This window comes from Talpa occidentalis, unplaced genomic scaffold (assembly GCF_014898055.3).
Source record: "Talpa occidentalis isolate TD23 unplaced genomic scaffold, MPIMG_talOcc4v2.1 talOcc4.16, whole genome shotgun sequence".
Lineage (NCBI taxonomy): Eukaryota > Metazoa > Chordata > Mammalia > Eulipotyphla > Talpidae > Talpa > Talpa occidentalis.
Genome location: NW_023601653.1, coordinates 10,125,536 through 10,268,831, shown reverse-complemented (window position 1 = coordinate 10,268,831; position 143,296 = coordinate 10,125,536). Strand labels below are relative to the sequence as shown.

The 143,296-nt window shown below is 44.1% G+C and overlaps 3 protein-coding genes and 3 long non-coding RNA genes across 10 annotated transcripts; 4 read left to right on the top strand and 2 right to left on the bottom strand.

The window, feature by feature from the left end:
• The first annotated feature begins 16,241 nt into the window (after positions 1-16,241).
• On the top strand, positions 16,242-19,940 carry LOC119248252 (uncharacterized). Its single transcript, XR_005125880.2, has 3 exons — positions 16,242-16,442; positions 18,287-18,404; positions 19,813-19,940. It is a non-coding gene; the product is annotated as an uncharacterized LOC119248252 (long non-coding RNA).
• Positions 19,941-45,174: 25,234 nt separating this feature from the next.
• On the bottom strand, positions 45,175-53,109 carry CKAP4 (cytoskeleton associated protein 4). Its single transcript, XM_037513713.2, has 2 exons — positions 52,690-53,109; positions 45,175-47,633 (listed from the first exon to the last, which is right to left on the bottom strand). Exons 1-2 carry the CDS (start codon positions 53,107-53,109, stop codon positions 46,305-46,307), a joined length of 1,749 nt encoding a protein of 582 aa, XP_037369610.1. The 3' UTR covers positions 45,175-46,304.
• Positions 53,110-53,560: 451 nt separating this feature from the next.
• LOC119247342 (uncharacterized) lies at positions 53,561-62,096 on the top strand. Its single transcript, XR_005125722.2, has 3 exons — positions 53,561-53,629; positions 60,511-60,627; positions 61,915-62,096. It is a non-coding gene; the product is annotated as an uncharacterized LOC119247342 (long non-coding RNA).
• A 9,485-nt stretch (positions 62,097-71,581) lies between these two features.
• On the bottom strand, positions 71,582-78,602 carry LOC119247341 (uncharacterized). Its single transcript, XR_005125721.2, has 3 exons — positions 78,343-78,602; positions 74,502-74,605; positions 71,582-73,861 (listed from the first exon to the last, which is right to left on the bottom strand). It is a non-coding gene; the product is annotated as an uncharacterized LOC119247341 (long non-coding RNA).
• A 216-nt stretch (positions 78,603-78,818) lies between these two features.
• On the top strand, positions 78,819-116,413 carry TCP11L2 (t-complex 11 like 2). 5 transcript variants are annotated; one of them, XM_037513717.2, is made up of 10 exons: positions 78,819-78,938; positions 88,883-89,074; positions 91,508-91,643; positions 94,744-94,864; positions 96,158-96,378; positions 98,006-98,142; positions 105,432-105,619; positions 105,830-106,011; positions 109,391-109,563; positions 113,770-116,413. In XM_037513717.2, exons 2-10 carry the CDS (start codon positions 88,918-88,920, stop codon positions 114,012-114,014), a joined length of 1,560 nt encoding a protein of 519 aa, XP_037369614.1. In that variant the 5' UTR covers positions 78,819-78,938; positions 88,883-88,917; the 3' UTR covers positions 114,015-116,413. The 5 variants fall into 5 exon arrangements, with proteins under 5 accessions (XP_037369614.1, XP_037369611.1, XP_037369615.1 ...); XM_037513714.2 differs by lacking the exon at positions 78,819-78,938 and adding an exon at positions 79,168-79,220; XM_037513718.2 differs by lacking the exon at positions 78,819-78,938 and adding an exon at positions 79,240-79,258.
• Positions 116,414-119,895: 3,482 nt separating this feature from the next.
• Positions 119,896-142,588, top strand: LOC119247337 (DNA-directed RNA polymerase III subunit RPC2-like). The gene is made up of 11 exons (XM_037513710.2): positions 119,896-120,127; positions 122,629-122,661; positions 124,549-124,605; positions 124,692-124,756; positions 126,062-126,137; positions 127,119-127,219; positions 128,987-129,078; positions 130,265-130,382; positions 132,402-132,510; positions 139,092-139,214; positions 142,375-142,588. The coding sequence occupies exons 1-11, from the start codon at positions 120,056-120,058 to the stop codon at positions 142,444-142,446; spliced, it is 918 nt and encodes a 305-aa protein (XP_037369607.1). The 5' UTR covers positions 119,896-120,055; the 3' UTR covers positions 142,447-142,588.
• The last annotated feature ends 708 nt before the right edge of the window (positions 142,589-143,296 follow it).

The following is a 143,296-nucleotide window of genomic DNA, read 5'->3' as shown; positions in this document are numbered from 1 at the left end:
ACCCCACCTTCCAAGGGTGCTTCTCACTGTTTCACACCATACCGCCTTTGCACGTGCTGTGCCAATGCCTGGGATGCCCCTTTGCTGTCCTTCACATGACAAATTCCTACTCATCTTGGAGATCTATCTTAAGACGTCATCTCTCCTCTGATCCTGCATTTGGCAGAACTGAAGGTTCAGTTCTCTGTCCCCAGTTCTGGGTCTGTGACAGCACATGCCTCGTGGTAATGCAGCCACTTTGTGGCCAGCCCCACCCACTCGCCTAGGAGCTCCAGGATGGAGAGGGCTAGAACAATGCTGCCCAATCAAAACATAATGTGGGAGGTGTATTAATTTTAACTTTTCTAGCAGCCATGTCATAAACAAGGTTTGAAAAGACGGAACTTAATTTCAATTATGTGTTTTATTTAACCTAATATGTGCAAAGCATTATCATTTCAAGAAGCAATCAATATGGGGCCTCCCTGGTGGCGCAGCGGGTTGAGCGCAGTGCTGTGGAGCTGTCCACAGCCTCCGCAGCGCCGGTTCGATTCCTGAGCGACAGACCTCTCCTGCCTCGTCTGCTGCTCCCCTCAGCAGTGTATTTCGGTCAGTCCTCCTGTTCTGCTCCCTGCTCTGTCTCTGGTGAATCCTCTCGCCCTCCCACACCTCTGGCCTGTACCCCAGTGCTTGTATAAATAAATAAATCTTTAAAAAATAGCAATAATAATAAGAAGGAGTAATCAATATAAAAATCCATTGATAAGATCATTAACATCCTTTTTGTACTCAGGTCAAATCTGTTGTGTATTTTCCACTTACAGCAGCAAAGCTCAATGCAAAGCTAAATTTTCATTGGTTAAATTGAAATGTAATCCTGGCAAAACAACTAAGTTGTTTTTAACAGAAAAAATATTGTTCTCTGCACCAGGGTTTTTTCATTTAAATTTTAATTTTCATTACATTAATATTTTATTCCCCAGTCACATAGCCACATGACATTAGTACCTCCTGTATCTATTAGTATAGACCTAGATTTTATTCTTCTTTCATAAGAAGCATAGACCTGGTTTGTATGGGTGGTTTATAAATGATGGTGGATGGATTGGTGGATGGGTGGGTGGTGGATGGATGAATTTTCTACCTTGACTCCCTCCCTTTTGCCTACTCTGGAAATGCATAGCCCAGGAAAGAGAGTGAGAATGAAGGTAAGGTCAAGGTGAATCCATAGAAATCTTCCTTGGATTCCAATTTGCTAGTGTGCACCACTGAGCAAAGTTGGAAGGCAGCAAAATTTTGCTCTTTGCTCCACAGAGCAAAGCTCAGCAATAATGTCACCTTGTCACGGGTCTTTCTTGACTATCCCATCAAAAACTGCAACCCACCCTCTCCTCCCCACCCCACTACTGTGCTCCTTACTCCCTTTGCCTGCCTCATTTTTCACCATTGCATTTACCACCACAAAACACATAATGTACTTATTTGTGGCACTTGTCTGAACAAAGCAGGATTTTTATTGGTATTACCCCAATACTTGGTATATAACAAGTGCCCAGTCATTATTTGTCACGTGGATAAATGGAATGAATGGCTTGAGTTTCAGTTAGCCCAGTAAATGATTAAATCTCAATTTCCTCATCTGTAAAATGGGTACATAGTATTATGACCTGACAGATTTGTGTGATATGATCCTACAGGGTCAATCCCTACCTTATAGAACTAAATAAGATAATGTCCATTAAATGTACATTAGTGCCTATAAAGACATGTGTTAACTATGACAAAATGGTAACTATCATTATTACTGTTTAAATAATATTATTATTAAATTTATTCTATCAAATCTATAGCGATTGTATGAAGTAATTACAATTTCCCAAGTAATCCTGTTCCAAACCAAAAAAAAAAATGTAGGTCAGGGAAAAATAGTCTTGGGACCTAGATTTCCCACGATTGTTTGTATTTACCTGTGCTGTTTTATTTGTATTCTTAACCATGGGTTACGGGGGCCTCAGCCTCGTTCAGCCAAGAGCCAGGCAGCTCAGTGGTGTCAGGCCCTGCGTGTGTAATGTTTACTGTCATCAGGGAGGAAGGCTCCAAAGAAGGCACAAGACAGAAGGCATTCAAGTCTCCTCACCAGCCTGTCTGTGATGGAGGCAGCCTCCCAGGCCTTGCAGGGGCCGCCGCCTGGCAGCTGGGCCTGCATGGAGCCAGGCTGCCCAGGCAGCCAGCTGGAAAGGCATGCATTAGTCCTGGCTGCCAAGGTGCCCCAGATTCCTCACTAGGTCTTGCTTCTCCTGCTCCCTTGCCAGACTCACCCTTTGAAAGCCTTTATTTCACAGGCACATTTCCAATCTGCCCTTCCCTTCGCGATGTGCTGAAGCCACCTGTTCATGCTCTCATCCAGCAAATGTCACTTGAGTATCTATGATGAAGCAGTCATTGTGCCAGGGCTGGGGAGACAGTGGCACAGGACAGCACGTGCGTCAGTGTCCTGCATTGCAGCTGACCAAACCCATATGCGCCAGCGGTCTCCTTTAATCCTCCTGATGATATTTAATTTGGGATTAGATATTTGTATTCCCCTCACCCTTCACACGATGTGCTGAGAGATTGAGTGCCTTTGCGAGGTCTCATAGCTCACAAGTGGGGTGCCAGACTTAAACTCAGATAATGGCCCCACCACAGCTAGTAACCAAGCAACATCACACCTCAGGAACAGCAGTGCCACAGAAGTCACCAGAGGTCAGTGCACTGAAAAATGAAGACCTTTTGATTGCACATCTCATGTCTCCAAAGAGAAATTGCATGTAATAGACAGGGAGGAGAGTCTGATCTCCATCCCCACCCCTGAACCACCCGACCATCAGATGATAGAAGAGGCATCTGCGAAATTTCCAGAAATTCTGGATGCATTGGGAGCCTCCCCAGGCTCGGCTTGCCTGGCCTCTCCCACACAAACACTCACTAGAATTCCTGAAACCTCTGTACGGGGAGCCCCCACCACCCAAATTAACAGGATGTGCACAAATGCTAGAAATACATACACGGTTGGAGCACACCTCTTATCCTTTGAGTGCCATCTCGGGCGTCATTACCTTTAATCCTGAAAATCGCCCTGAGATCTTCAGGTGACTTTTGAGAAAAACAGAAAGATCTTCCCACAGCACCACCTAGTGGCTAAGTCGCTGCGCACCAGTGTGAGCCAAAGCCAAAATATCTAAAGATTTGGACCTAGAAAAAAGAACTTGGAAAAATAGAGGGTAGGGGAATGGAGAAATTCTGGGGAGATCCAGGAGTTTTGACTGTCCCCAAGACAGGACAGGACAGGAAAGAGGAATTGGGCAGAAAGGCAAACCTTAAATCTACAAGTGACCCTCCCCTTTTTGTAGAGGGGATACTGAGACCCAGTGCATGCTCTAGGGGTGAAACAGGGCCATGCATGCTGTGCTCTGTGCGAAGCATGTTGCCTGGACAACCTCACTTCACCCACCCACGTCTGAGAAAGAAGGACCGCTGAGCCCCGTTTTACTGAGAAAGAGCAGGGACAGCCGAGGATGGCCCTTTGCCTGTCTTAATGTCTTACACAAGATAAGACCAGTTTTTCTATTTTCAGCTAGTTGGAAAATCAAATAAGAATAATGCTTTATGATATTCAAAATTCAGATTTTGATCCTATATGCAAAGATTTATTGGAATACAGACATGCTTTTTTATTCATTAATTTATCTGGCAGCTTTCAAACTTTAAAAGCAGAAATGAGTAGTTTCAATTCAGACTATTTACCATCAGCACCTACAATATTTACTATCTGACATCTACAGAAAAACAACCATCTCCAGGGAGCGAGGACCATAGAATGTGAGAAAGACAATGAGAAGCGAGAGGAAGGAACTAGAACATAATAAGGAGTTAGAGGACCTGGTCTATCATGAATTGTGTGAGCTTTAAGATGGGGGTAATGATTTAAAAAATGGAGAGACTGACAAGTCAAAGGTAAAACCTTTTTGTACACTGTAAAGTGCTCTGCATTTGTGTCCACTGTTATTAAGTTGATGACACACAGGCTAGGGCTCCAGCCTCCCAACTCCGCATCCCGCATACTCTCCACCCCAGGACACCGCTCTCTCAGTCAATAAAGGGTATTATTTTTATGGATGGGGAAACCCAGATTGAAAATCACAGTGAAAGAAACTAACATCAAAATGGAGGCATCCTATTGAATGGAAGAAGATAATTGCAAATCATGTTTCCGTAGGGACTAATATCCAAAATATATATATTTTTAAAAGCTCGTGAAACTCAACAACAAAACAACCTGATAAAAAGAATCTGGAAAAAGGGCAGGGAATCTGAATAGACACTTCTCCGAAGAAGGTTAGCAGAAGACCAACAGGCACACGAAACAATATTTACCATCTCTGTTATTAGGAAAATGCAAATCAAAACGAGACATTCTCACACTTGTGAGAATGGTTATGATCCAAAAGACAGGAACAGAAAGTGTTGGAGAAGATGTGGAGAAATGGAAATCTGGATACTATTGGTGGAAATGTGAATTTGGGCAGCCATTATGAAAAAACAGTTTGAAGATTCCTAAAAGAATTAAAGTGGAAATTGTCTACTCTCCAGTTATCCCACTTTCAGGTACCTAGCAAAGAATATGAGAACACTAACTTAAAGAAATCTGTGCACCCCAGTGTTCATCACAGCATTATTCGCAATAGTGAGGTGTTGGGAATCATCTAAGTGCCCACTGACAGATGACTGGATGCAGAGATGTTCTGTGTACACAGGCTGGAGGAGTACACAATTGTCTTCCTGGTGTCTACACTGCCCCATCAAACTGCTATCGCTCCACTGACCACTGACCACACTGTTAGAAGAATCAGCTTATGATTCTGTCTTCTCCCTGGACTCTGAGACTCTTCTCCACCTAATCACATCTTTTCCTTGTTGTTATTTCTGAGCATGACTAATGGCAAGCACAGCACAAAGTGCTATTTCATTATTTCTTCCATTCACATGATGTTCCAAATGACAGCAAACTTGCAAAGTTAGAATGGTAGACTATTTGCAAAAAAAATGAGCTGCGTTCTTTCCTCTTCTTGAATAGGTTTCCACACTCCTCAAATCTGGGCTGAATCTAACTTGCTTTGGCCAATAAATTGCAGTGTGGAGGTAATGCCTGGTCAGTTCCAAGCCTGGAAGGGGCCTTGTCCACTTCCACGCTCTCTCTCTTGAGGCCTTGGGCCATTGCCACAGAGCAAGCCTGTTGTAAGACAGAATGTTGAAGCTGGGAGGCCACATAGAGCATACATGAGCCAACCGACCTCAAGCCATCCTGGGCCTGCCAGTTCTCAGGTTATCTTGCATCTTACCACAGATGCCCAAGGCTGAAGGACAGGCTCCAAATGCCCAGAACAGGCCTTCCCAAAATGGATCACTTTGGTATGTAGATTATGTTGAGTTAAGGTCAATCAAGTCATTGCAGCCTCAAGGGAAACTTTTTACCACCCCTTAACTAGCTAGAAGAATGGAAATTTGGGGTATTAACTTTATTTAAGGTTTTCTCGAGAAATAATCTGTCTATCAGAGAAACCTGTCTATAGGGCAGGGCAGGTGAGCCACTACAGAGTTTCTAGTCTTTTCTTCTGAAGTTCTGGGCCCTCTTCCATACCTTAGCTCAATATCAAAGCCCTCATTGTGACCCCATATACTTTAGAATCTACAGTGACATAGTCTCTCCATACTTACACAATTAAATGTGTTCTTTTCTCCTTCTAATCTGTCTGATGTTAATTTGATTGCTCGACCAGCCTGAGAAGAACCCAGAGGGGTAAGAGGAAGTTTTCTCTCTGCTCCCACAAGCCCAACGGTCTTAATCCCACCAGGTAAGAGAATCAACCAGTCACACATGGTATCTTGAGCCAAATAAATGGCTGTTTGAAGCCCCTAAGCTTTGGGGTCATTTGCTACGCAGCAGAAACTATTACAACTGGTAGTCCAGTTGGTTTCCAGTGGAAATTGCAGTGACCACATGCAGGCCATCTTAAGGAGAGAGTGAGACCATCACCAGCCCACCTGCTATCCTTGACAATGAGACCCCAAGACCTTATTTCTGCTCTTCCTTTTTGCTCTCACACCAAAGACTAGTGACATGGTTACGAGATGAGAGGGGACCATGGTGTTTCCAGATATTCTGAAAATAAACCAAACAGGAAAACAGGACTTTGGTTCCAGTCTCCAAGAGCTCTCACTGGCTACCAAGCCCTGAGATCAATCTTGCTCTACCAAGAAATGACTATTGTGTATCCCAGAATTAGAAAATTTCAAAGGAATGTTTAATGAATAAAACAAAGTGCCAAGAAAGCCGCTGAAATAGTTCAAAGGGAATGAAGCCAGTCCCATTGGAAGTGACTTGATCTTGGAGAGGACACTTGTCTGCTTTTCTGGTTAGTGATTAAGGACTCAGCATTTCTATGAAGACATAGGAAGCTTACTTTCTTCCCCAGTCCCAACCTCTTTGCCCAAAGCTTTCCATGTACCCAGTTGAGCTCTCAAAGAACTGAAGTAGTTCTCATCTCACAAGGAAAGGGGACTTATGATTTTCATTAGCTTCTTAATTGCTCTCCTGCATTGATATATCCTAGGTCAATAGTCTCAAGATGCATTTTTAGGGGTGGAAGCAGAATCAGAAACAAATCTTTTCCTAGGACTAGGTTTCATCATTTGTTCATTGAAAATATTTCATTAAGCTGGCTCTGTGCAGGACCCTAGGAATAAAATGGTGAAAGACAGAGGATCTGCTCTCTAGAATGAAGAAGAGAAGAAAGACCAAGAGGAGGGACAGGAGATCCTATAGCTGCATTAGTTTTTATTTCTTCAGATAATGTTTTTGGTTTGTTCTGTTTCAAGCTTTCATGTATGGAGAGCCTGATACAGGTTGTGTTGGAGAAGAAATGTGTTAAGAAAATAAGTAGGATCCATTTTCAGAAAGATAAACATCATGTGGTTAATAATAACATTGTTTTCTTTTGTTTAGGATTTATTTATTTATTTATACAAGCACTGGGTACAGTCAGAAGTGGGGAAGGGTGAGAAAATTCACCAGAGCAGAACAGGCAGACTGAGGAAATACACTGCTGAGGGGAGCAGCGGGCGTGGCAGAAGAGGTCTGTGCACCATGTGGGACCTTTGCCAGCGGCTGGGGATCGAACCAGCGCTGCAGAGACTGCGGGCAACCGCTTCTCCCCCAGGGAGGCCCAATAATAATGTTGTTATTACAGCTTCCTTGATTTTTTTTTTTATTTCTTGTGTTAAAATATACATTACACAATATCTACCAATTTAACTATTTTTCTCACCATCTCTTAAATCCTTTTGATCCTTTCTCCTGACCTCCCATTTTAACCTGTGAAAGCTCACTTATTTACAAGTCCAGTCATTTTCATAAGTATTTTTGCTTTGTCCAGTTGTCCACTATGAAGGTGTTTAAAATTGGTTTTACTGGTTTTACTGGTTTCACTGGTTTCACTGGTTTTACTACACATAACTCCCTCAAGCTCCTTCCGAATTGGTAACTTTCATCATGGCTGAATCATATTCCATCGCGTGGATTTACCACATCTTCTCGGTCTAATCCTCTACCAGAGGGCACTTAGGTTGTTTCCATGTCTTGGCTATAATAAATGGTGCTGTAATAAACATTGTAAAGTATACACTTTTTTGAATTGATAATTTCACATTCTTTGGACAGATGCCCAGGAATGGGATCACAGGGTCATTTGGTATTTCCATTTTAAATTTTTTAAGGTAAATCCAGATCACTTTTCAAGATGGTTTCACCACTTTATTTTCCCACCAATCACAGCACAGGGTTCCTCTTTCAACAACACTTACTGCTGTGGGCCCTTTTGATGTGTGCCATTTTCATGAGTATTAGACGATAACTCATTGTGGGTTTAGCTGGCATCTCCTACACTAAAAACAACATTGAACATTTTTCCAAGTATCTGTTGGCCTCTGGTTATCCTCTTTGGTGAATTTTCTGTCCAGATCTGCTGCTCACTTGTTAATTGGGTTGGGCCTTTTTATTGTTAAAGTATATAAGTTTTTATATGTTCTTTTCAGTTGTATAATGTGTAAATATTTTTCCCACTCAGTACAATGGCTTTTTAATCTACTTATATTTTCTTTCAATGTGTAAAACTTCTTAATTTGAAGAACTGTGGTTGTTTTTGCTTTTGTTTCCCTTGCTGCAGCAGTCAAGTCTCCAAAAACACCTTTATCACTGACATCGTGAAACATATCTAAGCATTTTAAAGTGTATAGCTCAGTGGCATAAAGTACATTCACATTGTTCTACAACCAACGCCCAGACCTTTTTCATCTTCCCCAGAGCCCCAGTGAGGCTCTGAACCCAATAAACACTAAGCCCAAGCCTCCTCCACAGTCCCTGATGACCACCATTCTGCTTTCTCCATGAATTTGGACCCACTAGGTGCCTTCCATTAGCAGACTCAAGCAATAGCCACCCTTTTATTTCCAGATCATTTCACTTACAATCATGTCTTCAAAGTTCATGTGAGTTACAACGTGTATCAGAATTTAATCCATTTTAAATAGGACCCACTTTCTAAAAGTCAAAAGTAAAATGTTTTCAAAAATTCCATTGTATGTATATACAGTTTGCTTTTGTTTTTGTTTTTGTTTTGCTGTGTGTGTGTGTGTGTTGATTGTAATAACCCTGGTTTACAACACTGTACGTGATTGAGAGGTGTACCTTCACACCTTGTTCTTCCTTCTTTCTCCCTCCTTCCCTCCTTTCCATGTGTGAGCTGCTAACTGTCTCCTCCCTTCTGGTCAAGATCTGATACACTCTTAGCACCTCAGGGAAAATAAGTCTCTACCCAGGAGGATTTGCACTTCAAAGGCATGAGCTAGAAAAGAAGTGCCCAGACAGCTCCTCTGGAGTGGCAGCCCCTGGACCCCAACAGAGAGCAGGAAACTACCCTGGGGTGCGCCCACCACAGAAGATGGCAGCTAGCCAGCTCCAGTCCCACCCCATGAGCTGGCAACTGGCTCTTTTTCTCCCCAACATGGATGAGTTACTCACTACTCGCTGGATTTGTTTTTTTGTTTTAGTTCCCATCCCTGCATTTCTTGTTGCTTTTGCTAGTTTTTTAAATGCCTATAAGTAATATGAATTTCTTCTATTTCCACCTGTTTTGCTCAAATGGTAAACAATCCCAGAACATAGAAGTTAAAAAATTGTGTTCTGCACGTAGCTGTTTCTTAATTTGCTGTGCAGTGTTAGGCAAGATACTAAACCTCCCTGAGCCTTGTGTCATGACTGGCAATATGAAGAGGTTGGAGTAGATGATTCTAAGGTCCCTTCCAGCTCCAGCATGCCATGTCACCCTCTCCCTCCCCTTTCCATCCTCCCACCACCCCCCTTCTTAGACATACACATCTGCCCAAAGAATGCATATCAAGACAAAGGCAGAGAGTTTGGCTCAACTCAGTCTAGAGATTTCTGGGAACTGCTCACATTTGGTCAACCATGGCCAGCTGTTCAGGGACTGAATGAGTTTCTCTGCCCAGGTCAACTAAAGGTCCAGGCCTAGATAAAAGGCCTGCTCCATGCACAGCTTGCTGAATTGCTCGGTCTGCATCTAGGATTAACCAAGGTTTTTCGCTGGCTATCTGGTTTCAAAACAAAACTTTGAAAGAAGACTGCATTCAGTGGAAAATCCCCCCAGTAACAAGGCCCCTGGGAGCATTATGAGAACACCATCTGTCAAGCATCAGTAGTGCAACCTGTGACCAAAACAGCCTTTTAATGTCAATACCAATCATGATAATCACACCTTGTGTATTTAGACAGCACTCCTGACCTTTCAAAGCCCTTCATCTGGGCTCAATTTGGCCTTGTGCAACTTTCTGCAGTAGGCAGAGCAAGGGACTTCCAAATAGCTTAGTTCTGGGTAAGAGATGAAAAAATTCAAGCCCAGAAAAATAACAGAGGTGGGAGGAGGAGACTTTCAGACCTGGGACTAAGTCCCCTAAGCAAATTTCCCTTAGTTCCCCCTACACCAGAGCACCCCAGTGCCACCCACAGATGGCTGCCTGGCTGGCAGCATCGAAACTATCTGAGCCCCACCACAAACACGTCATAGCTGTTGGATATAACCCTAAAATGACTACTTGTTTAGTTTCTCTTGTGGTACACAAACAGATTTGGGGAGCATTATCTACAATGCTGTGTTCACAGAATCTGAAAATTCTGGGCAGATCACCTCCTGTAGCCTCAGCCAGCACTTAGGCTACAGGTCCTGCTGCAGCGACCAAGACCCCAAATAGCAAGGGCCCAAATGAAAGAGAAGTTTCTTTGTTACTTGTGTCCCAAGGCTGATGAGGCAGATCCCTGGGATCCTTTTCTCACAGTCCTGTCCTCTGCTTTGGAGAAATTACCATTCAGTAAAACAGGAATACCAATGTCATCTCTTCTATCCTCCAGGGTTATGGAGGAAATGCTCTAAATGATCGCCCTTTTTATTTGTTTTTGTTTTTTTTTTTTTGTAAATTTGTATTAAAGCAACATTGCACTATAACAGCATATCAGTTTCAGGTGTGCATCATTATGAATAAAGATCTGTATAGATTACAGTAAGCGAGGGGTCACCCTACAATTGACCCCTTTTATCTGATTCACCCTCCTTCCTCTGGTCGCCACTACTTTGGTCTTACAGTCTAAAAGTTTATTTTTGTTTTATTTAGTTCATTCGTTTGATTTCTCTCTATGCCACATATGAGTGAAATCATATGGTATTTGTCTTTCTCCACCTATTTCATTAAGCCTAATAGCCCCAGGTCCATCCATGTTACCACAAATGGCAGAGTTTCATCTTATTTATAGTTGAGTTTTATTGCAGGAGTTTATATAACACACCTTTTTATCCATCCGTGAGTGTCTCTCAGGCAGTTGTAAATAATGCTGCCACCAACCTACAGGTGTGTGTATCTCTCCAAATGAGTGTCTTCATATGCGTTGGATAAGTATCTGGGTATGGCCTAAGTGGATAGTATGGAATTTCTATTTTTAACTTTTTAATCTCCATTGCTTTCTGCAATGGCTATGCCAATTTACAGCTCCCCCAACAGCATACAAGGTGAATGTGTTTCTGAAGGTTCCAAGCACTTTACAATTACTCTCATTATTCCTTCGCTTATATTTGTAGCTTTGCCCATTTTATTAGTTATTTAAGTTGAAACCCCCATAGGTAGAGTCTATGTCTACTAGACTGCTCCCTCAAAGCACCTGGAAGTCTGCTGGTCCTTGGAAAATGTTAAATAACTCAAAGTTGAGAAATTGCAAACACATGTAATTTTTCTAAAGCAGAGGATACTGATTTCAGAAGGAAAATAAATATGTTAAAAAATTACTCATTTCTTAACTAATGTTCCCAGTCATTCTTTGGAAATGCTGGATGGCATTTGGGGTGATTAAGAAAGGAGAAATAATTTATGTGAGTGTCTGTGTGCTGTTTCTTAAAGTAGCTATTAAAAACCCAACTGAATAGCGTGCATTTTTCCATTCTCTGGAAAGCAAGAAATATAGAACTGTTTTTACTCAAACTTTTCCAAAACAAATCACCTTTTGTGATGGAAAATGTTACCCTAAGGAGAGAAATTTTCAGAAAAATGATGAGTGAGTGAAAGACAATAAAGCACCAAATAGAAACCCTATTGAAAAAGAAGCGAGAACTTAGGCCACAGGCGTGAGTTGAACTGCAGCCTGTGTGCTGGAGCTGTGTCTCATCGGTGAGCTCTGAAGTAGGACAGACCTGGGCTCAAAGGCATCTGTGCCTGTTACCTGAGTATCCTGCAGTGCCTTGTCACCTCTAAGCCTCACCTTCCTAATCTGTAAAATGGGAGTGAAATACTTTCCACACAGGCTGCTGGAAAGACTAAATGAGATTATGTATTTAAAGTCCTAACCATGTTGTCAACTACTGTTGGGAAGGAATCTAATCTCCCTCTATCCTTCTGGGTCCATACAGCTGGAAAATAATTACATTGACACAAGGGAGACTAACAAAAGACAAATTTTCAGTGCACATGGAGATCCAAACACCAAACAGAGGAACAAAGGATCTAGTGATCCCAATGAGGTTCTAGGGGCAATAAATCTAGGAGGGAAAAATAGAACAATGAACTTTGCAACTTAAGGAAAAAGAGATCTTGCGGGATTTACCTACAGGTGCACGGAAAACAGAACTTGCAAACCCTAATCCAGGGTGCCAGGCCAAAAGGGTGTCTCACCTCCTGGACCATCACAGAAATTTATTTCCCTTGTTTTTAGGGCCTTCCTTGAGTTTGCATGAGGGACTTCAAGTGGCAAGGAGACACTTGAAACAGAAGTGGGGGAGAGACCCATGAGGAGGCTGACAATAGCAGCCTTTATCTTGATTTTGATTTTGCTCTTTTCCTTCCAGACTTGCCTGGCCCTTCTGGTCCTTTTCTGTGGGTCCCCACCAGAAGGTGCCTTAGTCTTGTGGCAGGATTTTGGGCCTCAGCTGCTTTGCTTTGGGCCAACTCAATATGGCTGGGCATTTGCCCATGAGGGGATGGGTAGCTTTGGGTGCTTGATTTGGAAACTATATTCTTTCTCTTTCTCTTATCTCTGTTGCACACTGATCATATCACAGTTCTTTTTCTATTAAAGGTCTTACACATTAGAGTATGCTTTGTCTTGATGAAGTGGATGGCAGAACCCATTTAGAGAAGGTAGGTTTGGAGATCCAGAGGTGCCCCTTATTCTGCCCTATTAAAATATGGTAGCTGCTACTGATCTCGATACAGCATCTCCAGAAGCCCCATCTCATGTGGGATTCCTTATAGACCCAGTGTCTGCTCTTGGAATTATCCCTTATTTTATCACCAGGTTTCATGTGTATCCGCTGGGGATTGGGACAGTTTGTTTTTGTTTCTTGGCTAGGAGTTGCTTGATCCTGAAAGTCTTGTGAGAAAATATAACAAGGAAGAGGTACTGGCACCAAGCCTAAGGGTGGAGGAAATAAGTGAGGGAGGACTGAGCTACTTAAAGTATGGTGATATCATCTGGCCAGGTCCCAAAGTGACCAGGCTGAAACTCGAATCTTGTAAACACTGTGCCACAAGGAATTTGCAAGGTAGAGCATAAGACCGAGAGTTTGGGAAACACGGCTGATCCTCTGTGTGATGTTGGACAACTCCTTTGGGATATTGCTTCATATGGACAGCAATGGCCATCACATCTGGTGGGCAATGATGAAGTCTTTGAAACACCTAACACACAGGCTTCAATCTAACCTGTGATAGCTGTTCATACTCTTAAAATAATTAACAACAGTTCCAAAAGTCTATGAAGAGGATATGAATTCTTTGGGGATGAATAGGTATTTCTTGACGTAAGTTTCTGACTAAAAAAGTGTAAGAAAGGGACCTCACCTTTCCACATCCTGCACTCTTGATCTCCTCCCAGACCAGCACCCCAAGTTTGATCATACCAGTCCTATGCAGTCCTAAGTTTTGGGGGGTGTTTTTATTGAACCTGTGAACACACAATAGACTCCTACCTTTGTAGTATTAGAAAGAACACACCTTGGAGACAACCTGGTCAGTCCTCAACATGACACAGTAACACCCAGAGTAGTAAAGGGTCTTTCCCAAGGTCACACAGCAAATGGTACCTCCAGCCCTCACTCTGCTCAGACTAGACCCACATGCTTCAACTTCAAGTCCACTTTGCATGCTTCCCACTCCATGTTTAATACTCCCAAATTCCATTTTCCTTTTCATGCATTCCAATTGCCTCTAAGAATTGTTGGTCCCAAAAGCAAGAAAATCACTCTTTCTTTGTCCCCTAAAGATTTTATTCCCAATACTCAAGCAAGCATGGCAAAAGTCAGTAAGTAATATCAGGTTATTGAAGAAGAAACCCTGCTTAAAATAAAAAAGTCATTTTTCAGAAACTGGCTCCAAAGTCATTTTTCAGAAATTGGAAAAAAATAAAACAGAGACTAGAAACAGGGCAGGAAAGTCATAATTGATCCAAACTGAACACATGTAAGGTCCAGGGCTCAGCCAAAGGAGGCAAAAATAGCCAATTTCTTTCAATTACCCCCATTTTCCATCCCCTAATCTAGATGAAGACTGTCATTTTATTGGCTTGTCAACCTTTAGGAAACTTGACCCTGTTTTTCATTTATTCGATTATTCCCCAGTCCCAGGCCTCCAGCCAGAGAAAAGCATGGGCCCTGGCTAACTCCTTGCTTCCCAGAGTGGCCTCTGCTTACATACCTCTGTCCAAGGAGCTGGTCAATTCTCTATTTGGTTACCTCTCATTTCCAGCTTCCCTAAAGTCCACGTCTCCCCGGGGCTCCAAGAACATGAACTTTGAAGTTAGCCTGAAATGGTGTTTTAAGCCCAGCAGGGCCATCATCTACCTGGGGAACCTTGAATATTTGCTCTCTCTGAGCCTCAGTTTCCCAGTCGCCAGATGCACACATCAACCATGACTTTCACTCAAGATGCCTCATAGTGGACAGCCAAAGTACCCCAAGAGGTTCCAGGGGCTTTAAGACTAGTGATCCTCAGGTGGTTTAGTGGAACACGTGCATATATGGTGAAAACGGTTAAAAAATAAATGTCAAAAATATAAATAAATAAAAATAAATTATTTTTAAAAAAGAATTAGTGATCCTAAGAAATGGGACTGGAGGTAGGGTTGGAGAGCTTGACTAAAGACACTGAGAAGTGCTGCAGAAAGAAATCTGTGGCCCTTATTTAAGAATTTTCTACACTTTTTTAGTCAGAAACTTATGTCAAGAAATAACTGTCCATCCCCAAAGAATTCATATCTTCTTCATAGTCTTTTGGAACTGTTGTTAATTATTTTAAGAGTATGAACAGCTATCACGGGTTAGGTTGAAGCCTGTGTGTTAGGTGTTATAAAGCTTCATCTTTGCCCACCAGACATGATGGCCATTGCTGTCCATATGAAGCAATATCCCAAAGGAGTTGTCCAGCATCACACAGGCAGCCCAGGCAGAATCCATACCCAAGTCTGCCCATCTCTGAGGTCCACAGCCTTTTCCCCATACCATATGCCCCCTTTCCTCTGCCTTCTTCCCAACCTGAGCTGCAGCTAGTCATTTTAAATTCTACCGAATCAAGCATTCAACCAAAACCCCAAGACCAAGCTGATTGCCTTTAGAGAGAAAATATACATCCGAGTCTCTAGAAGATACTGCCCACAATTCACCTACCTCTGGAGCCTGCTTTCATAGAGCAGCTCATGCTACATGCTTCCAGAAATATTTCACTGGAAGACACAGAAGTGGAATTCTAGTAGTTTTTGTACAGTTGAGTCCTAGCTTTTCTCTAATATGTGACTGAAGTAGAAGTCAAGGACCATGTTCTCATCTCAATTTCATCTCCGGTTATGGGTATGTCCTTGAGTAAACCTTTTCCTCTTCTTCCTCTCTAGATTTCTGATGTGCCAACTATGAGGTGAACTGGGTATACTAGATAGCCAACCTAGATAACTGGGTATACTACATAGCTAACAATCCTTTACATGATGAAATATTGCTGGGTTTACTAGGTTTGGCTCCCTGGCTCTGTCACTGACTGTGTAACCTCGGGCAAGTTACTAGATCTCTATGTTCCTCAGTTCTCTCATCAGTCCACTGGCATTAAATCATAAATCTACTTGAAGGGTAAAGTGACATAACAGTGGCCAGTGCTTCCAAATGTTTGATAAACATTAGTTATCATTATTATTAATATTAGTTGTGTTGTGAAGTGCTACTCAAGAGGTTACAAATCCCCAAATGCCCTGGTTCCTAGACAGAGCTCATTTCTTGCCCACAAAGGTTATCCCCTCCCTTTCTCTGTCCCCTTCTCCTCTTCACTCACTCCATTCCCACCACTACCACCTCAGCCTCAGGGTCTGAATTCCTCAAAGGGGAGTCTCCAAGGAGCCTCAATAGAAGCCCCCACCTACCCCGGCCATGCCTGAGCCTAGAAAAGCTGACCGCTCACAGCTGGGCCAGGCTTGAAGTGACCACTTGAGTCACACAAAGTTGAGGGCAGCAGCAAGGTCGCCAGAGAGACTGAATGGGTCACCAGCCCATTCACTGACACCTGGTGCTCTGCCCATCCCCAACCCTCAGGACCTCCAGGTCTATTGTGAGGAAGGAGGCCTCCTTCTCCACTGGGCTCAGCCACCTGGACATCACAAAGGCCCTGGCTGCCCAGGGCTGCCCCCAGAAGGGGCTCACACCAACAGAGGGTTTCATTGCGGCAGCTGGACCAGCAGGACGTGCTGAGTAACAGTCAAACACGCCAGGATTTCTGCCACGAGTCACGTTTTTTACTTGACGATTAAGAGCAAGTGCTGGAGAGGGAAACAGGTGAGCTCAAACACAGCTGTGCCACTGGGCATCCTACCTGTCCCCATGTCACCTAGCCCCAGCAAACCTCAGCTCAGTGAGAGAAGTGAAGAAATGAGATGTGGGAAACTCGCACACAATAAATCTTAACTACTAGTATAACTTTTACTTTGCCCCCACAACAACCCTCAGATAGAAATTATTACCATTTCCATTTTCCTGATGAGGAAGTGAAAGCTCACACTGCTGAAAGGTTTTGGAGCCTGGGTTCAAATGCAGCTCTCCCCAAAATGTCCATGCTGTTGCAATGTTACTCCTGCCCTGGAATGTTGGACTGCCTGTCTAGCACATTCTTTTGTGGTGGAGACAAAAGTTTGTCTATCCTCCAGTGACTGAGATGAGCCAGGCACTGACTACAGGGTCACGGATACAGAGAGAAGCAAAAGATGCCCAGTCTGCCCCCACAGAATTTATGGGGTCAGCAGGGCCCCAGTGACTGAGACACAGAGACCAAATCAATAGGGGCAAAGGAGTGTAATTCCCACATGAGACCAATGTTCTCAAGTTGTGCCATCCAATATGGCAGCAACATGCCAGGCATCTATTCAAATTCAATGTTGAATTAATTACAATTAAGCAAGAGGAATAATTCCTTTCTTCAGTCACACGAGCCCAACCACCAAGGTGTCTAGAGGAGACCATACCGGGTAACGCAAATATAGAGCATTTCCTTCATCACAGCTTCTATTGGGAAGTGTTGCTGGAGAGGAAAGAAACCAAAACTACAAGCTCTGGGGTTCAGACATTCAGAGGCTTCCCCTGAGGCATCTGAGCTAGAACTGGAGGATGAGGGGAAATCCAGTGGTTAAGGTCAGGGAAAGGGCAGAAAAGCACAGCAGGGAGGAGAGAAACACCACTAAGGCTGTAATGGGAGGAAACCATGTACCTGGAAAGTGAAGAGGGCCTGGAATGGTTAAGAGCCAAGTCTCCAAGGGGCTGGCTGCCTGGGTTTGAAACCCAGTGCCAGCACTTCTTAGCTGTGTCCTAATTAGATGAGAGTTACTTGACTTCTCTGTGCCCTGCTCTTCCTGCCAATAAAATGAGGACACTAATAATAATAATACCTCCCTCCTAGAGTTGTCCTGAGGGTTGAAAGTGCCTGGCACATGTTTAGCACTATCTCTGTGTTTGCTGTTATTATTCCCAGAGGTAGACTGGAGTTGAGCTGTGCGGGCCTTATGGGCCACGGAAAGAATGTTGGTCTGTATCCTAAAAGCATTGGGAAGCCTGGAAGCCTGAAGTGGGGAAGGGTGACCTGGCAATGGAAGGTGACAGCAAACATCACTCAGTCCCAGGCAGACATTGGAATGTGGGACAATGACCTAGTACTGCCAGGCCTTCCAATGTTCCACAAGAGACTGAAAGTCCAGATTTTTAATATGAAGTCTCCCCTCTGTTGAAAGAAGATTTCTTATTCTGCAAATTTTAAATATCTCAAGGGACAAACTAACCACCTGGTAGACTTCTGGTCTACACCACCCTCCACGAATCCCCAAATCTCAATAAACCAAAGTCTGTAACCAAAGCTGCATCACCTGGTGATCCAGTTGGCACCAGGAAGAAACCAGTGGGTTGCCCAGAACGAAAGTGACCCAGCAAATGAATGACCAAATTAAATCTGAACCACATTGCTGTCCCTTGGGTCTGGAGGCTCTCTGCACTCAAGTCCAAGGGTCCTGAGACAAAGGTGCAGACAAGCTGCACAGTCTCCTTGTTATTTTTTTTTAACCTTTGGTGGTAAAAAGGAAATAGATGAAAACCATGATTGTCTTTTTTCAGAAGTTGTTAAATTAATGTATTTTCAGCCCTCCATCAAGTCCATCCAGAGAATGGAGTCTTCTAACTCTCCCTCCTCCTCCTGGACCTCCAGGGGCCAAGCTCAGGAGACAGCAATTTAGAAACAGGAGGTTGCTCTCTAGCAAGGTGGGAATCTTATTGGGTAAAGCACCCCAGTTTGGGTCTCCACTGAATGCTGGAGATTGGGGCTGAGGCTGAGAGCTGCTAGCAGGGGTCCAAGCTCCTCTCCATCTGTCCCATCACCCTGTGCCCCTCCTGTACGTAGATGGTGGAGGGGAGGTTATGGTTATGGGTTACCCATATGTTTCAGTCCCCTTTGAGAGCAGAAGAGGTGAAACCTCATAATACAGACAGACACAAAATGCTTCCAGATCTTAATCAAAACCATCAAAATCAGACTAGGGTAGTGTTGTTCATTTGCAGTCTGTAGCTTGAATTTAGGGGCTCCTTAAACATGGACAAGAAAAATTTGTATCTTAATTCTTACTAACCTTAGCTGAAATGAAGTAAGTCTAGCTAAGATGACTGTAGCTAACAAAGCACAGTGGGATTAGCAGAGCCTGGGACTTTGCCACACACTGTAATCCCAGATATTCCCATATCACATTTCATTTGTGACAGCAACTTTGGAAGAACATTTATGTGCATCCTGATATGAAAACAGAGGCAGTTATTAGATTTGCTGCTGGATATTATTATTCACACCTATCTTAGAAGCACCTATATTACCATATCACCAATTCATTTTTTTGATTGGATTCAAAGCATAAAAAGATTAATTATCCCTGGTGTAGGGAAGGCAGGTGAGGCCTTTTGAAGGATGGGTTGCTTGAATTTCAGGGTATGTATTCAGACAGACAAAGGAAAGGGTCAGGGAAAGGCATTTCCAAGTAAGGAACAGCTTTTGGAAAAAGGTTCAGATGCTGTGAGGCTGCCGACGGCCTCTTAAGCTAGGGAGCATTGAGTGTGTCTGGAAGCCCATTCAGCTTGGACCTCACCATGATGGAGAGCCTCAGCTTTAGGATTTAGGGCCTAATCATCAAATGAAGTTGTGTGGCCATGAAAGTTTTCCTGCATGTGTTGAAAGTATTACTTAACCAAAACATTTAAAATATATTAGAATTTTCCTAACTCTATTTTGGCATTCCTTTACTTTTCTTCAAGGAAACTCTTTTGACCTTGGAGGGAGTAAAGTTGGCCAAGAGGGAAGCACTTACTGGAGATGGGAAAGAAGATGAGTTTAATAAAATGAACAAAGGTCATATCAAAGGGCTGGGATTTGATCCTGAAAATCATGGGGTTTTGTTGCTGTTTTATGTCATGCAGTGACACAATCAGTGTAATGTTCATTTGCTGATTTCCCTGCCAACACCCGTTCCAGATTTCTTTTAAAGGATTACCTCTCTTCAGTAACTCAGAGTAGGGGAGGGGCATGTCACCCAGAACTGGCCAATCAAAGCACAAAATTCTCCAAGCCCCAGTGGGTGACTGAGAGGGGAGCCTATCAGAATAATTCCATCCTTCTGATTTACAGGAATTGTCTCAAGGAAGGATACGTACCCAAGCGGATCTAGTCATAGAGAATCTGGGAATCTGTGTAAGCACTATTAATAAATGAGTGTCCCTCATATGCTGGCTCGAGCATATACTTATATAGAAGGACTTGAGCCTAAAGAAAGTGGCTAAAGTAGCTACCTTGCTTTTTTACAAAAACTGAAGTTGAAGCTAAATATAGGAAAGCAGAGTCAAGAGGTGAAAAAAGGTGGGGTCCTGATAATATTGCACCTCTATGTGAAGCTGGACCAAATCTACACTGGATTTTACAGTCCAATAAGCTGATAGATTCTTTCTTTTTTTTTTAATTGAATATTGCATTATAACATTGTGTAAGTTTCAGGCATACATCCATCAAGTTCATCACTGACAGTCCAATTCTCTCCTTCCCCATATCACTTACCCCATTTTAAGCTATTTCAGTTTTGTGTCTATTGGGTTGAGTTTTCTGAAACTTGCAACCTACAGAACCTTAATGGGTATGACCATATCTGGGTTTATAATCTGCTGACAGAGGAATGATCAAGGGGTTCCTGCAATGGATGCAAGAAGACCCAGAACTTCAGGGTTGGAGATTGTTCTAGTCACTTTCCCTAAGGAAGGCTGCAATAATACCAGGCAGCCCCATGCTTCCAGTGGCCTACAACAGCAAGGCTTATTTTGCACTCATATTACTGACTCTGACTCTGTGTCTTCACTCCAAATGTCTTCCCCATTCCAGACTGGGGAGCAACTCCTATCTTAGTCTCAATGCAGAAAATAACAGAAGTTGAACTATGCAGTGGCCCTTGAAGCTTCTGCTCAGTGCTGAGTCTGTCACGCCTGCCCACATTTCATGGACCAAAGCAAGTTGGAGGAGAAGTAAACATCAGTGGAAGCACTGGATGCTGTGTGTCCATGGGCAGGGTGTATAATCCCTTAGGAGAAAGGCAGTGACTAATTGGAAACAATAATAGTATCCACTACCAAGGCTTGTTAAGTGACTAGGTTCAAGCACCTCATTTGACAGGAGGGGAAACTGAGACCCAGATTAGTTAAGTAACTGGGTTATAGTCACACTGGCTGCCAGTGGCAGAGCAAGGGTGAAGACCCAGGTCTTCTGGTCCCCGGTCCAGTGCTGTTCCCTGCTCCCAGAGTGCTCCCCTCCTGGTCCTGTTTGGCCAATGAGGAGCACCTGTTTGAGGTTGTCCTGTCTGTGACCTTCCATTCACTTGTACATCATGTCTCCCACGACAGAAACCTGGATGATACTCGGTGCAGAAAAGAAAAATCCAGATTCATTATTTGTTTGTCCCAGGTGTCTAGTAAGAAGAGAAAATCATTTTGAGGTATCAAATTGAGTCTTGGAAACAAGTGTAAAAAACTGTGGTTATGCATCACCTTTGGACTTACAGATATGGATTGGAATTGGGGCTTTGGAGCTCCTTTCTTATGTTCTGATTGTTTCTTACCAGCTTTTTATTCTGCAGAGAAAAAAAATAAGTCGTTATTGAATACCTAAAAGGTGCTAGATACTAGATTCAATATGTGTGTCAGTAACATTTATTATGTGAATTTTCCCAGATAATTAGGACTTTTTTTTTTTTTTAAAGATTTATTTATTTATTTATACAAGCACTGGGTACAGTCAGAAGCGCGGGAGGGTGAGAGAATTCACCAGAGCCAGAGCCGGGAGCAGAGCAGGCAGAAGGACCGAAGTACACTGCTGAGGGGAGTAGCGGGCGGCAGGAGAGGTGTGCGCGCCAATTAGGACTTTTTTAAACATTTCTCGAGTGACATGTTTCTCTCCACTCTCGACCTCCCTTAGCGATCCTGAGAACAAAAGAGAAGCCTTGTTATCACATGGTGCTCCCATCTAAACAGTTCAGCAATCAAATATTCTATGCCACTTATTTCAATTTTTAAGTATGTAAATTCATTATAGACACTGACCTTGGAAGAAGTCACTGTCTACTGTTTCTCCAAACACCTATTCATCTGAGTGCAACTGAACTGACCTTCTAGATCTGAGCAGGACATGTGGGATTGTCCCAGCACCACTTCCAACAGAGTCCCTCAATGATGTTGGGGGTGCCCTGTGTACCCCAAGATAAGCGTTAAAGCCTGTCAGGAAGCTTCTCCAGTCTCCCAAGTTGAGCCACTATGTCTTTGATGCAAAGAGTGTAGGTTAGGCATCCAGTAATAGCTACTAGTTGAGGGAAATGGGTGAGGTCTGTGCCCTTAGCTGGCCCTCACCTCATCTCTGCATCCTTTCCCCTTCTACTGTGTTTTCCTTTCCCCTGGAGTCAGCAACAATCGTCTGAGAGTCTCTCTTTACCAAGTTTCTTCATTAACTAGTACTCATCCATCAGCTCACCCAACCCTCAATAAAAGCTCTGTGTGACAGAGACTATTGTCTCCATGTACAAAAGATGTGAAAGTGAGACATAAGAAAAGGAAACTGATCACTTGGGGCCAGACGATTGTGGAAGCAGCATTTGAAACCACATTTGCCAGCCTCCAAAGCCATGCGTGGTAGAATCATTCATTAACAAATGTTATAGAGCACCTGCCATCTCCAAGTCCTGTGTGAAACTGGAAATAGATGGCAAACAAGACCCAATCCTCATGTAGCTGATTCAAAAGTCATTCAATAAATGTGGGAGCTCCCAGCGTGTGCCTGGGTGACAGTCGCTCATCATCTGCTGGCAAATGCAAACATATTCACGTGCAACTCACCAAGCAACCTGCTAAGTGTCCCCTTGGTGGTATGTAAAAGGGTAGATGAGACCAGAGAGTGGGAGCTGCATGTTATACCACCTGCCTTGGCCTGGGCTTGACAAACCTTTGAATAAGTCGACCCAACTCTATTCTCCCCCATTCTAGTCATCCCCTTATTTAACAATTTGCCAAAACCCAGGACCTGAAGGGATATAAAATGCACTGGCCTCTGGCCTATTCTTTGCAGTAAGACAAATATATTGAAGCGGTGCCTTCAGTCGAAATCTACTACCACTCTGTCCAAAAAGTCAAGCAGTGTATTCACAGCTCAGGAAGAAAGCCTGAGATGGTTCTGGAGAAGTCCAGGGATAACTGCAGTCAATTACAGACGGTGAGTGAAAAGTGAGGTCAACTCCCTGACAGCAGGGCCTGAGAGAAGCAGCGAAATACCACAGAACCCCCATTCTCTGTAGCCCCAAGGACACAGCCTCTAAAAATAGATATACAATACCACCAGATAGGCTGTGGATTTCACAACTGCTGGCCCAGCACAAAATGTTTGGCTTTGGCCAAGTCAGGATGCAATGAAAACCAGTCGGGAAGCTGAGCATGACCAAGATCAACATTCCCCAGAACAACAGCAGCCCCTCTGTCCATTAGGCCTTGACCGTGACGCTAAATCAACCACTGCCCTTAGTCCTTGTCCAACTTGCTCTGCAGCTTACAGAAAGCTTGCCTAGGATGCCAGGGACTTTCTAAGATGTTTCATATCAGGGACACTGGGGTGGAGGCACTTGTGGACATTTGCCCTGAGAAGTAAAAAATGAGTGAGAAATGCCCATGATTTCAGTATAAGGGGAAACATAACTGCAACTGTGGGGTGTGGGTGGGATGGGATAAGAAAATATTTTAAAGAGGAAGTAATTACAAGCACATGAGAGGGAGAAAGGACATGGGCAGGCTAGAAATGTGTAAGAAACTGAAATGAAAACAAACAAGCAAGAAAGGATTTGGCATTAGACTTGTGGGTTTAAAACCAATTTTAAAGTTAATAATTCTACTCTACTGACGTATATCTGTTTTTATAATTTATGAGAAACTAATGAGTAGGTAGCAGATGCCAGAAACTGCTGTCAACCCTTCCATGTACTATTTCACCTAATTTTCACATCAACCTTGCAAAACCGATACTAAAATTATTCCCATTTTTCAGATAAAGAATGCAACTTGGGCCCTTTAAAGCTTGAGCAGACCTTAACAATTACCTTAACCAGTGGCTCCTAAACTGATTTGTACATCAGAATCCTAAACTGACTTGTACACCAACAGATTCTGGGATCTTGTTGTAGACACCACCACATCCCATCAGAATGGGGGACAGGAAAGGGCCCAGGAATCTGTGTTTACAGAACACCTGAGGTGATTCTCATTAGACTGCCTTGCTTGGAATCCACTTACCAACCCAACAGGCCTCTTCATGTACCAGAATGGAAAATGGAAGCCCAGAATGTTCTAGAAACCTGCCCATGGGGACCAAGCTGCTGGTAGAGGTAGGACTAGAATCCAGGGCTTGCGAGATGGCGCTCTTATTATCACATCAGACATTCCTCACTGGATTCCTAAGAGGGAAAAAAAATGGTCTCTTTCTCCTCTACTAAATCACTAGATTTGACATCATGTCCCCCAACTCTTACCCAAATCCTTCAACTCAATTAAATTAGGGTTCACTGAGCACCTACTAAAGCTATGCCCTGTACTTGTGCTAGGAACCCCACAGTGAGTAAGATTAATATGAATCTTGCCCTCATAAAGCTTACAGTCCAACTGAAAAGAACACCTTTAAAAATATAACCAACTCACTGAATAGACTGGAATCAGCCAAGGGCAATTTTATTTTCTCATCATTGCCCCTTCAAACTTATTTTATCTTCCTATTCTCTAGAAATCGTAGATATGGAAACTAGATCCTATATTTATTCCAGCCACTCGTAGATACTAGAGACTAGCCTCATACTTCAGGTAATTTGTAAAATCCCATTTGGCCAAATGGCACAGCACCAATTTTTCACCCAGTTTAAAAGTCCTCCCCTCCTTGGCCTGGGTCTGGCTCAGGCTTGGAAGCTACAGTGGAGAAGGGGATGATGTGGGCTCTTCTGCTGATCCTTGTCCTTCTCCCTCACTCACCACTTCTTTGGGGCCAGAGGGAGGTCCCCAGGGAGCAGGAAGGACAGATGGGAGAGGTAAAGAAAGTAAGAAGGCCCATTGGAGCCAGGGTCGTCTATGAATGGGATTAATGACTTAGTGATTGATGAACGGCACTATTAATGCAGGTGTACGAAACACTTGGCAGCCTCCTTGTGATGAGGGCTGGACCTCCCCCGTCTGACTTCTCAGCTCAGTCCTTCCAGCTGTCTAGCCTATCCAGACCCAATCTGTTGGGGTTCCCTTGGACCTTGGACCTCAAGGAACTCTTGGATGGGGGCCCCTCTCAAAATGACTCCAAGGAGGCACCACCTTCTTGGGACCATACCCAGACCCTTGATGGCCACTGGGAGGCCTGGGCCTGCCAGCATAGTTCTTCCCTTCCCATCAAGGCCGCTCCAGTTGGCCTCTCCGACTAGTCCCTCCAGGCAAGAGTCATGCACGGTCACTAAGTTCCTTCAATGCCAGGGATTTTTCCAAATGATTCTCAGAATCATCCTCATCTGACTTGGAGGAAGGGGAAAGAACCACACCCCTCCTCTCCCCTATTCCTCCTACTCTCTCTCTCTCTCTCTATTGATCCTCCCCTCTTCCCACTGTGTGTCCTTCATGTGGGTGTAGAGCTAAGAAATTTTTTAATAAAAGCTGATTTCACAATCTCTTAGCATGTACTGCACAGATGGTCTCAACCCTTGAGTATTTTGCCAAAGCACCAAATGTCAAATTTAACATAATGTTAAACAAAATATTATAGATTCAGAGTGCCAAGAGACCATACAGCAAGGGCATATGGGGCCAGTCCACTCTGGTTGACTAAGATGTTTCCCTCATCACCCTCCAGTAAGGCACCAAGTCATTCCTTTTCTAGACATCAACAGAGACTGACTTTCCAGATGACAAATGATAGTTCTTTGCTCTAAGTCATGATTCATCCATCTTACTCCATTAAACAGCTGCTACTTTGCATTGTACAGAGTATATTTAACTTTAGACATGCATGGACTATATCCACTCTGTCCCTGTCTTTACAAATCATAGATTATAAATGCCTACAAAGGTCCTCTAGGACATCACCAGGATGGCAACGATGATGATGGTGGCTAATAATGATGTCATTTAACAATGATGACGATGGTTAGGGACAAAAGAGCAGAGAGAAATGATTGACTCATACTTCCAATCTTTTCTCACTATTTTCCAACAATCACTATACCTTCCAGTCTCCTAGTTCCAACTTAAAAATCTATCACCTCCATCAATGTCATTCCAAAGATATGAAATATTCTATTGAGTGCCTTCTGTGTGCTAGCAGGGATGTTGGAGTAACCAGCCTCCAATGTCCCTCAGTGATCTTGCCCTTTGAGAAGTCCGCTCCCATACTGATAGGGCTGACCCGTGCTATCAAAAGAATAGTGTGGAAATGGTGGTGTGTGACTTCTGAGAAGAGGGTTTTAAGAAAACAAAAACTGCAGTTTCTACATTGCTATCTCTTTAATCGGCCGCCATGTTGTAAGAGCACTTAAGGGTGAGGGGTGAGGGGTAAGAGCACTCAAGGGTGAGGGGTGAGGGGTGTAAGAGCACTCAAGGGTGACCCAGGGGTGAGGAATGGAAGCCTCCTGCCAACAGCCACAGTGACATGTCAGTCATGTCACCATATGAACTGGATCCTTGGGTACAATGAAGTCTTCAGATGACTGCAGTTCCAGCTGACACTTCCACTTCATGAAAGAGCTTAGCACCCCGGGTGAACAGCTCCTGAATTCCTTACTTATAGAAACTCTGTGGGATAGTAAAGGCTCATTGTTTTAAACCAAGTTTGGGGATAGTTTGTGACATAGCAATCGTTGAATATGATGGTTAAAAACATGAGCCAATAACTACAGTGCTCTGGAAACACATCAAAACTCACTTGTCCCACTCTCTACTGTGTGATATGGGACAAATAGTTGCATATCTCTGAACCTTGGTTTCCTCAGTTGAAAAACGAGGACGCATCAGTGTTTTCTTCATACATGTGTGAGGAGGATTAAATTAAGTGAGCTGTGCCCACAGGGCACTCAGCACAGAGTCTGGCATGAAGAAGGCACCAAATAAATATTAATTATTGTCATTAAGTCCCTGGAAGTTTTCCTGAGGCCTCACATAAAATGAGTCCTTCCGTCTCTGAATTAATAGCATGCATCTAGGTGGTAAGTTGCAAAATCAGAATTCAAAACAATCACATCTGCCTGCCTCCAGAGTCCAGGTTTTTTCACCAAGTCGGTCTAGTCTCACCTCCTGTCTCTCCTCATGGTATCACTTTGTCTTAAGCCTGCTTGGTCTTCTTAATCCCACCTTGAGTCCCCAAACCTTTATGTCTGTGCTCTTGTCATTCTCTTTTGCTCTTTTCTATTTCCAGTTCCTCTCATCCCTCTCTAACTCCAGAAAATTCCTTTCTTAAGCAGTTCTTTCTGCTTCTTCCATCAGAAGAATTTATTGTTCTGTATGTTTCCAAAACCTTAATTCATTATAAATTTTATCACATTATGAGATTTGGCATATTTATGTCCTTGAATAGATTAGTAATAGAATTATTAATATAATAATAGCTGCTAGTAATAATAGTTATAATTATTATAAAGTTAAATAATACATCGTATATGGTTATATTATGTAGCTATAGATAGTTCTAATTATACAATTATGTTATAATTGGCATATAATAGTATAGTACGTAGTTATGTCATTACTATATAATTATATATTATATAATTGGGTAATTAATGAGAATGATCATTAGTTATATATAATTACTTATTAGTTGTGATAGTCAACAATAATAATAATAATAATAAAAACACTTACTAGATATTATTCCAAAGACCTAACATTTAAAGCATTTAATGCCAACAGCCTTGTAAGATAGGCACTATTACTAGTCATATCTTACAGCCATAGAAACTAAAACTCGAAGCGTCGGATCAACTTGCCCAAGGTTTCCCAACTACTGGAGAGCAGATGTGGGATTTGAGCCCACATCAGACTCCCCAGCTATGTTCTGAACCACTAAGTTATAAGGCTGAAGTCACACCTCACATTCTCCGCTTCCTCTACACCCAACCCAGCGTCTGGTCCTCAATGTGTACTCAAAAAATAACCACTGAATGAATGATGGAATAAGCACGTCTCTGTCTTTGCATTGCTGCCCCCAGCTGTGGGTCTAGTGTCTGGATGTGGGAAGATGTCCATTGATATTTGTTGTTTGATTGACTGATAACAAGTCATTTCCACTCTTATGCCACGTGATTGGTGGGGCAGGAAGACAGAATGAAATGAAATCATTCTTCCCAGGCAAGACTTGTTCCAACCCTGGATTCTGAAGTCTTATTCTTTTCTGGGGCCATCACCACCAACAATCATTAAAAGAGAACTTAACAGAAACCAAACCTGGCCAAGTTCTTAGACTGACTCCCCAATGTGCTTGGGAGTCCAGTGGGGGAATCAAAGAGGAACTGAGAGTGTGGTGTATGAAGTTCACATTACAGTTATTTTCCAAGTCAGACCCAGAGGCCTGGTCTTGAAGCAAGCCAACATTCATAACAAGCAGACCTGCCCACTACTTCGACTCAGAATAACAACCTGTAGAAAGAATAACTGCTTCTTGGCCATTATTTATGAATCTGTGGGCCAGCCAGGCAGGTTTAGTGTCGAGCCTTCTAGATGTCACGTGTGTCAGAGCATGATGAAGTATGGCTACAGAGCAAAAAGGATCTCTTTGGGTTCTCTTAGTTGGCCCTTCCTAGCTTGGTGGAGGTGCTGCTCCCAGCAGACCCACAGGACAGCCCACATTTCCTAAGCCTCTTTCAATGCACCATGAGGTCTCAAGAGCACCTCTTTTTACCAGCCAGGTGTACAGCTCAAGAGGGCACTGCAAGAGGAAAGGAGAGGCTCAGAGGGAAAAGAATGCTGGGCTAAGCCATTTGGGTTTATTTTGAAATGAAACAGAGTAGACCACGAAGTCAAATTAAATAATAATTCTAGAAGGCCCAGCCTGGGACCTGGCAAGAGATGAATTGCTCAGTAGGTGTGAGTTCCCCTTCCTCCTGCTAATTCCAGAGACATTCACCCCGAGCCATGCCTGTTTCCAGACGTGCCTAATACGCTGCTTGAGGGAGAGGATAAGACTTTCACATGCTGTGATTAGGAACCCAACCAAGGCTAATACACAGCTGGGGTGCCCTGTAAGACTCCACTGGTCGTTTACAGTAAAGTGTCCATCCTAACTAGATCGTGCCTCTGCCTTTGAGTTGTGAGATACTTTGAATATTACACCAGCTTCCAAATACTTACTTTAATATATGTGTATATATATATATGTATATATACACACATATATATATGTGTGTATATATATATATACACATATATTAATTATATTAATATATGTGTATATATATAATTATATATATTATATATATATAATATATATATATTATATATATATGTGTATATATATATATAAAATTATATATATACACATATATTAAAGTATATGCCAGAACCTGGTCACACAGCAGTGGCAGACTGGCCAAAAAATGGCTCTTTATGGAGCTTACATTCCAAAGGGAAAGACAAAAATAAGTGCAATATGTACTCGCTGAGATGGTGATAAATGTGATGGAGAAAAGGGAGGGAAGGTTAGAGCAAGAACAGGAATGCAATATTTGAACTTTTTTAAAAATCTCTAATTTTATTCATCTATTTTCTCACATCATTGTTCGTTATTGGACAGTACTTGATTTCTCCCCTCAGGTGTAGCCCCCATAGTTCTCCCATCATCATAGCACCCATGACCCATTGCCAAAGTCCTTTGTGGTCATGCCCCCTCCCCTGCTGTATGCCTGCACTCCTGTGTTTTTTGCAGCACTATTTACAAAAGCTAAGATATGGAAACAATCCAAATGTCTCAAAACAGATGACTAAATCAAGAAGATGTAGTGTATATACACGCTGGAATACTACTCAGCCATCAAAAATATTTGACCTTTTTCTGGATCACCCACATGGGGAAAAGTGAACAAATCCTAAGCATTCAGCTGAACACACCCATGTCACCAGACCAAGGCACAGAACATGACCAGCAGCACTGGGGTCCAGTTATCAGAGCAAGCCACCCCGAGATGTGGGAGTTGCTGTAGATGTTGAGCAGATATTTCCAGGTCTCTGCCTCCTGGACAAAAGGCAAGATGGCACTTCTCCACTCCCTGTTTGGTACACCATTCATTTGCTCTGCCCTGTGACATGTAACAAGTCTCGCTCCTCCACAGCCCCCAGCTTGCTGTGGTGATCGAGAAACTCATGTTGTCACTGAACCTCCATTGACCTGGCTCCCCAAAGACTAAGATAAACCCATCTGCCTATCACTAGGGGTCACAGGGCTTGAAGGCAAACCTCTGTAGGGGTAGCCACTGAGATGAGGGGCTAATATGTTGCCTCAGCATAATGAACCTCTCTTGACTGATAATAAAGGTGACAGTTCAGGGAAGAGCTGAGGAAATAAAGGTGTAAACCCACAGGAAATCCAGGGAAAGAACAGCAGAGGACCAGAAAATTCAGAGGCCCTAGAGTAGGAGTATGAGTGGTATATTTGAGAAACAATGTCTTAGAATGGAATCACAGAAGCAGACCCTGAGACAAGGATTTGAATGTCAGTGAATTATTTGGTAGTTGATCTCAGAAACACTGAGATGGATAAGGAGAAGTCATTGTAGGGAGGGGGCTTCCTTGACTGGTGACCTCAGGCTCCGTCCCCTGGAGACACAAGAGAGATGGCACAGACTATGCCTCAGGGCTGCTCCCCTGGGGTGTGAGGAGACAGGATTTTATCACCAGCATTGGCTATTGGCCCCCCAGGGGTCAACTCCCAGCAGCAGGGACCTGTCCCTACCAGGGTGCCTCAGGCATGACATGGGATGAAGAGTGACAGAGACTATGGGCAGAGCTCCATCAACATGGTGACAAACAGAACCCAAACCCAGCCAAGTTCTTGGACTGACTCCCCAATGTGCTGGGGAGTCCAGTGGGGGGAATCAAAGACGATTCCACTCTCCAGCGTGGCTAGAGAGCCAATACCCATGGTCATGCATTATTCAAGGTCGTTTCCATCAAGGACAAACAATAAATTCAATGGCAGACCCAGCAGGGAATGACCCTCCAGCCTAGGTGTGTGGTGGGCTAGCCTGTCCATCAGGTGTGTGTGAGCATACCCTACGACACTCACACAATGGCAAAATGTCCTAGGGACGCTTTCTCAGAAGATGCCCTCACCAAGAAAGAACACAAGACTGTGTGAGGTATAAGTTACAGGAACCACCCAAAAACCATTACCAACATCCACAGACTAAACAAATAATTCAAGCTCTTGCCATGCATCTGGACTACACGCCTCCATCCTACCTGTTTTCCCTGCCTCCACCCTTCCCCTTTGGTTGAGCTTCATACTCAACCAAAGTGGTCTAAGAAACATGAGACTCTGAAAATGACACAGCCCTGCTAGAAATCCTTCTGTGGTTTTCCATCTCTATCAGCATAAACTCCCAGCTCTTTGGTTTGGCAGATGAGACCTTGCATGAGCCGAGTCTACCCATGTCAACAACTGATAGCCTCCATTCTCCATCTCAACGTTTACATTCCAGTCACACCGTAGGGCTGACTATTCCCACTGTCCCTTTTTCTCTCAAAGCCCTAGGGTTCTGGATGGCTGTTTCTTCCACTGAGGGTCCTAGTGTATCTCCCCTCCATCTTTGTTCACTAGCCAACTCTTATTCATTCATTCATTCATTAACTCATTCAAAAAATATTTATCACATGCCAGGCACAGGGGGAGACAGTTGTAAATAATCAAACTGACCCTCCTTCAATCAAATATTAGTAGATGCAGTAAAGCAAAAAATAGCTGTATTGAGTGATAATTGCAGGTAGGAAACATTATGACAATTTTGATTGCATGGTAAGGTGGGCCACTGAAAAGAGTTCATATCTGAGGTGACCGGTTTGAATGAAAAGTGGCTGTCAACCAAGCAAGAAGCAGTATGTGGGCCTCCCTGGTGGCACAAGGGGTTAAGTCGCAGCACTCTGAAGCTACCAGCAGCCACTGTAGCATGAGTTCAATCCCCAGCCATGGTGCGATCCCACATAACACAGCAGACTTCTCCTGTCCCGCCCGCTGCTCCCCATAGCAGTGTATTTCAGTAGACCTGCCTGTTCTGTTCCCCACTCAGTCTCTCACCCCTCATACCTCTCACCTACACCCTGGCTTTTGTATGCATAAATAAATAAATTCTTAAAGAAAAAAAGAAAAAGAAAACTAAGCTTTGCATTGCAAGACTGCCCTCAGAAGTTCACCCTCAGTTCCCAGTGCAGTGAAAAGTCCAGGACTCCCACACTAGGCTTGAGTCCCACTTCAGTGACTGACGTCCCAACATGGAGCGAGGCTGTGCTGGCTTCCAGTCTCAGCACATGGTTTCAGGCAACTGCCATTCAAAGAGGCCTGTGGTAGGCAGAATATTGGTCTCCAAAGATGCCCACAACCTGATTCCTGCAGCCTGGGAATACGTTACCTTACATGACAAAAAAGACTGTCCATGTGATTAGTTAAAGACCTGGAGCTGGGGAAACGATTCTGGATTATCTAGGTGAGTTCAATGTAAGCATAGGATCCTTAAAGAGCTGGAGAAGGAGATGCAATGATGAAAGCAGAGTGTCAGAGGACCGCTATGTAAATCTGAAAATGCAACTTTGCTGACTTGGAAGATGGAGGAAGGGGGCTATGAGCCAAGGAATGTGGGCAGCCTCTAGCAGCTGGAAAAGGCGAGGAGCAGATTCTCCCACAGAGCCTCCAGAAGGAACACGGCTCTGCCAACACCTTGATTTTAGCCCAGTGAAACCAGTTTCGGATTCCAACATTTAGAACCGTAAGAGAATAAATCTGCATTGTCTTAAGGCACTAAGTTTGTGGAAATTTGGTAGAGCACAATAGGAACCCCATACAAGGGTCCAGGGTGTGAGTTCTGTAAAAGCCACTCTCTAGGCAGACACAGGTGACGTGTCAGGTCAACAGGTAGTTCAAGCTCTGCAGAGAAGTATAAACCCAGGGCTTGATGGCCCAGGGGCCAAGGGCCACTTGATCCTTCGTTAGATCAGAGCCAGATGTCACAGAAACTGAACTGGGAGCCTCAGAACTGTGGCTCCTGGGGCGCCCTGGGAAGGTCAAGGAATTTATGATCTTTCCAACAAATGCTTATTATGCTTTCCACCCTTACTCAGAACCAAAAGATTTTGTCCCAACCAGATTCAGCCTGGCAAGAAATGGGACCATCCACAGGAATTTAGCTGGGCCCTGGCTGGTCTGCCTCCGACATGAAAAGTGCAAAGGGAAAAAAAAACAACAGCCTCCTTTCAGTCAAGGCCAAAGCATCTCCCTGCATCCTCTGTAATTACCCTGTGTTATTACTGGTTTCATGTGTTTTTCTTTCTTTTTTCTCCATAAACAATGTAATTTGCCTTTGCTTTTGAAAAAGTTCCTTGGAAAAAATGCACCCAAAAAAGCTGTCTTGGGGGTCTCTCCCTAGGGTTTAAAATGGCAAGGCTCCAGATTCTTCTGAAGAAAAGTTTCGGGAATGTTCTGCACACAGAGAACTTGGTACCAGGAGCGTTGTTTTTGGCAGCCAGCCGGGGGGCCGGGGGCGCACCTGTGGAAGGCGGCCCTCTCTCTGCTCAGCAAAAGCTGAAGCTGTTTAGAGAGAGAACAGGAGTGTGCCAGGCAGATGACAGGGTGGAAATGAGAGTTGGGGGCTGCGTTGGGGGAGCCCAAGACTTAATGGGACACACCTGTTGGGAACAGTCTCCCAAGGGAGCCCTGGAGGCAGCCACTTTTAAGACCACATGCCTTGAAAACACAGCCCAACAAATAAGGATAATGAAGAAGAGTCTTGTGTTCGGAGAAGGGAGGGTGAGTTGGTGGAAGGAGATGGGCAAAGAGGACTGAGAGAGAACATGACGGGAGGGAGAGAGGCAGGAAAGGGAAACTGTTCATGATGGATTATACATATTATTTCTCAGAACTGATGACTAGGGTAAAGTTTCACCCCCAGACTCTGCCATTCTGAGAGATTCTGTGTAGCTCACTTCAGATGAGGGGCTGGAAGCGGGTGCTGAGGACAGTCTCCCACTTCCTAGCTCCCCCTCCATGGTGCAGGTTCAGGTTCAGATGGGAGACTGCTCTGTTGGGGATGGGGGAGCTGCTCCCCAGCATCCCACCTTTTCTTTCCCCTGCAGGGCTTGAAGAGGGGTGACAGGTCACTCAGGGGACATGCTGCCCCAGAGGACTGAATTTCAAGTCCCAGGAGACCCTGCAACTACCAGAATGCACCACTGGAGTAGGTTAACCAGTCCCCTCCCGGGAAGCTGCTAGGTTAACCAGAGGCGTTAAATGCCCAGCAGAGGATCCAGGACTTCAGCTAAGTTGTGGGTGGTGGATCGCCCAGGAGAGATACATGACGGGAACATTTTAAGGTAATGAAGCTGGTGACCCTTGGCTGCATGGATTAAAGAGAAAGAGGAGGAGAAAGAATAGAAAACAGGAGACTTTCATGATTCTCCATAAGGAGAAGAAAAGAGGGACAAAAGGTGGGGCTAGATATTCATCCTTTCCAAGAACATTTATCAGCTTTATCTTTCCTGTTTTCTTTCTGGAAGACACAGAAAAGGATAAAGAAGAAAATAAAAGTGGTTCCTAATCCTACTAGCCTAGTGTGAGTTTAGGGACTGCGGTGTGCACTCTTCAGGGCAACACAAGACACTAGTTTTCAAGCAAAGGAACATGTAATTACATTTTTCCCTATTGAAACTCTGGCTTCCCCATGACGGGCAGAGTGGCAGAAGCAAGGACCCCCGTCAGGAGGTAATCACAAGTGTCTGAACAAGGAGGATCACAGTTTGGATGAGCCGTGGTGGTGGAGAGCAGGAAAACTTCCTGACAAGTATTTAGAAAGGTGTCTCGGTAGGATTTGGTGACTGGATGCAGACAGAGAGGGAGCCGCGAGGAGTCCTATTTATGATGAGAAACTGGCCATATGGAGAAGCCACTAACTCAGCTACAGTTCATTGGAGGAGAAGGTTTCAGACAATAAGTTCATCTGAGGTGGGATAAATTTAATAAGCTTGTACTTTTCGTGGGTCTCGGCCGCAGTCAACACAACAGCCCTGGGTTGGAGGGATAGCCATTGGTTCATTGGCTTATCAGAAGGCCAGAGACGCAGCTGCTGATAATACTCCGACAAAAGGGAGGCAAAGTTCAGGTGAGAACAGTCAGCCCGGGACACCCCACCTCTTCAGTGTCACCGTGACAACCTCTGACTATCTCTGCACTTCAAAGATTCAAAGCCCAATGCTGAGAGTCTGTGAGTAGTTGAAAATTAGACTCTCCATGCATCTCCCTACACACGAGGTGTTCAGTGACAGAGTCCACTGTGGGGTTTAGATGCCCAGGTAGAAAGCCAGGTCTCCATTTAAGCAGAGCTGGTCCTGCACTGGACATAAAGCACAGGTGTCCTCAACCCATGTAAGGGGCAAGCTGAGCTGGAACAGAGGGCGACCCCCAGGAAGAGAAGAGGAGGCGGAGGGAGCACAGTCCGTGATCAAGGCCCTACATCTGGTGGAGGAGCCTGCACGGGTGCCCCCGAGGGGTGGTCACAGAAGAAGAAACCCAGAAGCTGCGGTAACCAAGGCAGGCAGGACCCTGCAGGGCAAGAGGTCGAGGGAAGTGAGGGCTGGGAGATCTCAGCTCTTGGGAAGCCGCTGGTGACCTCAGCAGGAATGGAGCAAGGATTCAAACAGAGGGGGTTGAAGAGGGAAGAAAAAGAGACAAACAGAGGTGACTCCTTCGAGAAGTTAGATTTGGGAAGAGGCGGGTGAGCCTGGAGGTGTTCTTTGTTTTTTCCTGAAGAGGAGGGAGGTGCCTGTTGAAGACTTGACTGGATAAAGTCAGGAGAGGAGGGAGGTGGATGTCTCCTTCTGGGAGTTTGAGGTCATTCAACAAATATGGCTGAATCCCCTGCAGGGTAGCTCAGAGCTGCAGGCTCTGGAAGATTCACTCTTGGTCCTCCTGACGGTTTCCAGGGTCTTGGTCAAGTCGTGTAACCTTCTGAGCCTCAATTTCCTCGACTATACAATGAGACTAATAATAAATCCTACTTCACACAGGTGGTGAGAAATCAGATGCCAGCAGTTAATAAGCACCTTTCCTGTGCTCACTATGGAGTCCCCTTGGACAGGTAAGTAAATCTAGTCCCTGTACTCCACCTTGGCCAGACAAAGAAGTAAAGATAATGATGTTTTTGGGCCTCCCCGGTGGCGCAGCGGTTGAGCGCTGGGTTGCGAAGCTGCCCGCAGCCTCTGCAGCACTGGTTCAATCCCCGGCTGCTCCCCAGCCACCAGAGGAGGGTCCCACATGGCGCGCAGACCCCTCTTGCCGCCCGCTGCTCCCCTCAGCAGTGTACTTCGGTCCTTCTGCCTGTCTGCTCCCCGCTCTGGCGCTGGTGAATTCTCTCACCCTCCCGCGCTTCTGACTGTACCCAGTGCTTGTATAAATAAATAAATAAATCTTTAAAAAAAAAAAAAGATAATGACTTTTAATGGACTTTCTTCTGGGAATTTTTCTCCCTGCAAATATTAATCTCTGTAATAAACATCTATGTGTGTTCTCAACAAGTCTTTATCAGGTGCTGCTAATAATGTGCTAATCCTCATAACTAGGTTATAGGTTTAATCCTCATAACTACTCTGTGAGGTAGGTACATTCTGAGCACTGCCATTTGATTTTCTTTGTAAAAAAAAAAATGTTGTTGTGCAAGATAGAATGAATATACATGCATGTGATCACTCCTGGAATGAAAGGTAGCATCTCACATATACTATTGTTTTGGGCGGGGGTTTCCTGCTTCATAAACCTCAATCCCTGTTGATACACTGAGAAGTTGCCCATTTTTTGTGCATATGCCTTTCTTCTTTTTTTAATCTTTTACCCACTACCATCCCTCATATGCCCTTGACTCTTTCTCTCGAGTCCCTCCCTCTTGACCTTGGAAACCTTACTTTGGTTATCAATGTCCATTCATTTATAATTCTGTTGCTTTGTCAGTCTGTCCACTTTGTTTCTTTATATTCCCCATTTATGTGAATTAGTCCAGCATCATTCTTCACCTTCCTGGCTAACTTCACGTGATTCCCCCTAGTTCCCTCCATCTTGCTGTAAACAGTGGCATTTCATCCTTCAGCAGGTTGTGTAGATAAACCACATCTTCTTACCAACCCTCTATCAGTGGGCCCTTGGGTTGCTTCCATATCTGAGCAATTTTAAATAACGCTTCACTAAACATCTTGGGGTGTGTAATTTATTCAGTTGATGATTTCATGTTCTTTGGATAGAGAACCAGAAGCATCGCCCCCCATTTTATAGGAGAGGAAATGAGGCCATAGGAAATTAAGTAACTGGCCCCAGGTCACAAGCATTCAGCTGAGCTCCAGAGCCTCCTAGTCACCCTGCCCCCAACCTGCCTCCAAGTTCAAGGGTGCTAACAGGACCTGCCGTAAGAGGTCAACAGCCATCAGATGCAAGAACAGGCTGGGAAATGGAAGCATGATCTGGAGTTCCTGAACAAGGCACACCTGCCCAGCTTTGATACTTTTGCTGCTGGCTTTTGCCTGAGTCTGGCAGAATTAATCCTACCCAGCTGCCTTTGTCCAGAACCACCAAAAACAGCCATTTATCTCTTAATGAAATGACAAGCGAAACCCTTAGGGCTCTCTTAAGACACCATCTCACTGTCCCTGACTTCCAGGGTCCCCACTTAAATGACTCCAATGGGAAAGACCCTGCCCAAAGTCAGGGGGAACCCCAGTATAAAAGGGGGCTTCTGAAGCATCAGGAGACATGTCCAGGGGAGCTGAGCTCAGTCAAAAAGCGTTCTGCTGGGACTCGCTGGTGGCACAGGTGGTTGAGCGCAGTGCTGTGAAGCTGTCCGCAGCCTCTGCAGCGCAGGTTCGATCCCGGCCAGCCGGCGAGGGTCCCACATGGCGTGGCAGGCCTCTCCTGTCGCACCTGCTGCTCCCCTCAGCAGTGTATTTCGTCAGTCTGCCTGTTCTGTTCCCCGCTCTGTCTCTGGTGAATCCTCTCACCCTCCCAGGCATCTGGCCTGTACCACAGTTCTTGTATAAAAATAAATAAATCTTTAAAAAAAAAAAAAAAGGGTTTTGCCTACTGACCTCACCTTTTATCTCTGCCAAGGCGCGGCCCCAGGCCACCACCGGCTCTGAGTCAGGCCATTGCTGAATTTCCATCAGGAAAGAAAATGGGCTCTGCAGCGGTGGACAAACCACCAGAGTGTGGTGTTTGTAACTTTAATCGTTTCTTTGGGATTAAGGGTCCGCCCCAACAAGGGCAGGAGCAGATTATAAAACTGCATTCCAAACTACTTGGCGCGGTTTGACAGGCAGCCCAAGCCGAGCACATGACCTTGGAGAGGCGTTTTATTCCCCATGCTGGATTCACTTAGAGAGATTTGAGAGCCCATGGAGGAAACTGCCCAGCTGCGCCACCACCGCCAGTCCCTCCAGCACCCCCACTCGCCTCCCCTGCTGCGGGTTTTTTCTCACAGAACCTTAGAGCCAGATGGGCCATGAGGAAAAACTGGGCCAGGTTTATTTTGCAGTCCAGAACTACGTGCAAGCAGCATCTGGACCAGAACCTGCAGCCGTGGACATCTCCCACTCTGTCCTCTGCACCACACTGCCCTCTCCTGGCGGCTGCAGGAAATTGCCCCCACGGGCTGGGTCTGGCTCCAGGTGGGTGGCTGTAGTGGGGTCTCTCTCCAGATTTCACTGGCTCTCCCTTGCTCTCCTCCTTACCTCGCAGAGCCTGGTTCCTCCCTGTGAAGAAAGGGAGGAATAGATGCCTATGGAAATGGGTGAGGCAGAACGCAGACCGTGGTCTGAGCTGAGGAGATGGGCAGCCCTGGGCCTCGGTGCTGATTGAAAGAGCCCCTGTTGCTGGCAGGAAAAACTGCAGGAGGAGAGAACCAGAGGATCTTCTCTGGCCTTCAAAAAGATTCACAAAGAGCCCAAAGATTCCATTTCTGAGAGCAAATTTCTATTTACTAATCTCATCCGCTGCAAGGATCAAACCCCCAGGGCCTTCGGGAACCAGACGAGAGGCCTAAATGTCTACAGATTAGCAGAGGTGCAGCGGGTGAATCATGCAAACCGTGAGGGCCCCCAGGGAACACAGGCTCTCCCGAAGGTGCTTAGATGCAAAATTCTAGAGATGCGTTTTGCTGGTCAACCATCCATGGTTAGCTCATTTCAGGAGCCTCATATTTGTGACGTCCCCCCTTGCAGTTAAGTCCTGTTTGCTGAGCCCCTTACTGTGTGGTGAGCACTGTTCGAAGCATCTGAGATGCAATCATTATTTTAAGCCTCACACACACCTGGGATGTAGGTGTTATCCTTAGCAAGGTCCCTGTTTATAACGGAGAAACTGAGGCACAGAGCATCTCAGTAGGGTGGCCTGGCTGGGATTTGAATCAGATCACTCCACCACTCTTCCTTTCTGGTTTCCTCAGTTTTGCACTCAGATGTCAAGGATTTGTTATTGGTTTGGTTTGTCTGAGTCTTTGTTTTGTTTCTCTATATTCCACATGTAAGTGACACCATCTGGCATTTGTCTTTCTCCTTCTGACTAATTTCACGTAGCGTAATACCCTCGAGCTCCAATCATATTGTCACAAATCACAAGAGTTTGTCTTTTTTTATAGCTGAGTAGTTGTCCATTGTGTGTGTGTTCAGCATTTTTCTCGTCTATCCCTCTATCCTTGAGCGCTGAGACTGCTTCCATAACTTGGCTGTTGTAAGTACTGCTGCAATGAACAGCACTGAACATAGGCATGCATATGTAGGGTAAATGAAGATGGTCAGGCTTTTACGCCGCTGGCCTCTGTGGCTATCTCCTGCAGCTAGAATGCAGGAGGCACATGAGAGTATGGGCTCAGGGCACACATGCCTGATGGCAGGCACCTGGCCATGGTGTGGGCATGCATAAGTGGGCACACCTGAGCCTAGAGGCTGAGGCTATAAGGGCAGTGTCACTCAGAGACAAGAACGGCTAAGAGGTGCGCTGACTGCGAGAGGAAGCCCAAAGGAAAAAGCGTATAGGAGGCTCAAGCTGCTGTTTCCCTACTGGCTTGTTTCCCCTGCACACTATTCAAATACCTGTGGGGATGATGCCAAGGGCCCCAAGGTTATTTTAAGCTGTGAACTGACAGTGACCCTACTTGGCCTAGGATGGTTGCAAAATGGCACAGATCCGTTTGAATTAGTGTTTTTGCAAACTTCAGATACTTAGGAGTGGGATTGTAGAACCCAGTTTCTAAACCATCAGTACTGCATACACAGTACAAGTATATAGAGTTCTATCCTCAAACATGTGATGGGATGCTGAGTTTAATGGAAAAGGGAGTGTGATCTTTAGTGGACAGAGAACAATCATAGATAGAAATCTGATCCTTAGTTCTACTGCTTTCCGTGGGATCCCAGGGAAAATTAATGAAGCTTTCTTAGATGTATTAATAGTAATGCATCAGCAAATCAGAGACAGCCACTCTTACTCCCTAAGATAATCACCAGACTTCAGAGAGATAATAAATCTCTTGGTCCATCACATGATGTCAAGCACAAAGACACGATTACAGGTGGCTACTTAAAGACCAAGAATGTAGCTGTGGACTGAACTGCTCTAAAGCTCAGTGCTGGCCCCTCTGAATGAGTTGATAGTGTAAGGCCCTTCGGACTCTCTAAGCACTAACTAACCCAAGATCCCTATTAACAAAAACCCTTTGTCATTAAGTTTTCCAAGACAGAAAATTTGGGGAGAGTATACATATTACAACAGGGTTAATATCACATAAAATATACTTTTAGGTCTTTTAAGTAGTGGGTTTTCTTGTTGGAGTTTCATGGTGCAGCTGGATTTATTCCTCCTCTGAAACAGACATTAAAATAGATTATTCCTGGGATCCTCAACTCAAACACTAGAGGGCACCAAATTCTCACTTTAATTGGCTTCTCTGGGTTCCTAGAGCCGCAGGTCCACTGGTGTGGGGCTACTCCCCAGGTGAAAGTTCAAGGGCTTGAGCTGCTTTAGGTGTGTTACCTGTGCATCCAGACATCTTCTAAAAAGTAAATTTCAGGTGAGATTATACAAGAGGTCAGCACCCCTGGCAGTTATTTCTGCCTGGTACCAGTAAGTGAGGAAACATGTATCTGGTACCCAGGGTGTTGTGAACACACCTGTGGGAGCTAGAAATGCAGCAAGTCATCTCCCTGCCTCCCCAGGGATTTGCCCACCCTCTACTCCTTTTTGTCTCTGGTCTCCCGCTGCCTACAGAAAACTGCCCTAAAAATCCTATATAACAAAGTCAAGGAAATTTGGAGCTGGAAGATAATTGGGAGGTTATTTTATATCACCACCCCCCACTTTATAGAAGGATAGTTGAAAGCCCAGAGAGAAAGACAGTGACTTATCATGCAGGTGGACAGACCAGAACTGAGACCAGCTTCCTGATCTGAGGTCCTTTTCCATCTGCCTGCGGCTGTCCTTACCATTCCGCTTGCACTCCCACCTCAGCCTCCCACCCCAAGCAAAGCAAACCAGGACCTTATAAGCACACAAAAAAAGAAAGTCTACAGAACTGGGTTTCTAAGAGTGACTGTGGGGCACTAAGCACCCCAACAGGGGACAGTTACACCCCATTGGTAACATGCATTTCAACAGAACATTACCAGTTCTTTAAACACGAAGCTGTGCTTTCCCCATAGTCCATTGCCCAACAGATATTGCTGCCAGGGCTCCTGACCAGCACGTGGGGTGCCACTCCCTTCCTCTGGGCGCCCCACACCCCCTGCAGGAATGCCTGCCCTCATCCTTTGCTTGCTTCTGGACGTTTTGGATCTTTGCTGAGGTCTGGTGTACAGCCAAAATATTGGGAGAAGGGAAGGAAATAGGCCTAAAAGTCTTCTAAATTGTGAACTTTGGAGAACAATTTCCTCTCTACGAGACCCCGTTTCTCCATCTGTAAAATAAGGGAGTAGATTGGAACCCCTTTTCACCCTTAGTTTTCTAAGGCCTGTCACGTGGCCATTAGCTCTCACTATGAAAACTGACTAAATGTAGCACTTCCTAAAGTGCATGAAAGCCATTCATTTTCTGATCTGTACTATTTTAAACAGTGGGTTTTTCCCTGTTTCATTACCCTTTTAAAAATAATTTTATACACTTCTGACATTCAAGAAGTTGGTAAGTTCCATATATATATATGTGTGTGTGTGTGACAATCAAAGAGAGCAGTGTTTATTGTAGTAGCAAAGCAATCGATGAGAATTCACTGGATAAATCAACTTTTCTATTTGAATTTTTTAAATAAAACTTTGAGAACAAAGTATTAATAGGGAAAAAATACCCAGTTAGCCCTCACTCAAAGAAATCAAAACACCTGAACTTGGTATTTAGTCTCCTAGTCGTTCTTGCTACCTTTTCTATACAACATATTTTCCATAGTTTAATTTACATGCAAGTTTGCATACTATTTTTTTCTGCAAATTTTTTTCCACTCAGCATTTTAGTTGAGAAGATTCATCTACAATGATACATAGGATTCTGCTTTTATTCATTTTTGTTACTGAGGCCCATTGTATGAATAACTTTTTAGCTGTTTCCAATTGTTTTAGTCAGCCGTGTGGCTATGCCCATTCTTTACATGGTTTCACCTCACTTTATGGGTATATGAAAGCTGGTGCAGTGACTTCAGATTGCGTGTGACCATCATGGCCTGGAAGCTTCAGGCACAGCTGGATCCAGGTGCTCGAACTATGTCGTGCTTTCTGCTTTCTTCTTCATTCTCATTGGACTCCCACGTGGTGGCCCATGGCAGCTCTTAGCAGCAGCCTCAGTGAACAGCAAACACCCATTTCTGGAATACTCTATCAACAGTGAATGAATCTGATGGCAACATGTGTTTGAGAAATGGGAAATTGGATATGTCATTGACCCAACCTGAGTCATGTGTTCATCCCTGTTAGACTCACCAAAGTCGAATGGACAGAGAGTGGGGAAGGGGTGGTGATCTAAAGAAAATTAGGAGACTTGTTGCCAAAGACTTCATTTGAGGCAGGCCACAAGAAGTTCAGGGCCTCGTCAGTCCCTGCTATCTACCTGCATCCCTTTGCACTTGCCACTCTGCACGGGACTCCAGCACCATGCACATAACCGTGTCTGCAGAGCTCTCGCAAGGAAAGCAGACCTCATCTTGCATGTCGTCTCCCAGAGTGAATGCAGCTCCATGCCCGGTTCTGAATAAATAGCTACTGTGGATGCCATCCCGACCACATCCAGGCTGAGGGGGCAGGGCCACGGAACCCTCTGCCCCTGTGGTTTTCCCTCCTCCCCCTGTGCACCCAGCCAGCCACAGAAGCAAGGGAAAGAACACCGCCACCACACCGCACCTTCCTTTTTCTTTCTGAGTCATTGACTAATAAAATGGAGACTAATAAAATGCATTGCCCTGTTCAGAAGCACACCCAAGCAGCTGCTGCTTATTGAACACCTACTGTGTGCCATGTTTTTTTATGCCAACAGCGGCAAGATTGGCCAAGATAGGTATGTGTCCAACCTCCTGAGTGTATTAAGGATAACTGTATTTCAACAGGGTAATTACATGGCATGTGAATTATACTCTTTGAAGTTTTTTGTTGTTGTTCTAAGAATGAAAGGTCTCACATGGCTTGATTGCCTCTATATGAAATTCAAAAATTTCCTCCAGACTTCCTACAGGCCTTTGCAAACCTGTTCTAACCATCCCTGGCCAACCCTGGCAGAACTGACCATCCCTGTTCTGTGCCCCATTGCACCTGACATTCCTCATGCCAACTACCAGCTCCCGAGCCTGTCAACCTCCCTGGGATACAGGCCCTTTGGAGATAAAGATCCCGTTTTGTGCATCTTGCATCCTTTGATGCTTAGCAAAACGTATGGCTACAGGTTCCCCTGCTGTTCATGGAGTGAATAAGCAGACACATGAACAAAACTGAATTGCTATTTCGGATAAGCATTCCCTCTCCTGGTCCTACCCACGGTGCTTTACTTTTCCATTTGAATTTACATTTGAGTCTTTCTCTGACCCTTGCAGGTATTTTCTACCATATTAAATGAGAATCTATTAAGCCACACCATAACCTGAGATTAAAAACTGCAGAAATCATTCCAAGAGGAAGAGCAAAAGATGCCCCACACAGCTAACCAGAGAAAGAACATTTCATTTTCCCCAAACATGGGAGTTTATGCTGCTCAGCACCCTCCCCCAGAGGGTAAAACTAGTCAAAAGCACACATCTTCAGCTTTAAAATAAAAATGCAAATGATTTTCCAGCACCTAAAAGGCCCAGTTCTGATGTGCAAACTGCTTTGGGAAAAACATCCTGTTCAGAACTACATATTCTTGGGAATGCTGCCTCGGGGACCTGGATTGACTGGGTGGGTAGTTCAGAGATGAGGGGTCCTCCAGCCAGAAAGAAGGGCAGGAAGCTACATATGCAGCCACGCGTGGCTTCCCTTTACTCCCCGGCAGGACTGGGCAGGACTGGGAAGTGCAACTGCTGCCTCGGGCTGGGCAACAGGGGACAGATCAGCAGCCTGCATCTCACTGGCAGCAGGTGGATGGTGTGTCATGGTTAAGAGTGGGGTTAAGACTCTCAGCCCCGCCACTTCCTAACTAATGTACTTGCCAGATGCTTCTCAGCCTGCAACCCCTGCTAACCGGGGAACAATACTGCCTAACTCAGGGAATATTAGGAGAAATATAGGGGTCTAGGAAATGCTTAGCACAAAGGCTGGCACACTGGTGCTCAATAAACAGAGGTTGTTAACATCAAGTGGGAGGTGAAGGGCACCCCAGGGAGTAAAGGAATCACGCCCAGGTTTGCACTGGGGCAAAAGGTGGCTAAGATGGTCTAAGATTATGGTGTGCAAAGCAGGATGCATGTTAGAGTCTGCAGAGTCTCTAAATGCGCGTGCCAGCCCTCCTCATACCCACGTAATTTGAATCCATGGGGCTGGCCAGGCATTTTTAAAGCTCCCAGGAGCTTTAAGGAGTCAGGGTTGCGACCCTCTGCTGTGCTAAGAGCTGAAGTCAAACAACCAACAGACAAACCTGTTCACCGTCAAGAGTGTTTCTAGACCCGAGAGTGAGGCCATCCTGGTTTCAGAATGGAAGAAAAATTAGCCTTAAAAGTGGAAAACTTACCTTTCCTAATCTGAAAACTGCACATTAATAAAACACATCGTGATCACCAAGTTCTCAGAAAGCAACCACTCTGGGAAAAGCCGTAACAAAGCTCAAGTGTTTATTAAGAATTAAAAATACTGTAAATAAGCCATACAGTTCATTTCACAGTAAACTAAAATTTTTTTTCCCTTTTCTTTTTTTTTTTTTCTTTTTTTCCTTTTGCTTTTTTGAAGGGCAAGACAGCCATTAAAGAACAGTACAGCTCAAAGGGGAAGACAGAGGAACAAGGACAGAAAACGCACACGTTCCTCCCGGATGGGGGGGGGGCTGCTCGCACAGCAAACCCCTTCATGGACATCACGGTGACAGACTGGCCTCCACTCCCTGGGGAGACGCCCGTGCCCTAATGGACAGCGCCCAGAACATACCTCCTGGGAGAATCCGAGGACTCCCCCTGTAGGAGTCTAAACCCAGGCATTACTTGGGGACACTGTCAGAGATGACACAGGTCAGCTGAGGGGCTCTGTGGGGTGTCGCGCCTGCATATTCAGGATCTCTGGATTCTTTGCATAGTCACGTTTGCGGTCAGATGATTCAGGAATGGGAAAGACACCCACGCCAGGGCGGCGACAGTCAAGCAGCTGATTCTTAAACCCGAGGGGTGCATCTCTCCCCCGACTCAGAGCTCACACCTATGAGTTTCGACCAGTTAAAAGTGGAAGACAAGGAGCGAGTGACATCTCACGGAAACTCGGCCCGAAGTATTAAAAAAAAAAAAGGTAAAATTAATTTCCCTTAAAGACAATTAGAAAGCAAAGTGCCTCCTCCCCCACTTGTTTTACTTGATGTCTGCCGCCTGGAAGGGGTTTTGAGGTCAGTCTGCTTCTGTGAGTCCTTGGTGGAAGCCACTGTCACGCCTTCCTCACTGGTGCTGGAGCCGTCCCTTCTGAAAAGCACCTCTGAGCCACGGGGGCTGGGACTTCAGGAAACTGACCGCAAGCAGAAGCAGAAAACGTGAGAAACCAATGTGTGTGGTAATCACCGTAAATAAATTAACTGGGCACAAAAATACAAAATGCCTTGATGTTTTTTGTTCCAAGACGTGGAAGGGGTGAGAACGTGGTGGGAGGGGAACATGGGAGAAAACAAACCTTTTTTTGGTCATGAGAAACTGGATTTAAAACCCATGCCCTAAAAGCCATTTAGACTTTTTCATGAATCTTTTCCACTTTCAAGAACAACCTATCCAGATCACTTCTCAGGTCATCTAGTAAACCCTTGGCCGATTCCAAGTTGTTCTCGTTGGTTTCTATTTTCACTGAGTACGCAACCAAACTGTCCACGGCAGTCCTGAGCATTTTCAAGTCCGATTCCACTTGGCTGACTGAGGATTTCAGGTTGTCCAGAGAAGAGAGTCTGTCCAGGAAGTCCTGGGGCGGCAAGTGGGCCGCGGGGGCCCGGTCCTGACCCAGCAGCGTGTGGACTTGCTCTTGCACCTTCTGGAGCGCGTCCACGGTGCTGGGGAGCTCACCCACGCTTCTCTTCAGCTCCTCCACGTCGCTGTACAGCGAGAGCTGGGCCTCGCCCAGGCTCCTCACCGTGCCGGCCAGGCCGCCCTTGTCGGCCTCCGAGGCGGCGCCCAGGCCTTCCAGGCGCTCCTGCAGGGCCGCCAGGCGCCGCTCCTGCTCCTCGCTCTTGGCCAGGAGGGACTCCAGGCTCTCGGTCTGCCGGGCAGCGGCCGACTCCACGGCCCGGACTCCACCCTCCACACGTTGAAGCCTGGAGTCCAACCCCTGGCTCTCTTTCTGGAGTGCTTCGAAGGCATCAGAGCTTTGGAAAACTCCGTCCTCTTCCGACCGCTGGGCCTGGGCTCTTAGCTGGTGCAGCTCCTCCTCCAGCCTCCGCACCTCTGCAGGCAGGCGGCCGCTGGACTCCTCACACTGCAGCACCTTCTCTGTGAGGGCCTGCAGGGTGAGATGCTCCGAATCGGCCGCCTCCTTGAACTTCTGCTGCTCCTGCTTCAGGCTCACCAGCTCCTTGACCTCGGTGTAGACGTCAGACTCCATGGAGCGGAGGGTGCTTCTCAGGGCCGCGATGTCCTCTTCCTTGGACTTCACAGAGGTCTCTATTTCCTTCACAACTTCCTTCAAGGCTTTCACATCCTGCTTGTATCCCTCGGATTCTTCCAGAGCGGCAACCTTCGCCTTCACCTCATTTATTTCCTTCTGGCTCCTCTTTTGGACCTCGGTGAAGATGGCGATGTTGTCGTTGATGGACTTGGTAAGCTCCGTCAGCCTCTCCTCCACCGTGTTCTCCAGGGACGTGAAGTCCCGCTCCCGGGCATCCTTCACCACATGGATCCCATCCGAGAGGTCTTTAAGGATCTCGTTTTGGAGTTTTTGCAGAACTTCACTGATCCGGTTAATCTCACTCTCCCCTTGCTTCACGGCTTTCTCTGTGAGATCTTGTTTGTGTTGGGAGCTCCTCAGGATGGACTCAAAGGCCCCAAAGGTGGCTTGCAGAGACTGCACCTGTAACCAAAGTCCAGATGTTAACGGCAGAGAAGAGCTGACGAGTTTCATGTCTATAGCTATCTTTCTTGTTGTCCGCCCGCCTTCCAGGCCCCTCCTCTTCTAGAGGCACCATGTTGCTGCAGAAACCATCCTTCCACACACAGTCTATGTGGTTGGGGGCCTAAGCTGGGCCCAGCACCAGTGCTCCAGGGATGGTTTGTAACCCAGGCGCAGCCAGTCAGCACTTGGCATCCACCCTACTCCCATCCCTGAGCCACGGTGACTGGCCCACAAATAGGCACATGGCCTACAGCAGGCCAACTCCTCAATCCCAGGACTTCTGTTAAAATGAGAAAAGGAAACCCTTGCAGCTGGGATTGCAAGCTCTGAGGTGGAGGGAAGCCTGGAAGAACCTCGGCCTGAGAAGCCAACGCAGCGGGAAGACCTGAGAGATGGCAAGGTCAAGTTCCAAAGACATAATTTGAATCCCTGGATATAGCCATATCTGAAGGACTCTTCTTCAACTTTTTTAGTTTAAGACAATAAATTCTCACCTTTCCTCCCCCTACCCCCTTCTAAGCCTGTCTAAACTGTGTTTCTAGCTCTTGAAACTGAAAGAGTTTCACAAGTTCTCACAGGAAAACAGCTGAGCAACATGAGAGACACGGGGCTGAGAGGCAAGAGACAAGGGCCCAGGTGTCTGCTTGACACTTCAAGCTGTGTGGCCCAAAACAGGTCACTGTCCTCACCTGGAGAATGTGCTCAGAGGGCCAGATGATCCTTAGTAGCCTCTGGCTGTGTGAACACATTAGGATTCTGATTGCCACTACACATTCATTCTTAATAAATTCTACCCTAAACAAGGTCTGACCTGGGAACTACCCCAGCGAGCTGGTTTAATGTATGTAGACACTGATGACAATATGAGTAATGTCCTGGGCTTTATCCTGCTTTCCTTAAAAAAAAAAAAAAAAAAAAGAAAGAAAAAAAACTAATTCTGTTGAGTCTCTAATCACTAACTCATAGAAAACAGGCAAAAGACAAACATGCCATAAGGATGCAATCAGCCACAATGTAGAAAATTCTGCAGGACTAAAAACTGAATCTTCAACAATTAAATGGCATTTTTTAAAGGGGAAAGACAGGAAGCTATTATAGATGAAAAGAAATTTAAGAGATTGATCCATCTAATGTAGCATATGGGTTTATAAGTATCCTGATTCAAACAATCCAAGTGTAAAAACACTTTTCAGATTCAGGAAATCCTGAATATGGACTGAGAACCAGAAGATAATCAAGAATTAATGTTATCACTGCTAGGTGTGCTCTACTACGTTTTAAAAGAAATGAGATGTGCGGGAAGGAAAGGGACTCTTAAACACACCCCCTTCTAAGCCTGGATGAACTTGCGAGTCAGTCAGGGAATAATTTTAAAACTAATTCCTAGTCCACTATCAACTGGATAGGCCAGGCCAGCAAGGGCCTGTCAGAGGGTCTAAAACTGAACAGCCCACATTTTCTGAAGCCCTGTGCCCACCTGTGTTCCCTGAATCTGAGGCCAGGCCAGGCTCTACCTGGGCCTTCAGAGGGCCTGGGCCAATTCCCAATGGCAAGAAAAGGAGAGGCCAGGGGCAGCAACAGGCAGTGGAGCAGAGTACTTCAGGTCAGACTGTCCAACTCCATTCAAAAAACCCAAGCAGAATGGGTAAGGAAGGGGGATGTGATGAGATGAAATAAAAATAGCAAAAAATGGAATTTACTGAAACCAAGGTTTATTTTGATCTCCTTTTGTTTCTGCTTCAACATTTCCATGATAAGAAGTTAAAAAATAAAATAGCATGAGCTCAGGAATTAGACTGCCTATGTTCAAATCTACTTGGACACTTCCCAGCAGTGACATGGGGCAGGTCCTCCAGCATAGCTGGGCCTTGACTTTCTCTGCTGCAGGATGGGGACAGTACCTGATAGGATCATACCTCTGAGGACAGAGTTAATATATATAAAGTGTGTGAACTGTGCCCTAGCCGATGGTGAGCACTTAGTAGACAGAACCGGCATCTTCATTACTGTTCACTCTTTCTTCTGAGGTAGCCAAGAATTCTGGGATACCCTGACCATTCTCACCCCAAGGCCAATCAGGATAGGATTGTCTGACAGGACGGCTACATTCCAGTTCCAATCCCACCTGTCACCAGTTCCTCTTCTATTAGCCAAAAGGTTTTTAAAGTCCCTTCTGACTTGCGCTAATCGACTTTAAGACAGATTAGGTAGGGTAAGAGCATCAGGGACTCCAGAATACCAGACAATACTAGGCAGTGTCCCTGCCCAACCAACTCTAGCCTGAGCCACAGAGAACACTGAGGAGGCCCTGGCAAGAGCTCACCTCGGAAAGCAAGTTACCCAATCCCAGCACCTGCCTGTTCGAAGCACCCAGAATGGAGGCGTGAGCAGGTGGGCACAGTACTTGCAACATGGCAGAAAGTCACCTGTATTTTCTGAATGAATCAAATAAATGAGTTAACAGCAATGCTGAAGAAGACAGAGCCAGTCCACTTCCCCTCTCATCTGTTACCCCTAACCTGGGGCGGTTCATTACAAGTGGGCCCTTATCTGTTAGAAATAAATCTAAAATACTTTGGAAGTAACTTTCAAATTACTTCCTAGTTCACTCCCCACTGGATCTGCCAGGGCAACAGGGGCCTCCTAGCCCATCAAAGGGCCACATGTGACCCTCGATGAGTAACTCCGAATTCTAGGCTCAGGTGGCCCACAAGTGAAATGGTGCTAAGAATGGCACCAGCCTCAGGTGGGTGACGGGGAAGTACTCGATAGACAGAGCCCTTCTTCCCACCCCCCCGAGCTCCACACAGGGTTCTAAGGGGCTTCAAACTTAAGATTGTCAGAGGACAAATCACTCCTCCAAGCAAAATAACTTAATGACCACACCAGAGGTGCACACAAGAAGCAGCCACACTGAGGGCAATACTGTTTTGGGCATATTGAGAGTTCCAAGTCAATGGAATAAGCATTACTTGGGCACCTATGACATACTCAGACCTGAGAAAGGTAACAAAAGAGAATTCTAGTTCACTAGGGTTTGCAGCCTAGCCCTGTGCTTACCAGCTTGCAAAATTACCTTTGCACACCTTTACAGCTCTCTTTCCTCAGCTGTGAGAAGGGACAGGACTTGCCTTTGAAGTGTAGTCAGAGTCAAGTGAAGACTGCATGATAAAGATGAGGCATTAAATAACAGCTTGAGTACATGCTCAATTAAAAGGTCGCTGTTTCAGTAGTTTATCAGGAGGACTCTTAAAACTGGAGGGAGCACCCCCTTCCCTGCCTAGGGAAAACTGAGCCCCAAAGAGGAAAGCAATCTGTACACACTGCTGATGGAGAAGGGGTGGGCAGAAGAAAGGAGGGAGGAGCCAGGGCAAGAAGCAGAGAGAATATAGCCCAATTTCTTCAGCCTCCAAGACCACCCCACGTGGGCCTCGACTTCTACCCCCACCCCCCACCTAAATCTTTCTCAATACCGGCAGGGTGGTCACCCACTGTCCTTCAAACATGTTCAAAATTCAGGAGTGTCCCCTTCCCTCAACAGCCACGCATCACCACCTCACTGGATCACCACGGCCGCGCCCTGGCCAGCAGCCCTGGGCCTAGCTAACTCCACACCCTGTCTTCTGACTGGCCACGGCAGCAACCCTCGACCACAAGCTACTCATCAGTTGCTTCATCAATGCGGTCCGAGTCTCCTTCTCCTCCACTCCCTCCACAAGGGTGGATGTGGAGACAATCAGACTCCCACAGATATTACGACTGATTGGTATGTGGGTGGATGAAAGAGAGGAAACCAGAGGCTAGTGATTACACTCCAGCAGCACGTCTATTTTCTCAGACTGATGTGACATTCAGGAGAGGCAAAGCAACACTGCCTACTTAGTTCTCTCAGAAAAGTCACCTCCCTTGGCCTGCAGCATGGAGGGGGCTGACTCATCCCAGTGGCTCTGCCAGTCTGAAGAGGAAATTCCTAGTCCTGCACACTCAACAAAAGTAGAAACTTGGCAGGCCAGGCAGCATGCTGGGAAAAGGAGGCAGCAGTTCCGGGCTCAGAACTGGTGGCGGGATTTTTTGTTTCAATCAGGCAACCAACTTTCATTGAGCAATGGCATCAGTGGAAGAGAGACCAGGAGCAATGAGGGAGGGAGCTGTGCTGCGTGTGCAGAAAGCCTTGACAGGTGTGGGTGGTTGTGCAAGTTAGGTCCATCCACGCCTGAAACCAGCCTTGGTGGCCTCAACTGCGCAGCGGCCCAGCCAGTGTCACGCAGCCTTTATCAATTCATTGCTGGGGCCTTTATCAATTCATCCCTCTCCCTCAACCTCAATTTTCTGGCTGAAAAATGGAGTCACGGCTGCCAGTGGGATGTCCTTCTCGGGGTTCCCATGGGGACTAGATAACGAGCAAGCCTCCACACCTGCAAATGTGCTCGTGGAGCTATTTACCGGCAGGAGCTCGCACTGGTATCCCGTCCTTCCCTCCAAAGCTGAAGGGAGCTGTTCCACAGCCCACATGGATGCGCCGGTCCAGTAAAGGGCCAGGGGCCCAGAGGTAGGTGCTGGTTCCGCTGAACTTCAGGGATGAATACGGGACTAGCTGTTCCTTCCCGGGCCCCGGGTCTGCTAAAAACCGGCTCAGAGGTCTCCCCCCCTGGGGGAGCTGAGGTGAGGCCCTGCAGAGGCTTCCAGGGATGCGCTGGCGGCCGGGCCAACCTCCTCTCCAGCCGCCCCTGCCCATTCAGCGCTCCCGAATCCAAACCCGCTTTCCCGGGGGGCCGCGGGCTGCCCCGCAGGTCCCCGCTGTCCGGGGGCAGCCCCGGGCCCTCCCGGCCGGCCTGTCCTCGCCGCGGTCCACCCCGTGCACCCCGGGCCGGCTCCTCCGCGGCCCCTAACAAAGGGCGCCTGGGCCGGCCTGGGCCGCGGGGGACACGGCGGGCGCGGGGCCAGCCGAGGAGGTCGGGCCGCCGCCGGGGCCTGAGGGGGGACACGACCGCGGGCGGGGGCGAGGGGGACCCACCTTCTGCTCGACGCCCTGCAAGCCCTGGCCCAGCTCGTCCCGCTGCCGGGAGAAGTCCAGGTGGCCGCGCCGGACCTGCCGCACCTCCTCCAGGACGTGGTGGGCGCCCCAGCCCGAGAAGGCGGCGGCCGCCACCAGGGCGAGGTAGAAGAGAAAGTTGAGCGCGCGGCCGAGGCGGCGCGGGCCGGGCCCCGAGGACGCGGCGGCGGCGGCCCGGGCGCCGCGGTGGCCGCCCCGGGCGTGCGGCGGGCCCGGCGGGTGCGGCGCGGGCGGCTGCGGCGGGTGCGGCGCGGGCGGCGGCTGCGGCGCGGGCGGCCTCCGGGCCACGTCATCCGCGCCGCCCGACGGGTGGGCGCCCTTGTCCGGGGCGCTCGCGGCGCCGTGGCCGCCCTTGGCGCCCCTTTGTTTGGCCGCGGGCATGGCGGGCGCGGGAGGCCGCGGCGGGCGGCGGGCGGCGGGCGGCGGGGCGCGCGGCCGGGAACTTCCTCAGGCTCCGAGGCCGGCGCGGCGCGCGGGGCTGCGGCGTCGGAGCGGCCGGGGCGGCGGGCGGGCGGCGGGCGGGCGCGCGGGCGGGCGGCCGGCAGGAAGGAGGAGGGGGCCTCGCCGCCGCGCCGACCCCGCCTCCCGGGAAGGGCGGCCGGGAGAGCCGGGCCGGGAGAGCCTGCCACGCACGCGGGGGCCGGCGGCGGCCCCTCCTCCCGCCGCCACGACCCCGGGGGGGGGGGCCGGGCGGGGCGGGGCGGGGCGGCCGGGGAGGGCCCGACGGGCCGAGGGCTGGCGGAGGGGCCCGGGGTGGGGGTGGGGCGGCTGTGGCCGAGCGGGGTCCGCGGAGCTGCGGGGGAGGGGCCCCCCGAGCGGGGTCCACGGAGCTGCCGGGGAGCCCCCCCACTCGCCCCAGCAGGGTCTACGGAGGCCGGGGCAGGCGGCTGAGGTGGCCGAGGTAGGGCAGCTTGACCCGGTCGAGAAGAGCGATCCTGCCGGGACCCCTGGACCCCGGGGATGGGGGCCGTGTTGGGGGGGGGCAGGCAGGACTGGAGGGGGGCGACGGGTGAATGACCCCCGATGCTGCGGGCCAAGTGCGAGTCCCCCCTCCCGTCTTGACCAGTGCGGAACCAGGAAATGGTGGGGGGCTCACGAGGAGCCCTGCCACGGGAACGGGATTGGGGAGTCCCCACCCCATCTCTCCTATGTTCGCCGCGGGCTTGGGTCTGTCTCTGCTGGGGTTTGATGGCAGTGACCTAAAGGGGCGGCTCCACGCAGCTGTAGGCTCCGGAGACATGTTCGGGAGGAGGCAGCGAAGATTCCTGGACTGTGTGAAGTCTTTTCAAGGGTTCATTGAGCGCCCCACTTAGCCCAGCCAGTCCACTGTGGATAGTTTTTCCGAAGCTTTTTCAACTTCTTTTCTCTTTAGGGGTCACATCATCTATTTGCAGGCCCTGCTAGGAAAGACTCCCTGCAGTGTGCTGGGAAAACAGGGAGGCCGAGCATGGCTGTCACCCCTCCTTTGGAGGAAGGAGATACCATAATGTCAGGCGCTGTGCTTAGCAACTTACCTATGTCCTTACAGCTGCACAGAAACCTTGCAAGGTAGGAATTATTTTACCCGAGTTATAGGAAGGAAACTGATGCTGAGCAGCTACCCCAGCTGACTGGCTCAAGGTCACAGGCAGCCAAGGTCTCAACCTGGATCTGTTCCTTCTAAGACCTGTGCCTGTTAATCACCAAATTAGGAAGGAAGCAGCCCCCAGGGGAATAAAGCAACTTGCCCACCCTTATGCAGGCTGAGGCAGAGAGGGAACTCCACGCTCCATCTTACCCCCTGAACTAGTGTCTGGCAGTGTACTCAAGGGATATTTTTTTCTTCTGCCTGGAACTCTCTCCCAATTCTGTTTTGATTTTTTTTTTTTTTTTGCCTTACCTTAAGGCCTTGTTGTAATGCCACCTCTTTCATGCTGTCTTCACTATAAAACCACCTGAAACGTCTCATGATACTTAGAGACAGCACACTTGCAAAGGGAGGCATTCTATATGTCAGTTCAATATAGCAAACCTTTGTTGAGGTCCCACTACTTGCCAGACAGGTGTCTTCAAACTACTAGAATCTCCCCCTTTAAAGCCAAACTTTGCTTATATTTCTTATTGTATCTCACCTTACAAGGTATTTTTAGAAATTTCTAATGAATGAATGAACACATGTGCCTGCTCTCAAGGAGCCTCATTACATTTGGAGAAATATCCAGAAACATTTTGAGAGCAAAATCATGTAGTTGAGACTATCAATGCAAAGGGAACTTGGAAAGCAAACCTGTGGGGCAGTATACGGGGAAGTTGGAAAGGTCTTGAGCAAAGTTTTGAAGAATGGATTTGCGTAACAGGCCAGCAAGGAGGATATTTGCATGGCGAAAATGGGGTGAGCCCACAACACCTGTCTGACATGAAGGGTGTGTGCTGCTCTACAGGGGAGAAAAAGATGAGCTGGGTGGAGTGGGTCCAGATTGCAGAGGTCGGCAGAAGCCAGGCAGGCAGGGAGAAGAGTCGCTGTTAGTGTGGGATGCCAGAGTAAATTATAGCAGGTTCTAAACTAGAAATACCTGCCTGAGGCAGAGAGATCATCTCCATTCCAGACAAATATCAGGAAATAGTAGGACTCCCCTAATTTAGCAGGGAACAGGACTCTGACCTAGTTGGGGGAAAAGGAAATAACAGAGGAAAGCAGTCGACTAACTCATCAGAAGGTGCTGGAAAAATCTTGTTTAAAAAATGTTCAGCTAAATTTACATTGCCTTTAAAATCTCTGCTGCACAAAATAGCAGTCGTCTCCCTTCAGGGAGTCATCCTGTTCAGGCAGCGACATCGTGCAAGGCAGCTTTGGGGGTCCAGGCAAACTCTGGCCTGGGAGGCAGAAGTTGCTTTTGAACCTTGGTTCTGCCACCAAACTACTGCTGTGGCTTTGAGAAGTGGACTTTAACCTTGTGTCTGGATTTCAAGATCATCTTTTCTGTCTCTCTAGTGACCGTATATTAAACCATTTCTTAGAGGAAATAGCCATCTGATGTTTATCAGAAATCATTAAATGATATTTACATTGTTTAGTCAACTTAGACCATACGTAGGCAACATAGAACAGGATTCTCAACTGTCTGCCTCTACTGAGCACTGGGAGATTAGAAGGCGGGGAGGGGGACTGATACTATTTTCAGTGTTTCCTTCTCCATGGTTTCCTGGCCAGAGTGGTATAGAAAATTTAAGACACAGGCTCTGGAATAGACCAACTAGGGTTCAAGTTCAGCTCCACCATTGGCTGGGGCATGTGACCTCTCTGAACCTCCTGGTGTCCATCGCTGATAAGAACCACTTCACTGGGTTGTTAGGAGGATTAAGAGAGATTCCAGATACCACTGGGGACCTGGCAGGGTGCAGTGGGGAAGGGTGGCCAGTGAGATGCACAGTTATTGAATGAAAAGGCTGGCTGCACAGGGCTGTGCCCACATTTCAGCCATTTTCCTTCATCGTTTCTTGGAGCTCCCACACTGCGTGTGGCTTAGAGACCACAAGTTCCAATGAAAAGGCGGCCAGTGTTTTCCTCTGCAGCCTGGCTCCACAGCAGTGTTTGGTTACACCCAAAGGAGGAGGTGGTGAGGAGTCAGCTCTGCATCTCTCCGGCAGGAGGTCCCCGTGCCTCTAGGAGATTTCCATTCCCCGACCACATGCACACAGGTTCTGAGTTGGCACAGATGCATGAAGAGGAAGCTTCTCTTCTTCCTGATTTGTTCCTCTCTATCCCTTTTCCTTTTTCCTCCCTGTAATACACTGGATGGTCAGGAATGTGGGTAGAGAAGCAGAGAAGCCAAAGACATCTCTTCCTTTCCCTCAGCTTGCACTGCCTAGACGGCGAGTTATAAGGTGGAGATTGTCCGGCTACAGCCCTAGTGGTTTTTCCACCTCTCAGTCAGACTGTCTAAACAGAAAGCCCTTATTAAAGTTGATTGCCTCGGGCCTCCCCGGTGGTGCAGCGGTAGAGCCCTGGGTTGCGAAGCTGCCCGCGGCCTCTGCGGCACTGGTTCAATCCCCGGCTGCTCCCCGACCACCGGAGGAGGGTCCCACATGGCGCGCAGACCTCTCCTGCCGCCCGCTGCTCCCCTCAGCAGTGTACTTCGGTCCTTCTGCCTGCTCTACTCCCTGCTCTGGCTCTGGTGAATTCTCTCACCCTCCTGCGCTTCTGACTGTACCCAGTGCATGTATAAACAAAACAAACAAATAAATAAATAAAACATGCCTCTATTTAAAAAAAATAAAATAAACAAGCCTCAAAAAAAAAAAAAAAGTTGATTGCCTCTTCTCTGTTGAACAGACCCACAAAAGCCAAGGCATGAGCCTAAATGTCCTGCAAACAGGGTGTGTTTTAGAGGTTGGACCTCATTTACAGTTTCACCCTAGAGAGAGCTAGGACCAGCCCTCCAAACCTCAACACTCCCAGGAACACGCCAGCTCCAAATGCCGGGGCTCCATGTGAGGGCTCTCAGCCCTGGGCGTGGCTTACGGAACACAGGCTTTGCTCCACAGAGTCCCTATAGAGGCAATATGGATATTAAAATGATTTTTTCCTCCATATCTGCTCTACTCTTAGTCTTCCTCCACCTAGTGCTTGCCAATAACATCAGTCAAGGTGTTAAGGGGGCCTCCCCTGGTGGTGCAGGGGCCCACTGGCTGGCGAGGGGCCCACATGGCGCAGCAGACCTCTCCTATCTCGCCTGCTGCTCCCCTCAGCAGTGTATTTCGCCAGTCTGCCTGTTCTGTTCCCCACTCTGTCTCTGGTAAATCCTCTCACCCTCCTGCGCATCTGGCCTGTACCCCGGTTCTTGTATGAATAAATAAATCTTAAAAAGTGCTAAGGAATCATCCCTGGCTCCCCTCTTTATCCTACCCATCCCCCTATACCCAATACAGTACATTAGCACTTCCATTGGCTTAATCTTCAAAGCAGATCCAGCATCTCCCACTTCTCGTGGTTTGCACTGTGAGCTCCTCGTAGCCACCCATCCACACTCGGTTGCTAACTTCATACTCACCTCCCCGCTTCCGCACTTGCTGCCCTGTGCTCTGTTTTCAACACAAAAGCCAGGATAGTCCCTGAAAACACCAGTGAGATCATGTAGCACCTCTTTCCAAAAGCCTCTGTAGACTTTCTAAGGCAGGCTGAGTAAAAGGCGGAGTTTCTATAGAGCCTCCCAGTCCCATCATTCTGCCCCCCCTTACCTCTGATCTCACCCCCTCTTTCCTCGCCCCCTTGATCACTGCCATCCAGTCTCAGGACCTCCTTCTTGCTGCTTTTTGGCTTGTATGTTCTGATCCTGGCACCTGTGTAAGGCTGTTCCTTGTGCCTGATAAATTTCATGTTCTGGGGCTTCATCCTCCACTCAGATGTCTCCCTTGGCCACTGACTCTATGGAGACACAGGTTGTCCTTTCTCTGCTTTGTCTTTCTCTGTTTTCTCTGATTAACTACATTATTTGTTCATTATTGCCCAACTTTTCTCATCAAATTAAGTTCCATGGTTGGAAACTTTCTTTAGCTCACCCTTGCATACCCAGTATCTCGGACAATGTCTGGCACATAGAGGGATTCAATGAATATTGTGAATTTCACATTATTAAAATCCATGTCCAGAGGCCCTTCCCTTTCCTAGACAACTGTGAGGAAGGACGGGTGGGGGGCAGGGAACCCCAGGAGGAATGATCTAAAATATCGTTATGAGGATGAGGGGGTGCTGTTGCTGGTGATGCTAACCATGGCAAGGATGAAGGTGATGGCAGGGAGTTGCTGGCTGACCTGCTAGGCTGCAGAGGAACTGCAGTAGTACAGCAGGTTGGCACTGACTGATCGCGTACTGCGTGCCCGGCACTGTGCCAGGAGCTTATCGTGCATTACTCCTTCCTTCCTCAGTGAATCTTTGACCTAGGCCCCCAGTTACACTGATCCAGTTTAGCCAGGAGGGTGGACAGCTCACCCAAGGTGACCCAGCTGGAGAGTGGTGGAGGCCCGGCTAGAACCCAGGCAGTTGATCCTACAGCTCACACCCCGACTAGCATGAATGTGGAGGCAGGTGAGAAGACAAAGCCCAGAATGAGGAAGCATCTCTTGCAAGGCAAGTAGGTTTCCTGATAAGACTCCTGATAAGCATCACATCACGAGTCTCAAACTGGAAAAGTGTGGTGGTGAAGGGAAAAGGAAGGTTAGGTCTCTATCGCAACCTGGCATTAGTAATTGACCTCCACAACCACTTCCTCTCAGCATGCTGCTGATGAGTATGTTTCACTCCTTAGATGTGTTGTAAACAAAAAATACATAACTCACACACAAACAGTCCCTGTTTCTCTCTCTAGCTTCATTTCTCCCTCAAATCCCTACCTACTCTATGTTTAGCCAGACTGAACTTTCCTACAGTTCCCCTGATTTGCCATAATGTCTCAGGAACTCAGTTCCCTGGGCCCTTTTCCTGCCCCCCACCTGGATAAGATGTCCCCACCAGGGTCCCTCCCAAGGAGACCCAAGTTCAGGGTCACAGCATTTTCCAGGAGGTATCACAGTCACCTGTTCACTTACCAGATCTCTCAGGACAAAGACTGCAGTCTGCTCCCCTTCTGGCCCCCAGTGCCAGGCAGTTTGCTGGATTGTAGGGAGTACTCAACTCAATGCAGTACTCAATGAAGGGGTATGACATTATGAAACTTACAATGCCAGGCTTCTGATTCTCAGCATACCCCATTGTCAGGATACCACTCTTTAGGGGGTAGGGTGTTGGGAAAGTCTCCAAGCTTTGAAAGTTTAGTAGAAGTATTATGTGAAAATGCCATGTCTTATGATACAGATATGTTATCTGTATATAAATGCACGTTGCTAGTTTAACAAACAAACAAAAACCCAGAAGAGGTACGTGGACGTAATGGATTCCTACATGAATGGGCTAGAGTAGTACCCCTAAAACCCGACTTTTCAGACACCCTTTTCATCCTTTCCCTACCTTGTTCAAAGGCCTCCCTATAATCTTGTTAGAAGCAAACCACAGTGACACAATGTCGAAAGGGAGGTGTGTGGGTACCACCTTCCGCCCTCCTACTCAGCCATTCTCTCCCTGCCCTACAATCACCTGCAAGTCTTTGTTCCAGCTCCTCTTTGTCCCAGCCTTCTTCCTGGACGTCCCAACTGCCTCTTTCTCCAGGAAAATCTAGTCCCTCAATTAGTCCCGCCATCACTTGGGATCTTTAGCACAAGGAGAGTAGGGAGGATACAGCAATTGGGTTTGATCGTCTCTGCAAGTTTTACTAGATTGTTTGGCTCTGGCCGGTTGATCCTACTTCTTTGGTCCTCAGTTTCCTCCTTTATAGAGAAGAATGAATAATTCACAGGCCTTATGGGAAGTAATGAATATGATGTCGTAATTGAGTTACGATACACGGCTGTCAGTGATGTGTGCCTGCTCAATAAGTCCAGCCCCTCTATAATTTAGAGCCTGGCTAGGGATTCTCAGCTGAAAAAAACAAAACAAAACAAAAAACTAAAATAGCATCTGGAAACCTTGGCTTGTACTCCCAATGGCCTCGAGCTATGATGAAGTTGCGGCACCAGACCCTCAGTGAAGTGCCCAGAATGCTCTGTTTTGGCAGAATGGAGTGTCCTGTATAATTAGTGCAGTATCTTATCCTTACCGGGTCATGGACCCTTAGAAGGCAAAATTCCATATCTGCCTTGCTCACTGGACTGCCTTAGGTGCTTACTGCTGGATGGATAATTGACACTCAGAACATATTTCCTTCAATTCAGGCATTGAACAAATTTGAACATCGGCCTTAAGCAAGGGATCTACAGCAGTGAACAAAGTGGTCCAGAGGCCTGCCCTCACAGAGTCCTCATGACAGCAGGGAGGCCAGACAACAGTCTGTAAGTAGAATGCAGCCTTTTAGATAGTGTTAAGGGGAGTAGTAAAGCTGGGAAGGGAACAGGAAGGCTGTAGGGTTGGCGGGGGGCAGTTTGCAATTTTGGGATAGGTGGTCAGAGAGAACTCACTGAGAAGCTGACATCTCTAGAAAGAACTGAAGGAAGTAAGGGGAGTCGACCATGCCAATATCTGGAAGAGAAAGAAACTTCCAGGTACAGAAAGAGCAAATGCAAAGGCCCTGAGGTGCCTCAAAGTGGTTCAGGAGATTTCTCCAGAGTGGGAAAGAGGTTGAGTCACTAGTGAACTCCCCCCAGCCACTGCCAGCCAGATTTCTTGGAGAAAGCTCTTAAAGAGGCAGCTCCTTGATGACACAGGATAATCTTGTCCGTTTCTCACAGTGAGGAAATGAGTATTACTATCTAACTGAAGAACCTCTCCATTCAATAACTCTCATTCGCCCTGTTCTTTCTTCAAGTGGAAAAAAAAAAAAATACCTCCTTGATCTACTTCTCAATGAAGGCAAAGCAAACAAGAATTCTATCATAGGAAGCTTTCAATTTCATTGCAATATAACTCAATGTATTCATTTCTCCTGCAGCTCACTACTCCATCATCCAGGGACTTCCAAGACCCCTGTCCTAAAGCTTGGGTTTGGGGGTGTGACCGGGGATCTACACGACTCTTCTTTTACTGCCCCGATATTCTCTCTCATTGTGCCCAGCACACCCACCCCCTCAGCAGGATGGCCTCTCGCTCTCTCCTCTCTGGCCCCAAGCAAGTTCTTGTCTTCTAGAATGAATGAGCTCTTTCCACCTCTCCACCCAACCAAATGCTGCTCTTCCAAGAAAAGCACTGTGGTTTTTTTTTTTTAAAGATTATTTATTTGTTTATGCAAGCACTGGGTACAGTGAGAAGCGCGGGAAGGCTAGAGAATTCACCAGAACCAGGCAGGGAACAGAACAGACTGACAAAATACACTGCTGAGGGGAGCAGTGGGTGCGGCAGGAGAGGTCTGTCGCGCCATGTGAGACCGTCGCCAGCGGTCGGGGATTGAACCGGCGCTGCAGAGGCTGCGGGCAGCTTTGCAGCCCAGTGCTCAACTGCCGCGCCACCAGGGGAGGCCCAAAAAGCACTGGTTTTAGAGTAAGAAAAACATTCTTCTTTCAGAGAAAATGAAGGTTGGGCCCAGCATGTCTTAGCAATTGGCTTAAAGTCACACAGCTTATCCCTGTCAAGTGTCAGGTTTGATATCACATGTGTCTGACTCCAAGCCCTTTCTCCCTTTTCAGGACTCCTCTCTGCTACTTGAATGAGTGACCTCCAAGAAATACTGATTAGCGCCCAATCTCAGAGTAAATATTTTATGTCAACTTGTAATACAGGGCAGCATAGATTAAGTTTTAATGATTACTGTTCAGAGACCAGTTGCAATGTCATTGTCAAACAGAAGTGCTATCAATAAATATTTGTCAAATCACTGAATGAATATCAATGAAATGAGTTAAGGCAGGTGGATCTTCTGAGAAGTAATGGCAATTACCTCCTCAAGAAAGGAGATTCTTGCCCTGTCAACACATTTGCATAAGAATTTTCTAACAGCTGGCCTTGGTTGGCAGGCTAAACTGCCCCAGGGCTGGGATTATCTCTGCACTGAAATGAGGTGCCCTGTAGGGAGCCAGATTTTTGCCTCTGCCAAGCTTATGTAGGCAAGGCCTTTGTCAAGTCCAAAGAAGGGCTCCTTTCCAAATAGATATGGTCTCTTTGAAGGTTCCTGAAACCCATGGAAGTAAAGGGCAATGTGGGCCTCTCTCTGATGCTCATCCTGACCTGTATCTGTATATCGTCTCTAGAAATATCTTGCATCTTCATGCTGAAGGCAACCATGAAAGCAGGACAGGCATGAGCCAAAGGCTCATTCAAAAGGAAAAAGGGGGAAATAATGAACGTGCCAGGTGCTGAGACAGGCTTTAATACATGATTTACCATCAAATCATCACAACCCTACTGGGTAAATATTATTAGGTCTGTTAAGGACAGAAAAATGAGACCCAGAGCGTACCCTCAGCCTGCCCCATTATGTAGCCTGGAATTAGGGATGACGGGGTTGAAACCTCTGTCTGAGTCTAAAGCTCACGCCCCTTCGACTCTCCTGTCAGAGGCCTCCTGGACCTGTAGTTGAGTTCAGCTTGGCTCCCTCAATCTGCTCCCTACTTATCTGACTAGCTTTATCCTCCACATTTGCCTTCCTACAGGAGTTCCAGGGAAGCTGGTCCCATAACAAACCTACTAATAGTAGAGTTCAGGCACGGGTACTTCTTTAAAGCTCCCCATCTGTAGGCAAGTCCATCCTGGGTAAGCACCACTACATATACACGGACTCTTTTTGTGCCAACAAACTCTACATCCCATTTATGCCGTAGGCCCCACCCTCCTTGCCATTTCTCACATCAGTTCCATAAACTGGAATTCCTATTGCCCTTCTATAGCCTTCTGCCTTACCTTGCCACTGATCAAAATTCTTTCTGTCATCTTTGCAAATCAACAGAGAGAGGAAGACTTCATTAAGTGTTAATTTTTTGGAAAAAATGACTAATTCATATGCTCAGCTTGCCCCACACATAATGACAAATGATAAATGAATTAAATCCTTGAATACAAAATTTTTCATGCCTTGAAAAACAGAGAATAAATAAAATGAGTCATACCTTCAAATTTTGTTGGGGAAACAGAATTCCAAGTGTGGAAGAAAACATTTATATTAGAAGGGAAAAAAGAGATCAGATTTCACTCCATGAAAATGTGAAACTACTGTAGTGAAGAATAAGAAAAACATGTAGGAAAAATATGTGCTGTAATACGAAAAGCAAAAGTTAGATGTTATTATCTAAAAAGACCATATAAATAGGGCAAGTGCTCTGTCCATCCTGTTAGCCATTGCAATTCCTGTGTATATAGAAATGGCCACAGTAGTAAACATTTGTTGAATTAAAAAAAGATTTTTTTTTTTATTGAGGTAACATTGGCTTACAATACTCTGGTGTGTGATTCAAAGACATAAAGTCAAAGATTTTTTTTGAACTTTAAAACCCAAGATAAAGTGAGCAAAAGACATGAAAATAATTCACAAAAGGGGAATTATGATTTTTCAACATAATATGAGAAGTCTTGCTTGTAATATTGTAACAGGGTGGTCCCCAGGAAAGGGGGAGGTTCCCTGCCCCATCCAAGGGAGGGTGGAGCTGAGCAGGAAGAGGAGAAGCTGCAGAAGAGACTGAGGAAGGAGCAGGATGGAGCCAGAAGGAGACCTGGAGGAGGCGCATGGAGCCTAGAGACACGTAAAGAAACTGTGCTTGTCTTTTGGTCGTGGACTGGGTGACACAGATGTGGGTGAGACCCGTGGGGAGGTGACCATGGCAGCTTTTATCTGGATGTTGATTTTGCTCTTTTCCTTCCGGGCTTGTCTGGTTGTTTGTGACCCTTTTCTGTGGGTCCCCACTGGAAGATGCTTTGGACCTGTAGCAAGCTTTGGGGCCTTGCTCTGGGCCGACCCCATATGGATGGAGTTTTACCCACGAGGGGATGGGTAACTTTGGGTGCTTCATCTAGAAACTAGACTCTTTGCCTCACCTGTATTGTTTCCTAGTTTTTATTAAAGATCCTTCCCATTAAAGTGTCATATGTTTTGTGTTGATGCGGCGGATGGCAGAACCCATTTAGTATAGGCAGGTTTGCGGGGCTTGGGCTGCCCCTCTCCCTGTCCTATAACAATATGAGAAAAAGGAGTATTTATAATACCAGTGGGAGATTTATGAGCCCGTGTTCCTAGCAGCCCTATTCATAGTAACTAAGACATGCAAACAATCTAACTACCCACTGATGGATAACTGGATAAAAAAGTAGATATACTCAATGGAATACTACTCAGGCTTAAAAAAGATGAAATCTTGCCTTTTGCAACAACATGGAAGGAACTTGAAGAGATTATTATGAGCAAAATATGTCAGAGTAAGACAATTATCAGGTGGTTTCTCTCATATGTGGAATATAAATAATCAAAGCAAATGAACTAACAAATCCCCCCAAAAAAACAACTCTTAGACTCTAAAAAGTATGGTGGTTGGGGTGGTGAGCAAGGAGGGCAGGAGGGAAGGGTAGAGGGCATTGAGCTGATCGAGGGAAGGTGCTAGAATGTTGGCAGTGGGTAAGGTGAGGTTAACACACACATAGAGGCAAAAATGCACTCCTGAAATTTTATAGTTTTGTAAATCAATTAAAAATAGGTTATTTTGCTTATGATATTAGCTGAGGGTTTATTTGTTGTTCGTGTTAAACTATGGACTATAATTGCTAAGGCATTATATGGAATATAATGCTAAGGTAAAACAGCTCCTTCATGCTGCCATTGATTTAGCCATGATGGAGATGACTAGAAATGGAACTCTATTCTGATGGAAACTATTGGTTTTGTCTCACCAGCAACTGCCCTTCCACCTTCTAGCAGACCCCATGATCCTCAAGAGGTGCACCTTCCCTTCCTATGGATAGAGAAAAGAACACCATTAAAGGCTGGTCAGCCCTTTTCTGGGATTTTTTTTAAATCAGCCCTAGTTGGAAAAGAAACCCTCCTTTTTCTTTGGCTGTGAATCAATAAGGATGTGATTGGAAGCTGCATGCAGTCATGTCTCCCGAATCATGGGGAGAATATATCTGTAGCAGGAATAAACAAAAATAAGTTGGTTTGCAGAGAGAATCCTATTGACATTAGATTCCCCAACTCCCTCATTCCTGTGGTCATTTCCATGTTCCACATATGATGGTGCTGCCTTAGTATACACTGGATGGGCTCCTTCTGGCTTCCCAGAGCCTGTTGTTACATTTTCAGACTTTGCCAACTGGCTGACAAAAGGCTAGAGCTTGCAATCAGCTCTGGTATTTACTCTTTGTATTTACTCTACAACCACAAGGGAGTTTCTAGCCCGTGGAAATCTGCAAACAATACAAATGCAGAGTTTTTTAAATTTTATTTTCAATCTTGAGAGCCAGTTGTTAAACATTTACCAGCACACCACTTTCCTTAAGATGTCTGGACTGAATTTCTGTCAATAGCGATTCAGAGAACGTTGGGCAATGCAGTCAGAAATGCTGCAAGCACCCAAATCCCACCTAAGACAAGTTAAAAAACACCCAGTTTGCAAGTGAGGAAATCTTCCCAGCCAGTTCCTAAGAGAAGCAAAACCCCAAGGTGGGCCTTATTTTTAGCTGGGCTTTAGGCACTGTGGCTCAAAGCAGAACTCTGGTGTAAGAAACTTTTCTATGCCGGTCACCACTAGACACTGAAGGGGACAACGGTCTTCTGCAACGCGAGTATTAGATCAGTGTTTTTGTAAAGAAAGGGATACCGTACATACCCATCAGCGCTGGGTGAGTTGGGGCCACAGACAAAGAGGGTTCAAAAGCACGTACATTAGCCTGGCAAGGAACCTTGAGGGGCAGGGGTGTGGGAGCCAGGAGGTCCCAGGCCTCTAGCCACCAGGAACTTTGAGAACAGATGCCCTCCAAGAAGGAGTTCAGACTCTAGGTTATGATGTTCTGCTCAGACTACACTCAGCAGATTGGCAGAGAAAAAGAGAAACTACACCCCTCTCCAGATGTCCCTCTGGCTGGCAAGTCTGCCTGGGTCTCTGGTTTATCATATTCTTCCTCTTGAAAAGAAGGGACGTGTCTGGAGGTGAAAGCCTCTCTTCCAGAGACTGCCAGAATTATTCTGAAAGCAGTAGGAACATGAAAACCTTTGGTAACTTCCACATCAGTGATTTCAATCTAAGAACCGTTTCTAAAGAAAGGATTAAAAATACAGGTTTATGCACAGACTTGTTTATTACTGAGTTGTCTAGAACAAGTTAAAAACACCCTAGAATCCACACAAATATCTAACAATAGAAGAATGATTAAGTACATTGTAAGACATCAATTTGATTTAATGTGTCACAGTCATGAAAAATGTTTTGAAGAGGGCCTCCCCTGGTGGCACAGGCGGTTGAACGCAGCACTGTAAAGCTGTCCGCAGCCTCTGCAGCGCCAGTTCAATCCCGGCCTGCCGGCAAGGGTCCCACATAGCATGACAGACCTCTCCTGTCGCCCCACTGCTCCCCTCAGTAATGTATTTTGTCAGTCTGCCTGTTCTGTTCCCCGCTCTGTCTCTGGTGAATCCTCTCACCCTCCCGCGCATCTGGCCTCTTCTCCCGTTCTTGTATAAATAAATCTTTAAAAAAAAATGTTTTGAAGAGATGATAAGAAGATGGAAAAAATTCTTATGCTAGCTAAATACAAATCAGGATTTAAATTTTGTATGCAGAATGACTGGCAATACAAAAAGAAAAAAAGGTAAAGTAAACTATGCATTGATGGAAAACTGGAAAGGGATACTCCAAATGTCAGCTATGATTTTCTCTTTTGGGTGGCGGGAACTATTGATGGTTTTTCATTCGGCTTTTTTCTATGTTTCAAATTGTGTTCAATATATATACACATAAAAATGGATACTACTTATTGAATATGACTGAATATTTATCTTGTGCCAGACCCTATACGGAACTTTTCCTAAATTATATTATTTCAATCTCCCAACAACCCTAAAAGGTGGGTACTTTATTATCTCAGTTTACACATGAGAAACCGAGGCACAGAGACCTTAAGTAACTTGCCCAAAGTCACACAGCTGATTGCTGGGACTGAGAGCCTGGCCTGCTTGATTTCAGGATCAAAGCCCACTATCCACTATCTCCCCTCCCCAACAAGAGAAGTAAATGGTTAACGAATTTCCAGAGGCATCTCCATTACAAGGAAGGTACCATGTTCCCACCCCTTTACATGTGCCTGCCTTAGACTAGCTACTGGGAACTGTGGGCGGGGCTGAGCAGCCAGGTGATAGAACACAGAAGGCAGGTGGGCTCCAGGAGAGACACGTGGAGAAAAGGGGTTGCTTGCGTTTCAGCTTTGGACTTGCATCATGGACTTGAAGGTCTTGGGGAAAACATGTGGAGGCGAGACACACAGAGACGTTCGCAAGAGACACACGGGTGCGAGGCAAGTGTGGAGGCTGACAATGGCAGCTGTTATCGTGATTTATCCCAGACCTGCCTGGCCCCTTCTACCCTTTTCCTGGGGTTCCTCACCAGAAGGTGCCTTAAATTTGTGGCAAACTTTCAGACTTCAGTGGTCCGCTTTGAACCTACCCTGTTTGGCTGGGCTTTTACCCACAGGGGATGGGTAACTTTGGGTGGGTTTTTTTTTTTTTTTTTTTTGTACAATGTTTGCTTTTTTTTTTTTAAGATTTATTTTTATTTATTTATACAAGCACTGGGTACAGTCAGAAGCACGGGAGGGTGAGAGAATTCACCAGAGCCAGAGCGGGGAGCAGAGCAGGCAGAAGGACCGAAGTACACTGCTGAGGGGAGCAGCGGGCAGCAGGAGAGGTCTGCGCGCCATGTGGGACCCTCCTCCGGTGGCCGGGGAGCAGCCGGGGATCGAACTGGCGCTGCAGAGGCTGCGGGCAGCTTCGCAACCCAGCACTCAACCGCTGCGCCACCGGGGAGGCCCAAATTTGGGTGTTTTTTTTTTTTTTTTTTTTTCTAAATATTTCTTTTTTTTCTTTTTTAAAGATTTATTTATTTATTTATACAAGTACTGGGTACAGTCAGAAGTGCGGGAGGGTGAGAGAATTCACCAGAGCCAGAGCAGGGAGCAGAGCAGGCAGAAGGACCGAAGTACACTGCTGAGGGGAGCAGCGGGCGTCAGGAGAGGTCTGCGCGCCATGTGGGACCCTCCTCCGGTGGCCGGGGAGCAGCTGGGGATCGAACCGGCGCTGCAGAGGCTGCGGGCAGCTTCACAACCCAGCGCTCAACCGCTGTGCCACCGGGGAGGCCAAATTTGGGTGTTTTATTGGTAAACTCTTATTTATCCTTTCCTCTCTCTCTCTCTCTCTCTCTCTCTCTCTCTCTCTCTCTCTCTCTCATTCTCTCTCTCCACACTAACCCTATTAAGTTCTTTCACACTAAGTCTCTGCTTTGCTTTTGTGTACAGGGATGGCTGGACCCCTTTAGGGAATACAGGTTTGGGGGTCCCCTTTGTCACATGCTAGCAGATTATATACATATATAATAAGCTTCTTTAAGCAGCAGATCCATCCTTCAAGTCTAGCTCAAGGCTAACCTCTTTGTGAGAACTTTGATTTGCTCCATCCATCCACACACTGCCCCACGCTGCCAGCTGCGTTCCTTTGCCTCGCTTTCAGCCTTGCCTCCTTTCCGTCCTCTCCTTATTTTGTACCCTAGATGTCATCTGCCGTCTCTCTGTACAGCCATAAGAGAAAATGAGCTAGAAACTCCCAGATACATGTCCTGAGGGAATTTAAAAGCCTGACCCAAATTTCTACTTACATTCTGAAGTTAACTGTCTCATGGCCGCTTCTGCCTCCAACGCCTGCCTCCACCCACTAATTCACTGTCTTACCCTATGGAGACTTAGCTCCTTCCTGGGTTTCTACAGGGAAGCCACACTACCCGATCACCTGCATGTGTAGACTTCATCCAAAAAGATGTTGGAGGGAGAACTGCTGAAATCGCAACAGCCTATGTGTGAATGTCCAATGTCCCTCGCAAGAGAAAACAAAGCCATTTGGCTACCAGGCCTGGGGATCTGTGTGTATCAGCTGTTTTGCCCTATGAGTATCCCAGGGGATCCTCTCTCTCCCTTCCTCCCTCCCTGCTTCTTTCCTAACCTACCCTTACGCCACATGCAACCCCGAATTCTCATTCACAGCTTTCCCCTGTCTCCACACTCAGCTCCTGACCTGGGTATCTGACTGAACAGAAGGCATTTCACTGACAATGAACATAACCTTCTTACCAGGCACTGGTGCTGGTGGGAGCAAACGCTGTATCCGCCCCTGTTACACTTAAATACATACATATAATTGACAATCTGCTTTGTACCTATGGGATTTGTCTCCCCAAAAGGGGACAGACAGATAGGCTTTTTCAAAGAAGTCCAGGGTAAGCCTGTTTTCAAAGCATGTGACCCTGGAGTGGGGGTTAGGTAGAACTAAGGTCAGTTGAGGCACTGGAGGCTAAAGAATAGCTCTATCTTCTTCCCTAGTCCCTTTGCCCTACCCCTCATTGAAGAGGTGTCCATGCTCCCCTCTAATGACCTAGAAGAGTCTAGCTTGGGGGATGGGCTGTCATCAGTGTAGCTGCACCAGTGAGCATGTTCTCTCCATCTGAGAAACTCCTCTTGTCACCCTTTAGAGAGGAAATCATCCTCTCCTCATCATCTGTAAACCCCTTTCTCTTTCTTGAACACCCCAGGTCTCTTAGCATAGGATATAAACCCCTGGTTTTCCTTCATCTACTTCAGAATTTATAGCCATGTAAATTCTCCCTATGTGAGTTATTAAATTTTGCCTTTTTCTTCCACTAATCTGTCTGATGTTAATGTGTTTGTTCATCCAGCCTCAGAAGAACCCAACATGCCCAATGCTAGAGATACACAAAATTGGAACAATTTGCTATAATCCTAAGAACTTAATCACTATGTTGCTTAAAAACTCATACCTTAGGACATGTACTCTATATACCAGGTCACTGGCTCTATGACAGAGGCAGAGGTAAAGGGTCATGGGGCCCAAGCGGACAGGGCAGCCTGCACATTGGGCCCCTTGGCAACCCAAAACCAGCCATGCAGGAGTTTTTTGAGTTCTGAGTTTCTTTCTCCAGCCATGGGTTTCAGCGGATGTGGTGTACATTTCCCTTCCTAAAATTAATTTTAGGTGTGGGTGCCAAGTTTCTGTCTTTTCCATTACACAGTGAACAGCATTTAAGACTAACACTAACCCCAATAACCCTAACTTGTGCATGACCCCAAGTTGAAAGGTACAGAACATTCGCTCTGGGCCACCCTGAAGGTGCCATGAACGTGAGCAAGACCCTTGGGTGGAATGAGCAACAGAAGATAATGAAGATAATGAAGGTTCTCCAGACAAAGTCCATTTTCAACCCAAGCTTCCTATTTCCTACTGGGGATTTGATTGTTTTCCTTTCAAAACCAAATGCAAACCAGAGCTCTTCTTTCAGATTCTTTAAAAATAAATGGGGGTAGGAGAGGTGTGGCAATCTCCTGATCACAGAGGATGTTGCCTGTTTTGACACTGGTTTCAACAGTTCCTTTACAAAATACTGTGATGTGCTTTATTTAGCCTTAATTTGAATTCTGAGCATGGAAAAACTGGTTGTCAAGACAATCAAACTGCTTGTCATAGAAAGTTCTATTATTTGGGGAACACATTACATGCTAGTTATTATATTAAATATAATATCAAATTTAATCCTCAAGATGAACCTATGAGATAAATGTCAATGTTTCCTTTTTAAATAGCGCTGTATTTAACTCAACATTTACATGACTTCCAGTTTATGCTGCAGAATACTCTTAATCACTACAGTTCTTTCCAGAGTTACAAGCACCTGACTTGGGAGTTTCTTGTCCCTGGACAACCCTGGCCAGCAACCAAGCTGTTCTGGCCTACTTGCTCCACCTGGTGGGTGGCTGAGAAAACCGCCTTGCTTTATTATTTTCCTCAAGCCAGTCTCCTTGATTCTGGTGTCCTCTTCCCTCAAGACCTGGGCTTTGGAAACTGAAGGTGCCCAGATTAGACCACCCCAAGATTCTCAGAGTTGGTCTCCTCGAATGCCCCATTCTGGCACAGGGATTATTTTGAGCTAATCATTGAAGGCCCTGGAGGCAAAGGAGAAGCTCTTGCTGCTTCCCTAATCATTGCTCCCTCCAATGACACAGGAGAATGTAGTTTGGCGGGTGTTGTGCAGGTATAGGTTTATCAGAGAACATATCCTCTCTATCTGAGAAACACTTCTTTTCTTTTCAGAATAAAGATGAAGCCATCCCCTCCTTTGCATGTAAACTTCACTTCCACCCCAGCTGAAAACCTGGGCCTACATGACCTCTACTGCGCACACATTCTTAAGTTGATTGTTCCTTTGCTAACCAATCTGATGCTGTTTTGATTACTTGCCAGCCTGAGAAGAACCCATAGGGATGGGGGATTTCCCATTTCACCCTAACAAAACCCATATGGGAGAAATCCAGCTACTCTGAAGTCACCAGCCTAGCAAAGTACTTGTAGAGACCCCATGGGGAGATGAAGCAATGTCCCAGGAGACCCAGCTATTCAAGTCTTCCTGAAATCAACCACCAGACACACAATTGGGTGAACTCTCCTCTGTATTGAAATCCAGCTGAAGGCCCCAGACATCATGGAGATACCATTCCTGGTGAGTCCTGTTCAAAACCCCCCACATCCTAGGATCCATGAGCATAATGAAAGGTTGTTTTACACCACTAAATTTGGGGGTTAATTTGTTTTTGTTTTGTTATGCTGCAACTACAGAACGTTTACTGAGAGGTAAAGCAGAAAGAACCAGTTCTTGCCAATCAGTAAGTGCTTGAAATCCATGTTAAGAAGTTTGGATTTTATGTAGGGGTCATAGGGAGCCATTGATAGTTTTTGAGAGATGTTATGCATGTCATCATGTCACATGTGCCCCAGTATTTTTGTTAGGACAATCTGTATTTCTCTGAAGCCTTTTTGTCAGTGGAGAAAAGCAGAGGAAGAGAACATGATAGGAAGTCCTTGAAGAAACACGATCTCTGTGGTGCTCTAGTTTACCTGGGGAAATACCAGAAAACAAGGAAACAGTGGAAAGAAATATGGCGGGCAGGAATGCTGGGATCTACCACTAGATACAAAGCTGCTGTTTCAGGACCTGAATATAAGTCCCAAGCTTGGCTTGTTTCCCTTGGTTCCTTTGGTGGGAGGGATAGCAAGCTGCCCTCCACTGATTCTATGATCTGGGTTGTTTTGCCATCCCATGATATGACTTTTAGTTTTCCTACCTGCATACAATTTCTTCTCCATATTGAATTCTCTCTAATAAACTGTGTAGAAAGGATTCTTGTTTTCCTGAATGGGCCCTGACGTACTGGTTTAATGAGTCAATAACAGCAATATTCTATAAATACATAAATACTGGGTGGCTCTATTAGGCTCACTCATTAGCTAAGTAATTGACTCCTGAACCATCAACTCGTTGAACTCTGATTTGTTCCTTGGCAGAATTTGAAATGATCACATATCACAGGCCTTTATTTGTTCAGGACCAGATGAACTCTTATAACTTATATACTCTTCTAACAAGAGTATGAGTTATAGTTTATTGATCTATACATGTACCTGGCACCCTGCTCACTTCCTTAGACGCATTATCTCTTTTCATTCTGCAATAAACTGTGGGGCATTTGCAAGGTTCATAGTGACAAATAGATACCTGCTTTGAATAGACATACCAGATTTGGGGTAGTTTATGGAATTAAGAGGGAAGCTGAAGAACCAAGTAGGGTTGGGGTAGGGGAAGAGTTGGGGGAGACGGTGGGAACTAAAGAAAGTCAGACACAGCTAAGACCAAACCATAGGATGATCGCTACAAACACCTTGCACAGAACACCAGCACTGTCAGCTCTATGAACCACCCCTGCGTACTCCTGGTGGGGAAAAAAGAATGTCTTTCCCCTTTTCAGTTTTAGTAGTAAGATGTCAATGGCATGACCATATCACACACTCCCCTCCCCCACCGATAGTGAATGGTAATAATGGGATAGCCATTCTGGAAGCTGGACCACCTCCATGACAAATGGCTCCCAAAACACCACTGTATGCATTTTATACCTGTACATATATGGGCACATGTATCATGAGCTTGGCCATGATACATGGCCTCAGGTCTGTCTGAATCCAAAGCACCCCCTCTTTCCACCACACTACATGTGCTCATCATGTACAGTTAGTCTGTACCTTAACTGATTCACTTTTTGAAACCTTTAATTTACGTGTATAAAATTTAAAAAATCATTCCTAAGCTTACAGGCATAATCACATTAGCCTTCCTTTAAACAACCATTCAGCTTGAGCATCAAAACTCATTTGTACGCAATTATGTTAAACCCAGAGCTCAGGACTTGTTGATTTACATGTACACAGGTGTGCTTGTAACAGGAACAATGGCGTGGCTGGGAATCCTGCTCAGGGAATGGGTCAGAAATGCCTTCTGATTGTTCTTCAGGTTTTCTTATAGCAGATTTACCTCTTTTCCTTCTTTTCACTGCTTCCTATAAATATGAGAGGAAACAAACAGCTTCATATTTTAGAAGGGCAGCATTCCATTCTCCTTGCTCGAAGGAAGGCATACTCACCCTAGTACCTGGTGAGGCACTTTTCTAGAGTAATGGAATGTGATTGTAAATACTTTGGGCATTTGGTTGAAATAGTACTAGCATACTTGTTGACATGTTGTTATAGAAATTAGATAATTATGCCAATAGATAATAGTTCACATGTGACTGCCTCTGTGTGTGTGTGTGTGTGTGTGTGTGTGTGTGTGTAGAAGCTATGAAATGAGTTCTAGCTTCTGTTTTTGACCTGCCAATTCAGTGAGTCACTGAATGCCCCTTTGGTTGGCCATAAACCCTCAGTGCCTGATACCTTCCACTAGAACCCCCAGGAACTCAGGTAAAAGTGACTGTGCAGACATCTGAATGGTCAGGCTCAATTTTTCATCTTCAAAAGGTAGTGTAGTTTTTCATGTTCCATACTTCTTCGGAAAAGAATGCCTGCCCAGTGTATTACGGAAGGCCTATAGGTCAGGGGTTGGGAAAACATGTTTATAAAATAATAGTAACTTCCATGTACTTTTACTAAGAACTGAACTTGAAGGGAACAACTCAAAAATAAATTTAAATATTCCCTTACCCAGTATAATTTTGACTTGCCATTGTAAGGAAACTTTTGCAAATATATTCCTTTCTAGCCTTTACAACCAAAAGCTCTATCGATTCTCATGACTTCTTAAGCATCTGAGAAAAAGGAAAATGGAAAAAAATGTTATTTATTGTGAAGTGTGAGAGTCCATTTAGGAGGATATTTAGGAGGATATGAGTGAAAAGGGCACCATCACTGTACTGCTGTATGAATTGACAGGGTAACATATGAATAAACACATTCTCATCGAAAAAGAAAGAAGCCACTTCAATATAAAATAAATCAGTGACAACTTCCAGCTTGCCTCGTAACCAGTTGGGAGGGGACCATCCTTTTCTATGCAATTCATAGGTAGAGAATTCATGATATCTCTCCTAATCATTGTTCTAGACTCATGTTTTGACTCATGTTTTGATGTATTCCAATTGATTTTTTAAAGTGAGAGCCTAAATGTTGATCCATGGTTGAAGGGAACTCTGGGAGGCATCTAGAAAACAATCACCTACTGGCTCAGAGGTGGAGTAAGGACAGTGACTGGCCTGGCTGGGCTCTGAGCCACCACTTTGTTGGCCTCTCATGGGTGCTCTTTCGAGCTTCAACTCCCCTTGGCCCCTCCCACTTCCTGCCCAGAATTGTCTTTCCTGCTGGTCCTCACTCTCTTCTTTGCTTTCCAGGAGGTAACAGTGGTTTCCAGGTATGTAGAGGGTATGCATTATATATGTTCAAATATGTTTTTGAAGCAGGGGAGATGCTAAGACTGCTTTTCATTTTAGTCTGTGAGGGGTCAGGGCCTGGACCTGTGTCTACGTGTTAGGGTACAGGCAATTTTTTGCTTCCAGTTTTTTACTAATTCAATTCAGTGTGGAATTGGGAAAATCTGTTTTTGGTGCTTTGGCAGCTTCGTCAAGCATCAATATTTTGATAACGGGTTTAACATATCTCAGTGATATAAATCTTATCTTCAAGACAAAAAGAAAAAGAATGACAAAATCTGACAAGATATGGTTAAACTTTTAACATTCAGTGGCTGATTATACACTTTTTATATTCGCTAAATTATTTTTCTTCCTTCTACTTTCTGTGGCCTTCCTGTTCCCACCCACCCCCTTACTGCTACTTAACCCTTCTTAGACCTTAAGAGGGACAGGGAACAGTAAAAGAGATGAGATTCTATGAGTCCATTTTTCTACTTAGAGTGGAGTCACTTTATGTGAGGAGCCAGGTACTACAGGGAGAAATGATCAAAACCATGTACAGACAGCATTATCCTTGACAGTCCCTTCAAAGGCCAGCAGGAATGTCTCCCAAGCTTTCCTAGACAGCAAATGAATGAGCAGTAGCTTTACTTTGTACATAATTACAGTTGGAGCACCATGTACATATGTATGGATGTATATATGTAAAAACATAATCTGGGCTCCAGAGTCTGACAGAAATAAGTAAATAGGTTTTCTAATATAATAAGATAATTCAACTTGAATGATAATACATTTGGGGGGATCATTTTACTAACAAATTGTGACTGCAAACATTGCACTGTAAATGTTACGCAGTTTTTTTCCCAAACCATTTTTGGGAAAGCAGGTTCCAAAAGAAGGTTCCGTCAGTGGGCCATGAATCTGGGATACACCCAGGCTTTTTTTTTTTTTTTTACCTGCAGCATTTAAACAGACACATGTGTCTTCAACTGAATACTAGATAAAATTCATTTGTATTTAGGAATAGAATAAGGGAAAACAACCTCATGTTTTCTATGCTGAGGTCAGAACCAGTTACATAGTTTGCAAGGTCTAGTACCAGGTGAAAATTCAGGCTCCTTGTTCAAAAACTCTTAATAGTTTCAAGATAGTGGCAGCAGAGCTTTAAAACAAATGTAGGGGGCTTCCAAGCATAGGGTCTTGTGCCACTGCACAGGCTTCATGTCCATGAACACATCCTTGGGTAAGAAGCTTGGAATATAATAAGAAGGTTGGAAGCTGGAATTAATTCAGGAAGAGAAACTCACAAGTTCCACTGAGAACCTGGAGGCAAAATCAATGGCAGTGTCAAAGTTATTGTCTTGTGTTGCCCACACCCATCTGAATATGCACAGTTGAACTTGATCTGCTAGAACAGCCCAAGATGCAGCTCCACTGTAAAAGCAAATACTGAGCAGCTGCAAATCCATGCTAACATTACATTTTTGGATTTCCTGTTTTGTTTTTCCCCAAGGAATCATTGTCACTTAACACTCAGATTTAAGACGTAGAAAGAAAATGAGTCTATTTCTTCACTGAGCAAAATTTTTTATTCGTCTTTAGTCATTTGCCAAAAGTCCTGACTAGATCAAATGTAGTCTATTGTATAATTTATAGGGAAAAAACCAATTGCAAACATGAATTCTCTCAGTGGTTCAAAAAAGATGAGTTAGATAAATTAGGTGTGATACTATGTCTTCATCAAATAATAAAGCTTATTATTTGACTTATAAAAGGGGTTCATTTTCAGACCTTTTTTTGGTCTCAGAAAGTAAAAGAACATAATCTGAGCAAGGAGGATTTTACTCTAAGGCAGCACTATCTTTTTCCAAGGTGCTTTTATAAACAGGTTAGACAGAGGGCAGTCATTCAGATAAGTTATTTAATGGCAAAGTAACAGAAGATTGTATCTCCAGGATACTTTCTCTCCCTGGCTCGGGTCTCCAGTGTTACCCCATGTCTTCCACCTCCAGGTTCTCACCCCAGCACATGCTGAAACTTGACTCATCTACCTTAGCAAAAATTGCTTCCTTGTGGCTTTGCGAGTTACACATTTGAAATTTAAAAATAAGTGCCATGCCCAGGGTCAGGTAGCTGGTGACCCAAGTAGACTGGATAACTCTCCTGACTCATGCTCACCTGCTCCAACTTATGTCATGGAACAAAACAATACTTAGTAAGCTCCTACAAAGCTAACAAAGGAAACAGAGTGGGAATGTGTCATTGTCACAGTGTCCAGATGTTTGGGGGATATTTTTGGCTAATCGTTCTATTGTGGAGTTTTTGGGGCGGTGTTGGCAGTTGTGTACCCTGGTTGTTATTTGGCAAGAAATTGGAGGCTTCTGTCATCCTGACTGCTAATTCCAACAAAATCCACCAACAAGGGAAGGATCATAAGGAAGAACCTGGGTGACAACAGCATTTGTTCCTTAATCTCTTAATCTGCATCACATTGTATATTTCAGAAGGGAGGGGACGTAAATACAAGTTTATACAGATCACCAGCTAAGTTTGTTCAGAAGGTTTGCCAAACGGTTTCAACAACTGCTAACACTGATTGAGGGCTGACTGCAGACAACTACCAGCGCCTCACATGCTTAACTCTCCTTTCATCCTCAAAATAACCCAAAGAGTTACCATCATTGACCTCACTGACCAAGATTTCAGAGGAAGTAAATATCAGAGCCGGGACACTGAATTATTCCACCTGCATTCACCCAGCTTCTACTCTCCTTTAAAGTTTCCTATTTTTTCTCCCTAAAACCAAATTGGCCTCCACAATCCAAACAGGATTTCAGCACTAAAAACTTGAAAAGAACTCACTTATATTTCTGCAAGAAACTAGCTCCTGAAAAAAAAAAAAACATTTACACGGGGTCTAAGAAACCGCGCTTTTCCTGCCTGCGGGTGGGGGGTGGGTGTTGGCAGACACCCCCAAGCAGGCCCACGCAGGAGCTGAGCAGAGGCCCCACTGCAGTTCTAGGCCTGGTTATTTACATTAACCAATGTCGAAACTTCTCCCAGAGATGGGTGCAGCCCAGAACCCAGGAGGAAGTGAGCAGCCTTATCGTTTGCATGCACACGTCGACGTTTACCTCTTGGGGAGCCCGGGTGGGTGTGACTCCCAGGAGCTAATCGTGCATCCAGCCAGATGCAAATCTGGACGTGTGTATTTGTGGAGGCGCAGACTCAGCTGCTGGAGGCTCGACGGCTTGCGGGGGTGCTCGGGAGCACACTGGCCACGCTGTCATGGGGTCCCCTCAATGTGGGCCGTGTGAGGTGGCGCCCGATCTGCACCGCCCCGTCGGGGTGCGGGGTGTGGGGGGACTGGTGGTCCCACCCGGGCTGGGGGCCTGGAGGCTGGTCCACGCTGGTGCTCCGCGCCAGCCCCGGGGAGTCCAGCCGCGCCCCAGCCGCGGCCCCGCGGGCTGCACCGCCCAGAGCCCGGCGCCCCCAAACCAACGCCTCGGCCCCGCCCCCAGCGCCCCCACAGACCCCGCCTCCAACGGCGGCGCTCGGGCCGCCCGGCAGCCCCAGTTCCGTAAACACTCCTGTCCCCGCCCCTCGCGGTCTCGGGGCGCGGCACTCGCAGCTCCCGGGGGGGCTTTTCCTTGGAGCACCCCCAAACTCCCTCTGCCCGGCCATTCCTCGGCTGTTTCACCCGCACATGGAGCTCGACGCCCAGGGGCAGGTCGGCGCCGTCCGCTCTCTGCCCGCGGGGCCGCGAGGACCCGGGGAGCCCCGCGCCGCGCGCCGCCCGCCCCCCGCTCGCCCCGGCGCGATGGCCGCGCCCTGGCCGGCGCCCGGGAGGCCTCCGGGCCCTTTAAATACCGCGTGGGGCGGGGGGGCGCGGAGAGACGGGGGGTTGCGGGGCTGCGGGGTGCTCGTGGAGCTCGTGCCGCGCGCGGTGAGGGGACACGCAGGACCCCCGGCCCGGCCCGGCCCGTCGCCGTCCTCCTGCGCGCCGGGCTCGGTGCGTATCCGTCCCGCGGAGGGGGCGCCCCCTCGGAGGTGAGGGGTGGGCCCCGAGAGGGGACACCTCCCCCCAGGCTGCCGAGGGCCCCCCCCGCCCCGCTCCACCTCGGAACTCCGATCTGCGACGCGGGGGCCGGGCCCCTCCAGCCCCGCCGCTCGCCGCCTCCCTCCGGCGCCCCCAATTCCCAGGTGGGGCTTCGAACCGCCGTCCCGCGTGGGAGCGGGCGCGGGGCGGCGGCGGGTGGGGGGCCGCGGGGTCGGGGCGGCCGGGGGCCCGTCTCCCTCCCGCGGGGTTCCCCACCCCCCGGGCCGTGGGAGGGGGTTCTCCCTTCGACCCCCGGCCGCTGGGGTGCGCGCGCGGATGGGCCGGGGCCCGGGCGCGGTTGTTTGGGGTTTGTTGCCCGGGTTTCCCCGGCGCTCGGCCCGGCCTCCGCCGTCCCCTCCCCCAAGGGTTTGTTTTGACAGGAAACGTGCGGCCGGAGGGGAGGGGCGCCCGGAGCCGCGCGCCGGGGGTGCAGACGCCCGCGTCCGCCCGTGACCCTCGGTTCGGGGGCGGGGTGGGGGGGAAGCGGGACTCCCGGTCGGGCCCCGGGCTCGAACCCCTGGCCCCAAGCTGCCGTCTGGGCGGCCCACGGGGAACGGTGGCACGTGGACGAGCGTGAGGTGTTTTCGTTACTATTAGGAAAAAAACTTGCTTGGAAGTTTTGAAAATGAGTGTGTGTAAATGCAAACGTCAAGGTAAAGCAAAGTGGCTGATAAAACTAGAGGGTGACCTAGGAGGGTGATGGAGCAACGAACAGGCCTGCAGAGGGGTGTTCTCGCAGCTGGAGTTTGGCAGATGGTGTCTTAGATGGTGGTTCTGTTACTTTAACCTTGCAGAGATTAGGGGGCTAGCCCTGAGCAAGCCCCTCAGCACCCAAGATCTCCGTGGTCCCACAGTTTCCAGCCTGCTGATCTTAATGAGGGCATCACAGTTCTCACGAAGGAGGCCTCCTCCTGCCTTTTCCTCGTGCCTGGAGGGATTTCTTGACTTCAAGAGGCCCTGGGCTGAAGAGAGCCTGTAGAGTGTGGTAGCTGCTTCAGTGCTTTTTTTGTGAAGGCTTGAGAGCCTCCAAAGGGGAAGCACAGGTCCTAAAACAGGCCAGCCAGGGGTGGGACCAGTGTATGCGAGTGTGAAAGGTGTCCAGAAATCCTCCCTGAGGCTGTAATGGTATGTGACTGGCTTCTTGGCTTTTGACAGTTCTTTGTTGGCTCTAATTTGATGAGGATCGATGTTCTCTAGTCCAATGGAGCAAGCACCTGTATCTGTGCTCTGTGGTTTTTGCTTTGCTACTTACAACTTTTTGGCCCGGCTGTTTGAGACTGGTGCTAAAGCAGCATTTTGCAGAAGATGGAGATTTTCCACGTCATCTGCTATTTTTCCTGCAGAACCCAGTTTTAGTCCTATAATTCGCTTCACGGAGCTACACCTGTGAATGATTGTCCTTGTGCATGACCTTGATCTGGTCTTGAAGGATGATACCCACTAGTTGTATATTGAATTTTTTTCTTTTTGGGTGACCCAACTTTAATTGGATGGGTTTCATTCCTTGGGGCCCTGCTAGGTAATCTGCACTTCAAAGTGTGTTTGACTCATACCAGCTGCAAGCAGTTAACTCTTGCTATTTGGGTTTTAGCTAGGGATTTTGCAGTATATATAGATTGGTTCCCTGGTAGAGAATTTTCAGTCACTCTAGTGGAGTGGTTGAGAACTATTTTAGACAATGCACTGTCAGTGATGCCCTTCACCCTACTGAGCTTGAACAACTACCCCAGTGTCAGGTCAGCCTGCTATATCACATGTGCAAATGTTCATGTGGTGATGTGGGTAGATTGATTTGCAGAGTGGGAGTAGAAAGACTGAGCAGCACACTAGATCTTTTTTTCCAACCATCCCGGAGAGTGTGGACTTTAGGAATCCACTGCCTGGATTTACACTGTGCTTCTGCCTCTGCTGTGAGCCCTTGGGTAGGTAATTTCACCTCTCTGGATCTTAGGGCATGATAATACTACCTTAGTTAAAATAAGATTAAATGAAGACCTAAGAAGACAAAAAATATTTTAAAGCATTTATCATGGGACTGTGTCAGAGTAAGCTCAGTAACTATTGGCTTTAATTGTTAGTATTTCGTATCAGTGAGCACAGATACAATGTAAAAGTTTCTTTAAACTCAGGAACTGTGAGTCTTTGGCTAGTCAGAATTATTGGTGCCCTGAAAATATGTTGCAGTAGGCACTAGCAATTGTGAGGGACAGTTCCTTCTAGCAAATTTAGTGTGGAAGCAGATATTTAGACAACTGTGCTGCTCTAAGTGACTGCATAATAAGAATATGAACAATGTGAGTCAGCCAGCAGAGATGGAAACCCCATGTTGCCATGAATAGGAAGGTGGCTTAATTTGTTGATCATTGACACTCACTGAGCTCCCGCGCTAGCCCAAGATGCTCTAGATGGATAACTTAGCTAGAGTGGGGATAGCAGTTGAAGTTATAGCATTTAAGACAAGGGGCCAACTACCTGGAGATTGGGGAAGAGAATAGCAGGTGCAGGTGCTTCCCAGAGGTGTCTGAGGAAGCCCCAAAAGGCCAATGTTAGAGCACCGGAGGTTAGAGGGAGCGTGTACAGGAGGGGGCTGCAGAGGCCAGGTCACAGGACGTACAGACCACTGCCAAGAGGCTTCAGAAAGGGGAAACTACCTGGAAGAGATGAACTTTAAAAAGGAGTGATTTATTTTGCCTCTTTTGAAGGGCTCTGACCTATTTCCCATGTTATTCCCTAATGCTGTCAAAGACAGACATTGAGACAAGTTTGACTCTGAGAGTTTTGTCATATAGTGGTATCTAAGCTATGGCAGCGGTGGGAACAAAACAAAATGTGAAAACTGCAAGAGACTGGATTTTTCTGAATTAAAATCTTAAGCTTTCAGGTCAGTGCTGCTTTTTATTTAACTTTTAGTCTGGAAATAAATTCAGATTTACAGAAAAAGTTACAAGAGCTGTAAAAGAACTCCCTCTGGTCTGCTTTTTTTGCAAAGTCACCTATTAACATTTTGCTCCATATGCTTTGTTATTCTCTCTTTTGAATCATTTGAGTGAAATTTGCATACATCATGGTCCTTTATTCCTAGATAAATAATCACAATACACTTAAATTTCTGTAACATTGTAATACAGACAGTAGATTCGAGGACAGTAACAGTCTTCTTTCTCCAGTCCAGGATTATCTGTTGCCCTCAGTTGTTAAGTATCTTTCTTTTTTAGTTTTTATTTTATTTTATTTTCTATTGAAGTAACGTTAGAAGTTTTAGGTATTCATCATCGATAAACAAATCTTTCATCTATTGCATATTTTCAGCCTTTGTGTATATTTTTTATGTACACTTAGTGCTTTATGTACACTTAGTGCACTTTCAGAATTCATCACTTTTAATAAGAATAAAATAATATCTGTTAAGTACTTGCTAGGAACCTAATTGACAGACTGTTTCAGTTAATTTCCACAACAATTCTACAAGGTAGATACTATTATTATCTTCATTTTGCAGATGGTACATTCACTGTCTGCAGTTAAAATTTGAGTCAGGATCAAGAATTCAGTCTGCCTGCCTCCAGAACCGGTGATATTACTGCACAGTGGCAAGTACATTGTCACAGGTGGATCTTTACAATGGTCCTGGATCACAGCAGGACCATTTGTAGATAATTTGCTGCAGAGGGGAAATAATAAAATAAAATTGGTAGTTTGGATAGAGGCTAAGGAATCACTAGCAAATTTAAAAAATGGCCCCTCAGTATGTGGTGGGACATGGCACTAGCCCTTGAGCCCCTACGCCCATTCCCTACTCTCTGAAATGTCAGTGGTCATAATGCCATTCATTCTTCCACTCGTTTGACAATAAACATTTAAGTGCCAGCTGCCTCCCAATGATTGGCCTTGGAAGGAATGGGATAATATTGCATTTATTTATAAAATCAGCAACACTACAGTGAGAAATGTGGCTGTGACAATTTTCTTTGAATAGTGTGTTGGAGCTCTCTTCTTTCTTTTTTGACTTTACCTTTGCCCAGTAAGTCCTCCAAATAGGATGAGATGTGGTTTTCCTGAAAAAGTGTGGTTTCCTTATGCGTTGCAGTGGTGAACAAGGCAAGTAAATCTTAAGTCTGTCAGTGTGAGAAGCATTAAAGAAACAGTCTGGTTTCATTATCATGTTCTAAAGAAGAATCCAAATAGTTTTAAAAGCATTCTAATTACCCTCAGTGCCTCTTGAATCAAATGGCTTTTTTCCCAGATGACTTGTATGAAACCCCAAGACCAAAAAACCCCCAAGAACAGGTATTGTCCTTGTGTGTGACCTTGTGCTTTTTCCCTAGGTAAACTGTCAGTATTTATCAGTAGGGGAACATGCTTTTATCATCAGGGATAAAACCCTTCTTCCCTTCAGAGGTTTGTTTTTTTTTTTTTAAAGATTTATTTATTCATATATACAAGAACTGGGATACAGGTCAGATGCGCAGGAGGATGAGAGAATTCACCAGAGACAGAGCGGGGAACAGAACAGGCAGACTGAGTGAAATACACTGCTGAAGGGAGCAGCGGCCAAGACAGAAGAGATCTGTGCCGTGTGAGATTCTCACCGGCCATCTGGGATCGAACCCGTGCTACAGAGGCTGTGGACAGCTTCACAGCACTGCACTCAACCACCTGTGCCACCAGGGGAGGCCTCCCTTCAGAGTTCTTAATGCCTGAAATGATGATAGTAACAACAATGGCAAAGCAATACTGATAGTAAATATCTGTATCCTGTTTATCAGATGCTGTTCTGGGCACTGTACATAATTTGAACAAATGAAATCTCACACTGGACCTCTGGGTTATATATTGTTGGTATGACTATGTGAAGAAACAGGCTATTCATTAATATAATAATGGCATTTTGACTTCAGAAAACCCTTTCTGCTTTGAATGCACTAAAGCCCAGCTTCGGGGCCTCCCCGGTGGCACAGCAGTTGAGCGCTGGGCTGCGAAGCTGCCCGCAGCCTCTGCAGCACCGGTTCAATCCCCAGCCACCGGGCGAGGGTCTCACATGGCGCGCAGACCTCTTCTGCCGCCTGCTGCTCCCCTCAGCAGTGTTCTTTGTCAGTCTGCCTGCTCTGCTCTCCCCTCTGGCTCTGGTGAATTCTCTCACCCTCCCGCTCTTCTGACTGTACCCAGTGCTTGTATAAATAAATAAATAAATCTTTAAAAAAAAAAAAAAACTAAATAAAGCCCAGCTTCAATGTAAAAGGCTGTACTCACTAAGTGAATTTCGAGGCTTTTGAGTTTTCTTTTTTTTTTTTAAGATTTATTTATTTATACAAGCACTGGGTACAGTCAGAAGCGCGGGAGGGTGAGGGAATTCACCAGAGCCAGAGTGGGGAACAAAACAGGCAGACTGAGAAATACACTGCTGAGGGGAGTAGCGGGCGGCAGGAGAGGTCTGCCAGCCATGTGGGACCCTTGCCGGCAGGTGGGAATCAAACCGGCGCTGCAGAGGCTGCAGGCAGCTTCGCAGCTCAGCACTCAACCACTGCACCACCAGGGGAGGCCCAGCTTTTGAGTTTTCTGTTGCATCCCCTGTGTCAGAAACTCTGCCATTAGTGAATTGTTAGGGAAAAAGCATAGTTGTTCTTTGTCAAGCATGCCTGCCACACACACATTTTATTTCTCAGAACATGCAGGGATGCCTCATAGAACTCTGTTCTGGAGCATTTTAGTTCCTAGGTGAAAGAGACCATACCTGGCTCACCAACTTAGAAGAAAAATGAGGGAAAGAGGGCTTCCCCGTTGGCGCAGCTGTTGAGCGCTGGGTTGCGAAGCTGCCCGCGGTCTCTGCCGCGCCGGTTCGATCCCCGGCTGCTCCCCGGCCACCAGAGGAGGGTCCCACATGGCGCGCAGACCTCTCCTGCCGCCCGCTGCTCCCCTGAGCAGTGTGCTTCGGTCCTTCTGCCTGCTCTGCTCCCCGCTCTGGCTCTGGTGAATTCTCTCACCCTCCTGCGCTTCTGATTGTACCCAGTGCATGTATAAACAAACAAACAAACAAATAAATAAATAAATAAAACATGCCTCTATTTAAAAAAAAAAAAATGAGGGAAAGAAAACAAAGGTGATGTGCATAAAGTCTTGCAAAGAATTAGTGACAGACCAAGGCCTCAAACCCTGGACTTCTAACTTAGATCTTTTTATATTTTACTTTACTTCATTTTTTTCAAGGATTTATTTATTTATTTACTTATGCATAGAAGAACTGGGGTGTGGACCAGTGGTGAGAGGGGTGAGAAGTTTTACCAGAGACAGAGTGGAGAACAGAACAGGCAGATCGACTGAAATACACTGCTGAGGGGAGCAGCGGGCCAGAGAGGAGAGTTCTGCTGCTCCATGTGGATTAGCTCCCTGGCCAGGGATCAAACCCAGGCCACAACAGTGACAGCGTGATAGTGCTGAAACTTAACCCCTATGCCACCAGGGATATACTTTTTATATTCAAAATCTTTGTGCTTTGCTGCCTGTTAAACACAATTAAGAAACCTATGAAGTATGCACTTCAGTTGGAGTAGAAAAATGAAATAGACAATTGTAACTATTAATCTAGTTCATAAATTCCAATGGATGAAAGCTTTCATTCACCTTTACTTGAAAAACCAGCCAAAGTGAAAAGAAATGAAGAGCAAAGCATGTGTAATACAGTTGCTACACTGGAGGCACTAGAAAAAAAAAATGAAGTGACAGCAAAGTTTAAGATACTCTAATAAAAGTGTGACAAGGACTAGAGAATATTGAGTCTCATCCCTAATAAGGTAGGTTGAGGTGGCAGGTTCTCTGCTCCAGGGCTTGGGCCTTAGCAGTACCAGGCCCGTAAATGTGCAGTGATATCAGTTTGCAAATGTTCTGGTTGAAGCTGTACTAAAGGGGATTCAGTGATTCCAATTCAGCTGACTCCAAGTGAATACTTGTCACATACTTGACACTGGCAACAGGCAAGACACAGTCCCTGCCTTATTAGGAGAGTCAGAAGTAGCCATGGAGGAAAGTAGCTGTCCAAGGCACTACATGCTGTCCCGAGATGTGCTGTAGAACACACAGTGCCTTCAGCTCTGACCCCAGGGCAGAGGAAGGGCTTCCTGGAGAAGGTAGCATTTTTAAGAAGTGCCACCGATTGCAAAACATTAGGAAAGAGACAAAGCGAGAGGGGAGGGCAGGCATTCCATTTAGTCGTTGGGTTTGGTGGAAGAGAAAGGGTTAGAGTTAAAACTCAAATTGAATGCAGTTCATGGAATAGAGGAGGTTATTTTAACACCAAAGGTGCATGAATTCAGGCACTTTGATGGGCCATGTTCATGGTAGTTGACCTTGGGACACGAAGATCAAGTGAATGTCTCTGTGGTCTGTCCTGGCAGCTGCTCTTCACTTCTTACCCTTTAGGTCTGACAAAGCCTCTGAGTGAGTGGTTGTTAGAGCAGTGGGCCAGATAAGGGTACTTACCATTTCTTTTTTTTTTTTTAAACATTTTTTTTTAAAGATTTATTTGTTTATTTATTTATACAAGCACTGGGTACAGTCAGAAGCGCGGGAGGGTGAGAGAACTCACCAGAGCCAGAGTGGGGAGCAGAGCAGGCAGAAGGACCGAAGTACACTGCTGAGGGGAGCAGCGGGCGGCAGGAGAGGTCTGCGTGCCATGTGGGACCCTCCTCCTGTGGCCAGGGAGCATGCGGGGATCGAACCGGCGCTGCAGAAGCTGCAGGCAGCTTCGCAACCCAGCGCTCAATTGCTGCACCACCGGGGAGGCCCAGGGTACTTATCATTTCTACAGGACTGAAGAAAGTTGTTTAGGGGAGACGAGGTACAAATGCCCTTGCCCTTAACCGTTAATACATTCTTCCCAGGCTCCTCCTTGTTTCTGTTACCACAATGAAAATTGACACTATTTCTCTCAACAAAGGCCAGGTCTCTCCCTGTCCCTCCCTTCATTCTGGCCCTGCCTATTCTTTCTTGTGCTTCTTGTTTTCCCTTCTGGCATCTGGCACACACAGTTTGAGGTAACTGGCCTTAAGAACCATGAGAGCAGGACCCTGTCTATTTTGTTTGCTATTCTATTTCCCAGTGCCCGGTGCACAGCACGCCCTCAATTAATAATGTAACCGTGTAGGCATTTCCAGGCATGCTATGGGTAGTTGTAGTTTGACATTCTGGCAGCTTTAAAAGCTGTGCACGCTTCATTGTATGGACTGGCTCAGGTTACTATCATGACTGTCCAAAGTGGATTCTGGGTGCCTTTCTTCTCAGGCCCAGCTTTTGAGTCAGTGTAAGCCACATCGTGTGTCTGTCCAGTGCGCTCATGGCCATGGCTCGAGCTCCTGGACCCTGGCCTGGGCATCCTGTGTGGCCCGGATCTCCTTGCAGGTTGTGCCCAGGCTCACTGGCCTGTCCTTCCCCAGGAGGCAATCCAGTGTCCTTTAGACAGCACTGGAAGTGGAGTCAGGGAGCTGGTTTTATGCATCATAAGTCCCCATATCCCTGGGAATCCACTCCACACCCCCAGCATCTGTGAATGGGGATTTTTTGGGGGTACCTCTTTGTTCCTTGGGTGGCAGTGGGTACTTTCAAAATTGTCAGTAAAAACTAAGTATCGCTTTACACTTCATATCACGTCAGCTCATGGGAATATAGAGAAGAAACTAAAGACTTACCAGTTTTCCCTTTTCCTCAGGTGGCTCACAGAGAACCACAGAGGTTCATTTCAAAAATATATATTTTTAAAGATTTATTGATTTATGCATACAAGAGCTGGGGTACAGGCCCAAGATTCGGGGAGTGAGAGGACTCACCAGAGACAGAGTGGGGAACAGAACAGGTGGATCTACTGAAATACACTGCTGAGGGGAGCAGCGGGCGAGACAGGAGAGGTCTGCTGCATCATGTGGGTTGCTCCCTGGCTGGGGATAGAACTCGTGCTGCAGAGGCTGCGGATTGCTTCATAGTACGGTGCTTAACCCCTTGTGCCATCAGGGAGGCCCCTCAAAAATATATTTTATTTCAAACAAAGACATAGGAGCAGTAACAATTAGCTAATTTTGATAGCACCTTAATAAGATTAATCCTCTTTCATCTTCAGTAACCAACCCTATGAAGTTAGTCTTTCAATTCAGTTTTGCTAAGGAGGGGAGGTGACTTAGTGACTTCCCCGAGGTCACATGACAATAACAGAAGGCACTTTTAGCCAATGCAGTCCTGGTGCTAAGTCCTACCCTGCACGCTTACCTTGCCATGTTTTGGCACTGCAGGAGGAGTGTGTGTGCATCCTGCTTGTATTTCTCAGAGATGTGTTATTGCTGAGAGTTGCCCCATGTTTACAGAGTATATTCTAAGTAAGCTCAATCTATGCCCATGGAACCCCTTTTCTGGAAGGCAGTTTTGAAGGCTTAGTAATAGCTTGGCCAGGGTGCTATGGGAAGGCTGAGGCAATCTTCTGGGGTGCTTTCCAACCCCATGACGCTTGTAGGCACTGCTGCCTATGTAGGCAGAAGCATCAGCACATCAGAGGACATACCACAGCACATTGATGCAGGGTCTGTTTGTCTGCACAGGTGCTCTCTCTGGACCCACACGCAAGTGACCCAAGATGCCTTTCAATGGAGAAAAGCAGTGTATGGGCGAGGATCAGCCGAGCGATTCCGACTCATCCCAGTTTTCTGAAAACATGGCTTCACTAAGTGACTGTGAGTGCTCCAGGCAGAGTTTTACAAGCGACTCCTCCAGCAAATCCAGCTCTCCTACATGTAAGATGACAGGGGAGTAGGGGCTCAGGGTGGTGGGGATGGCTTCACATATAATGTGTCAGATTTTAAAATTCAGAAATGAATGAATTCAAAGTACACCCTTCCTCCCCTTTCTCAATGTACCAGAATAGCACTGCGAAGGCCCCGCTGCTATCTGGTACATGCACTCAGGAATAAATAGCCTCTAAAGTTGACAACCTGCCCATTTTTATTTCCCTCCCTGTCTCCGATCTGCTTTGCTTTGACGATAAAGCAGGTCTCTCAACCCCATTTGTCTTGTCACTGTATTGGAAAGCCATTCAAGATCATTTTGGGAGCCTCATTCTAGGACCAATTCAAATCAGTCTTTTCTGGTCATTTCCGACATATATTGAAGGAAACCTGCCCTAATTCAGGGATCAGGCAGGAAGTGAAATAATATAAAGGGTTTCCTGCCTATTTCAAAATCTGTTGTACAAAGCACCCCAGAAGGGTGCACATGAGGAAAATTACTACATATACTGAGGATGTGAGGAAAGGGTTGAAGGAGTGGCTACAGTGGGGGAAAAAAAAAGTCCTTTTATATATGTGGAAGCTAGAGATGTGTAAAAGCGTGTATTTGTCTTTTTTCTTGGCTTTTTAGTTGGCATTTTGATAGGAAATATAACACCTTAAACTGACAAAATCAGAGGCAGAAAGAATCAGCTAGTGTTTAATATGATCAAATGCCAACTTAAAAAAAGTTGTACATTTGTATTTATTTTAAATTTATACAGTCTCATTTTAAAAATTTGGAAAGTGCATGTGCATATGCATAGTACAGAGAGAATAAGATATTCCCTATCACACCTTCTGGAGATGACAGCTGGCAGGGCTTGGTCACGTCTTCCATTTTCACTTAGGCATCTGTGTGGACTCTTCACTCAGTCTTATAACTAAAACATTCACTCAGGATAATATATATTTTTAAATAGTTTTTATAGCTGCCTACTACATCACATGAATGTATTGTAAATGTATTTGACATTGTTGTATCATTTGCCATTTAGTTCATTTCCTTTGTTGTTTTGTTTTTTCTGTACCAAATAGTGCTTTATGAACATCTTGGTGCATAAAGCTTTTCCAGGAATTCCTTTGGATATAATTAGATTGTTGGACTAAAGGGTATTGACATTTTTAAAGAGACTCTTAATGGGGAAGAGAGTTGATAAAACATACTAACAACCACCTAGGTTTCTATGCCTTTTCTCATTCTTTATACTATATTTGGAGTTGATGTTGCTAATATCATATCTAGGCATCCTAATTCTGTGTATCACCATTCTTTCTCCCTCACCCCAACTATTTCCCCCTTCTTCCTCCTCATCCTGTACCTTATAATATCATCATTGTTACCATTATTTTTATTATTTTAAATTGCCTGTCAGTAAGGTGGCTTGTGATCATGACCTTTAGTTAAAGAAGCTAAGAGTTCTAAAAGTGTTACCTCACATATTGTAATATTTTCTTAAAATACTCTTTAGAAATAAGTAGAATAATTCCTTATTTATACCTTCTTCCTGAAAAGTAATGACCTAGTTTATTAAATTTATTTTGCTTTAAATTATCTACCTTTAGTGAGATTTTGTTATGCTCTTAGATAATGTAGTCACCTCAGAACAGCCATGTGAGGAAGGTAAGCTGTACCTCAGTAAAATCAAATGATAACTACCAATTTGGGTTCAATTCTAAGTTTCAAATGATAACTTAGCATTATGCTATACTGCCCATACTTTTAGAAATTATAGCTTTTGAAAACCAGTTATTTTTTAGTAAGTCTGCTTAAGTTGATGAGAGTTTGGAGTTACAGAATAAAATTTTCTGTATAGTACACGTAATGATGCAGATAATAGGGAACTTAAAAACTGAGGAGATTTAAAAAGTAACTTTTGAGGGCCTCCCCTGGTGGCGCAGTGGTTGAGCACTGGGTTGCTAAACTGCCCGCAGCCTCTGCAGCGCGGGTTCTATCACCGGCCACCAGCGAGGGTCCCGCATGGCGCAACAGACTTCTCCTGCCGTACTCACTGCTCCCCTCAGCAGTGTATTTCATCAGTCTGTCTGTTCTGTTCCCCGCTCTGGCTCTGGTGAATTCTCTCACCCTCCCGCACTTCTGACTGACCCAGTGCTTGTATAAATAAATGAATAAATCTTAAAAAAAAAAGTAACTTTTGATTGGCCTATATGGATAAGGTTGTCTCAGAAACATTGAGAGTTTATTACCAGTTACAGTAACCAAAGCTATCAAAGGAGTTCTTGACTTTTTGAAGTCTTTATCAATCAGCTGTTTTGGAATATATTCTTACTTATAAAACCCTGAAAATATATATTGGAGTAACTGACACCCCATTTGCAGTGGGGGCTTCTTTGGATGACAGCTTCTCTGCTGGGGCATTGACTGGTTGGTTTATCTTTCAGCACCAAGCCCTCCCAGGGTTCTCACATACGATGAAGTGATTGCTGCGGCAGGGAACTTGTTAAACTTGACTCTTGCTCATGAAATTGCTGTCAACGAGAAATTTGAAGTGAAACCAACTCCCATTCCTGAGAACAGGTAACCGGGGGACGTTTGTTGTACATAAACTTAATTGAAGATTTTAGAAGCCTCTGAACATAGGAATCACAGCTGTATGGACACGGCTGGTTAGCCTCACCCCTGAGGGAGCTCTAGGAGTGCCCTAGATCCTACATCAGTCTGACTGCAGTAGCTCCAAATCTCCTGGGACAGAGATGAAGAAAAGGCCTCAAGCCATTGCTACAGATGAATCATCTTTAAAGGCAAAGTTGGCTTATAGATAACAGTGCTGAATCTCTAATCTCCTGGTGCCATTATAAATCCAGAGGCATCTGCTCTGTGAATTAAGAAAACATAATAGTTGATTCCAGCTAGAACTTAATTCTTTTAAAGGAACATAGTTAATGTAATCATGTTCTGTCTTTAAAATGTAAATCATAGTGTTTCTGGGGACGTTATTCATGATAATCTTTAGTATTTTTTAAGAGTGTGGAAAGTAGGTGTATCTGTGTGGTAACTGCATTCCACCTTGATCCTTTACCTTTATACCGCTTCTGCTGCTCACCTAGGCAGGGCCACCATCATCTCCAACCTGGACTCTTTAATCCTAACTAGTTGCCCATCTCCAACTTAACTCCCCAAGTTCTTCCTCCACATCCACATTGTAGCCACAGTGACCTTTCTAAAGGGCAAATCAGATGAGATCATCTCTTTGCTTAAGACCCTTCAGTGGTTTTCTTGACACTTAGAGTAATACAGATGTTGGTTAGCATGGCCGCAGGCCCTACTTTTCCAACTCCTCTCTACTGCTTCCCCTCCTATTTGTTGTGCTTTAGACACACAGCTCCCCTCCTGACCTCAGCGCACTCCAGCTTGATCCTGTCCCGGGGACTTTATTCTCCAAAGTTCTTGCACTCATCCTGCACAGGCTGCTTTCTTTCTCCCCACTCAAGTCTCAACTCAAAGATTATATCCTCTCTCAGAGAAGCTTTCTTTAACCACTCAGCAAGATCGGCACCCTCTGCCACGTCCCTACCTGCTACATCGTCTTCTCCGTCTTCCTCATAGCTCTGAAATTATCTTGTTTCTTCTTAATGTGTTTTTTTTTTTTTGTCCCTGCTAACATAATAAGCTTTTGAGTGTACAAACTTTCTTTTCACTGCACTATCCCCTGTGCCAAAACAGGGTCTACCACATGTTGGATGTTGCATAAACATTTATTGACCTGCTAATGGAAATGAATGTTTGAAGTGAAAAATTAGTGTGTTTATGTAGTGCAGCAGGAGACAGTTGGGGGTATTGGTACTGTAAACTCTAGAATTGTTAGTGTAGGCCATAGTGAAGGCACCTCACGATCAGGCAGACCCTGGGATCTGAATTCTGGCTCTGCTGAGACCATCTCTGAGTCTTGCTTCCTCAGGGATATTTTCTTTGGGGGCCGGGGATTGGTGAATAAAGTCCAGTTGTTGATATCCAGTAGGAATGCTTATGATTTGATTGCTCTCATCTCCTTACCCATATTCTCTAGAAAATTTAAAGAGTTTAAGCAGTACCTTGCAGCCTATAGGGAAATTTAAGTTTAAACTCTGATGTCCCTATGGGAATTTATAAAGTTGTTGTCCTGGTTGGTTCATTCAAGCCAGGAGTGGGAGGCTCATCAAGTCAGGAGTACTGCTGGCCTTTCAGATTGCATGGCCGCTCTCCAGCATCTCAAACACTGGACATGGCATTCTGTTTAATACATCTAGTTAGGCAACTGGAACAGGTTTTAACATTTAAAGTTTGTGAGTAGACTATATTATTCACAGTTATTGAAACAACTTTAATTCAATTTAACAATTTTAACTTCTCAGAAACCTAATTTTCATAGCACTATTGTACATTTAGCTATTGGCAATTAAAAAAAAAAAAACCACTTCCAAAATATCAAGTCATTCACTGTTCATTCATTGAACACTCACTAAATGTCAGATGCTGTATTAACTACAATGGCAAGTACCTGAAGAAGTCCTGCCCTCCACCCGGTGAGCAATAGAGCCTGGTAAATAATTACAATGCAGGGAAATAATATGCTTTTCTCAAAACTGCTGCAGAATAGTGTAGGTATTTAGTAGGAATGTGTATTTTGATATGCACCTATTTTAGGGCATTGACATAATGGGTGAAGTGAGGTGGCTACCTATTCATTGTGAACACTTCCACGAAGGTTCCTATTTCAGCAATTTGGTCTGGCTTACTTTAAATGGAACATCTAAGCTGAAGCTGGCAGGCATTCAAAGGCATGTATCCTTGCGGTCAGTCTATTCTATTCCATGTCATGAAACTTCAGCTGTTGAGGAAAGAGCAACTCAGCCATCTCATTCCATTAGAGCAAGTCTAAAGATCCATGCGGGACTCTGGCTCTGGTGAATTCTCTCACCCTCCCGCACTTCTGACTGTACCCAGTGCATGTATAAACAAAAAAACAAACAAACAAATAAATAAAACATGCCTATATTAAAAAAAAAAAAAGATCCATGCGGGAGCTGTAGCAAGGTAAACTGCAGCATCTGCTTAGGGCAGAATTTGATGAATTTATTGAAAACTATAGGAGAGAAGCATTTTTTAAAAAGATTTTATTTTTTTTTTATTTATGCATACAAGAACTGGGGTGTAGGCCAGAGGTGTGGAGGGTGAGAGGATTCACCAGAGACAGAGTAGGGGGCAAAACAGGCAGCTCTACTGAAATCCACTGCTGAGGGGAGCAGCGGGCAATACAGGAGAAGTCTGCTATGCCATGTGGGTCAGCTCCCTGGCTGGGGATTGAACTCATACTGCAGTAGCTGTGGATAGCTTGATAGTGCTGAGACTTAACCCCTTGCACCACCAGGGAGGCCCAGAAGGAAGCATTTTTAAAGCATGAAGGAGACACTTAGGAGAGAATATTGAAGAATCAAGTTTAAGTCTAAATAAATAAGTATATACTGGGAATTCTTAATTATGTTAAATACATTGAACTAGGAAAATATGTCAGATATCAGTGGTATTATGGGCAATTTTTATTCTGTTGTTCTGCATTTTCTAAATTTTCTACCTTGAGCATATTTTTACAATCAGTAAAAATGCTCATTTTGAAAAAAACATCCATTCATTCCTGTAGCTTGTTTGGTCAAGTGAAGCACATTGTCCACCAGGCCTTTTGGGACCTCCTGGAATCGGAACTGAATGCTGAGCCTCCCAAATACGAATATGCCATCAAACTGTTTGAAGAAATCAGAGAGGTGAGTTGATGTTGTCAGTGTTAATTAGAAGTTTTTTTCTCTTGGAAGATCATTTTCATATTCTCCAAAGAGCATTGGATGTGACTGGAAGGATTTTCTTCCTGTACCTTCCAGAGTGGGGTGGAGGCAGGGAAAATGAGGAAGAAAAGGAGCACAGGGCAATGCTTAGTGCACAGAGTGGAGGTTGTAGTGGTGAACAGCTGGTGCTCTGGAGTTAGACCTGGCGCGGGGACAGCCTCTCCTCCTTGGGTCTTGGTTTCCCAAGTACTTCTAGGGTAGTTATAAGAATGAAATGACATGAGAGTTATAGTTGTTTTAGCATTTACATTTACAAAGTGCTTGTTCTATACCAAGCATTAGATTGTTCATTTATCCTTAACACTGTGAGGTAGCTATTTCTGATACTATTTTATATAAAGAAATCAAACTCCTGACTCACCCAGGGTCACACAGCTCAAAGGGGTGGAAAGGATTTGAACTGAAGCTCTCATTCATAGCCGGGTGCCAAACCAGGTGCTTTGTGTCTATAAGTACACTGTTTGCTGTGTGATGAACACTCTGTAGAGGTTGCTTATCAAAGGTAAATATTTTATATGTAAAATATACTGTGTTAATGGAGCCTATGGGGCATTTCCATTTTCTCTTCTTTAAAAGATATTTTTTTTTTTTTTTTTTTTTAGCTTTTTTTTTTTTTTTTTTTTTATAGAGGCATGCTTTATTTATTTGTTTGCTGGTTTGTTTGTTTGTTTTGTTTATACATGCACTGGGTACAGTCAGAAGCGCGGAGGGCGAGAGAATTCACCAGAGCCAGAGCGGGGAGCAGAGCAGGCAGAAGGACCAAAGTACACTGCTGAGGGGAGCAGCGGGCGGCAGGAGAGGTCTGCGCGCCATGTGGGACCCTCCTCTGGTGGCCGGGGAGCAGCCGGGGATCGAACCGGCGCCGCAGAGGCCGCGCGCAGCTTCGCAACCCAGCGCTCAACCGCTGCGCCACCGGGGAGGCCCTAAAAGATATTTTTTTAAGCCATGATCTGCAGCTTGTAAACTGAGTAATTGCTTCCTTGCCAGTTGTTTTCATGCTGATAGTATTAGTGATTTCCCATGGAGGGAGGGGGGCTCTAGTTCAAATGATCAGAGTATTATTTTTAGAGTTGAGACGCTGGAACGATCCCACACCCAGCACAGGAAACTTGTAGGCCATCTGGGACATTGTAGCATGGACAAGACACTGAAGTAAAAGGGACAACCTTTGTTCATATAACGATGCTGTTAATTTTCTCTCCTTTCCCTGCGTAGATTCTTCTCTCTTTTCTGATTAATGGTGGCAACCGCCTTCGTGACCAGATCTGTGAAGTATTGGACACAGACCTCATTAGGCAGCAAGCCGAGCACAGCGCTGTGGACATCGAAGGGCTGGCCAACTACATCATCAGTACGATGGGGAAGCTCTGTGCTCCCATGCGAGATGGCGACATCCGGGAGCTGAAGGTCACTGGCAACATCGTGCAGGTGCTGCGGTGAGCACTTGGGACTTCTGTTCTCTTAGTTCATTCCAGAGGGAATTGCGGGGCTTTAGGAACAGATAGTAGTAACTAGTCTCAAAAAAAAAAACAAAAAAAAAACCTTGACTTTCAAAGAAAGCCAAATAAAGCAAGGAGCAAGGCAGTCACTCACAACAACATTGTTCATGGGCAAGTGCTGGAACTGAGGAATGCGGTGTTGGAAAAAGAGAGATGCAGTCCCCGACCTCAGGGAGTTTTCAGTCAGTGGGGATACAACGAATTACTTACGGTGGTAGCTGCTATAGAAGAGGCAGTGGAGAGGCTTTAATAGAGCCTCCGGCAGGGGGCACCTAACCTAGGCAAGGATCTAGGAAGGCTCCTTTATTAGTAAGGATATATTAGCGGCACCAAGTCCTCAGACACCCTTAACATTCAGCTGATGAATGAGAAAGATCACGAGGAAGCCTACCCAGTATTTAACCGTCGTGGCCCAGAAGTGACACATTCCACTGACTCTAACTCATCCCACGGGGCCACCTAGATTGCAGGAGTTTTGGGAAATGTGGTTGCATATCTGGAAAACACATTTTCTACCTCAAACCTGCTTATTGGAAAAGGAGCATGGCTCTTTGGCCAACAAGTCTTCTTTGCCGCAGCTGCCCTGTGGCGGTAAGGTGAGATTCAAATTGTAGGAATCTGATATGGCTGTGTAGACAGTAACATCTTTGTGACACCACACTTTTGGGCACTGAAGGGAACTTTTTCCCCTTTTTTATGAATATAACCACATTGAGAATTTAATTTTATACTATAGTGTTAGAAAGGTAGGAGAAAAAAATTGCATGTAGCAGGTAACTGTATGACCTTGAGCAAGGTAATAACCTCTCAGAGTCACACTTTTCCCCATCTGTAAAGTGGACTTTATATATCTTTAGATTTCTGCTCAGCTTTGGAAAATTGAGATTCTTCACTTGTGGAATCCTTGCACAAGTGGAAATGATGTTCCTCGTTTCTCATTGATTATCTCACTGGCTTTTCATAATATCTCTCCAAGGCTGATCTTGTCCTCTGTTTACACAGACAAAAAAACTGGGGCTCAGAGAGACTGAGTATCTTGTGCCTGGCCACTGAGCTGGTGGTTTGCAACACTGTCTTTGAACACAGGGCTGCCCTGCTCTAACCTGAAGGATGTTGTCCCCTGGGCCTCACTTCCCATTCCTGTTTCGTCTGGCCTTCTCTTTTCTTTCCTCTTATTCCGTTTGGCCAAAAAAAACCATTATACAATGTTCAGGCTTCCTAACATTTAAGGGGTTTTCAAATGAAAATTCCTGCTTGAATCTTTTTTGTCTCACTGTTGAGACTCGTTGTTTATGCTTCTTTGTTTTTCTATCAGTTTATAACTGGAAGGAATGTTTCAGCAGAGATACTGTAATCACTAAACCAAACACTCTTGAAATCTGTGGAAGAATCCATTTGGAATGCACCTGTAATGCTGTCTGTGAAAAGACCTTGCCAAATGGCAGTTGGAATTTCAAAACTATTTTGTGCGTGTGTTGTCTTTCTAGTGTGTACAGTAGGTAGACGCTATGAATTTCAGCCTAATTTTTAAATTACCTTCCTATTTTAACTGCATACTTTTTAGACAAATATTTCACGTTTTGGACCTCATGAAACTGGATATGGTCAATTTTACAATTTGGAGTATTAGACCCCATCTTCAACGCCAGTTGGTGGATTATGAGAGAACCAAGTTCCAGGAAATTTTAGAAGAAACTCCAGGTAAGTATAATATAATGTGTGTTTATGCATTTCAGCCTTCTGTTGAACATGTTTAATGTCTAAAATTGATGTCACAATTTGTAATAATTTCCTATGTTTCAGGAAGTGTGCTAAGCACTACTCATTTCTTCATGCATCTCTCTCAGACACACACAAACACAAACAAGCATGCACATGCACGCACTTATTAAGCTTCTACTGTGTTCCAGAGACAGCTTAGGTGCTGTGGATACTCCACTAAACAAAACAGAATAGAGTTGTGAACCCCAAACCTGACATTTTACTAAGCATGATAAACAAACACATATTATCAGATGTAGTATTAATTGCTGTGATGGAGAAATAGGATAAAGGGGTGGGTAGTAAAGGGGCATGGGTGAGGGTGGGGGTTGTGGGTTTTTTTATGAGTTGGACTGGGGAGCACTCTCTGATATGTAATATTTGAGCAGAGTTTATAAATAAGTGAGGGTATGAATATTTGAAGGATGAACATTCCAGCCAGAAGGAATTGCAAGTACAAAGACCCTAAAGCAGAAAATGACTTGTGACATTGGACAAACACAAGGCACACGGGCTGGCTAGAACAGAGGAAGCGGAGAGAGAATGATAGGGGATGAGGAAGGCAAAGGCAGGTCACCTCGAGCCATATTAGGACTTGAGAGAAATTTAGATTTCATTCCCAGTGTCATCAGAAGTCTTTGGAGAGTTTTGAGTAGGGGAGCAATGTCTGATTTAGCTTTTTAAAGAGTCATCTGGCTCATAGTAGTCAACACTAGCAAACACTTTATTTGAGTACTCATCATGGGCCAAGTCTTGACAGTGTGTCAAACACTTCAAACACTTTACATTTATTAGCCCATGGAAGCCCAAGAATAACCCTGTGAGGCTGTGACTGTTGCCACCCACTGTTTACAAATGAGAAAAATGAAGTTGAGGTATTTACCGTAGGTGACTGCTACTAATTGGGGTAATCTGGTTAGGCCAGCTATTTCTGTGGCCAGGCCACGTGCATTCAACCAGCAAGCACACTGCTGTCTTCATACAGGATGTGCACATCTGTGGGGGGGTGTTGCAGCGGGAGCTCTGGCAGCTGGTGCCTTATGGGACTAGATGATTCCTAAGGAGCCTTCCTATAACCAACACTCTGTGTTTTAGCTGCAAAGACAGAGGGATTAAGGGAAGTGGAGGCTGAATTTGAAACCTTATCTATAGTAACTTGTTCTTAGCATTTTCCTGAGAATGGCTGGTTTCATTGTGCCTGTGTGTATGTCTATATGTATACATGTGCATACCTATGTGTACATACGTATGTGTCCAATATCACCATGTCTTGAATCAAGATAACTTGGAATCTTGAGCCAATTCTTTAATAGAGGGTTGAATGATAATTTTGTTTATCTCAAGTGATATGTTTCTGACATTAAAAACCGGGTTTACTGACCCATAATTCATCTGGACCTTTCACATGAACCTGTCTATTTCCAGAGATTTAAGAATAGAATAATCCAGCTGTGCATATAGGTCATTATTGCCCAGCTCTAAATATGTTCCCAGAGAAAGAGTCCAGGAAGCAGAGTGTATGTCAGCTGTTAATTATATCCTCGAGTCTCTCTGCCAAAGTCGGCTACTGTGGCCTGCTGTCAAAATAAGAGCCTGAGTGTCGTGTAGAAGGATGAAAGCATTGTTGGAATATTGTGTGTGTATGATTTATAAAATAATTACTGGAAAATGAATACAGAGGAGAACTGTGGATTTCTGAATTGACTTAAAAAATGATTTTATTTTGCCTAAGGGGAGATTTTATATAATTGCAATATTTATTTTTTTTAAAGATTTATTTATTTATATACAAGAACTGGGGTACAGGTCAGAGGCGCAGGAGGGTGAGAAGACTCACCAGAGACAGAGTGGGGAACAGAACAGGCAGACTGATGAAATACACTGCTGAGGGAGCATCAGGTGAGACAGGAGAGGTCTGCGTGCCATGTGGGTAGCTCCCTGGCCAGCCGGGAATCAAACCCGTGCTACAAAGGCTGCGGACAGATTCACAGCACTGCGCTCAACCCCTTGCCCCACCAGGGAGGCCCTATAATTGCATTATTTAGAATACACCAAAGAAAGCCTTAGGCAGTGGTCAGGCTCATGTAGAAAGCACCAACGAGGTAGCCACAGTAGAGCCAACAACAAAACTAACTGGAGAGAATAACCGATTACCCAGGGCAAGGGGTAATTACCACAACTAACTTATTTTTTTTTAAAGGATTTTGCTTTTTTTTTTTTTTTTTTTAAAGATTTATTTACACAAGAACCGGGGTACAGGCCAGATACACAGGCAGGTGAGAGGACTCACCAGAGACAGAGCGGGGAACAGAACAGGCAGACTTATGAAAGACACTGCTGAGGGGAGCAGCAGGCGAGACAGGAGAGGTCTGAACGCCATGTGGGACCCTCGCCGGCCGGCTGGGATCAAATCAGCACTGCAAAGGCTGTGGACAGCTTCACAGCGTGGTGCTCAACCCACTGTGCCACCAGGGAGGCCCACCACAACTAATTTTGAAGAAACTCAGAAAAGAGAGTTGTATTTTTTTTAGATAATACCTTTTCTGATACAATGTTCTCATGAGCTTCATTTCATGTGATTTCAAAAATCCTAGAGAACTTTGTCTTTTCAAAAATTATATCAAACTGCATTATAATTGTCTTTTCCTAGCTCATCTTTGAGATAGTTAAATGGGCTTTTAAACGTATCAGTTGTAAATGATTAAGCTTGCAATATAAATGCTTATTATTGCCACATTGTAATTGTATCTATGATTACATGTATATCCCTCCTTAAATAAAAGACTGCAAATCTTTTATATGTTCATAAATAAAACCAGAAAGACCAAGAACAACATTTGCCAATAGACACAAGGTTGTGAAATTCTAGGGGTGGTTTTATTTTAGTATAGCAAACAGCTACTCATAAATTACCCCTGTTCAAATGCTGGGTTTGAGGAAGAATTGCAGGGTGACTATTCTTTATTTTGTCTGGACACTTAAAAAATCTGCCCCAGTGTTCAGTCTACTTTTTTTTAGCAGTCACTGCTCTATGAATTCTACCAAATACATATTTTTATAGGAAATTCAGTATAAAAAGCAATTTGTTTCTAGTAAGGAACCTTAGAACTGTGTCTAATGTAAAATAAAGTGAATTTTGTCCTAAGGCAGACAGCCTCAATAGAAAAATCTTGCCCTCAAACTTTCCTCCTTCTGAGTGAACTTCAATATGTCAAATTTCATTTGTTCTTGATGTATGAGTTGTTTCACTCATGGTTGGAGGAAATGCTTGCAAATAAAAGTAAATGAATGTTATTATTTAAACTGTTCCTCTCAATTGTGAGTGATTTTGCACTGCAAGGGACATTTGGCCATGTCTGAAGACATTTTTAGTCATTCACTGGGGGAGAAGATTGCTGCCGGCAGCTAGTGAGTGTACGCCAGCGATGCCGGCAGAAACCCTACAAAACAATGGACAGCACCAACAAAAAGAATTACCCAGTCCAGATGTCATGTGCTGAGGGTGAGACACCCTGTTCTAGAAAAGAATTGGAATGAATCCATTTCATGATGGAGGAAAAAATGTGTGGGTTTTTTATTTTTTCCATGCTCCAGGATGATTTGGTCATCACGAATCTAAGAAGTGTGGTGGCAGTCCGGCCTTTGGGGTTACTGTGTGTTTGGAAGCGGTCTCATTTCAGCCAGACTCGCTTGACGGCAGGAGCCGTCCTCTCCTTGCCTCCTTTCCATCAGCTGGGTGGACTGTCTCTTCAGAGCAGTTGCAGAGGCACCTTTGGGAACAATTGGATGAGGGGTGTAGTTGTTTGCTAACAAACTACTAACATAATGGAATTATTATTTCCCTTAATCACAAAAATCCCTTTTATTATAGTATCTCAGTGCCTTATTCTTAGAAAATGAAGTGAATTAAGCTTTAGAACCTCATTTCCAGTGACACATATTTTTAATGCAGAAGAATTGAATTTGATAAACTCGTTTAAAGTGAAAGGACAACCTAATGACATTGTCACACATTGCCTAAAATCAAATTAAGTCTAAGACTCAAGTTCAGGGATTTCACCTCTTCTTCATCTTGTCCCTCATGTGTACAATGCAAATTGGATTCCAAAGTAAAGTTGCTTCCCCATTCTGAGTTTGCTTTCTAAGCTCTTGGAGAAGAGACTGTTGGTAATCAGCCTCTCTACATTGCCAACTTATGTTTACTTGTCAGATGTTTCAAGAATTAATGTAAAGTACCTCTCTGCTTAATACTGGGTTCAGTTTGGCAAGCAATTAATTCTATAGGCACTGCCAGTGGTGTGTTGGAAGTAGTTTGTACTGTTAGTTTCTTGTTATAAATACACTTACTGATTACAACCTAATCATCCCAGTACTAACACCTTGTCCCAAAGAAATGTAAACTCCCATTGACACAAAAACTTATCTGAGAAAGTTAATAGCAACTTTATTTGTATAGCCCTATAGGAGAAACAACCCAAATGTCTTTCAGCAGGTGAATAAACAAAACTATAGTGGACTATTACTCAGCTATGGAAAGGAATGAACTATTGATATACACACTAGCTTCGATGCTGAGTTAAAAAAAAATCTCTGAAGTTTGTTAAATATTGTATGATTCTATTTGTCTGATATTCTAAACATGACATAATTACAGTGATCAGTGGTTGCCAGAGGTTAGAGCTGGGAACAGAATGTGACTTTAAGGGATAGTGTGAGGGAGTTTTTTCTTTTTATGGTAAGGGATAGTTCATTATCCTGATGGTTACACTAATATACATAGTCATTAAATTTCAAAGAACAACATTCACACAAAGAATGCATGTGAAAACTGGTGAAATAAAAGCTTGTAAGTTAGTGGTTGTAAATCAGTTACAGTTTCCTGGTTTTGACAATGGAATGTAGTTTTGTAAGATGTTGTTGAGAGAAGGTGAGAGAGGGATACAGAGGAACTCTGTACTATCTATAGTTTCTTGAGTCTTAAATTCTTCAAAATAATTTTTTTAATTTAATATATTTTTTTTATTTTTTACATCACTGTTCATTTTTAAACAGTATTTGCTTCCTCTCCTCCCCCCAGGTGTAGTCCCCATAGAGTTTCCTTCCCCAATGTACCTGTGCACCATCACCTCAGTAACCTGTGCTCCTCCCTCCTTCCCTCTGATCCCTCTCCCGCCTCCTCCCCTGCAGGATGTCTCTGATTTATAATTGTCCATTTTTGCTTTGTTGTGTTTTGTACTATTAACATTTTTTACACTGATGTCTTATTGGGTTCCCCTATATTCCTGCTATAAGTGAAAGCATCCGATATTTTTCTTTTTCCTTCTGACTTATTTCACTGAGCATAAGTCCTTCTAGTTCCATCCACATTGCTGCGAATGGCATGAGTTTATCATTTTTGATTGCTGAATAATATTCCATTATGTATATATGCCACATCGTCTCGATCCAGTCATCTGTTTTTGGGCATAGCATAGGGGCACAGGTATTCTTTTGAATCAATGTTTTTGTGTACTTTGGGTAGATCCCTAGCAGTGGAATTGCCAGGTCGTATGGTAGCTCCACAAAATAAAATTATTTTAAACAGTGAAAAAGAAATGAACTGTGATACTTAAGATAACATGGATAAATCTCAAAGATACTATGTTTAACAGGCATATGAAAAAATGTTCATTATCACTTATTATCCAAAACCACAATGAGATACCACCTCACACCTGTAAGAATGGCCCTCATTAAAAAAAAAAAAAAAAAAAAAAAAAACTGGAAGCAACAAATGCTAGCAAGCCTGTGGTTAAAAAATGAACCTTTTTACATTGCTGGTAGGAGTGTAAACTGGTCCAGCTACTGTGGAAAGCTGTGTGGAGGTTCCTCAAAACACTAAAAATAGATCTACCATATGATCCAGCAAGCCCACTCTTAGGAATCTACCCAAAGAGCATAAAAAGACTAATTTGAAAGGAAACCCACACTCCTATGTTTATTGCCATAATATTTACAGTAGCAGAGATACGGAAACAACCTAAATGCCCCCAAATAGATGAATGAATCAAAAAGATGTGGTATATATACACAATGGAATACTACTCAGCAATCAAAAAAATTAAACTCATGCCATTTGCAGCAACATGGATGGAGTTGGAAGGGATCATGCTAAGCAAAATAAGTCAGAAGGAAAGAGATAAATGTTGGATGGTTTCACTTATGTGTGGAATATAGAGAAACCAAACAAAAAGTTAGGAAAAAGATAAAACTTGTAAGCTTGCAGTAGATCTGAGGCACTCAGCAATGCGGGAGGGAGGGAAGACAAGGGACAGGGATCATGGGTGCTGTGGCAGTGGGAGAGCTACAGAGACTACACCTACAACTGAGGGGAGAAATCAAATGCTATCCAAAAATTTATGATGTAAGAAAATTAAGTAATAAAAAATTGTATGTTTAACACCGATTCCACTTATATGATGCTTTAGAAGGTGAAATTACTCCATGAAGATAGAAATCAAAGCACAGTAGAAAGGGGTGCAAATTGACTGGGTAGGGAGATGAGATGACTTTCTGGGATGATGGAAATGGTCAAATGAATGCTGTTTGTAACTTGGGTCTGTGAATCTGATAAGATAGAATGACCCTTGTCTGTGGGCCTGTGCACACTAGCATACATGTGCATTTGGGGATAGGCATGGGTCTAGCAAGACACTCAGATGGGGTCTAGAGCCCCAGAGTGTTTAATAATCAATGCCTTTATCCTAAACACCTTATCTACACAAAACTCAAGGTCATTTGTGAATTGGCCCCTATCTCCCCTTGTGTGCCATCTGCTGGCCTCCTCATTCCCCCAGCGACTTAGGCACTTGAAACGTGGATTTGCTTGTAGCATCCAGAGTGTACCAGCTTCTCTGTTTCCGAGGGCTGTGTAGGGGCTCTTCTCCTTGCCTGGAATAGACATCTGTTTCCTCCCTGGTATCATCAAGTGTCACTTACAGAAGGGTTCCTCTTAGAAATGCAATCCTGGAAAAAACTCTGCTCCTCCACTCCCACTGTGCCTTCTGGCATTCATTGTATTCTGCTGTAATTGCTGATTTATCTAGAGGTCTTTCTGGACATTGGGCTCCTTGAGCGCATGACTGTCTTTTCATTTGTGCCCAGCACCTAACCCAGTATCTGTCACAGAGAGTGTGCGAATGAAAGGAGCCATCAGCTGTAGGACAAATATGTGGCCTTTTCATTTTTAGATGCTCTTAAACATACTACAGACTGGATAAAAGAATCTCTCGATGAAGAATTACTTTCTCTTTCTGAGACTGCATTAACTCCTGGAGCTGAAAATACTACCAAACCAAGCGTGAGCCCCACATCGGTGCTCAACAACAGTTACTTGAAACTATTACAGTGGGATTGTCAGAAAAAAGTATTTCCAGAGGTGAGTGATTTCTTTTCTTCCCTCAAGTTTTCCAATATTTTAATTATTAAGTTTTAACCATGAATCAGCTGATCTGTCTGTGTTGCCTATGGTTTAATGACTGTACTAAAATTAGATAAAAATGGGAATTTGGATGTAACATTGCTTATTTTACATTTTTATGGTATTGAGCTTCCCTTTCTATTTTTGCATTTTAAATAAATCTGCTAGACGCTTGGGACAGATGAAGTACGTCTTCAGGAACTGGTGGAGAAGCTGAATCAACTGAAAACGATTGCCTGCCTGTCCCTAATTACCAACAACATGATGGGTGCTATTATAGAAGGCCAACCTGAGCTTGCAGACAGGTTAAAGAGGATTTCAGCTGTTCTCCTTGAAGACATGAACAAAAAGTGAGTTCACAATGTTTCTCTGTTCCTGATATGAAGGCTTGGCTTGTGTTCCAGAGCATGAATAACCTTGGACATCTAGATGTGATAGTCAGGACTGTGCTTTAGAGAAACTTGTCTTACATCTTTTTCTAGAATTTCTTTTAATATCTCTGAAGGCTTAAATGTCCTTTCCTAGGAAAGGAGAGGCCTTTTCCATGACAAGTGCCAGGATGAATATAGTATTTCCACTTAGGATGGGTGTGTGCAAGAGTGCTTCTTTGTCAATACTGTGGAACAAACAAAAAACAAATCCACTAACCTTAGTGTTCAGAATGCCCTATCAAGGAGGCTTTCCAGGTTGTTTTGACCCCATCATTTTTCTATAGTGACGTGTTCACCAGCTTTACTAATCCAGCCTGCTACGATGTCTTCAAGAGGGTGATATCTCTGTCCTTCAGACATGTTACATAAGTCCAGTGAAGATTTAGGTTTTGCTAAATTCACTTCCCAGTATCAAACCTTATCACATACTAGGATCTCCTTAGATTCTGCATCTGGGTCATCCTTTTGGGAATCCTGCCCAAGCCAGAAGAGCCCTAATGTTATCAATAAGCAGATCTTGCCATGAGGAGACAACTCCTGCTGCTGGCTCCCCTTGCAGGTGCTGGCAGGGACTGTGCTCTTTGCTCCTCTCATTGAAGGAAGATGTTCTTATCCTCCCACATGCCTGCCCATTACTCAGAAAACACATACTTTTCAAAAAAAGAAAATCTTAGACTCTTAAAAATTATTAAGTGTTGGAGGCGGCCACCCCACATAGTGAGTAGAAGGGCCTTGACCCGAGTTCCTAAGGCATGTGAAAACACATGCGTCTCAAAGAAAAACCTCTAAGTGACAGGACTTGGTGTTGAGAGTCTGGAAAGTGACCCGCGTAGAGTCATGCTTTTACATTTCTACAGTCTGAAAATAACAAAATGGAGAGACCCTGTACAGTGAACAAAAGGGCCTTGACCTGAGTTCTTAAGGCATGTGAAAACACATGCGTCTTGGAGGAAAACCTCTGGGTGACAGGACTTGGTATTAAGAGCCTGGAAATAAACTGCATACATTTCCACAGTTTAAAAACAACAAAATAATAAACAAACTTCCCAGGCTCTGGCTAGAAGACAATAAAATTGTGTGTATAAAAACTAACCACCTGGTACCTTACTGTCTAAAGTAAATAAATAATAATAAAAAAATAGACTAATCATTCATACATGTTATTATTATATGGTATACTTTGATGTTACACCTGTTACAATTAAAATAGTATATAATGAACACTAAGGCAATGAAAACGTACTACATACTAGACATGACAGTCCCCCATGTCTAATTTCCCTCACTGTCGCGTCCCAGGTTCGGACTCACTAAAAGTCCACATTAAGAGTCAAAAGGAGCCTCAGTGGTTACAGAATCCAAAGTTCTCACTTTAAATTGATGCTCAAGAGAGAACTGGAGTTTGCTTCAGTTGGCACAGTGAGCAGAGAGCCCTGTGCTATCAGGGGGCCCAGGACCTAAAATGAAAAGGATCCTTCTCTGGTTATGCAGTTAATCTTACCTTAGTGTTTCTCTACACTTGATAACCATTCCTCTCCAGACACATTTATTTATTAAGCCTTTAATGACTGCCCCCCCATGCTGCTTATGTGTTAATATAAAGCATATGTTGATAAGGTTACTAAGAGTACAGGCTTTGGGGTCAGACAAGCCAGGGTTTCAGTCCCGCATCTATTGACTTGTTATGTATCCTTCAACAAGTTCCTGAATCACCCTGAGACTCACTGCCTCACTGTAAGAGAGAGAATAGTAATTGTACTTACCTTGGAGAGCTGAGAACTTAAGATGATTCATGTGAAGCACATAGTATAGGTGTCTGACACACACACACTGCTTGATAAATGTCAGCTTCCAGTCACTACTTAGTTGTTAAATCATTCTCTTTATTGTTGTTCTGCCTTTCTGGCTATTTAATTGTTTTGTTTAGTCCCCTCCCCAACTTGTGTTAAGAAATGAATAGTCAATTCTCAATTATCCTCATTATGGAGAGAGTAATAGCATTCCATAATATTAAAAAGAAGAAACTATTCCAAATAGTCAGTGGATCCAGATGTTATTTATACTTGTTTTGTGATGCATCTCCAAAACTAACAGTTTTGACTTATTTATTGTGAAAGGGAAGCCATGGATTTTGCTAAAATTAATTTTTCCTTTAGCTCAAGAACTCACTGATTAGAAGAGGAGAAAGCTAGGGCAGTACATTGTAGTGGGCAAAGAGTCAGAAAATAAAAACTTTGCCATGAAAAGTCTACCTTTGGCTTGTAGGACCCAAGATACAGGTTCAGTGTGGATTTTTAACACATTTCACTCAAGACAGAACACTAAGGACTTGTTTCCTATTGTTGTTAATGATTATAATAATGAAAAACGGTTTTCTCTTTTTCTTCTTCTCATTAAGCATCGACTAAATGCTTAACAATCTGCTAAGAAATGGCGTAATCACATAGCAGGTTAGTGGTAGAGTTAGGATTTGAACTCAGGTCTGCACAGCAGTGCAGCTTAGGCTTCAGCCATTACCCATACTGCCTCCACCATCAGGCTGCTCTCTCATCCTCTAACACCCACTTTGTGCAGACTTTTCTTGAAGTACTTTTCAGGAGGGTGAGATGCAATTTTCAATCATCATTCCCCAAAGTGTGACCCCAACAATGCCTTTCCCCATTATCTTTTTTCTTACCTATTAAATAATCTACCACTTTACAGTTTTCTAGACTCTATTTTGGGGATTATCGATCAGTTTTCTGAAACTAACAATGGGTAAGAGCTGCTTATCTTTGGTCACGATGGGTCAAAAGTTTTAGGTAATTTACCTTCGTGGTATTGACCTCTAATATCATTGGTTCTTGTTTTTGACTAGTGATATAGATTTACTGCTCAGGCATGGATAGGAATCAATTCTTCCTCATTTACAAGCATACATTAAAAAAACAAACAAACTATGCTATTCAGACCAAAAGGACTTTTTTTAACAAGTAAATAAGGATTATCTTTCCCTTTCTGCTAGCCCTGCTATCAGAAAGTGGGTTTACAGCCTGTTTTTGGACCACACTTTTCTATGTTTTCCTATTCAAACACTATCTGTAAAATGGTTTTAAAAATTTAAACATATGCTACTTATGGGTTGATGCTTGGGAGTCATTCTAATAGCAGAACTTACCATTTGTATAAAGATACAACTTATCATTGCATAAAGAAAATTGGTAGACATTTGAAATTGGTATATTTTTTGGAAAACAACCAAAAACTAATGAAAAAAACCCAAACTATCCCTGATGGGCTTTTGTTTTATGTTTTGTAGGACCTTTAACTTGAAGGAAGCCTTGAATTCTATCGGTGTTCAGATTTGTGTTGAGGTTAATAAGACTTTGACGGAGAGAGGTTTACCCACTTTAAATGCTGAGATTCAAGCTAATCTTCTAGGTCAGTTTTCAAGTATCGAAGAGGAGGGCAATCCTATCCGGTCTTTGATTGGTGAGTCCTCATGTTTTTATTGGTTTCTGCTTCAATTCCAATATGTTTTAATTTTCCACTATTACTAATGTCAAGTGTCAGTAAAATTTTAGACTTAAGATTTCCTGCTTTTGAAGCATCAATATTAAAAATACAAGGAAGTATTAATGTTTTCAAAGGTTTGGGAGTTACTGCTCCTTCTGTGAGGATATGCAGTGAAGTAGGGGGATGTTTCAGGGTCTTCCAGCTTACTATCCAACTCGAAGATTTTTTTATGCAGAAAACAGCATAATGCTGGCTAGGAATGATAAAGCCTAGATGAACACAACAGCCCATACCAGCTGGCAGTGTGTTCACAGAAAGTAGGTATTGATTCTGCTGTGAGCAAGCCCTACGTGAGCTGAGGCCTGTTCCTTAGTCCCACTTCAGCAGAGAACAGAGGCTCTGGGACTGAGAACCATGATGGGTGGGCCTTTTTTATACTCTACTGCTAAGAAAGTGAATATCTTGGTGTCAAGTTGTATTGCAGAGTTGGGAAAATAGAATATATATCAGGGCTTTTTCTGCTACCTATGACAGAGAATTTAAATTTCTAAAGTAGCTTAAGCAAAAGGGAATGTATTTTTTCACATGGCTGAAAAGAGCGGGCTGGGAATGGCTGCAGTACAGCTTAATGAGAGCTCAAACTGTCATGGCTGTGGTGGCCCCACCTTTGTCCCTCTGCCTGCTGCAGGCTGGCTGTCTTCCCATCAGACCAGGATGGCTTCAGCCTGCGTCTCTCCATGTTTCAGCCAATTGAAAAACAAGCAGTCAGCTTCCCCTGTTGGCTTAATGAATGACCCCAAAATTTGAGTGTCATTGGTGCTGGTTGGCCCAACAGTAGGTCCAATCCATTCTAGAATCTGTCATTTAACCAGAGAGAGAGTAACTTCAGCCTGGGAATTATGTTCAGTTCCTGAAGCCAGGGTGAATCAGCCTTATCTGTAATTCCTGGTCTGAGAGTAGGGAAAAACGGGTTTCCCCCAAACAAAACCATGGCTGTGGGAAGGAGATTGGGGAGTGGGACACAAAGCCAGTGTCTCCTGCAGAGACTTCCTACAGAGGGTGAGGAATAATGTCTAGAAGGAGGAAAAGCGTGCAGACTACAGTTAGAATTCTAATGAAAAATAATCAGAATAGACTAACATTCTGAAACTAACCTGCAAGTTTTCAGAGATATACTGACTTCCCTCAGAATACAAATACTTATTATTTGAGGCTCTCAAATGGTTCTCTCATCGTTGTCCCAGAGGACCTGGAATGTAGAGATCTAGGCCACACAGGCCACCTAATAGCTCAGAACTTCAGCCCCACCCCCAGAAAGGAGCCCTGTGGCCTCCTGCAGGCCGCTGCTGAGAGGTGCCCGTTGCTAACAGTAACCAACAGCATAACCACAGCCCAGTGGCTGAGACCATCCCTGCTGACAAGCATCTGCCCTGCCTGCCTGCAGTGTTTTCATAGGGGAGGGGCAGACTGCCTGCAGTCCCTACCACACTGCTAGACCTCCCCAGCATGCAGGCCTCCTAGGACCGATGGTATTTGCTCACTGCGTTATCCCCAGGTACCATATCAGACCATGGATGACGTTTAATAAACCTGTGGCGGGGAGAACATTGGAAAGTTAGAGCAGCTGGGTAACTCTCCCTTATCTATCCAGCTGCAGAATAGAGAGTCCTATCAAGCCTGTTTGACTTTGGAGCTCAGTTTCTTTTTTTAAATTCCAAACAATGTGGACAAAACCATATCTAAGATAATTATATTGAGACATTGGCTTCCTATCTGTTGTCTACAGTTATTATTTATTTTATTTTATTTAATTTTTTATTTTTATTTATTTATTTATTTATTTTTTGGTGGGACCCTCGTCGGTGGCCGGGGAACAAACCGGCGGTGCTGCAGAGGCTGCGGGCAGCCTCGCAGCCAAGCGCTCAACCGCTGCGCCACCAGGGGAGGCCCTATTATTTATTTTTAATGCACTAGCATCACTTTGTCTCCCAATCTCTGTTCATGCAGTCCTCCCCCATGTTCCCTTCCTGAAATGTTAGGTATTTTTCCTCCATATGCTTACATCTTTGGGAATCTGAACTATTCCTTCATGTGGATGGCCTTCAGCTCTACATATTCAGATCTGGCATTTCTCCCAGATGTTATGCAGCTCTTTCTAATAGTTTGCTATTGCTGCAGTAATGCTGTGTAACAAATAGCCCCCCAGTCCCAGGAGCTTTACAACAACAAATTCATTTTTTTTCTCTCATTCTTGACTCTGATCAGCTAGGGCAGCTTTGCCTCTTTAGAGTGTGAATTGGGCTCAAGGTCACTGCTTGTCTTCATCCTGGGGCCTAGGTTGGCTGAGTTCAGATGCTGAATTACTCAGATCTGCACAGCAGCCAGAGCTGGAGCACTGCTGCTTGTTGGCAGAGTGGCCAGAGTATCTGGACGTCCCCTGTGCCTTTGGTTTAGCTAAGGGGTGTACCTGCAATATCAGGAGGATATTCCTGGGGGCCAGGAAATGCCCCACTCGGATTTTTTCCACCCAGCTCTCCCCAGTTCAGCTCTCCTGTCCTTTTTGCAAATTGAAAGCATTTTAAAACCTCCTTTAAAGTACTGTTGCCTAGCAACTCAAATGACTCACTTAGAGCGTCTCTCCTGCTATTCTGAAAGCCATGGCACGCCTTCAGCTGGGACTTGGCTTGGCTGCTCCTATCTGGACAAATACTTCTGTCACTTAAGTCTGGGCCTATGAACTGACTTGTCCACAGAGGAGACAGAACCACTTGTCAGCATAATAACAGTTTGAAAAGAGTTCCATTCTTTACACAGTCTTGCAGGAAAGTGGACCATATCTGTGGTGAAAATAGACCTGGGCTCCCAAGAGTTAGGCAGCCAATCTAAAGGAAAGTTCAGTATGCAGTTGATGCTTAACTTCTGCCTGCAGAGAAGTTAGAATAAACTGAGCACTTAGATCCTTAGGACAGAAAGGCGGACCAGCTTTAGCCCTGGTTTTCCATCCCCATTCACAGTACCCAGTTTCCTTCTTGTGATCTGTTTCCAAACTAAACTGCTAAAACTACAAACATTAAGTATTGAGATTTTGTAAAAGATCCTCTGTCCCACCGCAAAAGTGCTCCATATTGTTTTTAATCAGTTAGCTATTGCTACATTACAAGTCATCATCAAACTCCGTAGTGAAAAGATAGATAAACATCTAGTATTGCTTACAAGTCTGTGGGGGTAGTTAGCTAGTTCTAGTCTGGCTGGATTCAGTCTTATCGTTGTTGTCAGCTGTGTGTTGGGGTGCAGGAGAAAAGTCCCCAACCTCTCTGGGTTCTTCTTGGGCTGGACAAGCAAACAAATTAACATGAGATATATTAGTAATGGAGAAAACCCCAAATTTAATTATCTACATATGGAGAATTTACATGACTGCAACTTCTAAAGTAAATGGGACAAACCTAGGGTTCATATCTTGAGTTAAGGAACAGGACAGGAGCTTGAGGCATCAAGAAGAGAGGAGGCCCTGCCTTAAAATAGGTTTCTCCAATAACAAGGTTATTTCTGGAGATGTCCCTCAATCTAGGTAACCTATATTCTTTAAGTGTATGGTAAGTTTCTACTGAGACCTATAGGGCCTCTGTTGACCTTAGTTTCATAGGCCAAGGCAACACCTGTTAGAAAAAGCCTGCTATTTCTATTTAAACATTTTTGGAGAGGTCCATCCTACATAGCTTGCGAAGGTGGCTCTGCTGATCTTGACTGGATTCTCTCAACTGTTTGGGAGTTGGTCAGTTATAGGTTGGTCTAGCGTGTAATCAGATGTAATCCCTGGTCTTCCCTCCATGTGACTTCTCGTCAGGTCCAGGCTAGTTCACGTGGGGGTTGTGGACGGAGATAGTAGATGCAAACCGCATCCCTTGAGATGGTGGCTCGGAAGTAGCATGCCAACACTTCTACTTAATTCTGTGCTGGCCAAGGCAGGTGGTGAGGCCAGCCCTGATTCAAAGCACAGGAAAACAGACTCTAGCCTTTGATGGGAAGAAGTGCAAAACTGTCTTGTAAAGGGCATGGATAGAGGGAGGGCTAATAATTGGGAACATTATTGCATTTCACTTACTGCAGTTTCTGTTCTCATTTTTTAAAATGATGTGCTTTCATAATGGGACAATTAAAGGTGTCTTCTTTTCTCCCCAGATAAACGCATCCAGCTATACATGAAGAGCGTACTTTGTCTTCCAAGCCCTCAAAAATGCATGCCTCCCATGCCTGGAGGCCTTGCTGTCATTCAGAAGGAGCTAGAAGTGCTAGGCTGTCAATATGCAAACATTGTGAATCTCAACAAACAAGTATATGGACCATTTTATGCAAATATACTTCGAAAGCTGCTGTTCAGTGAGGAAGCCTTGGAGAAGGCAGACACTTCATCTTCTACTAACTAAAGAGGAACTGACATTGACCAAGAGATTGGAAATCTGGCGCTTCAAGACCGTCTGTTCCATCGATGGCATTTTGATATGGCAGCCTCAGTCCTGTCGGTGGTGCAGCCCAAGTCTGTGTGATCCAGTAGCATTAGCATTACACAATCTATGCACTCCTATGAATCCTATTTCTGCGTTGTTTTCAAGGTCAAAAAAAGACATTTAATGAACAGAAAGCAATTTGTAGTTAATTATATTACCTACTTAATACTTACAAATGTTTTCTTAAGGAGTTGTATTTCCTCACTTGTTCCTTTTGAATCTAATGATCTTTGGTTTTGATGCAGCTTCGTAAAGGGTTGAAAGCTGTGAGATGAAGGGGATGGCTGTTCTGAATTAAATGGTGTGAAGTAAGCATAATTTTGTTTGAAATGTACGATTACATTTTATTAAGGTGTGGCTGACACATTGTAAGTCCTCATTCAGAAATGTACTCAATCACATTTTATAATACCAATGGTCAGTATTTGTTTAGAGTTTTTAAATGTATTTTTAAGGTACATTTTAAAACTATCTACAAAGTTTGGATAAAACCTCCCTGTTCATTTAGTGAAATCAGAAACAATCCCTTCTAGAATTTTATTCCAGAGACTGATTTCTTCTTGTACCTTAACCTGCTCCCCAAGAGAAACAATTTTTGCACACATCTCTGAGTGAATGTCCTTGCATTTCTCAGGCCATTAATAAGATTTTTAAGAGATTTTTGATATTTTATGTAAACAAGGCAGGACTGGTTTGAATTGGTTTACTTGTAAGAAGGGAAGTTAACAATAACTTGAGGACTCCAGGAGATCCCTATTCGCAGTGAAGTTCACCTCTGAAAAAGAGACAAACTCTTTCATCTTTGAGCATATAATTTAACTAGCAAATGCTGATTAAATTCTTACCCTGCCGTGACCAAGTTGCTTTTCTGAATGTCCTTATTATTTGTCATTCTTGAGCATTAAATCACGCTTTGCCAAGCTGGTGCTGGTTGTCATGGAAGTTGAGAGAAAACTGCTTCACCTGGAATTGTATGTCTTCTGAAGTGTTCAGGGAAGCACTACAATTGGGGTGGACTCAGTCTAGAAAATGCTTTATGTAAACAATAATTTCCGTTGTTTTCTAAGGACTCATTGAACTTTAGTAGTTTGGTGGGGAGGAGTGGTTGGAAAAGGAGTACTTCTTCCTTCCACCTCTTTTTCTTGCCAAGCCCTCCACCATTACGGTGCTACTCAATTATTTGATAAAGTGCTAGGAAATTATTATACAAATAAAATATCTGCAACCTTCACATTTTGGAGGATTTGCCAAAATTTAGGAAACTTTGAAAGTCAGTTTTTTTTCCACAGTCACTAATAATACCTAAATCATTCTGTCTGTCCGTTCTAAGCAGCTGTGTGTAAGCGAAATTGAACGAAGAAGCACTGGGTCTTCCCATTTTTTTCCTCTTCCTGTATTTCTAGCCTTTGCATGCTTTCCTGTACTTAGAAATCATAAGGTACTGAAGATTTTTTTTTTCATCTTCTCTTTAGTGAAGTCATTTCCAGCTACCTTCACTTTGGGGGCCACAGGTGTCAGAGAAGGGCCGAAGTAGAAAAGTAACGTGTAGTATGGCTTCTTCTTGCTTTCTGAGTGAACTGGATGTTTAACAGGAAGACAAGGTGGTGGTGGTTTCCCATTATTAGCTTGGAATCGGGTTGGTGTACGTACATAATTGATTATACGGAGTAGCCAGCAGGAAAACAATGTATAAACTTTTTATTTTTAATGAAGGGCATTCTGCTTTTTTTTTTTTTTTTTTTGAAATGGCAAAGTAAATCTCAATGTCTCAAGTCTGGATTTAGGCAACTACATTTATTAAGATTTTAAATTCATATCCCTTAGCATGTTTATTTCATTTTCTCTAAATGTTTACTTCTACTTTTGAGGTTTTAACATGGTCTTGTTTTGTAATGTCAATTTTAATATCGTAAATACATTTGCATTTTCTGCTGAAACATGTTTTGTCTATACTGGTGAAATTTTAAAACTTTAAAAATCATTCCGAGATAGCCAGTGTCTCTGTTTTCTAAACCACTTTTGGGTAGCTTGGGGCCAAAGTGTTATACAGTCTTAACTGTACTTGTTCTAGAATGATTCTTCTGTGGATCATCAGAGCCTGACAGACATCAGGTCCTGTTCATTCAGTCAACAAACACTTACCTGAGCATCTACTATGTGCCAAGTACCCTAGGTCATGTGATGCTCACATGACTGGATGCTGTCTTCAAGAAGTTTATAACCTGGTAAGGAGGACAAACTTATAAACAATGACAGTGTAATGGAATAAAACAAGTACATATTTTCCCCATTATCTGAAAGCAGGATGTTTCTATTTCCTATGACTTTGGTAGAGGGTTTTTTGGGCAGGGTTGGAGGTGGGTGGTGTCTGGGAATTTTCAACATTTTTCTCATATAAATTAATGGCAATACCCAGTCCCAAAAGATATTTAACCTACCAGATCATACCAAATAGGAAAGCTCTACTTTCAGATAGGAGAAACCTGCACAGATACGCTAAAGGAAAAAAAAAAGTAAACATTTTATGAAGGCCACTCGAATTAAAATGTGAAGGATACACAGGAACTCACCAAGAGGCCAAGTGCACAATGAAACTGAGTGGTGTGTGACCCCAGGGATCAGTAGACACTGGTTACAAAAGTGAAAGAGATGGGAGGTAAAACAAAAAGGTTCTGGAATGTTTTGCTAAAAAGCTTTTTTTTTTTTCCTGAAAGGGTCATGAATCTGCAAGATGGGAGAAAGATGTGAACAGATTATAGTTTGGAAACATTGCCTGGACAGACAGCACCTGCTGTTGGTGCTAGACTAGTCCTCAATGTGGCGTGTGTTTCCACGCATTCACACATGAACACACAGGTATGGGTTAAGCAGAAAGGGACTTTATTGGATAGATATTAAATACTCCCAGAATATATTTAATCTGGGGAATCGGCTTGGAGAATGGATAGGAACCAGGGGAGAGCAAGCTGCCTAATGATGGCCAGGCTGGATTCAGTGCTATGGCTTCAAACAGTTCTCAGCAACTTGCTGCTTTGCTCACTTGCTCAAGAGTTAAAGCCCCAGATAATACACTCAGTTGGAAGGATCGACATCAAGAATCCAGGTTCTACTTCATGATGGAACAAGGAGAAGCTTACACTCCACGGTCCTACCAAGATCACCCAGCAAGGGGTTTCTCCCAAACTGAAAGGATAAGTTGAGGAGCAGAAGGGGTTAAATAACATGCACTTACAATGTGAATTCATGAGGTCTTCGAAATTCAAATGTGAAAATGCCCATCATTGCCTCTGAGAATGAGGATAAAAGATGATTCAAGGAAGAGCATAGTTGGTGAAATCAAACTTCATTGGTATATACGATAAACTGCTGAACAGAGAACCCTTGAGTCTCCATGGCCTTGTATAACCTTAACTCTCAAATTACAATTCAAAGTAGGGGGTGGCTTGGGGGGGTGTGGTTACATCATTTATCCATTCAGGGACCCAACTTCCATCTGTCATGTGAGTTAGTTACCCCCTAGATCTTCAGAGTCTTCTCCATCCACTCAGAAGGTAGGAAAATGGTCCATTGGCCAAAACTCAACCGTGGCTTCATCTGTCTGCAAGGGAGGCAGGAAAATGTGCCCAGGAGAACGAGGCTGCTGTGGACATTGGTAAGCATTAGCAGTCTCCCTTGAATAAGCACCCCGAACCTTTTATGAAAACAGGCTTAAAATTGTGTGCCTGTTCTGGTCATTCAGTAGAAGCTCCCCAAAGCATGGGTTGAGAGTATTTTGGAGCCAGATCCAGGATAAACAGTAAAGAATTCTGTGACTGATTGGGAAAGTATGTCTCGGACACGCGGAGGGCCACCTTGTACATTTTTACTTCTATACTTGAACCTCCTCGAAACTAAAGTTCAGCCTGTTCTACCTCTGAGCAAGTTAAGTTGCAAAAATTTTCCACTTGTCTAGTAAAAGTAACATTGGACTGAGAGTTCACCCCTACTACTTAGTAGTTATGGGAACCCACATCCATCTTTTAATCACCCTGCACCTTCATTTCCTTCTACATCTGCTTACCCTACTTTCTGTCTGCCTCACCAGTATAACGTGAGACTCAAATGAGATAATGTATTTGAAATTGTCTGCAAATTCCAAAGCATGATGTAGCCAGAATACATCCTAATAACTAATTTATTAGTCCTGAATCTCTTTCAAGCTCCAAGAGTTTTTATTATTGAGAGATGTGGTGATCAAGTACTTAAAAACACATGAACAAAAATTGTCATATCTCATCAGAACCATGGTTCGTTAAGCCTGGTATTGTCATTGACAGAGAAATGCAAGGGTATGTGGAAGGCTGCAGCTGCTGTCCCTTGCTGTCAACCTCAAAGGTCAGTGACAAAATGCAGCATGTTCTAATTTCATTTAGTGTTCAATTGTGACTTTACCCCCCCACCCCATGGTTTTACCTTTTAGAAAGCGTATTTGCATGATCAACTTGTACCCTTTTGTTGTTTATTTTTGAAATGAAGTTTATCTTTCCATGTCTAAGCTTACTATGTTACCTCTTTCAGATTTCAAGAGAAAGGCATGATGGAGGCATTGATGGTAAGGTTTATGAAGAATGGAAACCCAGGAAACTGTCCAGAGTTGCACTTGCAGACTTGGTGGGGAAACTGAATACACTTCTTTTCTTTCAGAGTATAATGAAATGATAGTAACAAGAAGTAATGGCCACTGAGCACTCACTATATGGAGAGAACCACAGTATGCACTCACATAAATCCTGTCTTATGGTAACCCATGTTTTACAAAAACTTTTCATGGTTTTTTAAAAAAATCTATTCAACAAATGAAAAATTTTCCATATAATCATAAACTATAGTTAGGATGTTAGATTCACTTACATTCTCTTCTATGTTTTGTTAACATTTAAATATATAGTCTATATAAGATCTATTCGGGTATATTTTTCCCCAAATGGTTAATCAGTGGTTCCAATATAATTTTTTGAGTAAGTTCTTTTTTCCGATTTAAAATGTCATCTTTTGGAGGGTGGGAGGCGGGAGGGGAGGGATTGGGATCAGAATGGGGGGGGTTGCAATTGTATGGGGAATATAAAAATAAAATTTATTATTTTAAAAAAAACAAACAAACAAAAAAAAAGAAACCATATACCTATATCCAAGGTTTCTTTTAATTATCTTTTAATATTATTTTAACATTATGTGTTCTAACTACAGAAAATATTTAGAAGTAACCAATACAGTGGCAATGTACATTTCTGGTGTCTACATTGTACCTCTTAAATAAAATTTTTCACTAAAAAAAAAAAATAATAAAATGTCATCTTTTCATACTAAATTTCTGATAGTTCTGATCTTCAGCCTAGTTCTTTGAGGCTGTAACCTGATCTTAATTATCGTCCTGTGATGCTCTCGTCTCTAGTGAATTAATTCCTCCTAACTTTATGGTCATTTGAATTGTATCAATAGAATATCCCAGTACACTCATGAACCATCATTTTTTAATCAGGCCTCTACTGCCAGGTACCTAGCAAATTTCTTATTTTTTCACACAATGTACCATTTCAGACTGAAATAATTTTCAGTCGTTGTGGCTCAACTGCGTTAGTTACCCTTTTTCTTCGAATTATTTTTACAATTGCAACCACTTTGCTTTGGGGGCTCCATCATGGGACAATCAGCCATGAAGCTGGGGGCTGGGGTTTAGGACCACCCAGGCGCGACCGCCAAGCGCCACCAGGAGGCGCAGTTTCCCGAGTCCGTCTCAGTCACATCCGGGTTCCACCGCAGGACAGGAGCAGGCGGAACCTTTCTATCGCGGTTCCCGCTAGCCTGCGCAGTGGGGACCATTTAGGCCTCTGCGCACCGCTCTCCACGAGTGCAGCAGTTTGCTTGGGCAGCGAAGGCCCGCGTGGAGGTGCCGTTTGCTTCTTCCTTCGTCGTAAAGCAGCATGGACGTGCTTGCAGAGGAGTTTGGGAACCTGACTCCGGAGCAGCTGGCTGCACCGATTCCGACGGTAGAGGTGAGGCGCGGGCACGCGGGGAGCGGAAGGGGTCGGAACGCGTGCCGAGGAGGCGTTGCCCTGGGCGCTCTCGTCGCGGCGTGGGGGCTCCGCGCATGCTCAGGACTCCGCGCATGCTCAGTCCCCGCGTGCGCGTCCTGCCCGGAGGCCCGAGCACGTCGAGGGGCGGAGCTCGGGGGAGCTGTCCGCAGTCACGTGGGCGGCGCAGCGCCGCGGACGGCGCTCGGCGTGGGCACTTCCGGTGTCCTGGCGGGGCTGGGGCGGTTGGGGCCTCGCGTCACCTGGGGTGGGGTTGGGGTCCCGCGCGTCTTCGCGAGCGTGTGGAGGACCCCGAGGCCCAGGGAGCGCCCCCCACTTTCGTGAAGTTCCACTTCCGGCTGTGGTGCTCCAGCCCAGTTGCCAGAATCCTAGGCCAGTAGTCGTTCCTTTAAAGAAGGAATTCTCGTTTGGGCTTGCAAAGCTGTTTTTATTATTATTATTATTATTATTTTATCTTTTTTTATCAATACATTTTATTATTTTTTATTTTTTTCAAACAATCTTTGCTTCCCCTCACCCCCTCAGATTGAGTCCCCATAGGATTTCCTTCCCCAAGGCACCCCTGCTCCCTCCCCACAGCCCCCTGTGCGCCGCCCTCCCTCTCTCTGATCCCTTGCAGGGGTGTTTTTAAACGTTTTGAAATTTTATTGAAAATTTGCCTCGATGTTTGCTTTCATCAGGGGCTCGGAAGTTCAAGGTAACTGCCCTGGAAATGCAGTTCAGCTTTTGACGAAATTCTGTTTTCTGACAAGCTGTCTGGGCCCCAGGATCCCCCACACTGGCGTCGAAGGGGGAACTGTAGAAGGGGGAACTGTAGAAATGACACCCGGCAGGATAGGCAGGGAAGAGATTTCAGATAGAGAGGTCAGGAGGCCTGGAATAGTTTAGACAGTGTGATGTTTTTGAGGAGCTGAAATAAACCCCCAGTGCTAGAGTGAAGGAAAATTGAGGAGGTAAGAAAAGAGGAAGAATGTGTAAGGGTCCTGATTTTGAGAGGTTTTGGTAGACATCCGAAGGAGCTTGGACTTTCTTCTGAGAGGAATGAGGCGCTGCTGAAGGAGCTAAGCAGAACGGCGGGATTGGCCCATCAGTTGGACTGTAAGAACTTTGTAGAATCATTGCAGCTTAATGAAGTGGGATTATAATCAGTCCATCAGATCAACCTACCACTGCATGCAATAACTATGAAATATAATCAGGCAAAACTGGATTTTAATTCTTGAATTAATATGAAGAGCCAATACTTAATTTGTGCCAGTCTCTGTTTAAGCATAATGTGCATGACATTATTTAATTCTCCAAAATAAATGCTATCTTCACCTCACCTTTCCAGTGAGGAATTTTGAGACCCAGAGAGCTTAAGTAGCAAACCAAGGATCAGGAGGGCTTGATAAATGGCCTATCTGGAATTTGGCTGCTGGCTGCCTAACTCCAGAGTCCTCATCCCTAACTGCTAATTGAACTGTGTCTTAAGAGAGTTGAAGGAATAAGCTGAAAGGATTTGTATGTCCTGCCTGAATTTTCAGGGTGGTGAAGGGGCCAGTATCACAGTCTTCTGATTCAGGAATCCAGCCCACTATCCCATCTTAGGATCCTGCCCTCTAAATATTCTCAAATCTGAAACTTCATGCAAACCACAGTCATCTGTTGGTCGTCTCTCAGTGTTGGAATGTTCTTGGTCTTAATGGAACTCATCTCCATCCACATTCTTTAGACTATCTCATTATTTACATGACTGTAATTACCATCCTCCCCCTAATCTATATCTCCAGGCCTCAAACTACCCTCTTTCCATTTTCCAGACTCATTTGTGGTCTATTTGACAGCTCCACCTGAGCATTAAATGGGCATCTCAAATGTAAATGTGGCCCCAGCCAAACTCCCTCCACACCAAGGAGACCAGTATCGTGTGCTGTCCTCCAGCCTTGAGATGAGCTCTGACCAACACTAGTTGAGAAAGAATGGGTGAAAAAGGACTCCTTTTGGGTCAAGGAATGTGTTTCTCCATGACTCTGAAACTTAGTTTTCCTTTCTCAAACTGGCAACCCCAGTTTACTTAGCAAGTGTCATGAGAACAAAATACACTATGAAAAGTGCTTAGAACCTTGAGTCATCAAGGAAATTCAAATGTTCTGTTGAAGAAGTCAGTTTAAAAACATAATGCACATAAACATCTACACATACATGTTTACCAGAAAAGTGGTTGTAGTTTAAAAATTTTTGTTTTGACTTAACTTTTTATAAAATAAGTGATTATTGGTACATTAAAATAACCTTTAAAAATATTGTGGTTGCTGGGTCTCCCCTGGTGGCACAGCAGTTGAGCACTGGGCTGAGAGGCTGCCTGCAGCCTCTGCAGTGCCGGTTCATTCCCTGGCCGCGGGCGAGGGTCCCACAAAAAAAAAAAAAAAATTGTGGTTGCCAGCCCAGAGTCCTGATACACCTGTTGTTTTGATTCACAGGAAAAATGGAGGCTGCTTCCAGCATTTTTAAAGGTAATTGTTTAACGTTTAATAATATTTGGTTATTTTTTTCAAATATGTCCAAAAAATGCATCCTTTTTAAAAAAGATTAAATGTTTATCACCAACTAAGATTTTTAAATATTGTATTTTGCTAGGGTTTGGGAGGGAGTGGTAGTCCAGTTTTAGAGACAGGAAATAATAGGCAGAGTAGCAACGTGCTGTTGGCAAGAGTGATGGCAGGTGGTCAGAGAAGGCCCAAGTGAGGTGAGATGGAAGACATGTCTTTGAGGAAAGGATGTACCTGAGCTGAAAGGTAGGCTGCAGGGAGCATGACTGGTATAGGTGCTTAAAAGGAGCCTATCCGGGGTCTGTGGGAAGTTGCAGCCGGTCTGTTTGGCTGGAATGGATATTTGGTAGTGAGAGGAACTGCTGAATAGAAGCTTCAAGTCTGCTTTAAAGAGCTTACGCTCATTAGAGGGGCACCACAAGAGATCGCTTGACACTCACCAGGAAGGGTGTAACTAAAAAGAGAGATAAGGATGAGTGTTGTTGAGGAAGTGGGAATAGAACGGCCTGGCACTTCCACGAACAGAGAGACAGAGACTCACCAGGGGATGGTGAGTCCCACCATGGGAACCGCTCCTCAGTGTCCACTCAAGAGAAGTGAACACATGTCCACACACAAACGTGTGCACAAGTGTTCATGACAGTGTTACTCATGATAGCTAAAAAATGAAAACAACCTAAGTGAATATCAGCTGCTCGATGGATAGATAAAATGGGCTAGGGCCATCAAATACAATAAAGAGAAACCAGCTTCCTCCATGTGTATCACAGCATGGACGAATCTAGCAAGTGTTACTCTACGTGGAGGAATAGAGACTTGAAAAGTGGCAGGGTTTTATCTGACTGACGTCTCCGTCATGGACCAAGGAAAGAGCTCTGGGAGGTGATGCTGGGCAGCTTAGGCCAGATTTCTGATCAGAATTAAAAAAATAAAATAAAATAAGAATTAAAGCCATAAGGATATTACAAAAGCTCCAGAAGAATGTTTAAGTAGAGCAGGGAACTCAGTCCAAGGGGTGGAAACTGCGGGAAGGCAGAACTCAGGTGAATTTTAGGCAACAACCAGGACTTTCAAAATGGGACAGTTGCTTTGCAGCTAGTGAGATCCCTAATAAGGATGGTAATTTCAGCAGACTCTGGTTGTCTGTCTCTTAGGAATGCTTTAGAAGGGCTGAACTAATTGTGTTCAAGTTGAATGTAAGCACACTGAACACGCACCATTCTTGTTCATCCTAAGGTTGGGAGTCTGTTTGTTCCAGCATCTTCCATTGCAGCACACGGTGCTGTCCTGGGTTAGGGGTTCTGACTTCTGAGACAAGAGGGCAGTCACTGCCAGCCAGTATCTGACTGTCGGTTTCCTGCTTTCAATTTCAAATGCAGTTATTTTCAGTTTTCTTAATAGAGATCCTTATTGTTTTCCCCTTTTGAACAACTAGAGTTTAGATTTGTGTTAACCCTGAAAGTGCTAAGACAGGAGAAAGACACAAAAAGAAAATGGACATAGTTTGAGAGTGGAGGTGATGCTCAATGCCTGTGTTTCTGGAAGTTTTTTGGAATTCAGAATATGCCGAGAAATCTTGCCTTATTTATTAGCATTTGGGGAACCACAAGGTATATTTAACTGCTTACATCTTGAATTCCGAAGATCAAGTTGCATCTCAAGGAGACTGGGAAGGGGTACTTATTCTATGGATGAGAAATGGAATAGGGACACCTGAATGCAAAGTTTTACTGAGTAAAATTCATGGATATTTGCCTCACTTTGGTTTTGAGAAAAATTTAACCATCACCTTAGAGTCTGTGACATCCTGCTGTTTTGTCGTTCAGCCCTTTGTACTTTGTATTTGTTTAGGTGAAGGGCCTGGTGAAGCAGCACATAGACTCGTTTAACTATTTCATCAACGTGGAGGTAAGATCACACCTTAGAAGCAGACACAGGTAAGCCTTCATGGGAAGCTGGGGTTTTTCCTGATGCTGTTCTTCTTTCCTCTGCAGATAAAGAAGATAATGAAAGCTAACGAGAAGGTCACGAGTGACGCTGACCCCATGTGGTACTTGAAGTAAGGAGCCTCAGTTTGGTCTTTTCACGATGTCTCTTGCTTGGCTTTTGAAGTGACTATAGTTGCTCTCAAAATGCTCTTGAAAGAATTCTCTTTCAGTCTGTTTAATAAGATAATTACCAAGTGCTTGATTTTTGATTGGTAACCTAATTTTAACAAATAGTTAATGATTGAGAAGTTACTGAAACTAGCAGGCTTTAAATATTTCCCAACCTATTTCTTTTGAAATAATTGTAGACTTAGAGAAAACTTACACAAGTGGTACAGAAAGTTCCCATATCATCCTTCTGCTCATATCAACATCTTCTAGATGCTCCAGAGCACAGGTAGCAAAAGCAGGGCATTAGCCTTGATGCAGAACTGTTAGCTGTTCTGAGTCATGCTGAAAATTTTCCCACTCAAGGCATTTTTTTTGGGTCAGGATCCAGGGCAGGGTCCCTCAAAACAGTGGGCTGTCTGTCTTCTGAGTTTCCTTCTGCGTATGACAATTGCACCGGCTTTCTTGGTCATTCCAGACCTTGACACTTTTGAAGAATTCTGGCCAGTTGTTTTGTAGGTGGTCCTTCAATTTGGGTTTGTCCGATGTTTGCTTGTGGCTAGATTGGGTTATGCGCTTTTGTCAAAACCAGCACAGACCCCATATTCTGTTCCTTTCTCACGCATTATATCCAAGGGTGTAGATGCTGACATAGTTTATTCCTGGTGAATTTAACTTGGTTCACTTGATTAAAGGAGTGTCTTCCAAGTTTCTCCCCCAGATACTTTTATAATTAGTAAGTATCTCTGGGTATATCATTTGAGACTCTGGACATCCTATTTCTCATCATATTTTACCCAATGCTGTGTCACTTGCCACCAAAGTGAAAATTCTCTAAAGATTTTAGTGAAAACAAGTACCAGTGCAGGTCTTTCATGAAGACAAAATGGCATAGGTGAACTTTTGAAAAGTGAGGGATACCTGTGTATTTCCTTCCAGTGTATCGCCTTTGTTCTCATATGAATGATAAATGCTATAGATACTCTTTCAGACCTTGCTTTTTTTGGCAAGTATCATTTTCTAGAGGCTGGATTTCCAGTATTTTTGTAGAGATCGGCAGAATTTTTTAAAGAGATACTTTGGATGTTTTCCCTTCTTTATAGAGCTATATGTACTATTCATGAAGATTACGAATTATTTTTAATTTGTCCTCTTTAGTAACATGAGTATTTCTCGAAACATAATCTTTGGAAATGGGAGGAAAAGGGCCTGTTTGTCTGTATGGTCTTTGAAGATGTATAATTGGTGATGAAATAATTGCTTTCCAGATATCTTAATATTTACGTCGGGCTTCCTGATGTTGAAGAAAGCTTCAATGTAACTAGACCAGTGTCGCCTCATGAGGTAATTGTAAACCTTATTATTATTTTTATCTTTATTGAGGTAACATTGGCTTACAACACTATATATGATTTAGGGGTCTAGGTTCGCACCTCCTCAGATGTACATAACCACATCCATCACCAAAGCACCCATAGTCCTTTACCCTAGACCACTGGGCCCCGCCCCCTTTGTTCCCACCCCCAGTACCCCCTCTAGTAGCTGTAATTCTGCAGTCATATTTCTGGGTTTAGTTTTGTGAGTTCCTTCATTTTATTTCTCTACATTCCACATCTGAGTGAAATCATCTTTATTTCTTCTTCTGACTTATTTCACTTATATAACCCCCTCATATAAACCTTATTTTAATTAATTTGTTTGCTTTAACTGAGAAGTCTGTGCCCTAACATGTGCTCTTAAAACTTGATTTAAAAACAGGAAAAAAAATTACAAGACAAAGATAACTAATATATATATATAAACGAGTACTTGTCTAATACTATACTGTATTAGGAAACAGTTCTGTACTGTTTAGATTTATCATTTAGTCCCAGTTAACTTGCATTGTTCTATAACCATGTCCTTTTTTTTTGTCCTGTTTCTGAGCATTTTAATGGTCCCCCAACCTTGCCAGCCACTTGTGCCTTGCAAGGGTTACTTGCTTGCGTTTCTTGAGGGTCAGCAGGATTATGTTAGTTGGGGGAGACTAGGGACGAGTTGCTCACAGTCTAGTAGAAAAGGTGGCTGGAAAGAATCATTGTACCCCTTCTGGGCTGCCAGGGCAGGGGTGCTGCGGCTGTGCTAGGTTAGTAGCTGGCAGTCTTCCCCTCGGGGAGGGGAGGCTTCGTCTCAGCACCGGGCAGCACACGGAACAGCTCGGCTCCTGTGGTGAGGTCAGATATCACGGAGAGCCATATTCCTCCTAGGGGTGCAGCTCTTTGAAGCTGTGAAGATATTTTGTTTTTCAGAGAAGAGGATGAGTGATTCTGTCTGATTCTATTTCAGTGCCGTCTGCGGGACATGACGTACTCTGCCCCCATCACGGTGGACATCGAGTACACCCGGGGCAGCCAGCGGATCATCCGCAACGCCTTGCCCATTGGCAGGTGAGAAGCGAGGGCACGTTAGGGCCACTCGCCTGCGCTCTAGCCCCCAGGAGACCTCGAGCAAGCACTTAGGTTCCCTTTGCCCTGTTTCTTCATCTGAAAAAGGTGGGCAGAGGTGCTCCTTCCTCCAATCTTGTCTCTGGGTGCAGTGAGTCAGCGTGTGTATTGCGCTGTCCAGCACAGCGCTGTGGTGGTGGTTATTTTTAAAATGTGAAATCTTTCCTAAAAATTAAGGAACATGCTTCCATTTCCTTCTGTAACTCCAGGGTGCTAGAGACGCATTAGGAAAAGGAACATTTCAGTGATTGTCCAGGCCTGATCTTCTTGGTGGTTTCGTGTATATTTAAAATTTGAGTTTTGTTGGAAGTGTGACTCTCCCCATGTACCAGCATTTAAGGGAGAAATTACTTATTTGACAAGAATAAGCTTGGGAACAGTTTTTGCTGGCATTTTTTGCAGCCTACTTTGCCTACTTAGAGAAATATTTTGACCCTCCTGTAGAAGTGGACAAACCCACAATATTGTGAGTTTAATAATGGACTTGAAACCTAGTCCAGATTGTTTTCCCCCCTTCAGAAGTGCTAAGAGTTTAATAAACATCCACTTGTTCAACAAATATGCACCAACTGCCTGTTGCATATCATGTCTTGTGCTGAGTGTTCAGGTAAGTAGTAGATACTTCAGATACAGCTCCAGCTAGCTGCATGTATTTGCGCTGTCAAGGAACGCAGGCTCAGGTGTCATTTGGTATTTTTGACCTCGTTTGGTAAGTGCTGTGATAGAGCAGGCCAGAGCCCTGTGGAAGCACATAAGTTTAGCAAATCCTTCCCTAGTACTTCTAAAGGAGGGAGCTGTTTGCAATGTTTTTTCATTCTTTATGTAGGGAAATGAATAACAATATTAAAATGTTGGTCTTTGTTTTAGCAGGACTGTTTGAGCAGTGTTGAGACAGTTCTCTTGCTTATAAAGGGACTGTCATCATGTTGAGTTAAATCTTGGGTCTTTGCTAAATTATCCAGGTTAAATGTTATGAAGGAAAGACAGAAGAGATAGGAACAAAACGTATACAGTTGGTAAGATTTAGGGTTTAGATACTGAGTTAAAGAAGGGGTAGGGAGAAAGGCATGTAACTAGTATTTGTTGAATGCCTACTAAGTGCCAGATACTGTGATTGGTGATTTCTTGGGCCTCCATTCATAAAAATGACCTCTTATTTTAATTTTTTGGTTCCTGTGGTAATTTCAATATTCTTATGTCTTAGTCAGTGTCTTGATTTCTCTTTATATGAATCTTTTGTTTCTTTTTTCACCTATGAGAAACTCAGCAATGTCAAATCTGCTGCTCCTCATCCTAGTCCTAAGTTTTTAAAGTGATGCTCTCATTTTTCATTTCTAAAAGTTTTGCTTTTTTTTTTTTTTCCAAAACTGCCTGATTAATCTTTTGAGTCTCCTGGTCCTCGCGCTTTGATTCATTGTGCTGTTTTCATTTAATTCAGGAGAGTCTCTTTGTTTACTGTGAATGAAGAATTGCTGCCATTTCTGAGGTACTAAAACCCATCTGCAGTCTAAGGAAAGGAACACTCGGGTCCTGTGCAGGGCAGGTACCTGAGGACCTCTCGCTCACCTGGCCCCGGAGGCTTCTGGCAGGTGGAACAGGACAGCGCCCCTCAGTGAAACGTAGCGTTAGCGGCACAGTTAGTATTCTTTTCACCATTTTGGGCCAGTGATAATTTGTATGTGCTTTTTTCTTTTGCTTTATTTTACATAGAATGCCCATAATGCTTCGCAGTTCGAACTGTGTTCTTACAGGGAAAACGCCAGCAGAATTTGCCAAACTGAATGAATGTCCGTTGGATCCAGGTATGTATTGTTTCTTGGATTACTCCCTCTGCCATTTTTCCCTTTTCGGTTTTTGTTTTGTCTTTGCTGCTGTTTTCGCATTTTTCCTCAAAAACAACATCAGCCTTTCTGCTAGCTTAATGCTTTGTTCTAAACATTTGAAATTTGGTCCCAACTTTATTCTATTAGTCTGTATTTCTAAACGATACGGTTTCCTCTTTTATCGCAGTTTTAAAACTTTAATATTGTAAGTTCTGGTTTATTACCATGAACTTGTCAGTCTTTTCTTTGTAACTTTGCTCAGTGATTTCTTTTGGGGTATTTAAAAAGTCAAGAATAATCCAACAAAGGTTCTTGTCTAACTGCTCTGAAAAGACTCAACTTACTTCGGGCAGTAAAGGGGCAAAAAAAGAAAAACTTTTGCTTAACTTTTAAAAATTATGTTTTTGTACTTATTTTTTTGGCATTTTCTTTTATAGAGTTTCAATCTTAACACTTAACAGAAAGTTTCTTATACTTTCCTTCATTCATATTTCACATTGATTTAATTTAAAGTTGCTTTAATCTAATTCCTTTAAAGTTGCATTGATGTAGAGTTCCAAAAGATTTTGGAAAAGATTAACAAAGAACATTACTTTGTCAGGCTTGAACAAAATGTTTCATAAGTCAAATATGGTGCCTTGTTTTAGCTTATATTCTGAAGGTAAAATGAAGTCTCATTTAATCCTATTCTGACTTGTATGCAAAAAAGGATGATAATGTTCTATGAATTTTATTTAGTATAGATTATTATTTTCAAAACCTAATCCTAGACTGTTACTGTCACTGATTTGTTAAAAAATTTAGAACAAATTTTACTTTATACTGAAGTTTGTTGGTCACTTCTGTGCTTAAGAAATCTGAAGACTAATTTATTGAACAGGTTTTTTGCATTCCCCTCTCCTGTGTGTCAGGTATGTACATGCCCTGTCCTGAAGAAGTTTATTATCTTGTGGCCCATTTGTAGAAATTCATGTGATCACTCTGTCATTGGTTCATAAAACAGTTCATAAAACTCTTCATAAACCAGTATTGGAAAACCCCTCTAAATGAATTGACGGCCAGCACCATGTAGCAGGGGAGACCTGGTCTCTGATTCAGGAGATCACAACCAAACCCCACTGCGTAAAGAATAGATGGTGAAGCATTTCTTGTTTCCTCTGGGCAGGTGGCTACTTCATTGTTAAAGGAGTAGAAAAAGTTATTCTTATCCAAGAGCAGCTGTCTAAGAACAGAATCATTGTGGAAGCTGACAGAAAAGGGGCAGTTGGTGCTTCAGTTACCAGGTATGGAAATCAGAGCTGGGGTTGCTAAGAAGTACTGATAATTCCATAAATATCAAATGGTACGCATGTTGCCAATGATCTCTTTCTGATAACATGCAATATAATTAAGCCACTACTGTTCACTTTAAGTCTTCAAGAAGAGAGTATTAATGTAAAATTTTCAGTGATAAGTGTGACACATTATTTGAAAATCTACTAGTTATTATTTTTTTTCCCCATAAAAGGTTTTAATTCATTAATCCTCTCGTGGACATCCATACACTCCCCACAGATAAGGTCACTGCAGAATCTTTAATCTTTAGTCCTTCCTTTCCCAGCACCGCACTGGCCTCTGGCCCCCGGACTTTCTTCATTCTATGCTTGCATTTCACTGTTTTCTGAAGGTCTTTTCCTTCTCCTGCAGGCCGTGTCTAGCAAGTCTATGTCTGGTTCCTTCAGCTTTGCGTATCCTAGGGGTCGTAGTTCATGCCAAAGCTGGTTGTCTTGTCTCCACCAAAATGCGTTCTGAGTTCAGATGCAAAGAAGACGGCGGGGTGGTCTTGCATATTTGAGCAGTTCCTCTGACTTTCTGTCTTAGGTTCTGGTGCCTTCCTGGGTGAAGGACATCGGTGACCACTTGTTCCACTGAAGCAGTGGGTTGGTTGTAAACTTCCTGGGCCTGGATAGTTACTATGTAGTTCATGTTGTAAGTGGATCTTCAGCTAGTTAGGAAAGAAAAGAACCTGTAGTTGTTTTATTTAAGTTGAATTTTATGTTAATTTAGAAAATTAAAGGAACTTTAAAAAGTGATATTTAAAATGTGCAGTTTTTCATGTTCCATTTCAGTCATTGACCATTTTACAGATATGCCTGTATAATATAGTCAAAGACTATTTTGCACTTAGTATTTAATGAATTACGTAGCTAATTTAACATCTCATTGTTGGTGCTCTAGGCTAGCCTCTCTTCCAGTGTACTCATTTTCCTGTAGCTCCATCCCTTTTATTATTCCCATAATGCCTTTTCTCTGGCTTATTATCAGATGCAATTTGAAATTTAGACGTTAACGAGTTCTGAGAATAAGAAATCTGTGGCATAGTTAAGATGTCGATAAGCAATAAAGTTTCTCTTCTGATAATGAATAGCTTGACTCAAGTTTCTGGCATTTTCCTTCTGATGGAGAGGCAGCTAGCACACGTGGCTTTTTCCTGGGCAGTTAGTTGGAGCCAGGCAGTGTACTAGGAGCTCTCCATGTATTATTTAATTCTTACCGATATTCTCTCCAATTCACAGCTGAATGAACTGAGTGAGTTGTGGACTCAGTTCACATCAATTAGAAGAGGTGGTCATTTAAAGCCACATTTAAACTCAGGTCTTCCCATCAGACTCAACTTTTAGAGCCAGGGCAACTGGCTTCAAAGTGAGCATTAGTACCTAGGCGATTAGAGCTGAGGTGAGAGAGTCACAGTGCTTAGCCCAGGGCAGGTGATCAGATCGCATTAATTTTGTGGCTTATTAAAGCCAGGAAATGTCTGTAAATTCGTTAAGAATTTATTCCAGCTAATAGAGATGCTAATAGAAGGAGATTCCTTAGTTTTTTTGGCCTCGCTAGGTACCGAGACTGTACGTACATTTTACTGGATTATTAGTTGAAAAACTCAGAGTAGAAATTCATTTCTTCATGTTTTTGTCATTATGGCATAGGCTTGTTTTGAGGTTTTTTTCTCAAATGTGTAAAACTGATCATGAATATGCAGTTCAGATGGGATCAGAGTGAAATGGGTTAAGGTGCATGGGTGATTGTCACTCATTCTCATACAAAGCTAAAGCTAAAGAATCGCAAAGCTAAAAACTCCCTCTAAGCTCAAAGTGCTTTTACTTGGTTGGGGGCAGGGAGTGGCGGTCGGTAGGAGAAAGTTGTGAATCTTTTAAAAAAAAGCACATATTAGGATCTTACTGGTGGTCATTGGTCACTTGCACCTTAGTGATGATGGATAACTGAGCGAGGATGCAGTTTAACTGACTCGTGTCTTCCGGTAGCTCTACTCATGAGAAAAAGAGCAGAACCAACATGGCCGTGAAACAAGGACGATTCTACTTGAGGCACAACACTTTGTCAGAGGATATACCCATTGTCATCATATTTAAGGTAAGTCTGCAGGTGTTTGCTGGAAATTACAAGGAATTCTTCCTCTGGTTTATTTTTTTTATATAATTTGAACTGTGGAACATAAGGAGTGCTAAGAATAGAAAGATTTGTTGCATAGATAAGCTACCAGTTACATATTTTAAATTGAAAACTAGTAAGATTAGGCTTCAAATATTTTAAAAAATTGAATCTATTTTCTTTTTTTTTTTTTTTATAGAGGCATGCTTTTACTTATTTATTTATTTCTTTGTTTGTTTGTTTGTTTTTGTTTATACATGCACGGGGTACAGTCAGAAGCGCGGGAGGGTGAGAGAATTCACCAGAGCCAGAGCAGGGAGCAGAACAGGCAGAAGGACCGAAGTACACTGCTGAGGGGAGCAGCGGGCGGCAGGAGAGGTCTGCGCGCCATGTGGGACCCTCCTCCGGTGGCCGGGGAGCAACCGGGGGATCGAACCGGCGCCGCAGACGCTGCGGGCAGCTTCGCAACCCAGCGCTCAACCGCTGCGCCACCGGGGAGGCCCCTGAATCTATTTTCTTAATATATATATTATAAAATTCCAAATGTGTAAAGGGGGATATAGACATGCACTTATAATTTTTAAGCACAGAAGTAAATTTGTCTTTTCTTGTAGGCAGTGCCCAGTGCAGTGTTTTTAGTGGATTAGGAGTATTTTATCTAATGATGTGGGGTTACATTTCCAGCAGAGGGCAGTATGTTTCCATGCATCAAAGGGGCTTTTCAGTTTTCCATACTTGAAGATGCTCATGATTGTTTTCCTTAGGCCAGACATTATAAATTAATTATAATGCGTATTGTCTTATGTCATTCCTAAAAAATGCATAATTAGTCATGTGTATGCATTATAATCTAAAAATTTTTAAATGCTTTTTCTCTGACTAGCTGACAAAAGTGTGATAATAGTTTCTTCTGTGAAATTTAATAATTAATGTTGTAAAGGTGTACATGTATAGCTGACTCATGTCCTTTTTAGAATGGGACTCTAATTAATATGTACATATAACCAGTATTTGAGATTTCAAACCTCTTTCTGATTATAATAGCAGCCTCTTTGCCTTGTGAACAATTAGAAAAGTACTGAAAAATGTAACTGCATGTTTGGATTTTTTTAGGCTGTCTTTCTTTTACTTTTTTAAAACATACATAGGTTCTATTTTTTTTTCTTATTCAGTAATGAATTGTGACTAGCTCCCCATGTCTGCAAATGAGTCACATCATTACTTTTGGTGGATATTGTCTGTGTTAGGGCCACACAACACAAAGAAGCTACATGGGTGTGGTATAGTTTTTTTTAATCACTATAACCAGTTTGCAGTTGGATGGACACTTACTTAGGTGTCCCTGGTCCCCCACGTGTCCACTCTCGTAATCCACCCTGGCTGTCCACACATGTTGTTGATTATTTTGTGAGATTTAATTCCAGGAATGGAATTGTATTTTTTTAAGATTTATTTTATTTATTTATGCATATAAGAGCTGGGGTGTAGGCTAGAGGTGCAGGGGGTGAGAGGATTCACCAGAGATAGAGCAGGGAGCAAAACAGGTGGATGGACTGAAATATACTGCTGAGGGGAGCAGCAGGTAAGACAGGAGTGGTCTACTGCGCCATGTGGGTCACATCCCTGCTGGGGATCGAACTCGTGCTACAGTGGCTTCCAATAGCTTAATAGTGCTGAGACTTAATCCCTTGGGCCACCAGGGAGGCCCAGAATTGTATCTTTTTTAAAAAACTTGGTTCATGCTTTTTCCTTCCCCACCAAGTTTTTCCTCCCCAAAACATCATAGCCTATAGTCTATGTGGATTAAAATAAATATTTAAAAAAATTTTCAGTTGCAGTCAATATATATTGCTCACACATAGCCTTTTGTTTGGTTGTTTTGGATCTCGTATTCTAGGGATGTATTAATAAATGGGTGGGAACTTGTTTGATAACCACCACTTGGACTTTTCCATTGAGAGGCAGTATAGACTATCAAATATCTTAGGTCTAGGTTGAGATCCATTTTCTCCACTTATTAGCTATGTAACCTTGTGCAGATTTCATCTTCAATAACTCATCTCTAAAGTGAAAATGTAATCTAAGAGGGCTGTTTGTGAGTGCAAATGAGACCATGGATTTTTTTTGAAAAGTAGTCCAGCTGGAAAAAGGATGCTGTTTCTCTTTTCTTAGTTCTCCTTACCCGATTAAAGTCAAAAGCCCGGGAACGAGAACTGGGTTACCAGAAAAGTCACATCATTTCTCTTTTTGTGTTGTGTGGCCCAAACACAGACCTTGACAGTCATTAGGACTTGATGGTTGTTGCTTGTAACCAACAATTGGCTAAAAGTGACAGAAACAGCAGGGTTTCCAGATTCCATGCTGAGTCTGAATATGATGGATAAAGCTTTTAAGACCTAGATCAGCCTTATTTATGGACTTGAATCACTACAAAGGTTCTCCTGCCCATGAATCTTCCTCGCCCTACACTAGTCCCAAGCATTCAGCAGTTGCACTATGAGGGCATCTGTAGTCTGAACGTTTTTTACAGAAAAGAGGATCAGGTTTCAAGGGTGCTGGGCATTGTTTCTTAGAAACCTACATATTTTTGATCTTTAAGGGAAAAAAGTAACGACGTTAAAGAGGACCATCACGGTTCTTTTAAAATCTTCCTGGACTGCTTTTAGTCATAATAGGTTGATTTCCGTGTACTTAGAAGAAAGAGTAGAGATTTCTGAATATTTTAGGAACGTAACTCCTGTCCCTGCTTCACATAATGTACATCACCATCTCATCATTCACATCTCTATCATTTTCTTCTGCTCATTAGTATTCCTCTTTCTGCCTTTAAAAGTCAAACTTCTTTTCACACTTTGTTGCTATCCAAGAAGACACCAGGCCCCCTTTTAAAGAGCACCTCCCCTTATTTTTTCTCTGCCTTAGTGCTGAGTGCCAGACTGTGGGTGACCTCTGCTGAAGGTATTATTTCTGCTTTTTCCTACAGTTACTATAGGGTACTCACCTTAGTTAGGTGAAATGATTTCCCATTTGTGGAGTACAAAGAGTTGCACATAAAGCTAGTTTTCCGATGTCTAAATTATGTCTGTAAAGCAAAAATGGTTGGGCATGTTGCTGTCGTTTCCATAGCAATATGTCATTTATTTGTAGCTGTGACTTCCGAAGGCTAAATGATCATAAAGTCTGTTCGGTCTTGGGAGCTGGAGACTTGCAGTGATAACTGATTGAGTTAACACCTAGGATTTTGGTGACCTGGTAGAGGAAGAGGTTAGTCCTTTCAGAGCAAAGCTTTGCCACTGGTTGTCTTCCTGCACACGGGTGTCATTTACCACGTGTTTGGCATATCTTTGCTTCATACCTCAGAAATAGATGGAGGGCTAAGCAGTCTATTTAAATCTATATTAGGCCACCTGAAAATTTTATGTGGTTATAAAGTTTGTTGCTTAGATTCAGCATCAGGAGAACTTGAAATGGCAATCCACATGTCCAATGAGGAAGGGTTATTTCATTATTACTAAAACACCAAAATAGGCAATCAAGTGTAAAGTCTTCGCTACTTGGAGATCCCTGAATTGCAGAGTAATTATTGGAATAATCTTGGGACAGATCCTGAAAGTTACTGCCATTTCACTTCTAAGATTCTGTTTCTGTGTCAGTGAGACCTTTTCCTGATGGATTTGGTATCTGCCCCATATACATCTCTTTTAGTATTTGGGCTTTCCCCTGAGAAGGAAGTACATTGGTTGCGAAATTTTGTATCAAGGATTTTGGAGAATGATTATTGGAGTCTGCTGCAAATCAGTTGCATTTACATACACACACACACAGAGCAGCTCCATAACTTTATTTTGTTATAACATTGATGAGAAAATAAATCCTGCCTGATATTGAGAAAAACCATGTTATTCAAAGACCTGGTTTTGTTTTTTGTTTCACTTCAAAGTCAGTTTCTAAGAACCAGTCGATGTCAAGTGACGACTTACTAAGTTTCCATTGAAACCGATTATATAACATTTTTTGAGCTTGATAGTAAAAGTTAGCCTATAACTAATTCACTTTTCACAGAGAAATATTCTCTTCAGATATTTGACTGACTACTTACAAACCCAGGAGAAGGTGCTGGTGGATCTACATGTATGCTGAGTAGCTGCAACCCAATTGATAACCTAAAATTTTCATTTATTTAAAAACTAGAAGTGATAATCGTTTAGGATTGCTCTCCTTTTCCCCATGAAAGTTTTTTTTTTTTTTTTAAGTTTTTTTTTTTAATTTATGCATACAAGAACTAGGGTGTAGGCCAGAGGTGCGGGGAGTGAGAGGATTCACCAGAGACAGGGTTTCCCATGAAAGTTTTTTTTTTAAAAGATGCTGATACTTTTTTTAAGACTTTTTTTTAAGATTTATTTTTATTTATTTATACAAGCACTGGGTACAGTCAGAAGCGCAGGAGAGTGAGAGAATTCACCAGAGCTAGAGCGGAGAGCAGAACAGGCAGAAGGACCGAAGTACACTGCTGAGGGGAGCAGTGGGAGGCAGGAGAGGTCTGCGCGCCATGTGGGACCCTCCTCTGGTGGTGGGGAGCGGCCGGGGATTGAACTGGCGCTGCAGAGGCTGCGGGCAGCTTCGCAATCCAGCGCTCAACCGCTGCGCCACCGGGGAGGCCCGAAGGTTTTAATGAATGTTTAATTATGGAGTTGGTATTTAGTGTCTGCTTGAATAAATGCATCATATCATATTAGGTATAAAAAATACAACAAAAAGAGATTTGTGTCCTAAGAACTTCTTTATTTGTTCACTAAAAAAAAAAAATTTTTTTTTGAAAAAGTTATACACTTAAAATTTTTTTAAGAAATTTAAATTTTTTAAAAATTTAAATAGTGAATTTAATCCCAAAAGTTGGTGTCCTGGTTATTTGTGCTGTGTACAGTTTGTAGCACAGTTTTTGTTGGTCAGGGATTTGGGGAGTCACTTGGCTGGGGGGATTCTGGCTCAGGGTGTTTCAAGAGTGAAGATGTCATCCGGGGCCAGAGTCGTCTGAAGCTGCCTCAAGCTGGCAGGCTGCTTCCGTGAAGGCTCCCCAGGCAGTTGGCTGTGGGTGGGAGGCCACAGCTCCTCACCGCCAGGCTTCCCACTGACTGCTTGGTGTCTCATGACATGGCCTGGCTTCCATGGGGGAGGACACTCCGCAGACAGGAGACAGCGGTGCCTCTTATGAGCAAACCAGCAAAGTCATGCATTGTTGCTTCCATTTTCCTTTCTGGAGAAGTGAGTCATAAGTTTAACATACACTCAAGAGCAGGAGAATCCATCATCAAGAATGGGTGAACATTTTTAAAACCACCCCAGTTGGCTTTAAAGAGAAATTGCCTATGTTTGGTCCACCCACCCCAGGTTCAAAAGTTGCAGTAAGTTTACAGCGATTCCTGAAGTATCCAGGCCAAAGTTACAGAATATAGACTGCTAACATTCACTTGTAGAATTTTGAACTGGAATGGACCCGGTTTTGTTACGGAAGTGCAAGAGGTGACATGAGGAGTGTGAGTTCTGTGTCTGAAGTGGGCGTTGTGTCAGGGTGGATGTGAGCTCGTGGTGTGGGCAGATCCTTTCTGTTGTAGTCAGGGTCTTGGTCCTGATTTCCTGCACTGGACTTGGGATCTGATTTTTCCCTTTCTTGCTCTAGCATGTGGAGGAGGACTAAGAAACAGCCTCAAAACCAATCTCGACCGTTCTAGTATCCTTGGTTCTGTTTTCTCTGCAAAGCTAACGGAAGAATGTTAATGCAAACATAACTTTTCCCTTCATTCCTAAGAAGCAGATTATTTCTCTGCCAGGAGAGGTTTAGTGAGATTACGCTCTATTTCTTGATATGGCAGAATGCCAGGCAAATGTGTGAAGGAGTGAACCTTAGACCATATGGAATCTACAAAGACCTGTGTTGCCGACTGTCACCTTGAAACACTTAAGATAAGTGGGTTTCTTAGAGCCGTTAAGTGTGTTAGTGGTTCTTTAAAACAATTCTCTTTTAAAATCTGCCTAATGCGCATAGCCTGATATCTCTAGGAAAGTGAAGTAAAACATCCTTTAGGAAAAATTCCTTCAACTCAAATGTGAATGATGTGAGAATACTCAGAAAAATTAATCTTAAGACCAGTCTCATTGGGGTTCTGTTTATTTTCAGCAATGGGTATTTTCTGATTTGCTCCTTTTTTGACTTATTTTTTTTCAGTTTGTCTTTGCAATGCTGACCCATGTCTCCCATTCTCCCTCTCTGCCTCCTTTTTTTTTTTATTTCCATGATGAAACTCATAGGATATTTAAACATTTTCAAAGATAGTACACATGCGAAAAGTGCCTGAGAATGTTTGTTTTCTTCTTCCTAATCAAAATTTCTGTTTCAGGTTCTTCAGCTCGGGCTGTGGCTGCCAGTGCCAGATGGCACTGTTTCTGAGAAAAGAGCTAGCTTTTGCTTAGAAGTAATACCCACAAACAATGCCAAATTAGCATAAGCAAATGTCAGTGAGTTAACACAAAGCCAACACTCTTTCTATCTTTTCTTTCCTTCCTAGGCCATGGGTGTTGAGAGTGACCAGGAAATTGTGCAGATGATTGGAACAGAGGAGCACGTGATGGCAGCGTTTGGGCCCAGTTTGGAGGAGTGCCAGAAAGCTCAGATTTTCACACAGATGCAGGTGTGTCTTTTCATGTTGTCCTTTGCTATGAAAGGGAATCAGAGATTTAATGCTGCTCATTGATAAAGCCTCAGATGCAATAACTTTTTGGCCTGCAGACTTGGGAGGGGCATTGGGGAGGTGAAAAGAGTGGTAGTGAAGCTTCTCTGACTCAGTTTTTTTAGGGACTGGAGAAAGGAGTCTGCCTGGACAATTGATCAGCCTGTGTATCTAACTTAGAAGGGTGATGTGTGGCCAAGAGGCTTTTGTTCTAATTTTATAGCAAATATAGGTTTTTGGTTTTTTTTCCATATTTGCCTGAGTAATAGCTATTTTTTCAACTAGTGACTCTGAGGTAGAAGATTTTAATTTCATGCCATTCTCTTTAATATCCCTTTTTAGTTCCTACTTCCAGTTGCTTTCAGCATCCAATTGTATATGGTCTCTGTCCCTTTTCCTTTATTTCCAGTGTTACTTCAGCAAGGGAGGCCCCTCTACCCCTACAGAGCCTTCACAGATCTGCATAAACTCTCATGTTAAAACCTGAGAAACTTAGGACTAGACTCCAAGATGAAGATAAGAGCTGTGTGTGTGTATATGTGCCAAACATAATACAATTAATTGCTCTTCCCTTCCCACATGGTAGTGAGCTCCAGCAGCCATACTTGGGGTTTTTAGTCCCACATTTGTAAAGTGCTTTGCTGAGTATAAATTGATGGTGATGTCCTCATAGCCATCCTGGGAGGTAGGAATTTCCTTGCTTATCCATATGTACTTGGTCTCTTCTTTGAGTTTCTTAGAACAAGGTATGAATTCCAGGCTGCTTTTTTTCTTGTCACCCAGGATGTTTGCACAAATACATTTTCCCACTTAGATCTGATTGTATGTCTTCTGAGAGTCAAACAGATCTGAATATTTTCATAGACTAAACCACATGCTTAGGGAGGTAAGTTGTCACAGGCAAATATATATAACCCCCAAAACACAAATCAGTAGGGATTCTTCTTATCACCCCCTTCCTCTTTTACTGCAGTTAACCAATAATCACCTCTAGCTTAGGGAAAATTTGTTTGAATTTGAGAGATTCTGTTTTTGGTCTTTATTGAAAGTGTAATGGTTTCAGTGAACGTGAATTCTTGTTACAAACTGAAGTAATGTTGTCCAAGGGTTCCAAGGACATGAAGAGAAAACGTTAAGGAATAAATACCCAGGAATTCTCAATTTGAGGTGATATACCCCATCCTGCAAAGCTGTGTAATGCCTAGAGAGAGCAGCTTACCTCAATGACACCCCTGAGATCCATTATTCACTTTATTATATACTTCATCATGGGTCACATAACTCTGGCCTTGTAGAGCTGTTTGAACAAGGCTAATCCATGGGTCAGAAAAATCATTCGTTTCTCTTAATTAGGTACAGGCTGAAAGTTTCTGCTAATGGAATTAGAGGAGTTCAGTGAAAAGATGGAAATATACAGTTAGTTAACATAGAAAAGACAAGTGTTCCTAACATGAGAAAAATAAACAAAGTATAAGATTAAGGCATTGATTAATATTTGCAACTAATAAATGGTGCAGGGGGATAAGTAATCCTCCGTGATTATTTTATATTCTTCTAAATGCAAATATGGCAGGCAGATACACTTCATCTTATATAATAGAATTTTCAAAGACATGATACATTAGTGGATTGATAAAATCTGCATTTCATTTTGTTTTTAATGCCTGCCTATTTAGTCTTTCCAGCATCTCTTCTGCTCATGAAGCCTTTTTGCGTATATTGGTCATGAACGTTTTATATCATCATTGCCAGTGGCACTGGTATATAGGGAAGAAATTATTATCTTTTTGGGAGGTTAGATACATCAGGGGTATTGTCTTGGCCTATTTATGAACAGATTGGGCTCCCGTCTCAATGCTCACACCGTGAAACCCTGGGAACATTACTAGGTATTCCAGGCAAAAGGCGACTTTCTGCTTTTTCAGAAGGCATATAGGGCTCTCCTGGGTTTCTGTTTCTTCCTCAAAGAAGTGTAGGATCTCTAGCTTTTTTGCAAGGAAACCAGAAAACCAAAATTTATTGAGGACAGCTCAATTTATAGAGGACCTAACTGCCAGTCTATTTGCTGCTTACTGCTAGGTTATTGCAGCAGTATTTCCAGGGTCTCAGTTGATCTTATGCTCTAATGTCCTTTTAGCAGGGAAGATCTTAGGTTTTCCCCTAGTCTGTTTTCACCTCCATATTAATAAAATTTTTCTATTGATTTGAGGTAGAGGTCAAGGTTAATTTTTCACTTTTTGGATATTTAGTTATTTCAGCACCATTTGTTGAAAAGACGTTCCCTTCACATTGAATTGCTTTAGCACTTCTGTCACAAGTCAGTTGACCATAAAAGTGTGGGTATATTGCTGGATATTGTATTCTCTTCCATTGATTAGGTGTCTATTCTGCTTCTAGAAGTATCATATTGTCTTGATTATTGTAGTTTTATAGTTGAAATCAGATAATGAAGTTAATTACTCAACTTTTCTGTAAGATTATTTTAGCAGAATCTTCTGCATTTCTGTATAAATTTCAAAATCAGTGGATAAGCCTGACAGGATTATAATTAGCAATTATGATAAACTGAAGATAGCTTTTAGCAGTAAGTCACCTTAACATTATGAATCTTCCATTCCATGAAAATGACATAGCCCTCAACTTACCCAGGTTTTCTTTTCTCTCAGCAGTGTTGCGTAGCTTTCAGAATGGAGATCTTACATGGCATTATTATTATTATTATTTTTTTTTTGAGGGGATAAAAGTACTTCCTGAAAATGTTAACTATGGACTATGGTTCCCTCTGGTGGGTGGGGGGGTTGACAGCTGCTTTATAAAATATATTTTATGATTATTTCACTCATCTATATTTTCTAAATTTCTTAAAATGATCATGCATCAATTTTATAGTAAGAAACTTAATTATAAAATAAAAAAGGAACCAGTATAATAGACACACGTAATGTTTTGTTATTGACGTGACAAAATTTGATTTTTGACCAGGTCCAGTGCATCTTTCTCTATAACCAACCAGCATTTTTGTCTTGTTTGCTTCTAGTGTTACACATGTGGGTGGGTACTTAATACGTTCTCTCTGATGGTGTTATTTAAACATTATTATAATATGTTCTGTCTTTTATAGGCATTAAAATATATAGGGAACAAAGTAAGAAGGCAAAGGATGTGGGGTGGAGACCAAAGAAAACCAAGATAGAAGAAGCAAGAGAGCTCCTGGCTTCTACCATCCTGACCCACGTTCCTGTGAGTAACATCTTTGCTGCTGTGAATAATGGTGATTGTGGGGTCTGTGCTTGTCTATTGAAGAATTTTGCATAGAGTTTACTTAAAGTCCAGTAACTTAAAGTCTAGTTCCTTAAGAAAGAGAATCCTGGGCCTCCTCGGTGGCGCAGCGGTTGAGCGCTGGGTTGCCGAGCTGCCCGCAGCCTCTGCAGCGCAGGTTCCGTCCCGGGCTGCTCCCCGGCCACCGGAGGTGGAGGGTCCCATATGGCGCCAGACCTCTCCTGCGCGCTGCTCCCCTCAGCAGTGTCCTTCGTCCTCTGCCTGCTCTGCTCCCCGCTCTGGCTCTGGTGAGTTTCTCACCTCCGCGCTTTCTGACTATACCTGGTGCTTGTATAAATAAATAAATGGATCTTAAAAAAAAAAAAAAAAAAAAAAAAAAAGAAGAGAATCCTAAAGAGAACTGACCAGCCCTGCTGCAAATAACCCTCCATTATCAATAGTTTGTTTGGACCCAGAGAAGATTCACTATAGTATCATTAGCAGCTGTTTATTCTCTTATGCTTCCTCTCTCAGTCTTAAATGATAGCTTTTGATATTCAGAATATATTAGTGACGCTACTTGAGGCCATGATTTTGATGGACAGAAATTGTATCTTAGCTGTTTTTAAATTAAAACAAGCTTATGGTATCTGAGCCATCTAGATGGGTTGGGAAAAGTTGGTGAAATAGATATAACACAACACTTACCATGTTTACAATTACAAGTCTATGGCATTAACCACAGCTCAGTGTTGTGTGACCATGTTTAATTTACCACAGATATT

Bases quoted from the DNA above. Each gene is read 5' to 3' on its own strand.
- CKAP4 (XM_037513713.2), bottom strand. From the start codon at position 53,109: ATGCCCGCGGCCAAACAAAGGGGCGCCAAGGGCGGCCACGGCGCCGCG. The intron at 47,634-52,689 runs GTGGGTCCCCCT...CTTTGGTTACAG, and splicing joins TGCAGGGCGTCGAGCAGAAG to GTGCAGTCTCTGCAAGCCAC.
- TCP11L2 (XM_037513717.2), top strand. From the start codon at position 88,918: ATGCCTTTCAATGGAGAAAAGCAGTGTATGGGCGAGGATCAGCCGAGC. The intron at 94,865-96,157 runs GTGAGTTGATGT...TTCCCTGCGTAG, and splicing joins TGTTTGAAGAAATCAGAGAG to ATTCTTCTCTCTTTTCTGAT. The intron at 105,620-105,829 runs GTGAGTGATTTC...TAAATCTGCTAG, and splicing joins AGAAAAAAGTATTTCCAGAG to ACGCTTGGGACAGATGAAGT.
- LOC119247337 (XM_037513710.2), top strand. From the start codon at position 120,056: ATGGACGTGCTTGCAGAGGAGTTTGGGAACCTGACTCCGGAGCAGCTG. The intron at 132,511-139,091 runs GTAAGTCTGCAG...TTTCCTTCCTAG, and splicing joins CCATTGTCATCATATTTAAG to GCCATGGGTGTTGAGAGTGA. The intron at 139,215-142,374 runs GTGTGTCTTTTC...TGTCTTTTATAG, and splicing joins AGATTTTCACACAGATGCAG to GCATTAAAATATATAGGGAA.